At 38.1% G+C, this 144179-nt stretch overlaps 2 protein-coding genes across 14 annotated transcripts; one reads left to right on the top strand and one right to left on the bottom strand.

Moving 5' to 3' along the window:
• Positions 1-69909: 69909 nt before the first annotated feature.
• NDUFA5 (NADH:ubiquinone oxidoreductase subunit A5) lies at positions 69910-82247 on the bottom strand. Its single transcript, XM_041727736.1, has 5 exons — positions 82137-82247; positions 81772-81816; positions 78983-79099; positions 73366-73431; positions 69910-70080 (listed from the first exon to the last, which is right to left on the bottom strand). Exons 1-5 carry the CDS (start codon positions 82155-82157, stop codon positions 69979-69981), a joined length of 351 nt encoding a protein of 116 aa, XP_041583670.1. The 5' UTR covers positions 82158-82247; the 3' UTR covers positions 69910-69978.
• Positions 82248-82341: 94 nt separating this feature from the next.
• On the top strand, positions 82342-143165 carry ASB15 (ankyrin repeat and SOCS box containing 15). Of its 13 annotated transcripts, XM_041727734.1 has the most exons (16): positions 82342-82896; positions 90650-90742; positions 111100-111191; positions 115980-116044; positions 119629-119705; positions 122017-122153; positions 123788-123840; positions 123926-124057; positions 125506-125664; positions 130169-130414; positions 132314-132485; positions 134071-134641; positions 135257-135311; positions 135753-135785; positions 140424-140592; positions 141139-143165. In XM_041727734.1, the coding sequence occupies exons 5-16, from the start codon at positions 119682-119684 to the stop codon at positions 141242-141244; spliced, it is 1857 nt and encodes a 618-aa protein (XP_041583668.1). In that variant the 5' UTR covers positions 82342-82896; positions 90650-90742; positions 111100-111191; positions 115980-116044; positions 119629-119681; the 3' UTR covers positions 141245-143165. The 13 variants fall into 13 exon arrangements, with proteins under 13 accessions (XP_041583668.1, XP_041583660.1, XP_041583661.1 ...); XM_041727726.1 differs by lacking the exon at positions 119629-119705 and having other exon boundaries at positions 82382-82896; positions 122045-122153; positions 135158-135311; XM_041727727.1 differs by lacking the exon at positions 119629-119705 and having other exon boundaries at positions 82382-82896; positions 135158-135311.
• The last annotated feature ends 1014 nt before the right edge of the window (positions 143166-144179 follow it).

Below are 144179 nucleotides of genomic sequence, written 5' to 3'. Positions count from 1 at the left end.
TTAGTACTCATTCTTTCTATATACCTACCTTTGGCTTTCCTTCTCTAATTATCTTTTTGATATTATTGTAGGGAAGCAAAGTTTGCCACTCCAAAATGTGTCGTTTTGGTATGTAGATTATTTTAGGCTGATTATTTTGAAGAAACAGAAGGCTGAAGAAGACCTTTGACCTTCTCCCAACTACCTAAAAGGATTTAGATAGAGGACCTGCACCCAGAAGGGAGCTGTCACCATAGTACAATATGAACTAGGTGTGGTAGACAGAATGGAACTTAGCAAAGTCTGTTAAAATTCCACTCTATGTCCCACAATTTCTGAGTGGCTTAGCAAACATTTATTTAGCAAACATTTACTCCTTTTCATCTTTCAGTGAATTGTCTTCCTTACCTTTGAAGTCCCAGACACCTCCACTCTTCTCCTTAGCTCTAGCTGGCATAGAAACCTCAATTGTCTGACTACCGGTGCCTTATGTTTTTATAGAACCCCTTGATATATGTAAATAAATTTTCTTTTCTCCTGTTAAACTGTCTCATGTCAATTTAACTCTTAGACTATCAAAAAGAACCTTGAAGGGTTTTTTTCTCCTCAACACTGTTAACCATAGCAATCTTTTGAAGAACTCTCAAGGTATAATTCTTCCCTTTATCTCTGTCTCTTGCTCTTGCATTTGCTTTCTTTCTGTTCATTTGATAACTATAATGTATCTTTTTTGTTGAAATATAATTAGCATACAGTGTTTTATTAGTTTCAGGTGTACAACATGTTTATTCAACAATTCTATACATTACTTAATCGTCATCATATTAAGTGTAGCCACCATCTGTCACCATACAATGTTACTACAATTTTATTGACTATATTCTCTATGCTTTACTTTTCATCTCCATGACTTATTTATTTTATAACTAGAAGTTTATACCTCTTAATCTCCTTTTATCTATTTTGTTCATCCCCTACCCTCCTACCCTTTGGCACTACCAGTTTGTACTCTATATTTAAGAGTCTGGTTTTTGTTTGTTCTTTTTTGTTCATTTGTTTTGTTTTTTAGATTCCACATTATAAATAAACTTATATGGTATTCGTCTTTGTCAGTCTGACTTATTTCACTTAACACAATACCCTCTAGGTCCACCCATGCTGTCACAAATGTCAAGATCTTATTTTTTTTTATGACTGAGTAATATTCGGTGTGTGTGTGTTTATATGTGTGTGTGTATCACATCTTTACTCATTCATCTATCAGTGGACATTTGGGTTCCTTCCATATCATGGCTATTGTAAATAATGCTGCAATAAACAAGGGGTACATATATATTTTCAAATTAGTGTTTCCTTTGGTAAATCATAGTAGGGTTGTTGGATTTTATAGTGTTTCTATTTTTAATTTTTTGAAGAACCTCCATATTGTTTTCCATAGTGGTTTCACCAATTTACACTCCCATTAACCATGTACTAGAGTTCAAAGGTGTTCTATTTTGTTCATGTTCAAGTTCCTGGCAATTAGTCAAGTGAAGAGCACACAAAGACCATCTAGTAAAATTTGCTTGCTAGTGAATGGGTATTTATTGGACATCTATTATTTACCAGAAACACATAGTGCAGGAAAGGAAGTTCAAGATAGCCTGGAAAAGGGAATTTTCTATGGCTGCAGCTGTAGATTCTAATTTAGAATGAAACTCAAGGGAGATACGGTTGTTTCTAGCCCCACCATCACCACCGCTCAGTCTCTGAGCCAGTACCCACCAGATCAGTGAGATGAACCACTGAGGTAATTGGACTTCCTTTCAGCTTTTACAAGAGGTCTCCGTTTCTCACTATAAACCACTGTGGAGTGTCTATAAGCTAAATCACCTTCTCTGGCAGCAGGTCAACTAGCACACAATGGCAGCTATCTTTCTCTTCCAGAAGCTCCAATGACAAAGCAGCCAACCAGCTCAGCTGTTGCTCACAGCATTGCTCCTTAAAAGGCATTAAACTACTTCTGTGACTGCTTTTAACAGTTTGAAATAGTACACCACATTTTTAAACAATTTTCTTAACAGTTCCTTTTCTGCATGGTCTTGAAAGAATGAATTTACTAACCTTCTTTCCAAAAAAAAAATTGAGTGCTTGGCTTGCTACTGAGATTATACAGCATGGTATTTGCTGATAAGCCTTATAAAGTAGGAGGTGAGACACTAGGGCATATTCATTGTTAATGCACAAAGCTGGGAGAGGAATATGTTCCTTCTTATTCTCTTCCCTCTTCCTTTAAAGGCAAATATCAAGAAGACAGAAAGGAAGGTGGACTCTTGCTTCTGTGTTAAAAAAAAAAAAAAATTCCTCAAATGGATTCCCATTATAACTGGAATAAAATCTGAATTCCTTCCAAGATCTCCTTCCAAGTTTTGCCTCCTGCCTACCTCTTTGACTTTATCTCCTGAAATTCTCTTTTTCATCTCCCCTACTTTTTTGGCTTTACTTCTTTTTCTGGAATAGCCTAATGATATGCTGGAGCTAGTCTAGATGGCTCATTGCATGTATTGTTTTTCAATTCTGTGTTCAATGACCTTGTGTCAAAATGATGGGAATTGGCAAACATTACAAATCAGGAGTTCCTCCCTTTCCCTCCTCCCCAACTTCCCTGACTATATCCAGCCAACTGTTGCACCATCCAATAGTCAACTCTTATCCTTCTTTAGGTTCTTTGCTCAACTGTTTCCTCCACCTGGAATCACACTCCCTTTTCTTTTTAGCATACCAAACTCCTTCCTGATCTTTAAGTCACGTACCTACCTCCTCTGAGAGGATTTCCTTGACCATCCATTCACACCCGATCATAACTACCATTTTAATTTTTCTGAATATGATTGTCAAAGTGTAATTCTAAAAAGGTTAAAAATATAATTCTCGTGTAGTTAGATATGCATATGGCATCATTTTATTTAACTCATTAATGACAAGGCTAGTTAAAAAGAGGAATATGAGGAAGTGGGATTTTATAGTCAGTTCTACAATGAAAAGAGAAATGCTAAGATAAGATTGCTGAATTACATCAGAATTCATGTCCTGCAGGGCACTAAAATACTAACCTTCAGTGTTATTGTCTTTATTAGACAGGAAATGATTTATTGTACCTTAACAGTTTTATGAAATTGTGAAATGTCTGAGCCCAGTCAATTGCAGAAATAGTCAATGGCTCTTATTAAGTTCTGAATAATTTTTCTTAAGCAAAGAAAATATGTTAGTCATATGTCCCTATGTACTTTTATACCTATCTACCATGCCTGCCTCTCAATAGAACATAAGCTTCTGGGCATCTGAAATAGTGCCTGGCATGTGGTGGGCCCTCAATATGTGTATGTTGAATGAAGGTTGAGGTTCAGTGTCATAGAAGGAAGATCCAGGAGGGAAAGTCTGCTGTGTTAAGTGGCTATGGAGAAGCTGTGGATAACAGGGCTAATCTAAAAGTTAATAGGGCCTCAGCACCCCTGGCCAGTGGTTTTGGCCCCTAAGTCATTTTGGAAACCCCCTTTTACAGCCAGGAATTGAGGAGGGGTGAAAAAATAGCCCTATAATATTTAGCCTCTCTGTACTTTGTTTTCTTCAGCTATGAAATAGGGGCAATCATAGTAAGTTGAAATAGAACTGATATACAGGTAATTTACATTAAAAGCTTAGTGAAAGTCCTGGTGCATAGTAAGTGCTAATTAAAAGCTTGATATATATTTTTCCTAGTATATATAGAAAGTAATTGTGAAAATTCAGTGAATAGAGCAATGCTATTCAGTGTGTTACGTAGGGTAAGGGAATTCCTGGTTCAGGGAAGGATCTGAGCAATGACACGGGTTGAAAGTGCAGTAAGGATGGTGGAAGTATGATATTTGCCTCACTAGACAGGTATAGGTGTATTGCTTTGGAGCTGGATTCCCTGGGTTTGAACATCAGCTTTACAAATTGCTGATTGTGTGATGTTGGCTGAATGAACTAATCTTTCTGAGTCTTAATTTCTCCAACCATAAAATGGGGTGACAAAAACAAAAGTAAGCCATGGGCTGTTCTAAGGAATTAAATAAGATGATATATGTAAGGTGCTACAGAAATGATAACCATTGATAACTAAGAAATACTATTACCTTGTTTTCTTGTCCAGCCATAAGAAAAACTTGACTTGATTCAGAATATGTGTAAAAGTTTAGTGAGTTTCTCTCACTTTTTTATTCATAATATTTTCCCCTTATTTTTATGTTTTTTTGTTGTTGTTGAGAAATACAAGTCAGGTTATTCTCAGTTCCTGCACCTTTATCTACTTGAAATTCATTTGCTGAAAATTGAATTAGGATGGGAGAAACACTGTCAGGAAATAAAATGCTTGCTATGCCTCCACAGGAGGTGTTTTGATTTGATTTTGATCAGAGACAAGATCCCCTGTGTAGTTCTCAGATGTAGCCCTCAAATCCCATATTTTGAGGAAATGAACCAACAACTGCACCAGTGAATTGCTCCAGTTACCCGGCTGGGTTAGAGTGCAAAATAATACTAAGAAGCTGTAGAGAAATCAAGAATATTTTAGTAGTCTTTACCCTAGTAGAATGCTATTTAGGCCTGTGAATCAGAAGTCCAGTATCTAAAGAGGACAAACCTGTGACATTTTCATTAACCAAAATTCTCAAGTACCTACCTGGATGCAGGGCCCCCTTCCACAGCAGAAGCTGAAATGAAGGCTTTTGTGTGTAAGTTGTTTATTGTGTGAAGCGACCCCAAGAAACAGGAGTGTGGGGATTAAGAAGAGCAAGACAGGGAAGAAGGAAAGCCTTCTTAAATTGAGAGATTCTCAAATTGATCACTACTATGGGAAATTGGGGCTTAATTCTTGAAGGACCCTCTGAGAAATTGTGCATGTGGAGTGCACCCCCTGAAAGTCTGTCCAGGCCATAAGAAAGGAGTGGCAACCATCAGCTCCTAGAGTCCCCCATTGTTGAGAGTTGTCCTTGGCCATTAAGGCTCTCCTGTGTTCAGGCTAAGGTGATCAACTTGTCCCATGTTGCCTGGGACTATCCCAATTTTCAAACTGAAAATCCTGCATCCTAGGAACCTCTTAAATCCTAGAAAAAATAGAATCATTAGTCACCCTGGTTCAGAATGGCCTGCATGGGTTTCCCCAGGACACAAAATGGGGTATCAGAGAGAGAATTACTTCTAGCAAAAAGTGGGAAGGACACATATGGCTAAGATAAGGAGCTGTCAGGCTATAACTTCCCAAAGCCAGTTACTAGAGCAATAGTTGGAGTAAAAGGTGGGCTGCAAGGGTATGAGGTGAATACAAGAGGAACCCAGGACAGAGCCCCACAGAGAATGGGGGGAATCTAGATGGAGGAGAAAGTGAAGTTGTCTACTCTTTGGCATGAGGATGAAGGCGTAACTCCAGAGGGCAGAATTTGGACCAGGGGTAGAAACTCTAGAGAAAAAGATTTTTAGCTCAACATAAGGAAGAATATTTTAAGAGGTCCTAAATTATCAAAATGTCTGGATTAGGAAGATTATTTCCAATTCCCTCATGTGAAACATGGAGAGGAACTGATGTGACCAAGATCACCCAAGGAGTAAGAGCAGAGCCTGCACTAGAATGTTAGATACCTGGCTAGCTTGAAGTCAGGAAGTATGAGAAAAAGAAACCGACTACTTCAGGAGGGAGTCTATTTCCTGCTCCTGAAGATATCAAGAGAGTCAAGAGAGTCTGGGATTTTTGATATATGAAAGACCACAGCCAATATCATCTTCTATGGGAAAAAAACTGAGACTTTTCCTTTATGGTCAGGAACAAGATAGGAATGTCCACTCTGATCACTACTATTTAGCATAGTACTGAAAGTCTTAGCCCAGGAACAAGACAACAAAAAGAAATAAAAGGCATCCAAATCAGCAAGGAAGAAGTCAAACTTGCACTATTTGCAGACATGATAATTTGTAGAAAACCAGAAAGACTACACCAAAAAATTACTAGAACTGATACACGAATTCAACAAAGTTGAAGGATATAGAATCAATGTACAGAAATCTGTTGCATTTCTATACACCAATAATGAAGCAGCAGATAGGGAAATTAAGGAATCAATCCCATTTACAATTACACCAGAAAAACATAAGATACCTAGGAATAAGCCTAGCCAAAGAGGTAAAATATCTGTACTCTGAGAATTATAGAACACTTATGAAAGAATACAAAGAAATGCAAAAACATTCCATATTCATAGATTGGAAGAACAAACATTGTTAAAATGTCTATACTACTCGAGGCAATTTACACATTTATTGTAATCTCCTATCAAAATACTACCAGTGTTTTTCACAGAGCTAGAACAAACAATCCTAAAATTTGTATGGAACAACAAAAGACCCTGAATAATCAAAGCAATCTTGAAAGAGCAAAGTCAAGCTGGAGACACCATGATTCCAGACTTCAAGCTATATTACAAAGCTGTAGTCAACAACTATCTGGTCAACTAATCTTTGACAAATCAGGAAAGAATATCCAATGGAAAAAAGATAGTTTCTTCAACAAATGGTATTGGGAAAACTGGGCAGCCACATGCAGATGAATGAAACTGAACCACTTTCTTACATCATACACAAAAATAACTTCAAAATGGATGGAAGACCTAAATGTGAGACAGGAATCCATTAAAATCCTAGAGGAGAACACAGGTAGCAACCCCTTTGACCTCAGCCACAGCAGCTTCTTACTATACACATATTGGAGGCAAGGGAAATAAAAGCAAAAATGAACTCTTCGGGCTTAATCAAGAAAAAAAGCTTTAACACAGCAAAGGAAAGAATCAACAAAACTAAAAGGCAGCCTGCAGAATGGATAAGATATTTGCAAATGACATATCTGATAAAGAGTTAGTATCCAAAGTATATAAAGAATTTATCAAACTCAACACTCCCAAAACCAAATAATCCAGTTAAGAGATGGGCAAAAATATATGAATGGACATTTTTTCCAAAGAAGACACCCAGATTTTAAAAAAAAGAAGACATCCAGATGGCTGAAAGACACATGAAAAGATGCTCAACATCACTTATGATCAGGGAAATACAAATCAAAACCACTATGAGGTACCATCCCATGTCTGTCAGGATGGCTAAAATTAACAATGCAAGAAACAACAGGTGTTGGTGAGGATATGGAGAAAGGGGAACCCTCTTGCACTCTTAGTGAAATGCAAACTAGTGTATCCACTCTGAAAAACATACAGAGGTTCCTCAAAAAGTTAAAAATAGAACTACCCTATGATGCAACAATTGTATTTATATACTAGGTATCTACCCATATGATACAAAAAAAAAAAAAACAGATTGAATACACATGAACTTTGATGTTTATAGCAGCATTATCAACAAGAGCCAAATTATGGAAATGCCCCAAATGTACATTGACTGATGAATGGATAAAGAACAAATACACACACACACACACACACACACACACACACACACAGTGGAATATTACTCAGGCATCAAAAAGAATGAAATCTTGCCATTTGCAATGATGTGGAAGGAGCTAGAGCATATTATGCTAAGTGAAATAAGTCAGGCAGAGAAAGACAAATATCATATGATTTCACTCGTGGAATTTAAGAAACAAAACAGATGAGCATATGGGAAGGGAGAAAAGAGAGAAACAAGTCATAACAGACTCAATGATAGAGAAAAACTTAGGGTTTATGGAGGGATATGGGTGGGGGAGGGGCTAAATGGTGATGAGTATTAAGGAGAATATGTGTTATGATGAGCACTGAGTGTTGTATGTAAATGATGAAACACTGAATTCTACTCCTGAAACCAATATTGCATTGTATGTTAACTAACTAGAATTTAAATAAAAATTTTAAAAAAGAGAGTCTAGGCTTTTCAGCCTGGCTACTATGGAACACAATTCATGCTTCAGGTGACTTTAACTGCCCCCTATCTCAGAATTTTGCAATATAATGATGTACTAGAGTAGAGTCTCTAAAAGTACAACATCAGGTGTTTAATAATGGGAAGGTAGATGAGAGTTAGAATTAAATAGTGAAGATTTGACCACAGTAGGGGTCACAGACTAATGCTCATTCTTTCTACTCTGTTTGCATTGACCAAATCAGTCTATGCATGAAAAGTCTGAAGTGTGAGTGCATGTGTTTGTATGTGTGTGCATGTATGTATGTGTACATGTGCAGATATGTGAATGCATATGAATAAACTTTGTGTGTATATTTTACATGCATGTGCACACATAAGCACTTGTGTGTGCATGTTTGCATGTGCATGCATGTGTGTGTTTGAGTGTAGAATAAAGAATGGAAGAGCTGAACTGGGTTCAGATAGCTGAAATGATTCAAGTGCCATCAAAGAAAAGTTGAATCATTTTACTTTGTAAACCTTAAACTCTAAAAGAATTTTCCATATAAATGTAGGCCAAATGTGTGTTCATTGGCTTTTTCAAAGATGCAAATGAAACAAGCATTTCAATCCTGAATTTTCACAAAGTGGATTTCAGACTCAGGCCCTCAAAGACTTTATTCCTGTTGGGAAATAAGGATTTTCTCAGCAGTGCTCAGCAGTTCACAGAGAAGGTTGCTCTGTCATCTGGGTCATTGTACAGTGAGAAACTGAAGTTGTAGGATGAGGGAAAGGCAGAGGGAAGAGATCCAGAGAGACCAGGTATATAGAGCCAGTGCAGGGAGGATTCACTTTCCCTTTATACTTGTTTCTCCTTTCTTGTAGTGTCAAGTTCAGAATTATTACTTATGCTGACCAGCCTTCACCCTCTCTGAGCTTGTGTTCTATTTGTAATTCAGGAATGAGAACAGAAGACTCCTTGCTTGCTTCTTGTGGGGGGTTAAATGTGATCCTGGAAAATGGAAGTCATTTGTAGACTGTAAAGTGCTCTAGTCATAAATGCCAAGCTCATCCCAGGGGATATGCCAGACATCAGCATTATTCTCCACCCACTCCCCCACTTCTTGCCTGGACTTCACACCACACAACACAACGTAATGTGAGATTTTGTGTTGTTCCTTGTGGTAGTCTATGTCCACAAATATGGAAGAATTTTGAGGCTGAGTACAGCCTCCTTTACTTAAAAAAAAAACAAAAACAAAATCTCTCTCTTCACGACTCAACTTGTTGGTTAACTCTCCATATCTAAATATTGACATTTGTGGTTTCAGCACTTACATCATCGATTCATCTGCATTGTTTGCTAAGGGACATTCTGTAAAACCAGCCATGGAAAGCATTTAGTTGTTTTTCAGAACCATCTAAATGCTTCGGACCTATAGGGAAATCACACACCTTGCAGAGATTCCAGATGCTGGATCTCTCCAAAATGACAACAAGCCTTACCACCTTGGGAAAAGTTTTCTTGAGGTGACCTGAAGCTTTTAGTGAGAAGGAGAGGGTCAAGCATTTCTGGAGAAGGCATTCACAACTGTTTAATGCAAGAAGTCTTAGTGATTACTTTCTTTAGCAAGCCTTCTTATTTATTATACTGATTTTGAGCTAACTTTTTTCAGCTCTCACTTTCACAGCCCTGCTTTGCCTAATTCACCATTATCACTAAATCACCATCACCATGTTAAGATCCAAGAAAAGCAGGTTAGAGAGGTTCCCTTAATGGTTTAGAATTCTCAGATAACTTAGAGGTAGTGTAAAAAATTAATAACAAGCCCTAGAGAGTCCACTTTGTTGCACATCCAGGGAAAACAATACTTCATGTGATAAATGTCAGACTATCTTTGTGCTACATGAAGTGAGGGGCAGTAAAGAGAGAGAAAGAACCCAAACTTCACAGAATAGATCATTGAGGATGCTGGGCAATCTGACAAGTTTTTTCAGCAGGGTTCTTATGACTCAGAGTTATCTAGTGATGGTTCCCAAGCCAAAGCATTTTTTAAAATATTTATTTATATATTTTGGGGGGACAGAATGAGAGAACCTTCAAGCACCTGACATGGGGCTCCATGTTATCACCCATGAGAGCATGACCTGAGCCCAACCAAAGAATTGGAAGCTTAACTGACTGAGCCACTCAGGTGCCCCAACCAAAGCATTTTATTAAGAAATAGTGAATAACATGTGCTGTGGCCACCTTCTCCTTCCTTCTCCCCTCCTCAAATCCCTCATCTCTTCCCACCCTTGCCTCATCCTGTCTTTCATTTTATCCCATCCCCCATCTCTTCTATTCTCACCTCACCTGTTTTATCCCTTACTTCCCCACTCTGCATCTCTCAGCCCTGGGGGAGGCTCACCTGAGGCTCAAGGATAGAGCTTCAAGGTTGTCTATGATGATTGTGTATCTACTTGTTAATTTAAAAAGATCAGGGTTGTTAAATTTTAATATACTTATATTAAAATAGACCATCATTTACACTTGTATTAAAGCAATAACATTTCTTTGATTATTTGGTATTAGGTGATATTCTTTAAACCTGTACTTCTATTCCTTTTTCATGTTGTTTCTTCTGCCAGGAATGCTCTCTTGTCATCTCACTCACTTGCTAATTCTGTCCACGCTCAAGACTCAGTTTTATAGTCATTTCTGGATGCTTTCCCTGATTTCACTGTCTGAATCAGTACCCTCATAGTTCCTGGGTACATTTTTTTTATTGAAGTGTAGTTGACATACGATATTATATTAGTTTCAGGTCTACAACATAGGGATTCAACATTTATGCATATTACAAAGTGATCTCCACTAAATCTAGCTACCAACTGTCACAATACCAAGTTGTGACAATATTAACTATATTCCCCATGCCATAATTATACCCTTGTGTATTATTGATTTTATAACTGAAGATTGTATCTTTTGATTCACTTCCTCTATTTTGCCCATCCCCCACTTCCCTTCCCCTGGCAACCACCAGATTGTTCTCTATGTTTATGAGTCCATTTCAGTTTTGTGTGTTTTGTTTTTTAGATTCCACGCATACATGAAATCATGCAGTATTTGTCTTTCCCTATCTGCATTATTTCACTTAGCATAATATCTCTAGGTTCATCCATGTTGTTGTGAATGGCAAGATTTTTTCCTCTTTGGGTGCATTATTTTATCACCCTAGTGCACTTCATTTCCTGCTGTATTATCTATTTCTGTGTCTGTCTTCCACAGGCTACTACAAGGTCAGAGACTATGTCCTATTTATCCTTGCATCTCTAGTCTCATCACAGGGCTTGCCATATAATGGAAAGTCAATGAATGTTCATTAGGTTGATACTGATATAGGAATCTCAAATACAAAATGAATAAGCAAGGAAATAAGAATGTTATTTATCTTCTCACAATAAGAAAATTATGAATACTGAGTTTATTAAGGTGGCCTCTGCTAAAGACACGGGTGTTCCTGTCACCATCAAAAGTACAAGTTTCCTTTATTCTCACACATGGGGTTAATGGGAGCTCTATGATTCCATTACAGCGCACGGCTCTGTGATTGCAAGATCCTCTCTTGAGTCCTGATTTTCTCTCTAAGCCTACAGAGGATGACAAGAGAAACAACAGCCAGAGGGAAGCTGCTTCTAGAAAGATAGACAGCTGGAAAAATACTGCCCTTTCTCCTCCCACTCAAAGCACCATGCAGCACACATGTGGAAGCTGGATGGGGTGACTGCCACTGTGTGGTGTGAAGGCATCATCTAACCTTTGATTTTATGTCTAAGATCAGATTACACACATCCATAATGACAACAGCTGGAGCAGAGCCTCTGGAAAAGCAGATAGCATTGGGGTGACCCCCCCCCCTCCAGCCTGGGGGATGTATACTACATCTATAATCTTGATAAGGGTGGAAGTGTCTTACTTTGAGTTCTCCCAGAAGTAGGCCCCAAGGCATGGATTTGATTGCGAGCAGTTTATTTGTAAGGTGAACTCAGGACGTACTGATAGGGGAGTGTAGAAGTGAGTCAGGGAAGGGAAGACAGTCAACAAGGATGAGTAATTGAGTTTCCTCTGTGGACAACTGTCGTTTAACTTGTTGGGAACTCTGGGAGACGAAATGGAACTCTCATCTCAGGGTTATCCTGCTGAATGGATGGAGCTGGGGAATGTATTTCATCAGCTACACCAGTCAGTTGTTGGTTGCATGTTGTTCCTGTGATACTTAATTTCCCACCATTTCTGGCCTGTCACATCATATGGCCAGAATGAGTTCCAGTGGCAGGAGAAAACCCTCAGGCAAAGGGAGGCAGTCCTGCCCTCAGAAGTTGGGCTGGTCAGTATGGAAATGCTAGATGCCATTGTGCCATGGGTGGGGCCCCCCACAGATGTCTGCTGCAGGCAGGGTACAATGGTGAGCTCCTGTAGTTCACTGGCACAAGTCCTGTGCCAGCCTTGACTTCCAGCTGGAGGGTTGGCAGGGTGGCTCGCTGGAAGTGTCAATTCACGGCCCTTCTGTACTTTTTACAAACAAATGGCTCTTCTTAGTCTTAACTGTCAGACTGTCAGAGTTTATGAGAGCAAGGCATTAACGTGTTCTTGAAAAGTATGTGATAATCTAGCTTGTATTTGAGCACTACTGACATTGGGGCTTAAAAATGTCAAGGAGATCACTGGGACTTCATCAAAATGAGAAGCTGCCGCACAGCAAAAGAAACACTCAACAAAACTAAAAGACAACCCACAGAATGGGCTAAGATATTTGTAAATGACTCGTCAGATAAAAGGCCAGTGTCCAAGATGAACTTATTCAGAACTTATTCAACTCTACAGCAAAGAAACCAACAATCCAATCATGAAATGGGCAAAAGACATGAACAGAAATGTCACAGAGGAAGACATAGACATGGCCAACAAGCACATGAGACAATGCTCCGCATCACTTGCCATCAGGGAAACACAATTCAAAAGCACAATGAGATACCACCTCACACCAGTGAGAATGGTGAACATTAAGAAGACAGGAAACAACAATTGTTGGAGACGATGCGGAGAAAGGGGAACCCTCCTGCACTGTTGGTGGGAATGTGAACTGGTGCAGCCACTCTGGAAAACTGTGTGGAGGTTCCTCAAAGAGTTCAAAATAGAGCTGCCGTGCGACCCAGCAATTCCACTGCTGGGGATTTACCCCAAAGATTCAGTTGCAGTGAAACGCTGGGACACCTGCACCCCGATGATTATAGCGGCAATGTCCACAATAGCCACACTGTGGAAGGAGCCTCGGTGCCCATCGACAGATGAATGGATAAAGAAGATGTGGTCTACCTATGTAATGGAGTATTACTCAGCCAATAGAAATGACAAATACCCACTATTTGCTTCGACATGGAGGGACCTAGAGGGTATTATGTTGAGTTAAATAAGTCAATGGGAGAAGGACAAACATTATATGGTCTCATTCATTTGGGGAATATAAAAATTAGTGAAAGGGAATAAAGGGAAAGGAGAGAAAATGAGTGAAAATATCGGTGAGGGTGACAAAACATGAGAGACACCTAACTCTGGGAAGTGAACAGGAGTAGTGGAAGGGGAAGTGGGTGGGGGGTTGGGGTGACTGGGTGATTGGAACTGAGGGGGGCACTTGGTGGGATGAGCACTGGGTGTTATGCTATATGACAGCAAACTGAACTCCAATAAAAAAAATCTTTTTGACAAAAAAAAAATGTCAAGGAGTTCCTAGGCTGATCTACACCACTCCAATTTCATAAGGAATAATTTGATAGGTGGGCTATTATGAGAGCTCTACAGTGCAATGCAACTGGATTGTGCAGAACCAAAATGTGCCTCTCAATTATAGTCATGAAGCTTCAAAGTGAAGGCATTGGAAAAGCTTGTAGGAACCAGAAGTTTCAGAAGGCTGACTAGTCTGCTTTCAGTTTTTAAAACATTTGCCCTACACATTGACATTTATTTCCCAACATTTATCAGGAAGAGTTTTTGTGCTGTGCTTTTTCTTGTATATTACCCTTCCTTAATGATGAGTTCTTTGGGGAATATAATACATATATTCAGTTGTAAACGCTACTCTGGTATAATGTTATACTGTGATTTAATATTTAAGCATTTGCTAATCTTTGGGGATCAGAATGAACAATTAAAAAAAAACAAGCTTCACATTTGTATTGCACTTTATCAATCAAGTGAGACGATATCTGTCAAAGACACTTTGTACACTTTGTAAATGACCCGTCAGATAAAGGGCCAGTGTCCAACATCTCTAAAGAACTTATTCAACTCTACAGCAAAGAAACCAACAATCCAATCATGAAATGGGCAAAAGACATGAACAGATTATTCTCATTCCTCATTCCTCAGGTTTTATTATTCTCATTCCTCAGGTTTTAAATCTTAGCTCACAATTCAGCTCAAAATATGAGTCACTCACAGTGGAGGTGGGAGATCTGTCCGTGAAAGCTCTAGGTGAAGAAATACAAACCTGGAAGGAGGATACCAAGTTGGGGGCTAGGAAGCAACCTCGATTCTGGCAGGGGATCCAGAGGAGAAATGGTCCATACTTTCGGTTTCATCAATCCTTCAAGGGCTTGCTAAGCACAGAGCCAAGGGAACCAGCTATATTTTAGAGGAAGTCACATGTAATTATGCCACTGGTTTTATGCTGTTTTATGTCAACCAAGAATACTATATTGTATTTTTAATCATGAACACATGCTCACTGTCCTCTGGAGAGTGGCTGATTTTGAAATTAAAAACAAAAACCCAATAAATAGATCTAACCAGTTAAAAAAAAAAAAACATTGTTGTGTTGGAGTGCTAGACAAATTGTTTCATTTATTCTCTTTGCAAACTTGCTTATCAAGTTTCCTTTACTTTCATTATCTTTCACTTTGTCAATAATCACCTTCTCTCTAGCTCTCCCTGACATCCTTTCAAAGCCCACCACACAATTATTTTTTGCCTTTGTATTTAAAGATGACTGAAACCATGCACCATTCAATGCAGTTCAGATAATGCTTGCTTTCAAACTTAGTCTTCCAATAAGACCAACTACATGCCTAAACCTGGGCTTGGCAAGTTGGGGTCTCCTGGGACCCCATGGGATGGGAAGATGTAGTCTCTGCCCTCAGGGTATTCACTTTTATAGAGACCAAATCTGTACCTTCCCTTTATCAGGAAGGCAACAGCTTTCCCATAGACCCACAGCCAACTACCCCCCAGGTCACACCTGGCTTCTAAAGGGCAAAGAGGCTAGCAAATGGAATATTGAGCTTTCTACTCTTTAAAGCTGAGAAGACAAAGGAGAAGGGGTTTAGGAATGGATCTTGAGTGAACTAACAATATGTTCCAAAGTAAGAATAATGCCTGTATTTTTAAAAAGGACAATGAGAGAGCAGCCCGGTGGCTCAGCGGTTTAGCGCCACCTTCAGCCCAGGGCGTGATCCTGCAGTCCCAGGATCTAGTCCCCCATGGGCTCCCTGCAAGGAGCCTGCTTCTCCCTCTGCCTATGTCTGTGCCTCTCTCTCTCTCTCTCTCTCTCTCTCTCTCTCTCTCTCTCTCTGTCTCTAATAAATAAAATCTTTAAAAAAAAGGACAACGAGGCTCAGAGAAATGAAGTATCTTGCCTATTGTCACACAACTGGTAAGAAAAGGAGCAAGATTCTGTGTGACTGTCTGATTCAAGAGTCTGCCCTCTGAATCACTTCTTCTCATTCTAGACATCTACTACTCGTGTCTCTCTCCTACAGATTATTGCCTTTGCACCAGTGCATCATGGGGAAATTTCAACTTAAATATCATGCAATGTTAGTTGTGTTGGTGTTTGGAAAAGACAGCCTTAAACCTCTGCCATAGAGTCTTTGCCTATTTGGTCTTCCCTCCCCCCACTTCCTTCCTTCACAGATTAATTGAACAGCTGCTACGTGCCAGACATTTAGGTCTGCCACTCTGCCTAAACACTCAGTGCTTGCTGAATAAATAAACATTTGTTGTCTAGCATAATTCTTCTGCCTCTATGTAGAGAACAATGGATTTTTTTATTTTTTGTCTGAAGTACAGGACATTATTCTCATTTCTAAGCCTCTGTTCTGAAAGAATCAATATGGCAGTTTTCAGAATGAAAAGAAGAAGGAGGAGGAGGAGGAGGAGGAGGAACCAGACCTTTCAGTGATATTAAACCTCTTAAATGACAAACCTGTAATTTGAAGAAGGAAAATGATTCCCTGAATGCATCTTATACCCTTGAGTTCCAAATTATAAAGTTCTCACTGAAGTTGGTCTCTGCCCAGGAGGAGATAGCGTCAGTCAAGACCTTGCTTTCTAATCAGCACTGCACTTCCACCAGCAGCCCTGCCCACACTGAACAAGACAGACTGAGGGGCGATTCCCATTTCTTGTTGGGGCCTTCAGTGAACATACCAAATAGAGGAGACAGCAGTGGGCTATGGAGATTATAAAAATACCATTTTCTTTTCTTTTTCTTTATTGCTGATAATCTTTTGTTTTTATTGAAGTTTGATTTGCCAACTTCTAGTATAACACCCGGTACTCATCCCAACACATGCCCTCCTCAGTGCTCATCACCCCCCTTCCACCCCTACCCTCCACCCACCTCCCCTTCCACAGCTGTTTGTTTGTTTCCCAGAGTTTTTTTTCAGCAGAAGTTACAGTCAGCTTTTGAAGAAACTTGGGGTGTTAATGACCGTGGGCCCAGTTCATTTTGCTAAGACATTTAGTGAGACCCAGGCATACCAGTCACCAGGACAAAAGTATTATCTTATAAATGAGATGATGGCTGTTGACCTAAGTTAAATAATTGAAACTGCTGACAAGCTTTGACTCATATTGAGATTCTTTGTAATCTTCCTAATTATTACTCACAGAAATCATCTCATTGATTTTGGAGGGTTTCCACAAGGGAGATGAGTGGATGGAGACCATTGCTAAGTATCCTGTTAGCATATGGAGAAAATAATTTTCTCTGAGGAAAGTTTCCTCTTCTTTCCAGCTCCTCTGCCCTATTCTACACACAGCTCATCTCACCAGTGCTGATCCCCACGTGTCTCAATGCCCTTCCAAGCCATACAAGCCTTTGTGTCCCTGGGAGGGACCAAGGACACCTTCACCTCAGCTCTACAGACAAGGAAACCAATTTCAAGAGATTCAATGCTCAGATAAGACTCCATTCTCATGGGGAATACGTATTCCCTGGGGATAGAGAGGGCCCAGGAGTCCTGACTTGTTCTGCAGTTATTGCCCTTCTGGCTCAAGCACTTTAGGGACTATCAGGGAGCACTTCTCCACCTTTTATTCTAGAGTGGAGTATGTACATGCAACCTCCTCAAAGATGCAAGAGCCTGTAACCTGCTCAATAATCTGGCCTCTTTGCTGCTTATTTAATAAAGTCTGCCCCCTGAAAAACCAAAGCCAAAAGTTAAAACGAGAGGCAGTTGGTGTTAAGCTTTCCTTTGAGGCTCCTCCCTCACTTTAAAGCTATGAAATATTCAAGGTTATCTTGAGAAATGACCTTTAATTTTTTTAAAAGGCCATATTTTCTCTTTTCTTCATACTTTTTAGATGGAGGGAAAACACTTAGGAATCCAGGCATGAGCTTTAAGTTTACAGCTTATGAACATTCTCAGAGAATGAAGACTCAATGTTCTTTATGGCCTATGAGAATTCTGAATTCTTTACCATCTTCGGTTTAGCAAAATCACCAACTCTTTCTTTATACATACAACCCATCAAAACATGTGCACATATGTGCATGCACACATATACCCCTCTAACTGCCTGCCCTTTATTTAAAAATCAGAGCATCATACCACTAAAGTATACTAAGGTCAAATGGTAACATGACTGTGAAGCTGCTTTTAATGATCAAGATACTGTTTTTTCTTCTAATGGGATCATTTGCATTCCAGTGTAAGGATTACTCTCTGGACATTTCTTGCTTTCTTTTCTGCCAAGCAGAGTGCTCTATAATGATGTTGGTTATCTCACTTGAGCTACCTTTATACGTGTGTCAAATGTGTCAAATACATCCCTGCTTAGAATCACCTTCTATTATTTGATGGACCAGCTCTTGGTGGAATTGCTCACTCTGGCTATTGTTCCCTGTTCTTTGAACACATCAAGCCTATTCTTGTTTCAGGGCATTTATACATGCTGTTCCCTGTGCTCAAATCCCTTCTATCAGATTTTTACAGGCTGAATCCTTTGTATCCTTTGGTATCTTTGCATCAATTAGCTCTAATATTTTACTCTCTTAGAGGTACCACCTCTGACTGCCTGTGTTAGTTTAACTCAAACTGGCTTAAATAAGATGGAAATCTACTGGCTGACGTACTAGGCAGCCCAGAGGCAGTGACAGTTTCAGGGATGGTTGGCCCAGAAGTTTAATCATGGCATCAAGGACCCAGGGCTTCTCCAACTCTCTGCACCCACACCCACAGTGTTGGCTTCATCCCAAGTTTGATTTCTCTCCCATTAGCGTCAACTGTGCTACATGCTCTCCTAGTTTCACTTAATAGGAGAGAAAATTGGCTTCTCATTCCCTCTTAAGAACAATATTCTTTTTTTTTTTTATGATAGTCACACACAGAGAGAGAGAGAGAGGCAGAGACACAGGCAGAGGGAGAAGCAGGCTCCATGCACCGGGAGCCCGACGTGGGATTCGATCCCGGGTCTCCAGGACCGCACCCTGGGCCAAAGGCAGGCACCAAACCGCTGCGCCACCCAGGGATCCCCCAAGAACAATATTCTTCTAATATATCACATGTTCACACTTGAGCCAGTTACTATTCAGGGAACGTGATGACCTTTAAGACAATCAGGCCTTCCTTGGGCTGAATTTAGTTCCCCACACTGAACTGATAGAGTAGAATGAATGTGGCTTCTCTTCACCAGTGGCTGTCAGGCACTGCCCTCCAGAATTGCTTGGGAACCTTAAAATGACCAATTCCAATTTCCAAGCTGCTCTCTAACCAGTTAGGCTTCATGGGTGCAGGCCCAGGCCAATGGTTCCCAAATTTTGCTGCACGCTAGAAGTACCTGGGGACTCCCGCTCTGACAGACATTCTGACTTAGTCAATATGGGATGTGACATGGGCATTCCCAGGTGATTCTAATGTGTAGCCAAGTTTGGGAATTATTATTGTCCTAGGCATCAATACATATATGCATACATATTTCAAATTATACATATTTTGTTTTAAATTAATACTTTTAATGAGATAAAATTTACATACCATAAAATTCACCCATTAATTATTGTACTAGTCAGTGATTTTTCATATGTTTGCAAAGTTCATCGTCTTAAAAATAAATCTCTTAACTACTTAGTCTCCCATCCCCTAGGCAAATATTGATCTACTTTCTGTCTTTATAGCTTTGCTTACTCTTGAGATTTCATACAAATATAACTATACAATATTCAGTCCTTTGTGACTGACTTCTTTCACTTCTTTCACTGTGTGTTATTGTGTTTTCTAGGTTCATAAATGTCATAGCAAATATCAGTACTTCACTCCTTTATATAACTGAATAATATTCTAACATATGAACATACCACATTTGTTTATCTGTTCATTAGTTGATGGGCATTTGGTTTGTTTCCTCTTTGTGGCTCTTATGAATAATGTTGCTATGAACATTCATATACAAGTCTTTGTGTGGACATATTTCATTTCTCTTGAGTAGATATCTAGGAATGAAATTTCTGGGTCATTTGATGACTGTGTTTAATTTAATTCCTCAGTTATTGAGGAACTGCCAAACTGTGTCCCAAAGCAACTGCGCCATTTTATATTCCTATCGGCAATAAAGGAGGATTCCAATTTCTGCATATCATTGTCAACACTTATTATTGTCTATCTTTTTTATTATATGATTCTAGTGCCTATGAAGTGATATTTTATCATGGTATGTATTTCTGTAGTGACTAATGACATTGAGCATCTTTTCATGTGCTTATTGGCCATTTGTATATCTTCTTTGTACAGATGTCTATTCAGATACTTTTAAAAAGTTGTCTTCTCATTGAGTTTTAAGAGTTCTTTACATATTATGGACAAGTCCATAAATGAGGGATAAGTCCCTTACTAGATATATGATTTGCAAATATTTTCTCCCATTCTGAGTTGTCTTTTCATTTTCTTAATGGAATCTTTTGTCCAGTTTATCAAGTTTTTCTTTTATCACTTCTATTTTTGGTTTTGTATCTAAGAAATCATCGGATATTAGCATAGTTTTAAAAACCCTCCCAGATGATTCTAAAATAAATCCAGGTTTGAGAACTCTTTCCATACACCACTGTATCTACAGCTTACTCTTATTACTTTCTCTCTCACATTGCCACAAAGACAACCAAACCAAGGTACTTAATAGTCTATAAAAACAGCCCACTTATTTATTAGTTTTCTTGTTTATTTTCTCTTTTCCTAACAGAATGTCAGCTCCCTAAAGACAAATACCTTGCATGGTTTCCTGTTGTATTCCCAACATGGGGTCTAGCACCTAGAGGGCATCAGTTGAATGAAAAATGAATAGGCCTATTGATCTTCCCACTACCATCCCACTCAACAGGCTCCTTGCCCTTTATTTCCAATTTCTGTTGTTCTGCCACCATCTTCATCCAAGCCAGAGGTGGGAGTCTTCCTCATCATCCACATCTAATTGGTAACCAAATCCTATACTTCATCCTGGAGAGAGTTAACACACACACACACACACACACACACACACACACACACACACGCCACTGCATTGCCATCATTCTTTTACTTTCCCATCTTTTTCACCTTTTTGTGAATTTATTGTAGGCAGAGATAGAGCTCTCTTGTTTTTCTATCCTTAGCACTTCACCCAACATTGGGCATAAGCAAGAGTTTACCAGGGCTGCTGGATTAAGTCAAATGCTAAGGATTTGACATCTGGATCTGTGAGTTAGAACCAGGAACTGAGAGCCCTTCCCTTTTTCTTTTGCTCTGTTGGGAGTTTGAACTGTTCTTTTGCTCTGATGAGAGTTGAGTGACAGACTCTCGGATGAGATGTTTGTGGCTGTGAAGAGGTGGAAGACTGTGTTAGGGCTGGAATTTTGTTTTGTGTGTGTGTGTGTGCGTGTGTGTGTGTGTGTGTGTGTGTGTGTTTTAAGACTTTATTTATTTATCCATGTGAGAGAGAGAGGGAGGGAGGGAGGGAGAGAGGCAGAGACACAGGCAGAGGGAGAAGCAGGCTCCATGCAGGGAGCCTGACATGGGACTCAATCCCAGGCCTCCAGGATCAGGCCCTGGGCTGAAGACAGCGCTAAACTGCTGAGCTACCTGGGCTGCCCAAGGGCTGGAATTTTAATGTAGAGTGAGACCCTCTAGCAACCGGGAACTTAGTATCTCTATAAGGAAAATATCAAATACTCATCCAGAACATCTGGTGAACTTTCCTGAAGTGACAGTGAGATGTAAAAATTAGCACATGAATGAAGCATGTTCCCATGATAAATGATCAAAATTAACCTCAGCATAAGGCTTGGCCTTTCTACCACAAAGGAAGAATGGCATGAACGGGCAGGTGGAAAAGGACTTCAAGGGGAAAAGGTGTTTGCCTTGGAAACCACAGGATTTCAGCATATCAAGTCCCAGTGGACTCCGGCAAAGGTGGTAGTAACAATGGGCTCAGAATAAAAAATCTAATGATTTTTCCAGGCAAACAAACTATTCTGCATATGCTTAATTTCCACGATATGATACATAATTGTTATATTTGTCTCCCTGCACCTACCTCCCTGACTAGGTGATTGCTTTGTTAAGCTGAGGTAGATGTTGCTCAGACTCTGGTAAGCCTGTGTTTCTGCAAGTACCTGCAGCTTTGCACCTGTAAGATTCCATTATTGGGACAAGCCAGAGGTGCTGGGAGTGAATGGCCCTGAGAACAGTCCTCAGCTTATAGTGGATGGGATTTGGGGGATAAATACCTCAGCTTTCCCACCTCTGGGGACTGAGGACAATGACTCAGAAGCATGTTCCACACAGTCTCCCAGAATTTTCCAGTGGATTGAATTGCAATGGACCACAGTGGTGATCAGTTTGATAACATGCTCTCTGTCACCTGCCTTCTCTCCCTCTCACTCCTGGGATCACATTCCAGGCAATCCTTGCCCTCAATTTCCTGTCCCAGAGTTTGCTTCCAACTTAACACAACAGAACATTGTCTCCCCTTATCCACACAGGCTATGTTCCACAACCTGATGTGGATGCCCAAAATCATGGATACTACTGAACCCTATATATACACTATGTTTTTATTCTAAACATAGATACCTATGATAAGGTTTAATTTATAAATTAGGCACAGTAAGAGATTAACAAAGATAACACAAGCACAAATTTATTTTTCCTTCTTCACAATTTCCTCGATAGAAGATTCATTCTATTTTTAATTTTTTTGAAGATTCTATTTATTTATTCTTGAGAGACTCAGAGAGAGAGAGGCAGAAACATAGGCAGAGGGAGAAGCAGGCCCCATGCAGGGAGCCCGATGTGGGACTCGATCCCAGCACTCCAGGATCATGCCCTGAGCTGAAGGCAAACGCGCAACCACTGAGCCACCCAGGCATCCCAGAAGATTCATTCTTACCATAGATCTTAGCAACCTCAGCATACAATTTTTTTTCTTTTCTTATTAAGTGGGAACTTTCACTTAAAGGAAGTGTTTTATGGCTCCTCTTTGGCAGCTGAATTGTCAGCATCGCTACTCCTGTGATTTGGGACCATTATTAAGTCAAATAAGGGTTCCTTGAAAACAAACACTGTGACACCAGGACAGTTGATCTGATAATGGGGCCAGCTGCTAAGTGACTGCCAGGTGGTAGCATATACAGCAAGGACATGCTTAGGACATGAATCGTGTCCCCAAGAGACCTGGTGGGTTTTGTGATATTTCATCATGCATTCAGAATGGCATACAACTTAAAACTTATGAATTGTTTATTTCTAGAATTTTCCATGTAATGTTTTCAAGCTGCAGTTGACCATAGGTAACTGAAATCATGGATAGTGAAATGCACTTTGGGATGGGTGGATGTTGTTCTTGGTAACCCTTCACCCTTTCCTATATGTCTGATGGGATTGTCTGCTGTCCCTGGGGTGTGCGGACAGAGCCTTTCAGGCAGAAACCATGTCTGAAAGGTAAGAGTGCCTGAGGAACTGTGGGTAGTACAGTAAAGCAGTGTAAAAATTTAATGAGCTTGCTTTTGACACCATCTTTTGTCTTAGCAGATTTCATAAGCAAGCAAATCCAAAAGCCTTAGGCAGATTAGCTTCAAGGTTGCTCCAGGTAGCAGAAGCTGTGGCTGTGACTGTCCAAACTCAGAGATATTTCTTGGAGAGATGCTGCCAGAGTTTTTGGCTGAGCCTCTGTTTTAGAATCCTATGGCAGGAATCCCCAGGTGGCTCAGCGGTTTGGTGCCTGCCTTTGGCCCAGGGTATGATCCTGGAGTCCCGGGATTGAGTCCCGCATCGGGCTCCCTGCATGGAGCCCGTTTCTCCCTCTGCCTCTCTCTCTCTCTCTCTGTCTATCATGAATAAATAAATAAAATCTTAAAAAAAAAAAAGAATCCTATGGTAGCTATCTCTGGGACAGAGCAGATTTTTCATGTTGAGAGACAAATGATGAGAGAGAAAGAGAAAAAAAGTTTTCTGATCTTACTCATTTCCCTTTGGGACTATTGGATCTTGGATTTTATTGCCTCCCTCAAATGAGAGAACAGATTGCTTCTTCCTGTACCATCAGAAAGAAGATGTAGAAAGTTTGGCTTTTAGAATTTAATGCTGTCAAATATTTTGATTTTTAAAGGGAAGCTGGAATTTTGGATTTTTATGTGAAAATAAAATGATTAAATGTTAGCTCCTTTCCCCTCCCTCCTTCATTCCTGCCCTCTCTACCTACTTTCCAAAACTGTACAAGCCAAACCAGAATTAAAACAGAACAAAACAAAGTAAGTCTGTGGGTTCCTTTAACACTTGAGTAACCAGTTTGTGACTTTGACCTCTACAGTTAAGCAGGGACATTTATAGAACAGTATAGATAGAAAATGAGAACTGACTTTTGTAATGAAGGGATGAGCTCTATTCATTCACAGATGTTTGCTCCATGTCCATCACTAGGCCAGGCCCTGGGATCCAGAAAGGAATGAGAAACAGTCCTTGCCTTCAGAGGCCCCTCATCTAGTGGAAAGCAAATCTCAGTCTAGGTACACGTGGTTAAAGTGACAGTGGTCTATTTTAATTTTGTTAAAGCATAAAGGGGAATTTATTGGAAGGAAACCATGCACCTGTGGCTCTCATAGAATCCATGGGCCGCTGGGCCTCATGAGAACCTGGAGTTAGCTCTGGAAAATCCGGACACTCTCTCTCTCTTGAACTCTCTAGGAACATAGTTTCCTAGTTTCTCTCTCTCTTTCCTGGACAGACTGTTTTTTTCTCTTAAGCAGGCACATGGACAAACACGGTCTCTCTGTAACTCCCGATATACTCTTTTTCAGTGCAAGCCACAGGTCAGGTTGACTGGAGCTCAGCCTGCTCTAAATTCCCAAGAGAGAGCATTGGGTGGTGCTGCCTCTTGGTCCAGCACATTCACTCACACATGGCTTTTAGGGACCCATCCTGGGGGTGGATGGGGGAAGCTGTGTTCTGAAAGAGGCCACCTATGGGAGAAAGGCTACTTCGTTCACTCACCACCTGACATCCATCTAGCCCTTGCTGAGAGAGCAGTCAATAACACAAACACATCCTTACCCCCCTCGGGCAGCTTACATTCTCTGGAGAGTAGAGAGACAAAGAAAAGAAACAATAAAGCAATTTGACAAACTGTTTAGAGGGACATTGAGAAGGGGCTCTGGAGCTGAGATCTGCAGCTGCCAAGGGAGACAGGGCAGGGCAGGGCTCTCTGAGAAGCTGACATTTAATCTGAGATCTGACAGTTAAGTAAAAGCTGAAGTAACATGGTCAGATTTATGTTTTAGACAGATGACTCTGGCAGAAGGGAAAAAAAGGATCTCTCTCTCCATGGTCTCAGGAAACAAAGCTCATTAAATCAACTTGCTGACAAGGAAAGGAATTATACAGGGTTGCATACCAAGGTGACCTTGTCATCTTCAATCAGCCTTGACTTATTTGCATCTTAGAGCAATAAAAATCAGCCTTTACCCATATAGCATTTTAGAGTTTATAATGCATTCTCAACTACAGTAACATATTTACCCTCTAAGCACTACTTCGAGAGGGTCAAAGCAGGAAGTCTCTCACCATTTCACAAGATACTGGGGCTAACAGAGACTGTGTCATTTACCCCAATACATAGATGTAAAACTTTCTCTCTACTAGGCAACTCTATTATCAAGTGCATATTACTAAGTAGGAAACTGCCACATTTGTCCAAAATCATGGTTTTCCCCTGTGACTCTTGTTCCATGGAATCAGTAGGAATGTGAAGCTGGCTACTTTTCTTTCAGTATGTCTCAGCTTAGCAATGGGACTCCAAAACCTTAATAATCTCTTCCCCTGAAAACCCGTATGTTTGTCCAAATATTTTTTTTGAATCTGTTAAAAAAAAAAAAAAGACTTTTCTCTCCAGGGTAACAGATTCTGGAAGCTCATTCTATTTCCGGCATGTGTTTGAATGCATAAGAATGGCCTCCACACCCTCTCATTTCCTGCACATCTTGATTTGTGTACCAAATGTTACCTCAGAACCATTCAGGGAGTTTCTTGAAATTTCAGCTCCCTGGACCTCTCCCCAGACCCAGGATTTGTGGATTTGTGGTCCTTTGTGGGAAAGGGAGACATATACAGAGTTCTTGTGCCGGGCTAAGCTGGCACCTAAGCTGCTCTATTATGAAGACTGAAGATTGACATATTTATTTGAGCAATTCTCCACTAGATGACAGTAAAGTTCCATTTAACTTCTGAAAGGAGCCTTGTTCTTATAAAACCTGCATTATTACCACAGTTTTACAACAGGTAAAGGCAAAATGTGTCTGAGGAAGTGGCAACTTTTTTTTTCTAATTTGCACTGTTATCTTATGGGCCAGTGGTTACCTCAGGCTTATGTCTTAGGACAAAGTGTTGGTGAAAAACTCCCACACCTACATTTCTAAGAATATGTTTGTTTTGAAGAACACAAGTTCCATAGGATGCTAATACTTTTATGAACAAAGTTTGTGTCATCAAATGTATTTAACTCTGAAGACTCTTGAAGCAAATATGACAAGTTGTGAAACTCAATTTGGCCAAGTGCTTCGTGCGGCAATCAGCATTTCCAGCTACCAGACTGCTGCCCAGAATTCTCTTTGGGAAGCACTGTAAGAGTGTGATTCTATTGAACTGCTGGGAGGAATTCGCTGTGGAACTATGTTGACTGCAGGGGGACTAATTTAAGACAGTGTCCTTTGCACTTCAAATCTCTTTAGTTCCCAAGTTCTAAGAGTGAGAATTTGGATAGCAAGTTCAGGTAGGAAAGCCTAGCACCTGACTGATCTGAGTCTGTTTGGTTCCTGAGTTTTCAGAGAGTGAGCTCATCTAGGGAGGGATATACCTGGTATGTTTGGCTCCTGAGTTGTGATGGTCAGAGGTGGCAGAGTGAGGGGAACCTGCATTCTGAAGAGAAAGGGAGCTATGCTCCTCTAAGAACCACATTTTGTGGATGTTCAAAACACAGTCTGGGAAGATGGAGAAAGCTGCTAATAAGAGGGCTTCCTTCCATCCTTCCCAAGGTCAGCAAGCTTCCTTAGAAACAGAGGGGAAGGAGAATGAACTATGTAGAAAGAATGAACTATGTAGAAAGCCCTGAGAGGAATGACCTAACATATTAGCAACCACCTTGCAGATGCCACATCTGGGAAGAGGTCTGAGACACACAGGAGAGAGGCAGAGAGGGAGAGGGGAAGAAGGATGGAAGAAGAGGGAGGGACAGAGAAGGGGAGAGAGAGAGACTTCACAGCCAGAAGTATAAGCAGAAACAAAGCAGCAAGGGCTGAGGTCTTTAGTTCAGGCTTGGAAGACAGGGTGCTAGAGGAGAGTCATGATAAACAAGTTGGCCCCACGAAGGGGAGATCAGAGGCCCTGGTCTACAGACAGCATCTAACAAGGAGGCCTGTGAGCACCCCCGCCCCATCTGTCTGTCTGAGTGGAGGGGTATTACCCTACAAGGAGCATCCATTAGTAAGCCCTCTTCCTTCTGAAGCTGACTATGAGTAGCTTGTCTGGCTCTCACTCTGATTTCTTATGAATGACAAGCATACACAACATATTTGAACACATAACAGTGCAATTTTATTCACAGGACTGGATATAGAGGGTCCCGAGCCTACCACACATGTTGCAAATGACCACTTGTCATTTGTGAGGCAATTTTTAGGACAGGCAATTGTACAAAATTTAATAGTTGCAATATATTTTAATGCGAATTAAAAAGATCTGAGAACTTTGACTTTTTCCTTTTTCCTTTTTATCATAAAGCCTATCACTTTTTGAATTGAGTCAAATATTGAAGAAGTGGTTTGATTTAAAGTCAGTTAAAAATTTTTTTCTAGGTAAGTGAGAGTAGAGAGTATACAAAGATATGGACAAAATTGTGAAGGTGGTTTGCAAGTGGATGTAGTTTGGGAAAAACCAGAGTGGGGGGAAAGGCCTGGTCTCTGAAGCCTGACGAGTCTGACTTGCGTTACTTGTCAGCTATGTGATCTTGTGCAAACTATTTCACTTCTCTGTCTCTGTTGCCATGTCTGGAAACACTAAAGGCTATTTGATATTGACTTCCTGCCAAGTAACAGGCCCTGTTATGTTTGGGGGTCCCCAGAGAATGTTTCAGATGTGCTTACCACTTGCCCTGTCTGGGGATTGCCCTTTAGGTTTTGATGGGGGAACAGGAGCAGAAGGCAGTGACCGGGCCACGCCCTTGGCTACAGAGCTGCACTGCCGTTGTGCCATGCAGATCCCAGCCCCTTCAGACACAGCTTCTGAGGCTCAGGTAGAAGTTAGCTCTATGGCTGCTGCTACACATCCAGGTTCTACCTCTTGGAGGCTATCCCAGGGATGTGACTTCCCTACCTGGTGGTCTACCTTGGTGCATGACCGTGCTTGCTGTTCTTGTCTGTGAGAATGACTCATGTCACCTCCATGAAGAACATGGTTATATTGAGTGAGGCAGATTAGACTGACATTAGGAGATATTGGTTTTATCATGTTTTAGTGTAGTTTTGGGTATGAAATATAGCCAGTCACTCAACAGCACTTAGTAGCTTTATCACTTGAATAAGAGACCTACCTAAGTTTCTTCTTTATATATATATATATATATATATATATATATATATATATATATATACTTTTTTATTGGTGTTCAATTTGCCAACATATAGAATAATACCCAGTGCTCATCCCATCAAGTGCCCCCCTCAGTGCCCATCACCCAGTCACCCCCACCCCCCAGCCACCTCCCTTTCTACCACCCCTAGTTCACTTCCCAGAGTTAGGAGTCTCTCATGTTCTGTCTCCCTTTCTGATATTTCCCACTTATTTTTCCTTCTTTCCCCTTTATTCCCTTCCACTATTTTTTATATTACCCAAATTAATGAGACCATATAATGTTTATCCTTCTCCAATTGACTTATTTCACTCAGCATAATACCCTCCAGTTCCATCCACGTCGAAGCAAATGGTGGGTATTTGTCGTTTCTAATGGCTGAGTAATATTGTGAAAATGTCCATGTTACCCAGGGCAATTTACACGTTTAATGCAATCCTTATCAAAATACCATGGACTTTCTTCAGAGAGTTGGAACAAATTATTTTAAGATTCGTGTGGAATCAGAAAAGACCCCGAATAGCCAGGGGAATATTAAAAAAGAAAAGCATAGCTGGGGGCATCACAATGCCAGATTTCAGGTTGTACTACAAAGCTGTGGTCATCAAGACAGTGTGGTACTGGCACAAAAACAGACACATAGATCAATGGAACAGAATAGAGAATCCAGAAGTGGACCCTGAACTTTATGGTCAAATAATATTCAACAAAGAAGGAAAGACTATCCACTGGAAAAAAAGACAGTCTAAGGTTCTTCTTAATGCCCATTGCCCACTTACCTTATCCCCCACCCACTGCCCCTCCAACAACCCTCAATTTGTTCCCTATAGTTAGGAGTCTCTTAGCAGAGCCCCTCTCTCTGTTTTTATCTTACTTTATTTTTCCTTCCTTTTCCCCATGTTCATCTGTTTAGTTTCTTAAATTCCACATGAGTGAAATCATATGGTATTTTGTCTTTCTCTGACTGACTTATATCACTTAGCTCTAGTTCCATCCACATCATTGCAAATGGCAAGATTTCATTCTTTTTTTAAAAAAAAGATTGTATATATTTATTTGTAAAAGACAAAGGGGTGGAGACATAGGCAGAGGGTGAAGCAGACTCCCCATGGGGAGCCTGATGTGGGACTCGATCCCAGGAGCCCAGGATCATGCCCTGAGCCAAAGGGCATGAGTCACTGAGCCACCCAGGTATGTGCAAGATTTAATTCTTTTTGGTGGCTGAGTAGTATTCCACTATCTATATCTATCTATATCTATATACCTCTATATATATATATATATATATATCACAATATCACATCATATATATTTATATATATAAATATATATCACATCTCCTTTAGCCATCTATCCATTGATGGACATCTCAGCTCTTTCCATAGTTGGCTATTGTGGACACTGCTGTTATCAACATTAGGGTGCATTGTGCCCCCTTTGAATCACTGTTTGTAGGCTTTGGATAAAGACATAGTAGTGCAATTTCTGGGTTGTAGGGTAGCTCTATTTTTAACTTTTTGAGGAAACTCCATCCTGTTTTCCAGAGTGGTCTACCAGCTTGCATTCTCTTCAACAGTGTAAGAGGATTCCCCTTTTTCCTCATCTTCACCAACATCTGTATTTCCTGACTTGTTCATTTTAGCCATTTTGATAAGTGTGAGGTGGTATCTCATTGTGGTTTTAATTTGTATTTCTCTGATGCCACGTGATGTGGGGCATTTTTTCATGTGTCTGTTAGCCATTTGCATGTCTTCTTTGGAGAAATATCTCTTCGTGTTTCCTGCCTATTTCTTGACTACATTTTTTGGGGGGTGTTGAATTTGATAAGTTCTTTATAGATCTTGATACTAACCTTTTATCTGGTATGTCATTTGTAAATATCTTCTCCCATTTTGTAGGTTGTCTTTTGGTTTTGTTGATTCTTTTTGCTGTGAAAAAGCTTTTTATCTTTAGCTAAAGTCCCAATAGTTCATTTTTGGCTTTGCTTCCTTTGCCTTTGGAGACACATCTTGCAAAATATTGTTGCAACTGAGGTCAAAGAGGTTGCTACCTGTGTTCTCATCTAGGATTTTGATGGATTCCTGTCTCACATTTAGGTCCTTCATCCATTTTGAGTTTATTTTTGTGTATGGTTTAATAAAGTGGTCCAGTTTCATTCTTCTGCATGTGGCTGCCCTGTCTTCCCATCACCTTTTGTTGAAGAGACTGTCCTTCTTCCATTGGATATCCTTTCCTATTTAGTCAAAGATTAGTTGATCATAGAGTTGAGGGTTCATTTGGGGTTCTTTATTCTGTTCCATTGATCTATAAATCTGTTTTTGAGCTAATACTATACTGTCTTGATGATTACAACTTTGAAATATAGCTTTAAATCCAGCTTTATGATGCCTCCAGCTTTGGTTTTCTTTTTCAATATTACTTTGGTTATTTGGGGTCTTTTGTGGTTCCACACAAATTTTAGGATTATTTGTTCCAGCTCTGTGAAAAATGCTAGTGTCATTTTGGTAGGGATGCATTGAATGTGTAGATTGCTTGGGTAGTATAGACATCTTAACAAGGTTTGTTCTTCCAATCCATGAGCATGAAATGTTTTTGAATTCTTTGCATCATCTTCAATTTCTTTCATAAGTGTTCTATAGTTTCAGAGTACAGATCTTTTACCTCTTTAGTTAGGTTTATTCCTAGGTATCTTATGGGTTTTGGTACAGTTGTAAATGGAGAAATCGATTCCTTAATTTTTCTGTCTGCTGCTTCATTATTAGCACTATAGAAATGAAACAGACTTCTGTGTGTTGAGTTTATAGCCTACGACTCAGCTGAATTTACGTATCAGTTCTAGCAATTTATGGAGGATTCTTTTGGGTTTTCTATGTAGGCATCATGTCTGGGAAAAGTGAAAATTTGACTTTTTCTTTGCTGATTTGGATGCCTTTTATTTCTCTTCATAGTCTGCTGAGGCTAAGACTTCCAGTACTATGTTGTACAACAGTGGTGAGGGTGGACAATCCTGACCTTAGGGGAAAACTGTCAGTTTTTCCCCATTGATGATGATATTAGGTGTACAGTTGTTTGCTTGTTTGTTTTGGTTTTGGTGTTTTTGTTGGTTTTTTTTTTTTTTGTATATGGCCTTTATGATGTTGAGATATGTTCCCTCTTTCCGTATACTGCAGAGAGTTTTTATAAAGAAAGGATGCTGCATTTTGTCAAATTCTTTTTCTGTATCTATTGAGAGGATCATATGGTTCTTATTCTTTCTTTTATTAATGTGGTGTATGACACTGATTTGCAGATGTTGAACCACCCTTGCAGCCCAGGAATAAATCTCACTTGGTTGTGTGGAATGATCTTTTTGAAATACTAATGGATCCAATAGCAAATATGTTGGTGAGAATTTTTGCATCCATGTTCATTAGGGTTACTGGTCTGTTATTCTCCTTTTGAGTGGGGTCTTTGGTTTTGCAATCAAGGTAATACTGGCCTTATAGAATGAATCTGGAAGTTTTCCTTCCATTTCTATTTTTTTGGAACAGTTTCGGAAGAATAGATATGACTTCTTAATTTTATTTTCTATTTTTTTTTTAAATTTTATTTATTTATGATAGGCACACAGTGAGAGAGAGAGAAGCAGAGACACAGGCAGAGGGAGAAGCAGGCTCCATGCACCGGGAGCCCGACATGGGATCCGATCCCGGGTCTCCAGGATCGCGCCCCGGGCCAAAGGCAGGCACCAAACTGCTGCGCCACCCAGGGATCCCTTATTTTCTATTTTTTAAAAGGTTTTATTTATTTATTCATGAGAGACATACAGAGAGAGGCAGAGACATAGGCAGAGGGAGAGGTAGGCTCCTCGGAGGAAGCTTGATGCGGTACTTGTTCCCTGGACCTGGGATCATGCCCTGAGCTAAATGCAGATACTCAACCAATGAGCCACCCAGATGTCCCTGAATTCTTCTTTATTTTTTTAAATAATAAATTTATTTTTTACTGGTGTTCAATTTGCCAACATACAAAATAACACTCAGTGCTTTAAATGTTTGGTAGAATTCCTCTGGGAAGCCATCTGGGAACCTTTGTTTGTTAGGAGATTTTTGATTACTGATTCTATTTCTTTGCTGCTTATGAGTCTGTACAGGTTTTATATTTCTTCTCACTTCAGTTTTGATAGTTTTTATGTTTCTAGGAATGTATCCATTTCTTCTAGATTGTCTAATATGTTGGCATGTAATTGCTCATAATATTCTCTTATAATTATTTTTATTTCTTGGGTGTTCGTTGTGATCTCTCCTCCTTCATTCACAGTTATTTATTTGGGTCCCTTTTCTTTTCTTTTTGATAAGTCTTTCTTGGGGTTTGTCAATCTTGTTAATTCTTTCAAAGAACCAGCTCTTAGTTTTGTTGATCTGTTCTTTTTTTTAAATTTCTGTATTATTTATTTCTGCTCTAATATTTATCATTTCTCTACTTCTGCTGTAGTTAGTTTTATTTGCTGTTCTTTTTCCAGCTCCTTTAGGTGTAAGATTAGGTTGTGTATTTGAGACTTCTCGTGGAAGGCCTGTATTGCTATGCACTTCCCTCTTATGACCGCCTTTGCTGCATCCCAAAGGTTTTGATTTTTTTTTTCACTTTCATTTGCTTCGATGTATTTTTAAAGTTCTTTAATTTCCTGGTTGACCCACTGATTCTTCAGTAGGATGTTCCTTAACCTCTACGTATTTGTGGTTCTTCCAAATTTTTTATTCTGATTGTCTTGAAGGTTCATTTCATTGTGATCTGAAAATATACATGGTATGATCACAATCTTTTTGTACTGATTGAGTTCTGGAGAATGTTCCATGTACACTCGAGAAGAATGTGCATTCTGTTGCTTTAGGATGAGATGCTCTGAATATATCCGTGAAGTCCATCTGGTCCAGTGGGTCATTCAAAGCCTTTGTTTCCTTGTTGATCTTTTGCTAACATGATCTGTCCATTGCTGTAATTGGTGTGTTAGAGTCCCCTGCTATGATTTTATTATTGTCAATGAGTTTCTTTAAGTTTGCTAACAATTGATTTATATATTTGGCTGCTCCCACATTAGGGGCATAAATATTTACAATTTTAGATCTTCTTGTTGGATAGAAAACAAGTCTATTATGATATAGTGTCCTTCTTTATCTCTTATTACAGTCTTTAGCTCAAAATCTAGCTTATCTGATATAAGGATGGCTACTTCACCTTTCTTTTGATGTCCGTCAGCATGATAAATTGTTCTCCACCCTCTCACTTTCAATCTGGACATTTCTTTGCATCTGAAGTGAGTCTCTTATAAGAAGCATATTGATGGGTTTTGTTTTTTATTTTTAATCCATTTTGATACCCTTTGTCTTTGGATTGGAGCATGTATTCGATACCCTTTTATTTTTAATCCATTTTAATCCATTTTGATACCCTTTGTCTTTGGATTGGAGCAATTATTGAACAATATGAATTTAGTGACATTGTAATACATTGTAAAGTTACTGTTCCTATATGGTGTCTTTGTTCCTTTCTAGTCATTGTTACATTTGGTCTCCCTTTCCACTCAAAGGGTCCCTTTAATATATATATTGCAGGGCTGATTTGGTGTTCATGAATGCTTTTAGTTTACTTTAGTTTTGTTTTTTGTCTTGGAAACTCTTTATCTCCTTCTATTCTGAATGACAGCCTTGTTGAGTAAAGTATTCTTGCCTGCATATTATTCCAACTTAGTACATTCATATTGTACAATATTCATATATTATTCCAGCCTTTTCTGGCCCCCTGGTCTCTTTGGATAAGTCTGCTGCCAGTCTTATGTGTCTACTCTTGTAGATTAAGGACCTACAAGGACCTTTCAGAATTCTCTCTTTATCTTTGTATTTTGTAAGTTTCATTATGTCATGGTGCTGACCTGTTTTTGTTGATTTTGAGAGTTCTCTGTGCCTCTTGGACTTGGATGCCTGTTTCCTTCCCCAGATTAGAGAAGTTCTCGGCTATAATCTGTTCAAACAAATCTTCCCCCTTTCCCCACTTTTCTTCTTCTGGGACTCCTATGATACAGATATTAGTTTGCTTTGTGGAATTGCTGAGTTCCCTAAATATGCCTTCATGATATAATAGTTTTCTTTCTCTCTTCTTTTCAGTTTCATTATTTTCCATAATTTTATGTTTTATATCACCTGTCCTCTCCTCTGTTCTTTCAGCCCTCATAGTGAATATATCCAGTCTGTTTTGCATCTCAGTTATAGCATTTTTTATTTCAGCCTGACTAGTTTTTAGTTATTTTATCTCTGTAGCAGGATTTCTCTGGTATCTTCTATACTTCTTTCAAGTCTAGCTAGTATGCTTATAACTGTTGTTATAAATTCTTGTTCAGAAATATTGCTTATATCTGCTTTGAGCAAGTACCTGTGATATCTTCCTGACCTTTCTTTTGGGGAGAATTCCTCTATCTTGTCATTTTTGCTAATTTTTATCTTTTGTCTATTATAAAAGCTTATTATATTTCCTGCACCTCAGAATAATGCTATATTAAACAGAGGTCATATACTGTCCAGGGCCTGGCACTTCAGGAAGTGTTTTTGGTATATGCTGTGTGTACTGTTCTACTGTGTTTTGCTGCTCTTTCCCACAGGTCAGTCTTCTGCAGAGTTCCTCCTCGCTTGCAGTGGGAAATGTTTGGTCCTTTCAGTAGGTATGCTTTGATTTGTTTGTTGAAAAAAAAGCTAGTAGAAATAAAGAAAGAAAAGAGAAAAAGAAAAGGAAAACCTCCCACATCTGATCCAAAAATAAGGGAAGAGGGAAAAGAATTTAAAAATCCCAGGCAATCAGAAAAAAAAACTATAAGCTTGATTCCAAAGAAAAAGTGAAGAAAATAATAAAGGAAGAGAAAAAGAAAAGAAACCTGGGGTGCCTGGTTGTTTCACTTGGTTAAGTGTCAAGCTCTTGGTTTTGGCTGAGGTCATGAGCTCATTCTCTGTGGGATTGAGCCCTGCATAGCGTTCTGTGCTCAGTGGGGAGTCTGCTTGAAGATTCTCTCCCTCTACACACCACCCCATTCAAAATAAATAAATAAATAAATCTTTTCTTTTTTTAAAGAAGTCTGATCCAAAAAGAGAGAGTGAGAGACAGATAAAAGAAGTGAAAAAGAAAACCTGTAACAAACAACTATAATTCTGATCCTAAAGAAAAAGAAAGGGAAAAAAAAGAATAAGAGAAAAAAATACAGTCTGGTCCTATTTCCACCAGAATTGAAGGGGCCATGGAACACTCTAGATCAGTAGACTCGGTGCAAGAGGTGTGCTGCTGGTGTTGCTCTTCTAGGAAATAAGCCTGCTGCACTGGCTCAGAGTCAGTCCTGCTCCAGTAGAAAAAGCATTTGCTAAGCAGAGGAGGATGTGATTTGATGTAAGTGGGTTCTACCTCCGCTGGGGACCACTGTGTTGCTCTCCAATGTCGACAACTGTATTGGTAGTGAGGGTAAAATGGTGACAGCTCACTCTCTCATCCCTAAACAGGGGATCTCATACCCACACTGTTCAGGAAGCCCTCACAGATAGCGAGAGTCATCATTATTTCTGCTCCCACAACTCTCCTGCATTTATTTCTGGCATGGCTGGGATTCAAAACTCCAAATCTTAACATAGTTAGCACCACTCAGATCCACTCGTTCCTTGGGTTAGAGGCCCCCTGAAATCTGACTAGTTCTCTTTCTCCCAGATAAACAGCTCTCTGCTTGCATAATTCACAGATTCTATGCTTTGGCAACACGAAAAGCAGTGATCAGATTATCCAGCCTGTGCACACAACTTTGTTCACTGCTAATGAAAGGCTGTTTGCTGGTGCCTGCAGGATCTTTTGTCCTTGAAAAGGATATTTACCCTTTTCCAAATGTACTCAGAGGAGGAGAATGATATCTCCCTGTGCAACGCCTGAGATCCCTATACCACTTGTGTGTACTCCTTGGCCAGAGCTGCCTTTCTTTCCAGGAGTACGTGGTATAGCAACTCTCCTGGGAAAGTCACACACTTCCAAAAGCTGAGTTTGAAGGACACCTGGATGTCTTGGGGGTTGAAGATCTGCCTTTGATTAAGGTTGTGATCCCTGGGTCAGGAGAACAAGTCCGACATTGGGCTCTCTGCAGAGAACCCGCTTCTCCCTCTGCCTGTGTCTCTGACTCTTAGTGTCTCTCATGAATAAACAAAATCATTTAAAAAAAGCTCAGAGCTTGAACCACTCTTACTATTTGCAAAAATCCTGCTCCACTCAATTGCGCAGCTCCCCAGTCTATGGTCCAAGAGGTTTCTTCTTGTGTGAACTGGATTTTTATTGGAGTTCGATTTGCCAACATATAGTATAACACCGAGTGCTCATCCCGTCAAGTGCCCTCCTCAGTGCCCGTCACCGTCACCCCAACCCTTTGCTCAACTCCCCTTCCACTACCCCTTCTTCATTTCCCAGTGTTAGGAGTCTCTTATGTTTTGTCACTCTCTCTAATTTGTTTTTAAGTTTGATTTGCAAACATATAGTATAACACCTAGTGCTCATCCCATTAGGTGCCCTCCTCAGTGCCTGTCACCAATTATCATAAACCCCTGACCACTCCCCTTGGGCAATATTTTGTTTGTTTCCCAGAGTTAGGATTCCCCCTAATTTTTCCCACTCAGTTCCTGTTCTTTTCCTTATAATCCCTTTCACTATGTCTTATATTCCCCATATGAGTGAAACCATATAATGATTGTCCTCAGATTGACTTACTTCACTCGACACAATACCCTCCTGTTCCATTCATGTCAAAGAAAATGGTGGGTATTCATCTTTTCTAATGGCTGAGTAATATTCCATTGTATATATAGACCACATCTTCTTTACCCATTCATCTTTCAATGGACACCGAGGCTCCCTCCACAGTTTGGCTATTGTGGACATTGCTGATATGAACATTGAGGTGCAGGTGTACTGGTGTTTCACTACATCTGTATCTTTAGGGTAAATACCCAGTAGTGCAATTGCTGGGTTGTAGCATAGCTCTATTTTTAACTTTTTGAGGAACCTCCACACTATTTTCCAGAATGGCTGTACCAGTCTGCATTCCCACCAACAGTGCAAGAGTGTTCTCTTTCCTCCACAACATCTTCAGCATTTGTTGTTTCCGGTCTTGTAAATTTTCATCATTCTCACTGGGGTGAGGTGATATCTCATTGTGGTCTTGATTTGTATTCCCCTGATGGCCAGTGATGCGGAGCATTTCCTCAAGTGCTTGTTCGCCATGTCTATGTCTTCTTTGGTGAAGTTATTGTTCATGTCTTCTGCCCATTTCATGATTGAATTTTTTGTTTCTTGGGTGTTGAGTTTAATAAGTTCTTTATAGATCTTGGATACTAGCCCTTTATCTGATAGGTCATTTGCAAATATTTTCTCCCATTCTATAAGTTGTCTTTTAGTTTTGTTGACTGTTTCTTTTGTTGTACAGAAGCTTTTTATCTTGATTAAGTCCCAATAATTCATTTTTGCTTTTGTTTCCCTTGCCTTCATAGATGTATCTTGCAAGTTGCTGTGGCCATGTTCAAAAAGGGTGTTGCCTGTACTCTTCTCTAGGATTTTGATGGATTCTTATCTCACATTTAGATCTTTCATCCATTTTGAGTTTATCTTTGTGTAGGGTGTAAGAGAATAATCTAGTTTCATTCTTCTGCACATGGCTGTCCAATTTTCCCAGCACCATTTTTTGAAGACACTGTCCTTTTACCAGGGGATAATCTTTCCTGCTTTGTTGAATATTAGTTGACCATAGAGTTGAGGGTCCATTTCTGTGTTCACTATCCTGTTCACACTGATCTGTGTGTCTGTTTTTGTGCCAGTATCATACTGTCTTAATGATCACAGTTTTGTAATACAGCTTGAAATCCAGCATTGTGATGCCACCGGCATTGGTTTTCTTTTTCAATATTGCCGTGGCTATTTGGAGTCTTTTCTGATTCCATATAAATCTTAAGATTATTTATTCCAACTCTGTGAAGAAAGTCCATGGTATTTTATAGGGATTGCATTGAATGTGTAAATTGCCCTGGGTAGCATAGACATTTTCAAATATTTACTTTTCCAATCCATGAGCATGGCCATCCATGAGATATTTTTCCATCTCTTTGTGTCTTTCTCAATTTCTTTCAGAAGTGTTCTATAATTTTTAGGGTATAGATCTTTGACCTCCTTCGTTAGGTTTATTCCTAAGCATCTTAGTCTTTTGGGTACAGCTGTAAATGGAATTGATTCCTTAATTTCTCTTTCTTCAGTCTCATTGTTAGTGTATAGAAATGCCACTCAATTCTGTGCATTAATTTTGTATCCTGCCACATGGCTGAATTGCTGTGTGAGTTCTAGCAATCTTGGGGTGGAGTCTTTTGGGTTTTCTATGTACAGTATCATGTCAACTGCGAAGAGGGAGAGTTTGACTTCTTCTTTCCAAATTCGACTGCCATTTATTTCTTTATGTTGTCTGATTGCTGGGGCTAGGACTTCTAGTGATATGCTGAATAACAGTGGAGTGAGTGAACATCCCTGTCTTGTTCCTGATCTTAGGGGAAAGGCTCTCAGTGTTTCCCAATTGAGAATGATATTTGCTGTGGGCTTTTCATAAATGGCTTTTAAGATATTGAGAAATATTCTCTCTATCCCTACACTTTGGATCAGGAATAGATGCTGTATTTTGTCAAATACTTTCACTGTATTTATTGACAGGGTCATATTGTCATTTTTTCTCTTATTGATGTGACCTACCATGTTGATTGTTTTACGAATGTTGAACCACCCTTGCATCCTGGGGATAAATCCCACTTGGTCGTGGTGAATAATCCTCCTAATGTACTGTTGGATCCTATTGGCTAGTATCTTGTTGAGAATTTTTGCATCATCTTCATCAGGGATATTGGTCTATAATTCTCCGTTTTGGTGGGATCTTTGTCTGGTTTTGGAATCAAGTTAATTCTGGCCTCATAAAAAAGAGTGTGGATGTATTCCCTCCCTTTATATCCTTTGGAACAGCTTTAGTAGAATAGGTATTATTTCTTCTTTAAACGTTTGATAGAATTCCCCTGGGAAGCCACCTGGCCCTGGATTTTTGTGTCTTGGGAAGTTTTTGATGACTGCTTCAATTTCCTTACTGGTTATTGGCCTGTTCAGGTTTTCTATTTCTTCCTGTTCCAGTTTTGGTAATTTGCGGGTTTCCAGAAATGCATCCATTTCTTCTAGATTGCCTAGTTTGTTGGCATATAGCTGCTCATTATATGTTTTTAAAATCATTTGTATTTTCTTCGTATTGGTTATGATCTCTCCTCTTTCATTCATGAATTTATTAATTTGAGTCTTTTCTCTTTTCTTTTTAATAAGGCTGGCTAGGGTGTTATCTATCTTATTAATTATTTCAAAGAACCAGTTCCTGGTTTTGCTGATCTTTTCTACAGTTCTTCTGGTCTCTATTTCATTGAGTTCTGCTCTAATCTTTATTGTCTCTCTTCTTCCATTTGGTGTAGGCTTTATTTGCTGTTCTTTCTCCATTTCCTTTAGGTGCAAGGTTAGCTTGTATATTTGAGTTTTTTTCCAATTTTTTGAGGGATGCTTTTATTGCGATGTATTTCCCTCTTAAGACTACTTTTGCTGTATCCCAAAGATTTTGAATGGTTGTATCTTCATTTTCATTAGTTTCCATGAATCTCTTTAATTCTTTTCTGAATTCCTGGTTGACCCATTCGTCTTTTAGTAGGATGCTCTTTAATCTTTATGTGTTTGAGTTTCTTTCAAATTTCTTCTTGTGATTGAATTCTAGTTTCAAAACACTGCCTGAAAATATACAGGGGATAATCTCAATCTTTTCGTATCGATTGAGACCTGATTTGTGACCCAATATATGGTCTTTCCTGGAGAAAATCTCATGTGCATTTGAGAAGAATGTGTATTCAGTTGCATTACCCCTTCATTTTCAGGCTGGAGGTGTCCTTAGGTCTAAAATTAGTCTCTTGTAGACAGCAAATATATGGGTCTTGCTTTTTTATCCAGTCTGAAACCCTGCATCTTTTGATGGAATCATTTAGCCCATTCACATTCAGAGTAACTATTGAAAGATATGAATGTAGTATCATCATATTATTCAGTCCCTGTTTTTGTGAATTGTTTCCTTGGGCCTCCTCTTTCTTTTACAGGGTCCCCCTTAATATTTCTTGCAGAGCTGGTTTGGTGGTCACATATTCTTTCAGTTTCTGCCTATCTTGGAAGCTCTTTATCTCTCCTATTCTGAATGACAGCCTTGCTGGAAAAAGTATTCTTGACTGCATGTTCTTCTCATTTAGGACCCTGAATATATCCTGCCATCCCTTTCTGGCCTGCCAGGTCTGTGGAGAGGTCTGCTGTTAACCTGATATTTCTCCCCATGTAAGTTAGGGATCTCTTGTCTCACACTGCTTTTAAATTTTTTTCTTTATCTTTGAAATTTGCAAGTTTCACTATTGAATGACAAGTTGTTGAACCTTTTTTTATTGATTTTTTTGGTGTGTGGGGGGTCCTTTCTATCTCTTGAGTCCGAATGCCTATTTCCTTCTGCAGATTTGGGAAGTTCTCAGCTATGATTTGTTCAAATATACTTTGTGGTCCTCTCTCTCTCTCAGCCTCTTCTGGAATCCTAATTAGATGTATATTCTTCCTTCATCTATTTCCCTAAGCCTTTCCTCATGGGCTCAAAATTGTTTTTATCTTGTTTTGTGCCATCAACTTGTCTTCTATGTAACTCACTCTTTCTTCCACCTCATTAACCCTAGCAGTTAGAACATCCAGTTTGAATAGCATCTCATTTAATCTATTTTTAATTTCAACCTGATTAGATCTCAATTCTGGGTAACAAAATCTCTAGAGTCCTTTATACTTTTTTCCAGAGCCAACAGTAACTTTATAATTGTACTTCTGAATTGAACTTCTGACATTATATTTAAATCCATATTCTGTAACTCTGTGGCAGAGAGTATTATTTCTGGTTCTTTCTTTTGTGGTGAATACTTCCTTCTAGTCATTTTTTCCAGTGCAGAGTGGTTTTATGGCAGGCTGAGTCAAAAATATTAACCACGACTTAAGTAAAATACAATGCTTCTGAAGAGTTTGGAGACAGGAAAATAAAAGAAAAAGAACAGAATGAAATAAAACAAAAGGACCACTAAAGTGAAAAAAAATTTTTAAACAAAGTAGTAAAGGAAAACGTCAAAAACCAAAAACAAAGAATGAGAAAATGAAAACAAAAAAAAGGTTAAAAAAGAGAGAGAGAGGGATCCCTGGGTGGCACAGCAGTTTGGCGCCTGCCTTTGGCCCAGGGCGCGATCCTGGAGACCCGGGATCGAATTCCACGTCGGGCTCCCGGTGCATGGAGCCTGCTTCTCCCTCTGCCTATGTCTCTGCCTCTCTCTCTCTCTCTCTCTCTCTGTATGACTATCATAAATAAATAAAAAATAAATTTTAAAAAAAGTTAAAAAAAAAAGAGAGAGAGAGAGAGAGAGAAAACGGCTGGGGGGGGGGATGGTGGTGTTGAGGAAGTGGTAGTGGAGAGAGAATGTAGTATACATAAGGGGGCCTAGAGGGTGATCCTCTTGGTTCTGAGTGTATTTTGTTCTGTATGTTAGAAGATGCTCAATCCCAAATTTATATAAACCAGCAATACTTATATAAAGCCCCAACACTGACCACAAAAAACATAACCAAGATAAAAGAGAGGGGGACAGAAAGGGAATTAAGAGAGAATATAATCTCACAGAATGAATCAACATGGTGTTCTACTTGGTTCTGGGTTTATTTTGTGTTTTAGAGGGTACTAACGTCCACCAATATAAAGCAAAACAAGGCATAAAAAACAAACAAAAAATATCCATATCTAGTCTATCTATTAAAATTAAATTGAATATGTTGAAGGGAATCCGGAAGTGATTCAGATGTCAACTAGTAGAAGCTTAGTTGCTATTTTTTCAGGTTATCCATTTGTCTCCTTCTGAGGTATTGGATAGATGAAGACTTGATCCAACAAACAGAAACTTTTCTAATGTTTGTGTTATCATGAATCAATAATGTATCTATTAACTATAAATTTCTGTTATGGTGTTGCATTTTTTTTCTTTCTAGGCGGGAAAGTGCTTACTTTCTGGTTTACATGAAAATTGAGTCTTAGTGGATGTAAACCTTTAGAGACTTACAAAGTTTCATTTTCCTTTCCATCCCTGGATTTGCTGACTCTTTCAAGAGATTTTGCAGTGAGAATAAATCTCATTGTCAAATTGTGTGAACTTTATAATCAGGGGTGATTATCAAAATATTTAACAGTAACTTTGCATGGGTCTTGATCAACCAGAATAGAGACTTCCATTTGTGGACCCTGACCATATGGCTGGAGCAGGGACCTGAATGCTGCCTGCTGTGGAAGACATTAATTCCTTAGTTAGGGAAGTGCAGGAGTCCACATCCTCCCAGAGGAAGAGGAACCAGGCCAACAATGGTACTGGGAGGCCTTAAGGTGACAAGGGGAAGTGGTAGGGAAGTATTTCAGTATTTTACAGCTAGTGTGACTCTACCGGTATGTACTAGAAGAATATTTCATTTGTTTATAATTTAACACAATTTTAGAACCCATATCAGCTCCATGAAAGTCAAGTGTTTTGTAATTGTTATTCATTTATTTGACAAATATGCATTGATCACCTACTCTCCATAAGATGGTGTGCTAGGTACCATAGTGAATAAAGTTCTTTTTCTCATAAGGAGTTTGCAGTTTAATGTGGGGGGAGGTTGATTACAATACATAAAATACTGAGGGTCTGTGCTACAGGAATTCAAAGCACAGTGAAATATTCCTATTGTGGGTGGAAAGAGAGACAGGATGGAAGATAATCCATTTACAATGGGTAAGCATACACAATGACATAGCTGAAAAAGGCGAGGATCAAGATTCAAAGATTATCCACAAACCTGGCTTCCCTCTACCAAGGAAGCAGTGGAGATTGCTAAGGCTGGTTGGTAGGTGGCACCCAAAATGAAGAAGGTCTTGTCCTAGTAAGAAGTTTGGATCTAACGTAATAAGTAACGAGGAAATATTGAAGGGGTTCAAAAAGGAAAACATTTAGTGGTGTTTTGGTAAAATAAATCTGCTGGGGGCTGGTGACATGAATTAGAGACAGAGATGATAGTGTGAATGGAAAGGTTATAATATTCACTAGAACTTTAGAGGAAAGATGGATGTGGACAGTGAGAGAAAAAGGGCCCGGTGGGGAGGGGGGGGAGGACTCCAGTACCAACCAGGAATGTGAGGACGGTAGATGTTACTATCCCTATTTCACAAAAGAAGGAACTGAAACATTCAAATGTTTAATGCTTGCTCAAGACTTCATACTTGATAAATGGCAGAGTCAAAACTTCCAACATAAAATGTGGATAATTTATTTTTATTGGCAAAAAGTTAGCCATGAAATAATAAACTCTCACTGTAAGATGTTCAAGCATATAGAAATATGTAGAATCTCTTCCTTAGAGACAACCATTGTTAAACAGCTGTATAATTGGCTTCCTAGAACTACCATAATTTTATGGTAACTACCATAATTTTATGACATAATGAGTGGCTTAAAAATAGGATTTAAAAAAAAATAGGATTTTTTTCTTTCACACAGTTCAGGAGGCCAGAAGTTCAAAGTGAGGTATTGGCAAAGTTGGTTCCTTGCGGTGCCTCTGAGGAAGAATATGTTCCATGCTTCTCTCCTAGTTTCTGGTGGTTGCCAGCAGGCCTTGCCTTTCATTGACTGGAAGCTAATGTCACACTCTGTCTCCATATTCACATGGCCATTTCCCTGTATGCCTTCATATGACCTTTGTATACCAGGCATTGAATTGAGGGCCCACCCTAATTCACTGTGACCTCATTTTTACTTGTCTAACTATATCTGTGAAGACTATATTTCCATATAAGTTCACATCTTAGAGTTCTAAAAAGACATAATTTTTCTGGGAAACTATTCAATGCAGTACAAGATGTGTGTGTTACCAGACTGTTTTCTATACATTAGCATACATATATCACTTATGATTTTTACATAATAAATTATTCAATAAACAGTGTCTTAGAAAATCCTCTTAGAAAATTTGTGTTTCATTCCATGGATAGATATATTTTTAGATTCCCATCCTTTGGGGAATGTTAAGGGCATTTCCATTTCTCCAGTATTTAAAAAATTGCAGAGTGAATGACCACTTTTAGACATTAATTGTGCATGTAAAAATATTTCTGTAGGTACCAAGAAGTGAAATTATTTAGGTCAGGGACATGAGTATCTAAAAATAGTAGACACCTCCAAATTGACTGCAATTAACATCAGTTATGTTTTTAGACTTCTTTTTTATAAGGTAGGCTCCAGCCCGGCAATGGAGCCCATTACGGGGCTTGAACTCATAACACCGAGATCAAGAGCTGGGCTTAGAAAAGAGTCAGATGCTTAACCAACTGAGCCAAGCAGATGATAGTGAACATCTTTTTTTCAAAGCTTTTATTTAAAATTCAGTTAACATGAGGAGAAGCCCAATTGGTGAAACAGGAGGGGGGTCCTCATTTCACCTACTCCCCTTATTTTAGCTAGATAATTATCAAACCATCCTGTACACATACGAATTCAACCTGAGATGTAAGGAAAGAAAGGATGGAACTTTAAAAATAGAAAAGTGACCACTTTTCGCAATATAGGAGGGAAAAGTAGATAAATGGGAGATGTATCAGAAAACATACAGTAAGGGGAAAGAGCCTCTGTATGCTGGTTACAAATTGATATAGCCCTGGAAAAAATTGGGACCTGAAGATTCTGCTCCTGTAACAGATACCTAGAAAAATAAAGGAATTACTAGAATGCAGCTTTTCACTAGCATATACAATAAGGGAGCTATAGCCTATCTCAAAATGACACTTGAAGACACAAGGGAAATGACAGCTACTTCAATCTGAGAAACAAGTATGGCAAGAATGCAGACTTCATATAGCAGCAAACATAAGGGAGTTAGACCCTGTCACAAAAGGTTGAGGGAGGGCACCAGGGCAATGAGGGCTACTAAAATTTGTGAAATAAGCATTGCTCGAATGTAGCTCTCAACTAGACTGTAACGTAAGGAAGTTAGCACCTATCTCCAAAGTATGTGTGATGGCACAATTGTTCTCTCTGAACGTAACTCTTAGAAGCTAGCCTTACTAGAACAAAGCTTACAACTGGCATCTTCTTTGTGCAAGTTAGAAGCTATTTCAAATGCTATGTGTGAAAGCATGTGGCACATGCCATTTACTTAACTCTGAGCAAAGAGCATTTCTGGAATGCAGCGTTCAAATAGCAGCTACAGTAAGGCTTGTATAACCCATCTCAAAAGTGTGTGTGAAGGCCAAATGGTAAGGCTATATGGGCAACAATTAGAAACTAACATTAACTAGAATGCAGCTTACCCCCAGGATCTTCCTTGTGGATATTAAAACCTATTTGAAAAGTAGGCATGAGGGCATATGGCAAATGCCATTTACTTTCCTCTGAGAGACAGCATTGGTACACAAATGCAGCTTTCAAGTAGCATCTACTATTATATGGGTGTAACAACCTAGCTCCAAACTAGGTGTGAGGGACTAAGCCAAAGGAACTACACTTCACTCTGAAAAACAAGTATTAGGCAAAAGCAGCTCCCAGTTGGCATCTTCTTTGGGGAAGTTAGACGCTATGACATGTGGATGCATGTGGGCAGATGGCAAATGCCAACTACCCTGAAAAAAGCTTCAGTAGAATGTAGCTTTCAATTAGCACCTAGTAGTAGCGATTTATCACTTCGCTCAACAGGATGTGTGGAGACACAAGGGCGATGAGGTAGACTTCACTCTGAGAAACACGCATTGGTCCAATGCAGCCTTCAAGTCGCAACCAACGTAAGGCAATTAGAACCTACCACCAAAGGTTGTGTGAAGGCATCAGGGAAATGAGGTGTACCTACCTGGGAGAAAACAAGAATTACTAGGATGCAGTTTGCAAATAGCATCTGCTCTAGGGAAGTTAGAAGTTTTCTCAAAATTATGTGTGAAGCCCCAATGGAAATGCTACTTAATTATCTCTGAGACACAAGCATTACTTGAATGCAGCTTTCAACTACTGTCTACATAAGGAGTAAGGAGCTTCATCAACAGTAGGTGTGCAAAAAAAAAAAAAAGGCAAAAAAAAACAGTAGGTGTGCAGAACTAAACAAAATGACAACTACTTAATGCTGAGAATCAGGTGTTCCTCGGAGGCAGCTTTCAACCTGCAACTACTCTAATGAAGTTACAGGCTGGACCAAGAATACATGTGACAGCATAAGGGAAATGCTACATACCTCACTCTGATTTACAAGTGTTCCAGGAATGTGGCCTACGACTAGCATGTTCATTGCGGAAGACAGACGCTATTACAAATGGATGTGTGAATGCATTCGGGAACTGTCATTTACTCTTCTCTGAGAAGACAGCATTTCTAGAATGCAGCTTTCTACTAGCATCTCCTATAAGGGAGCTCTAGCCTATCTCAGAAGGATGCGTGAAGACACAAGAGAAACATGACAGGTACTTCACTCTGAGAAACAAGTGTGGTGAGATTGCAGACTTCATGTAGCAGCCAACAGAAGGGAGTCAAACCCCGTCACACAAGGTTGTGGGAGGGCACCAGGGAAAGGAGGGCTACTGAACTTTGCAGAACAAGCATTGCTCCAACGTAGCTTTCAGCTAGCATCTAACATAAGGAAGTTAGCACCTATCTCCAAAGTATGTGTGACGGCCCAGTGGCTCTCTCTGCACATAACTCTCAGAAGGTAGCCTTACTAGAACAAAGCTTACAACTGACATCTTCTTTGTGCAAGTTAGACGCTATTTCAAATGTTATGTGTGAAAGCATGTGGCACATGCCATTTACTTACCTCTGAGCAAAGAGCATTTCTGGAATGCAGCTTTCAAATAGCACCTCCAGTAAGGCTTGTATAACCCATCTCTAAAGTACGTGTGAAGGCCCAATGGTAATGCTGTGCACTTCAGTCTGAGAAACAAGCATCACTAGAAAGCAGCTTACAAAGCACACATTCTTTGAGGAAGTTAGAAGCTCTTTCAAGGGTATGTGTGAAGGCATAAGGCAATGGAATGTCAGTGCTGATCTCTGAGTCAGAGTTACTCAAATGCAGCTTCCAACCATCATTTTATATAATGAGCTTATAAGCTCGACCAAGATTATGTGTGACAGCATAAGTAAAATGCTATATACTTAACTATGATTAACATGTATTACAAGAATTTGGCTTACTAGTAGCATGTTTATTGGGGGAAGATAGAAGCTATTCTAAATGGATGTGTGAATGCTTTTGTGACATGTCATTTACTTAACTCCGAGAAGAAAGCATCACTATAACGTAGCTTTCCACTAGCATCTACTATACGGCAGTTACAGCCTACTTCAAAAGTAGTGTGAAGCCACAAGGGAAATCACATGTACTTCACCCTGATAAACAAGTGTCACATGAATGCAGACTTCAAGTAGCATCAAACATAAGTGAGTTAGAACCCATCACAAAAGGTTGTGGGAAGACACCAGAGAAATGAGGGATACTGAATTTCGCGAAACAAGCATTACTTAAACGTAGCTTTCAACTAGCATCTATCATAAGGAATTTAGCACCTATCTCAAAAGTATGTGTGAAGGCTAAAAGGTTCTGAATACACATAACTCTTAGAAACTAGCCTTACTGGAACACAGCTTACTACTAGCACTTCTTTTGTGCAACTTAGAAGCTATTTCAAATGTATGTGAAAGCATGTGGTACATGCCATTTACTTAAGTCTGAGCAAAGAGCATTACCAGAATGCAGCTTTCAAACAGCATCTACAGTAAGGACATTATAACTGATCTCAAAAGTATATGTGAAGGCACAATGGTAATGCTGTACACTTCAATCTGAGAAACAAGCATTTCTAGAAAGCAGCTTACAAATCGCACGTTCTTTGCGGAAGTTAGAATGTATTTCACGTGTATGTGTGAAAGCATATGGCAAAGGAATCCCATTACTTATCTCTGAGATAGAGTTTCTCAAATGTACCTTTCAACCAGCATCTGATAAAATGATGTTATAAGCCTGACCAAGAGTATGTGTGACAGCATAAGGGAAATGCTACATACTTAGCTATGATTTACAAGTGTTAGAAGAATGTAAAACAAAAACAAAAACAAACAAACAAACAAAAAAAAGTCTTGAAGGAGGCAGTTAGCCTCGTAGATATTATGAGGAAGAGGATTTTAGGTGGACGCTGCACTAATATAGGAGCGTACCTGTGTTCAAACAACAAGAAAGAGGGTGCCATGGGGTGAGCAAGGATTTTGAGATGTGGAAACCATTAGAGGGTTATGTCTTCAAAGATTCACTCTGGCTATGGTGGAGTGAATAGACTGATGGGAGGCAAGTCTGGAAGCAGGAAGACCACTTAGGAGGCTGGATTTTCAAAGGGGTAAAGTGGAGAGGAGCACCAGGGCCTCGTGTTAGGGCACTTCCTTGTTTACTTGGGAGAGGAAGAGTGGGCATGGAGACTAAGGATTTAGTGGCTAGAGGCAGGAAGAAAACAGAATGTCTCAGAAGCCACAGAAAGAACTAATGTAAAAGAATAGAGAGGAATCCAATGTGTCAAATAAAATGAGGACTAGGAAGTGACCATCAGAATTAGCATAGGTTACGTCTTGTTGGTAACCCTGACGAGTGGTTTTGGTGGAAGTAGGAGGAGGCACAGTAGTGTAGGAGAGTGAGCTTAGGAGCGTATGGGGAGTGAGTGTTGGAGATAGTTTGCTGTCAAATGTAGTGGGTCTTTGGTTGTGGGAGAAGTTACTGCCTATTTCCATGGCCATAGGAATCATCTGGAAAAGGAAAATCTGATTATGTAAAAGAAGGGAATTGGCAGAGCAATGCCTTTACAAAAATAGGCGAAGCCAGGATCCAATGTACTGTGGAAGGAAATGATTCGAGAGGCAGGACCATGGATAATTCCTCTGTATTAGCAGGTGGGAAGGCAGAATGTGTGGGTACATGTAGTGGTAAGAAGTGGAAGTTGTCTTTTCAGTGCTCAGGGTCTCTCAGTGCAGTAGGAGCCATGACATCCACTCAGGGTAGAGGAGGAGTAAGGAGGTATAAACGTCATGGGAGTGTGGGAGAATGAGAATGAGGGAAATAGTGGTTTGTCAGACAGCATCAGGAGTCCCACTTGAGGGATCATGGACTAAATCCATGATCGGGATCATGGATTTAGTGTGATTGTGATGTTTCTCCAACCCCATTCAGCTACAGGGGTGCTGGCAAGGTACGAGGGGAGAGTTGGCTTTAACTAGGCTTGTGGTTTGATGAAAGCAGTGAGGGATGAGGCAGTTGAGGGTGTGTGATGATCGGCCACGGGATTTAAGTAAGGAAGAGGCGAGGATAGCAGAGGGCAAGGGAGTGTGAGATGTGGTGGTATGAGTGGATTAGGGGCTTGGGTTGTGTCAAAGGATTACAGAGTTCATGTATTAAGGCAGATGACATGAGGGGTCATAGGTGATTCCAGGCTAGCAGGCTTTAGTAAGGGTGATCTGAGATAAGATTATAGAATTATAATCCCATTAATAAGAATACTTTATTAGTGATACCGTCCTTTTTTTATCCTGTTCAGTGGCTTCTAACCTTAAATTCTGCTTTATATGTTAGGATTGGTACCCTTGCTTTTTTGTATTTTGTATATGCTTGTTATCTTCTTTTCCATCTCATTTATATTTTTCTTTATCATTTGTTTAGAGGGTTGCTAATAAATAGTATGTAGGTAGGTTTTACTTTTTTTTTTTTTTTTAAAGATTTTATCTATTTGAAAGAGAGTGTGCCAGCCCACACAAGTGGTGGTGGGGGAGGCAGTTGGGGGAAAAGCAAAAGAGGAGGGAGAGGGACAAGTTGATTCCATGTGGAACCTGATATGGGGCTTGATCTCATGACTGATATCATGACCAAAATCAAGAGTTGGACACTCAACAGACTTAGCCACCCAAGAGTCCATACATTTTTTCCTTTTAATGTAATCTGGTAGTCTGTTTTTTGGATGAACTAGTTAATCACTTAACACTTAATATAATGGTTAATAGTCTTGATTTTTAAAATATTTACTTCATTTAATATTTACATTATTTTTATCATTTTCAAAAAATGTTTTAAAGATTTCATTTATTGAGAGAGACAGTGCCAGAGAGAGTGCATGAGTGGAGAGGAGGGGTAGAGGCTGAAGCAGGCTCCCAACTAAGCAAGGAGCCTGATGCTGGCCTCTATCCCAGCACCCTGGGATCATGACCTGAGCGGAAAGAAGACCCTTAACTGACTAGGCCACCCAGGCGCCCCTTCAAAAATTTTTTTTTAAGATTTTATTTATTTATTCATGAGAGATACAGAGAGAGAGAGAGAGAGAGAGAGAGTCAGAGAGGCAGAGTCACAGACAGAGGGAGAAGCAGGCTCCATGCAGGGAGCCCGATGTGTGACTCAATCCTGGGTCTCTAGGATCACACTCTGGGTTGAAGGCAGGCACTAAACCGCTGAGCCACCCAGGCACCCCAGAGTCTTTATTGTACTATTTATCCCTGCTCTCCCCCTCTCCCTTCCATCTTCCCTTCTTAAGCATTTGGAATTTCTTTGATTTTTTAAAATTTATTATAAGATGCACATTTTTCGTATTTTAACACTTCTGAAATCAATATGTATCATATAGTTACTATATGTCATAGCTTAATGTTCTCTTTCTCAGTGGCACATAAAATAATGGCATCTCAGTGTTTAGATCCTATGAGGGATGCTGTTTTTCCATTATTTGGAGCGCATTTTTTTCTCTTCCTTAATTCATTTTAAGATATGTTCTTCAGCCATTATTTGAGATGACATCAGCATGTTCCCACCAGGGTACTTTGTTGTCTTTTTGTTTCTCTTAGATGCCAATAAGATGGGACTTTTAAATAATTTTTTAAATTTTTTCAAGTATTTATGAGAGAGAGAGAGAGAGAGAAACAAGCATAAGGAGTTGCAAAGGGAGAAGGAGAAGCAGACTCTCTACTGACCAGGGAACTTAAGGTGGGGCTTGATGCCAGGACCCCGGGATCATGACCTGTGATGAAGGCAGATGGCTGAACCAACTGAAGCACCCAGTCGCTCTCAAATAATTTCATTATCTCCTTTTGAAACCCCACCTCCTAAGAGAACTTTGGGTTGCTTTTCCTTTTTCCTTTCTCCTCCCATTTCCTAACTCAAGTGTTGCTGGGAGAGTTACACTGTCAGAATTTAACAAAAACCTATTTTGTGTTTAGCTTTAAAAACTATCAAAGCAGTTGCATTTGTCTTTGTATTATTTATTATTATTTATTAGATCACAGCAAGGAAGCTCCTCTGCTATGGAGGGAACCCCAGCTCAGAAGCGGGTCATCTATGAAGTGGTTAGTACCCAGTTTCTCAGGGACAGTGCATATGTGTGGGTTTGACAGGATGGCCTTTGAGGCTGAATGACAATGCGGGGACATGAGACCTCATGTCTCATGAAACCTCATGAGACCTCATGTCCCCGCATTGTCATTCAGCCTGGATGGGATTCTGACATAGAGGCTTGCAGTCATAATCCCACAGATGCTAGCTTGGCCGCATTGGCTCCTTAGCCAAGCACATAAAGGGTTCACTTGCATTCCATCAGTAAGCAAGGTGACTCTGGAGACTATCACCTGGCTGCATCCTTTATTCCATACTGTTTTAAGTAGCTTTACTGAGGACATAGCTAGTTGGCAGCATTCTGACATTTCTTTTTTATTTTTAAATTGAAGTATAGCAGATATACAAGATTATATTGATTTCAGGTGTACAACATAGTGATTCGACAATTATATATGTCATGATATGTTCACCTTGATATGTGTAGTTGCCCTCTGTTGCCATACAAAGTTAGTACAATATTACTGTATCCTCTGTGCAGTACTTTTTACCCCTGTGACTTGCTTATTTTATAGCTGGAAGTCTGTACTTCTTAAGCCCCTTCACCTGTTTTACCCAACATCCCTTTACCCTCTTCCCATCTGTCAATTACCAGTTTGTTCTCTGTATTTATGAGTCTGTTTCTATTTTATTCATTGGTTTTGTTTTTTAGATTCCATGAAGAAGTGAAATCATATGGTATTCGTCTTTTTCTGCGTGACTTATTTTACTTAGCACAATGCCCCCTGGGTCCAATCATATTGTCACAAACGGCAAAATCCTTCTTCTCTACAGCTGAGTAACAATCCTGTGTGTGTAAGTGTGTATGCCAAATCTTCATTATCCATTCATCTATTGATGGACACTTGAGTTGCTCCCATATCTTGGTTATTTTAAAAAATGCTGCAGTAAACATGGACGGTGTATGTATCTTTTTGAATTAATATTTTCATTTTCTTTGAATAAATGCCCAGCATTGAGATGGCTGAATTGTATGGTATTTCTATTTTTAGTTTTTTGAGGAACTTTCATACTATTTTCCATAGGGCCTGCACCAATTTACATTCCCACCCAACAGTACACATGCATTCCCTTTTCTCCATATCCTCACCAACACTTGTTTCTTGTGGGGTTTTTTTGTTTTGTTTTGTTTTGTTTTTTTGTTTGTTTGTTTGTTTGTTTGTTTGTTTTAGCCATTCTGACGGGTATGAGGTGATGTCTCATTGTGGTTTTGATTTGCATTTCCCTAATGATGAATGATGTTGAGCACCTTTTCATGTGTCAGTTGGCCATCTGGATGTTGTCTTTGGAGAAATGTCTGTTCATGTCTTCTTCCCATTTTTTACTGTTTGAGATTTTTTTACTTTTGAGTTTTATGAATTCTTTATATATTTTGGATATTAACACCTTTTGGATATATGACTTATTTATACCTTCACTTATTTAGTAGATTCCTTTTGCATTTTGTTGATGTTTTCCTTCACAGTGCAAAAGCCATTTAGTTTCATGTACTCCCAATTGTTTATTTTTGCTTTGATTTCCTTTGCCTAAGGAGATAGATCCAGAATAATACTGATAAGGCTAAAGTCTAAGAGATTATTGCTGATTTTTTCTTCTAGGAGTTTTATGCTTTCAGGACTTATATTTAGGTCTTTAATTTGTTTCGAGTTGATTTTTGTATATGGTGAAAGCAAGTGGTCCAATTTCATTCTTCTGTATGTAGCCATCCAGTTTTTTCTAACACAGTTTACTGAAGAAATTGTTTTTCACCATTGTATAGTCTTGCCTCTTTTGTCATTGATTAATTAACCATATAAGTGTGGGTTTATTTCCAGACTTTCTATTCTGTTCCATTGATCTCTGTGTCTATTTTTGTGCCAGTACCATAACTGTTCTTTTAAAAAAATTTTTAAGATTTAATTTTTAAGTATTATTGACACCTAATGTGGGGCTTGAACTCACAACCCAGAGATCCAGGGTCTCATGTTCTACTTGAGCTAGCTGGGTGCCCTGTAACTGTTTTGATTACTATGCTTTGTAGCATACTTTGAAATCTGGTATGATGATACCTCCAGCATTGTTCTTTTTATTTATTGTTTTAATTTAATTAAATTCAGTTAGTTAATATATAATGCATTATTAGTTTCAGAGATAGAGTTCAGTGACTTACCAGTTTTATACCCAGTGCTCATTACATCACTTGCCCTCCTTAATGTCCATCACCCAGTTAGCACATCCTGCCATGCTCCTCCCCTCAGTTTGTTTCCTATGATTAAGTCTCTTATGGTTTGTCTCCATCTCTGATTTTGTCTTGTTTTATTTTTTTCCTCTCTTCCCCTATGATCCTTTGTTTTGTTTCTTAAATTCCACATATGAGATCATATAATTATCTTTCTCTGATTGAATTATTTCACTCAGCATAATACCCTCTAGCTCCACACATGTCTTTGCAAATGGCAAGGTTTCTTTTCTTTCTTTCTTTCTTTCTTTCTTTCTTTCTTTCTTTCTTTCTTTCTTTCCTTTCTTTCTTTCTTTCTTTCATGACTGAGTAGGAGTTCATTGTTTATATATACACAACTTCTTTATCCATTCATCTGTCAATGGACATCTGGGCTCTTTGCATGTTTTGGCTATCGTGGACATTGCTACCATAAACACTGGGATGCAGGTGTCCCTTCAGATCACTACATTTTTATCTTTGGTGTAAATACCTAGTAGTGCAATAGCTGTGTTATAGGGTAACTCTTTTCAACTTTTTGAGGAACTTCCATCCTGTTTTCCAGAGTGGCTGCATCAGACTGCATTCCCATCAACAGTCCAATGCAAGAGGGTTCCCTTTCTCCACATCTTCACCAACCTCTGTCGTTTCCTGACTTGTTAATATTAGCTATTCTCACTGGTGTGAGGTGGTATCTCATTGTGGTTTTGATTTATATTTCCCTGATACTGAGTGCTGTTGAACATTCTTTCATGTGTTGGCCATTTGTCTGTCTGCTTTGGAGAAATGTCTGTTCATGCCTTCTGTACATTTCTCAATTGGATTATTTGCTCTTTGGGTGTTGAGTTTGATAAGTTCTTTATAGGTTTTGGACACTTGCCATTTCTCTGATGTGTCATTTGCAAATATCTTCTCCCATTCTGTTGATTGTCTTTTGTTTTTTGTCAGTTTCCTTTGCTTTGCAAAAGCTTTTTATCTTAATGAAGTCCCAAAGGTACATTTTTGCCTTTGTTTCCCTTGTCTTTGGAGACACGTGTCTAGCAAGAAGTTGCTGTGGCTGAGGTCACAAAAGTTGCTGCCGGTGTTCTCTGGGATTTTGATGGATTCCTGTCTCACATTTAGATCTTTCATCCATTCCCAGTTTTGTTCTTTCTCATGATTGCTTTGGCTATTTGGAGTCTTTTGTGGTTCCATACAAATTTTAGGATTGTTTGTTCTAGTTCTGGGAAAAATATTATTGGCATTTTGATAGATCTTATATTAAATCTGTGGATTGCTTTGGATAGTATGGAAATTTTAACAATATTATTCCAGTTCATGATTTATCTTTCCATTTTTCTAGGTTGTCTTCAGTTTCTTTCATCAGTGTCTTACAGTTTTCAAAGTATAGATCTTTTACTTCCTTGGTTAAATTGGTTCCTCTGTATTTTATTCCTTTCTTTAAAAAAAAAAAAGATTTTATTTATTAATTCATGAGAGACACACAGTGAGAGGCAGAGACACAGGCAGAGGGAGAAGCAGGCTCCCCTGGGGGAGCCTGATGTAGGACTCGATCCCGGTACTCCAGGATCATGCCCTGAGCCAAAGGCAGACACTCAACTGCTGAGCCACCCCAGCGTCCTGTATTCTATTCCTTTTGATGATATTGTAAATAGGACTTTTAAAAAATCTCTTTTTCTACTTTATTATTAGTGTACAGAAATATAACAAATTTCTGTATATTAATTTTGTATCCTGAAACTTTACTCAATTTATTAGTCTTAATAGTTTCTTGGTGGAATCTTGGAGTTTTCTATTTGTAGTAGTATGTGCTAGTAGCAACAGTTTTCCATCTCTTTTCATTTGGATGCCTTTTATTTCATTCCTTGCCTAATTGCTGGGCTAGGCCTTCCAATACTATGTTGGATAAAAGCGGTGAGAATGGATATCTTTGTCTTTTTCCTGATCTCAGAGGAAAAGGTTTCAGCTTTTCACCATTGGGTAGGATTCAGTTGGGGGTTTGTCATTCATGGCCTTTATTATGTTGTGGTATGTTCCCGCTACACTCAATTTTGGAGTTTTTTTTTTTTTTAATCATGAATGGATATTGAAATATGTAAAATATTTTTTCTGCATCTTTGAGATGATTGTATGATTTTTAGCCTTCATTTTGGTAATTACCTTGTTGATTGATTTATGAATATTGAAATATCCTTCCATACTTGGAATAAATCCCACCTGATCTTGGTAGATGATCATTTTAATGTGTTGTTGAATATTGTTTGCTAATGTTTTGTTAGAGATTTTTCTACCCTTTTTTATCAGGGATATGGGTCTATAACTTTGGTGTCAGGTTAATGTTGATCTTGTGGAATGAATTTGGAAGCATTACTTCATCTAGTTTTTTGAAGTAGTTTAGGAAAAATAATTGTTAACTCTTCTTTAAGTGTTTGGTAGAATTCACCAATGAAGTCAACTGGTCTGTATTTTTGTTTGTTGGGAGTTATTTGATTAATGATTAATTTGTTAGTCTTGATCAGTCTACTTTGATTTTCTATTTCTTACTGATTCAGTCTTGGAAGATTGTATGTTTCTAGAAATGAATTCATTTCTTCCACGTTGTCCAACTTGTTGGTTTATAATTTTTCATAATATTCTCTTATAATCCATTGTATTTCTGTGGTGTGGGTTGTAACTATTTTCATTTCTGATTTTATTTATTTGATTCTCTCTTTATCTTGATAAGCTTCTCTAAAGATTTGCCAGTTTTGTTTATCTTTTCAGAGAACCAAATCGTAGTTTCATTTATCTTATCTATTGTTTGTTTAATCTCTATTTAACTCTGTTTTTTTTTAATTTTGCTGGCATTATGTGTCAAAAATAGATATCTGTTTTTAAATGGCATTTGTTTCCTTGTCTTTTTTCTTTTTGAATATTCATACTTTAACTGTTGTTTTTTATAAACTTCCTATGTCAAGAGGTATTTTGATTCTTACATATTTTATTCCTTTACTTATTTGGCACAAACTATAGATAATTATTTTCTCATACTTCTAGAAAAGTCTGAGATTAAAGTTTCAGCAGGGTTGGTTTCTCTTTGTGCTTCTCTCCTTGCTTTATGGATTTTGGGCTTTTTCTTTTTTTTTTTTTTTAAGGATTTTATTTATTTATTCATGAGAGACACAATGAGAGAGGCAGAGACATAAGCAGAAGGAGAAGCAGGCTCTCTGCAGGGAGCCTAATGTGGTACTTGATCCCAGGACCCTGGGATCACAGTCCTAGCCAAAGGCAACCATTGGGCCACCCAGGTGCCCTGCATTTTAGGTTTTAATGTTCGTATTTGTTTCTTAAGGGTGCTGGAACAAATTACAAAATTTGGTAGCCTGCAATAATTGGAATTTATTCTCAAAGTTCTAGACGTCAAAAGTTGGAAATTGAATTATTGGAAGGGCTAAACTCCCTCCAAAGGCTCCTTTTTTACCTCTTTCAGCATCTGGTGCCTCCTGGTTTTCCTTAGCTTGTGGCAGTATCACTTGAATATTTGCCTCCATCTTCACATGGCCTTTTTCTCAGTGTCCCTGTGTCCTGCTGAATCTTTTTTCTCTTATAAGGACATTGCTTATTAGCTTAAAGGCCCATTCTAAATCCAGGATGATTTTATTTCAGATCCTTAACTTAGGTTTGCAAAGATACTTTTCCAAATAATTATGGTCACAATTTACAGGACCTGTAAATTTAAAACCAAGAAAATTTTAACCCAAAGGAGTGTTATACATAGATGTTATTTATTAACATACTAAAACTATTCAACTGTATTTTCTCCCAGCACTTTTGCATCTAAATGTGTAAGCCATCTGGAATTGATTTTGATTTAAGATAGGATATAAGTTTGGTTTTTTTGTTTTGTTTTGTTTTTGTATAACATTATTGGAATACAAAATAAGTGCTGGTACTAGGATTTAAACCTGACTTTTTTTTTTCAAAGTAAGCATCTTTTCTTTTATGTAGAACTACCTGATTTTAGTATTTTAACTTTAAAAAACTTTGTCTGTAAGGTTGTTTTTGTCATCATACATCTCACAACAGAAAAGACTACTCTTACAGAATTTATTGGCGCTTGAAATTATGATGGTACCTGAACGTTCAAAAAGAGTTTTGTAGGCAGTTGTTATTCTGCAGTTGTTATTCTAGGAAAGAAGAAATGCCAATTGGGAAAGTATGTTGGAGACTATGGTTTGAGATGCTGGCTTAATTTGCTGTGTCTGATGTAGTTGTTATTGAACACCTCATGGGTATCTGTAGTTTATGCTGTTTTACTCCCTTTAAAAGGTATTTTGGAGTCTTTTTTAAAATTTTTATTTAAATTCTAGTTAGTTAACATAGAGTATAATTTGGTTTCAAGAGTAGAATGCAGTGATTCATCACTTATATATAACACCCGGTGCTCATCAGAACAAGTGCCCTTCTTAATACCCATCACCCATTTAGTCCATCTGCCACCCACTTCCCTCCATCAACTCTGTTTTTTCATTAAGAGGCTTTTATGGTTTGCTTCCCTTTCTCTCTTTTCCCCCCTTCTCATCTGTTTGTCTGTTTTGTTTCCTAAATTCCACATATGACTGAAGTTGTGTGGTATTTTTCTTTCTCTGACTTATTTCACTTAGCGTAATACATTCTGGCTCCATCCACATCAGTGCAAATGGCAAGTTTTCATTCTTTTTGATAGCTTATTAATATTCTATTATGCATATATGCACGTCTTCTTTATCCATTCATCAGTTGATGGACACTTGAGCTCTTTCCATAGTCTGGCTACTGTTAATAGTGCTGCTATAAACATACAGTTGCTTGCAGATTCCTTTGGTAAACAGCTAGTAGTGCAATTGCTGGGTTGTGGGGTAGTTCCACTCTTAACACTTTTTCTCAAAGGTTATATTTATATTGAGTAGGGGAGGGGCAAGCAGGAGGAGGCAGAGGGTAAAGAGAAGCCAGGCTAAGTTTGGGGGCGGGGGGGGGGGGGGGGGGGGCTTCAGGGTCGGAAGGCCCCGCCCGGGAGAAGCGGGAACTTTAAATATCCGCACCGGATCCTTCCCAGACCGAAAGGCGCTCAGCAGGGAGCTCGGGCGGGATCCCAGGAGGGGCAGTGGGGCCTCCAGGGTCCCGGGGGCACTAACGGGGGAGGTGCCCCCGGGGGAGAGCGCCCCACACCGCGGGCCGAGCTCGGTAAAGGGCTGGAGCGCACGGGGGGTGGGGGGGCGGGGGGTCAGGCGGCGGCTCCCGGCGGAGGGGGCTGCACCTGCTGCCTTCGGAAGCCGCGGCCCCGGGAGCGCGATTCCAGCAGCGCAGGCCCCGGAGCCCAGGGCGCGGGGGACACAGCCGGGCTCCTGCGCTCCCCCCGCCCCGGACTGGCGAAGGCGGGGAGGGCCCAGGACAACGGGGACGCTCCTGCCCCGGGCGCCCCGAGCTGTGCAGGTCACCTCACCCCCCCCCCCCCCCAAGAGCATCCAGGCCCCTGCGGACTGGGAGACTGCGGCGGTTACTGCGGGAGCCGACGCCGGGGCTGGGGACCTGGCCGCTGCCAGGGTTGTTCCTCCTGGTGTCACCGTGTGCCTGGGAGGGAGGAGCCACCAGGGAACAGGGGCCTCACGGGGTCAACAGCTCCCACTGAGTTCAGCACCCGGCGGGGGGTGGGGCAGCTCCCCCAGGTGCACACACCTGAGAGTCCGCACAGCAGCCCCGCCCCCCCCTCCCCCGAAGACGGGCTGGAAGGACACGGGAAGAGCAAGTTCTTGACCCAGGAGCGCCGGAAAGCTCCAGGGGAAGTCGAGGGACTTACAGTACATAGAACCAGAGGGTACCCCTATTTTAATTTTTTTTTTCTTTTTTCCATTACAATTCGTTTTTATATATCAGGCTAAAAAATTCCAATATTTTTTCTCCTTTCGCACCTTAACTACAATACTTTACCAGCTGTTCATTTTTAAGTTTCTTCCTTTTTGATTTTCATATTTCTACAATTACATGTCTTGGATATATTTTTTGCTTCTGTATTTCTTTTTTTTTTTTTTTTTCTTCTGTATTTCCTTCAGCATACTCAATTTACTTTTGGGAGATATATGAGATAAGGTTTTTGTTTTGTGTTTTTTGTTTTCTCTACTTCATTTTGTTCTACAATGGCAGAGTTGATACCTTTTTTTTATTGGAGGTCAATGTGCCAACATATAGTATAACACCCAGTGCTCATCCCGTCAAGTGCCCCCCTCAGTGCCCGTCACCCAGTCACCCCAACCCCTGCCCACCCTTCCACCACCCCTTGTTCCTTTCCCCAGAGTTAGGAGTCTCTCATGTTCTATCTCCCTCACCGATATTTTTCACTCCTTTCCCCTTTATTCCCTTTCACTAATTTTTATGTTCCCCAAATGAATGACCATATAAGGTTTGTCCTTCTCCGATGTCCTTTGACAGATGAATGGATCAAGAAGATGTGGTCTATATATACAATGGAATATTACTCAGCCATCAGAAGAGATGAATACCCACCATGTGCTTCGACGTGGATGGAGGGTATTATGCTGAGTGAATTAAGTCAATCGGAGGACAATCATCATATGGTTTCAGTCATATGGGGAATATAAGACATAATGAAAGAGATTATAGCAGAAAGGGGGGAAAGTGAGGTGGCAAAATTAGAGAAGGTGACAAAACATGAGAGACTCCTAACCCTGGGAAACTAACAAGGGGGAGTGAAAGGGGAGGCGGGTGCAGGGAGGAGTAACTGGATGACAGGCAGAGTGGGCACTTGACGGATGAACACTGGGTGTTATACTATATGTTGGCAAATCGAGCGTCAATAAATAAATATATATATATATTTTAAAAAAGAAATGTATAAAATGTGTATACATTTTGAATAGAATATATTTTCAAATGGAACTTTCCTAATCTTTTGTATTAAGATATTAAATGTTTTATGGATTAGAAATTGTATCTTTATTCACAGATCTAGTGGAAATGTACTACTCTAAATCTTAGTTTTATTTTCCTTTTTCCCGTGGTTCTCTATTATGGATTTTTACTGGGTTAAGCCTGGCTTCCCCACCAGGGGAGAACTTCTCTTTTGTGAGAATGCATTTTCTTTTTTCTAATTAGTTTTGGTCAGATTTTAGTACTGTTGATATCTAAGATAAGTCAACTAAGTAAAATTATTGAAGATTATATCATTTTGTTTCATGTGTCATTGGATATTTTTGGAATTTTTTAAAAACAGATCTATCACCGAGTGTGGTCTATCAAAATGAAGAGGGCAGATAGGTCACTGACTTGCCGTATTACACATCTTTTAATACAGAGCAAGTTTTACATATATCTGTAGCTCTCAAGATGAACGAAGACTTCATATCTGGTTGGAAGTGTATTGATAACCACTCTATTGTACCATTTTCATTGTTTTTGATGGTGTTGTGAGATTACTCTGTATATATTGGCTACCCACACCAAATTACTTTTGGAGTATATATTTGAACTTGAACATTGTGGGGGGTAAGGGACACCAACTCCTTGAGTATTTCAAAATCTGCACGTAACTTTTGACTCCCCAAAATCTTAACTACTGACCACCTACTGTTTATGTTATTGCTGAAGGCTTCTGGTAAACGGTCAATTAACACCTATTTTGTATGTTACATATATTATAAACTGAACTCTTCCAGTAGGGCAAGCTAGAGAGATCATAGAGAGAGCATAAGGGAGAGAAAATATATTTAGAGCACTATACTATATTTATTTAAAAAAATGTGTGTAAGTGGACCTATGTAGTTCAAACCTCTGTTGTTCAAAGGTAAGCTCTAATACTGAGCTTATCAGTAGTCTTTATCAATTTCTTGCATTTTTATTACATTTTTAATTTAAATTCAATTTGCCAACATATAGTATAACACCAAGGGCTCATCCCATCAAGTGCCCTCTTTAGTGCCTGTCACCCAGTTTGCCCATGCCCCCACCCAACTCGCCTTCCACACCCTTTGTTTGGTTTCCAGAGTTAGGACTCTCTTACGGTTTGTCTCCCTTTCTAATTTTTCCTACTCAGTTCCCCTCCTTTCCCTTACAATCCCTTTTACTATTTATTATATTCCACATATGAGTGAAACCATATGATGTTTGTCCTTCTCCGATTGACTTACTTGACTCAGCCTAATACCCTCCATCCATGTCAAAGCAAATGGTGGGTATTCGTCTCTTCTGATGGCTGAGTAATATTACATTCCCCTGATGGCAAGTGATGCAGAGCATTTTCTCATGTGCTTGTTAGCCATGTGTATGTCTTCTTTGGTGAAATTATTGTTCATGTCTTCTGACCATTTCATGATTGGATGGTTTTGTTTCTTTGACATTGAGTTTAATAAGTTCTTTATAGATCTAGGATACTAGCCCTTTATCTGATATGTCATTTGCAAATATCTTCTCCCATTCTGTAGATTGTCTTTTAGTTTTGTTGACTGTTTCTTTTGCTGTGCAGAAGCTTTTTATCTTGATTAAGCCCAATAGTTCATTTTTGCTTTTGTTTCCTTTGCCTTCATAGATGTATCTTGCAAGAAGTTACTGTGGCCAAGTTCAAAAAGGGTGTTGCCTGTGTTCTGCTCTAGGATTTTGATGCATTCTTGTCTCACATTTAGATCTTTCATCCATTTTGAGTTTATCTTTGTGTATGGTGTAAGAGAATGGCACAGTTTCATTCTTCTGCATGTGGATGTCCAATTTTCCCAACTCCACTCATTGAAGAGACTATACCTTTTAAGTCTATACCTTTTTAGTGGATATTCTTTCTTTGCTTTGTCAAATTTTGGTTTTCTTTTTCATTATTCTCCTGGCTATTCGGGGTCTTTTCCAATTCCACACAAATCTTAAGATTATTTCTTCCAACTCTGTGAAGAAAGTCCATGGTATTTCGATAGGGATTGCATTAAATGTGTAAATTTCCCTGGGTAACATTGACATTTTCACAATATTAATTCTGCCAATCCATAAGCATGGAATGATTTCCATTTCATTACATCTTCCACAATTACTTTCAGAAGTGTTCTGTAGTTTTCAGGGTATAGATCCTTTACCTCTTTGGTTAGGTTTATTCCTAGGTATCTTATGCTTTTGGGTGCAATTGTAAATGGGATTGACTCCTTCATTTCTCTTTCTTCAGTCTCATTGTTAGTATATAGAAATGCCACTCAATTCTATGCATTGATTTTGTATCCTGCCACATTGCTGAATTGCTGTGTGAGTTCTAGCAATCTTGGGGTGGAGGCTTTTGGGTTTTCTATGTAAGGTATCATGTCATCGGCGAAGAGGGAGAGTTTGACTTCTTCTTTGCCAATTTGAATGCCTTTAATATCTTTTTGTTGTCTGATTGCTGAGGCTACGACTTCCAGTACTATGTTGAATAGCAGTGGTGAGAGTAGACATCCCTGTCTTGTTCCTGATCTTAGGGGAAAGGCTCTCAGTGTTTCCCCACTGAGAATGATATTTGCTGTGGGCTTTTCATAGATGGCTTTTAAGATGCTGAGGAATGTTCCCTCTCTCCCTACACTCTGAGGAGTTTCGGTCAGGAATGGATGCCGTATTTTGTCAAATTCTTTCTCTGCATCTATTGAGAGGATTATATGGTTGTTGTTTTTTCTCTTGTTGATGTGATCTATCACATTGAGTGTTGAACCACCCTTGCATCCGGGGATAAATCCCACTTGGTCATGGTGAATAATCTTCTAAAGTACTGTTGGATCTTATTGACTAATATGACACCCTTTGATATTTAAAAAGCATGTAAGATTGATTAAAATTTTTGTTGTATATAGTTACAAGTCTATTCTTCATAATACTCAATACCTTCATTCATTTATACTATTCTGCTGAAATTGCATTCTCATCTCCCCAATAACTTCCTAATATCCAGTGTCATTTTTTCAGTGTTAATTCCATTTTATGGCAGATGTCTTACCAGAACAATATAAAATATGCATTATATTTTCAAATATAACTGGCTTTAATGGTTTTTAATAAAAACAGATGTGGGGATCCCTGGGTGGTGCAGCGGTTTGGCGCCTGCCTTTCGCCCAGGGCGCGATCCTGGAGACCCGGGATCGAATCCCACGTCGGGCTCCTGGTGCGTGGAGCCTGCTTCTCCCTCTGCCTGTGTCTCTGCCTCTCTCTCTCTCTCTGTATGACTATCATAAGTAAATAATAATAAAAAAAAATTTTTTTAAATAAATAAAATAAATAAATAAAAACAGATGTGTTTAAATCACTTCATGACTTCACACATTCATAAAGAGCAGAGAAAGAAGGGTGAAGCATTCATATAACTGCTAGTATTAGTCCTTTATGGGTAAACCAAGTAAATCTTAAATTTTACTAGTAATGAGAATTTCATTGGTTTTAAACACCTTTCTGGGTCTCCTCTGTAAAATATGTTCATATTTTATTTATAGTTGGCTGTGGAGATGATCTTACACAACTCAATCTTACAATAGATGTGCCTAACTTAATTGGTAGGCTTCTGAGGTAGTGTCTGCAGGTGGGAATCGTTATTACATATCAAAATCTCTCTCATTCTCTCACACACACACTCATATATAAACATACAAATATATAGTTGTTTGGTTATACAAAATAAATGTGAATGCAAACTGAAAATAACCAATAGGAAAAAGATTCAATTCTGAAAGTGGAAAATTAATTTTTAAATTTCATATTTTACCTTTCACAATAAACTTTTGCACTTTCTTAGGATTTATTGCCCAAAATGATTTATCTTTATTTCTCATGAAACATCTACCTCTATCTCAGTATTCATTAACACAATAAACAAGTCTTTTAATGTGCTTTTATTTTTACAAAGATGCCACCTAGTGGCTTTATGAAATGAAGCATCTCAAAGTATTCCCCATTGTTACTCTAAGCTAAAATGTATTTTGATATAAATGAATGAATTAGAAAAATATTAGATTTTGGAAAACCTAAAAATGATGCTATTGGATTAAGTTTGTATCATTTGTTTAGAGACTATATAAATACAGATCCATAGTCCCTTTGCTGAAACCTTAAGGGACAGATGTGTCTGAATTCAGATTTTTCAGATTTTTGAAAGGTAAATATTGACCTATATTGTATATTCTACTGTCAGGAGGTCTGGGGAAGTAGTCCAGAATCAAACACATTAAGAATTCTGTGACAAAAACATACTCATATCATGTATTAAGTAAGATAAAGACCACAGATAACTTTATGTAAATTCAGGTCAGATTTTGCTTCCAAATGAGTTATGAAAAAAGTTTGGTTTTACTCTGATAAAAGGAATCAACATTCCAGTTATAGAAAAAGAGTAAAATGAAATATTCTGTCATAAAATAGTAATGTTTATCTTTAGTAATGCCTAAAATGAAAAAAAAAAAAAAAGAAATGCCTAAAATGTTCACCTGAAAAAAAACATATTTGAAGATCATGAGAAATCCGAAAAAAGAATCTCTATAATGCTTTTCACTTACAGAATCATATAAAAAAGCTAATCTATCATAAATTACATTTAAGCACACTACAAAAAATTAGCTAGTAATCTAAACCTAAAGATTACTTTGAAAACTCATTATCAGCAATGCATGGTAAGCAAATTTATGAGTTCATGTCAAGTTCAAAAAATTTTTTTCCTTTTTGTTTCTATGTGTGATTGGTACGTTCCCTTCTCGCTGCCCTGGGTTATGGAAGCATGTGTTGAAGTGGTATCATCCTCAGCCCAGATCCCTGTGTGACTCTTTTGAGAACTGTCCCTCATTAGACGTGTAAATGCCTCATTAGACATGTAATAAGAAACAAACTTCTGTCATGCGAAGATTAGGATTTAGGGACAGCCTATTCTAGTTCACTATTTTCCTCACTACTTTCCTTCACTAACTAGTTTTGGCTTATTCTAAATAAAGATTTTTAAATAAATTTCTCCAGTTCCCATCAATAATTCAAAGCACACATCACATCCCCACTTTGATTTCTTTTGAATTCTATTAAAAATAAACCTCTTCATCCTCCTGCAAGCCAAACTGTTATCTTATTTACCTTTTTCTCAAAACATTACTATTATGGTAGCATAGGCCGAGATAACATTAAGTATGGAGTTTTAAAGGAAATTCTACCCTCAGATGGAAAATGCTTAGATTATGTTTCATGATTTGCAACTTCATCCTAGATCCCAGAACACATGTGCATAGGTTTCTTTAACTTCTATTTGTTTATGTAATCATGGAACCTGGGAGGTAAAAGGCTGACATTAGCCAAGACATGGGCATTTTCTTATACAGAACATTGTTGACTTCCTCCATTTGACAGAGAAAACATGAGGGTAGCATTTGTCTTCTGGTGATTGAGAGGCCTGATGTAGATAATTGAAGAAGTGACATAGTTGGAGCACATGTGAAGCAAGGTTCTGCAAGACCTGAAGATCTAGGCTTCTGAGAACAGTGAAACTGAGCACTTTGACTTCATGGAAGAGTTCCTGGATAACAGAACATAGACTGTCTGGAATACCATCTTGGTGGTTAAAAGGAATTATAAGAGCTGGCCCAAAGGGAATATTTGAAAAGCCTGCCAAAGCATCAGTGAAGACTTAACTTCTGATGGCAACAGAGTAAGCCTTCCCATTATAGTATGTCCCAAAGTTAACTAAGAAAGAATCTTGAATTCCATTTGACAGAAGACTGCTCTCACTTTTTTCTAGTATCTTAATTCTCATCATAATAGCAGCAAAAAAACCTCAATTAGCTTCACTTCTCTAACTGCATTTTAGGATTAGAAAAGATGACAAAAATAAACTCCTTTTCTTCCATCCCCCAATTTTGAGAACCTGGGGGTTGGGGTTGGGGATCAGAGTAGAATAATACAGAATAGAAAATGAAGGAACACAATGAAACCTGAGGCCTGGTGGCTCACAATAGTTGCCACTGCTGACATCACATCCTTTCTATTCAGATAGGACTACTTCCCCAACTTCTGGTGTAGAATGGATGGCAGGCCTCAACACTGAGCATTACTCCAGTGGATGCCACATACTCTGCTTGTCCATGGTACTCCTAGTTTATACCGGTTACCTTTATGAAATTATTAATACTTCATTTTTCTCTCAAAACCAGGTTGAATGATAAATTGTATCATCCTAGATATAAATCATTTCCACTCCAAAGAAAAGAATGGGAGAAATTTGAATATTCTGCACTCAGAATATATATCAACTTTGCTGCCATTTTCTTGTCTGCAAAGCTCAAATTGATTGCTTCTTTTTCTTTTGAAGTGTCTGGTGTATTTTCCTGATTGTTGAATCTGAATGAAACATGAGAAACTTAGGAGGAACTGAAATGGGCCATTTTGAAAGTTACTTAAATTAGTCTAGAAGCCTCTCAGCAATCCTGAAGATCTTTAAATGGAAGAATCATTTGTAAAGCAATCAGGAAAGCTTACTCTGGAAGTTAGAGGAAGCAACCAGAAAACATTTGAAAGAGTAAAAACTATCAGGTGTAAGTTTGTATGGGCAGTTGGAAATAGCAGTTGGTAAATGTAAAAACATGGACCACAGGGCAATGCCTTTTAAACGCCTATCCCGTTAACATTATCTACCTATAATCCATATGAAGATTTTTGCACAAAATGAAATCCAGTTTACTACCACTGTTCCTATTTTTTTTCTTATTTGGACAAAACAAATCAAGAAAGCAGGAAATAGGCTCTTTTGGTACAACCCAGATGGTACAGGCAGGAGTGACAGCAACCCAAGAATATTCATTAAAAAATAATATAATAGTTAGGAACATGAGTTCTGGAGCAAGATTGTCCAGGTTCAAAATTTAGCTCCACATGTTACTAGCTATGAGACTTTGGTTATTACTATACCATTTCTTCGCCTATTTTTCCAAGGTGTTCACATTGCCTACAGGTGCCTACAGTTGTAGGAAACCACTACTCACACTGAATTCTGGTTTCCTTATCTGGAGAAATACAGATAATTTGCAGAATCACACTTTTATGAGGAGTGCAGATTTAAGAGTGAAATTAGTCAAGTAATTAGAAGAGTGCCTGGCAAACATGAACAAATATTAGCTACTATTATTATATTATTATTATTCTACCACTAGCATTTCTAATGCAAACATCAATACGGTCCCTTTTTATTAACAGCTACAGGAGCTCTGGTGGTAAAACATATGACACCCAAGAATCGTGGAAGAAGTGGAGCTATAAAGTCTGATAAAGCCACATCAAGCTATCTTCCTGTTTTTATGTGCTCCAAGGACTAAAAAAAAAATAGTAGGAAATTTGCTTGCAAGTATTTATGATGAAATGCTTTAGGATCATGTATTTTTTACATCTATAATGTATATTTAAAGCAAATGTCAGAACTGAAAAGGAAGTTATAAATCATAAGTTCTACTTTTAGAAAGAAGTAAATAGGTCAATCTGAGAAGTTCACAATGTGCCTCCACTTAGAGTTAATGATGGCACTAGAAAGCCATGGGAGGGGCAGCCCCGGTGGCACAGCGGTTTAGCGCCGCCTGCAGCCTAGGGCATAATCATGAAGACCCGGGATTGAGTGCCACGTCGGGCTTCCTGCATGAAGCCTGCTTCTGCCACTGCCTTTGTCTCTGCCCCCCTCTCGCTCTCTCTCTGAATAAATAAATCTTTAAAAAAAAAAATCTTGAAAGGAAAGGAAAGGAAAAGGAAAAGGAAAAGGAAAAGGAAAAGGAAAAGGAAAGGAAACCATGGGAATGAGAACCTGGCACTTCTGAGTCCCTCTAAAGCTTTCCCACATCCCCCCCAGAACCTTTCTCTTGCATTCTGACTGCTGAAAAGTAACTCAATCCACTTCATTTAATATTTACTGACCATTGAATTTACAGGTCTGTAAGGGGAAAAATATAGTGGAAAAAATAAAATTTTCTCATCCTGAGAATTCTGAATGATTCTGCTTTGCCACAGGGATAGGAAAACACACAAAAACATATATATGTACAAACATACATAAAAGTACTATCTTTGATGTTAAAAAATGCCAAATTTAAGTATTTAGAAATGATAGGGTCTAGGAAGAAAGGATGAGGACACATGAAAAGTAATTTATGCCAACTCTTTCTTTCCTTGAATTAGCATTTATCTTCAGTTTGATAGCCAACTGCATTCATATTGGAACTTAGTGAAAACTTAATGATTCCACTTTGAAGTTATAACCCATGTATGACTGAAATGCTCTGGATATAAACTTATCCATAGGTCAGATAAAGAAACTCTTGGTGTCTCTCCTTTTACATAAATTCTATCTTTATCCTGATGTACTTTGGTTGATCAAGAAAACTAAAGGCTAAAGAACAGAAAGTTAACTTCTTTAAATGAGACAGAAGGAAAAGTCTTTCCAATTCCCACTATAAATAAATCTTTCAAATACCAAATCAATTTCCTCAACTGTACAACTATAATTTGATGGTTTTTACTCTTACTACTTCTCTTTAGTGACCTATAAATTTGTCTAAACAATAATTAAGTATCTCATCTATTTTTTTCCAGGACAAAAACCATTAAATGATGTGTTGAAGATACTACTAATAATATTTCACATTATGATTATGGCCTCTGCATTGAAAATCTATGGGAACTTTTCCAATCAATTTTCAAATATTTACACAGCCTCTCTGAAATACTATTAAAACACAAAACCAAAAAAAAAAAAAGATCTTTGAAATAATTTGAATGAATGTTTTACATGTCAAAACTGAATTAATAAGACCCTATTACCATAGTCATTAATTTTAACAAGTCTCCTAAATATGTTCTGTATTAGTTTTCTTGATTGTAAGATGTCAATAATATGGAAATATTTTTTTTAATATAACAGAACATTTAATTACATCCATTTCCCATAAACACACTAGTCATTTAATGATGATTATATTGGCCATTTCCATTGGTTGGCAGGAGGCTCTTCCACTAAAGGCTCCCATGGTTTCCACTGTACCATTTTTCTTGCCAGACTTAATTCATTTTCAGCCTGTTAATAAAAATTTTTAAAAGATCAATTGATTACACTGATTAACAGATATTTATCATGGCTAATGACTGAAATATAATTAGAACTATTTTCATATTAATATCTAATAAGCTGTTCTACTATCAAATGTTGAACATTACTAATAAAATTACCTTAATTCTCATAGCTAGACAATCATGAGTTAGAAAGGATAGCTTTTGATCTTTTTCTATTTGATTAAAATTTGCTATTAGAATGTTCAAATGTTTACTTGGTGAAGTTTCAATCTTAATTGTCTGTTTTGCCATTAGACTATAAATTCTTTGGGAATAAGAAGTATCTATGTCAATGGCTTTCAAACTATTTTATCATGGCCCACAGTAAAACACAACAAACAAATTCTAAGGGATCTAAAATACACACATATGAATAAAACAAAACTAATAATATCATTACCTTTACTAGCTATGACACATTATCTTCTATTATATTTTTTAAATGCTAGGCACAACCCATCTAACTGATTTCTTGACCCATAATCACTTGAGACCCACAGTTTGTAAAACAGTGATCTATGGAATGCAGAATATCATAGGTGCACAAAAATTACTGATTAATTTCCTTACATTAAGTTACATTTACCTTTTTTCTTCAAACAAATTTATAAATATTTAACATTTTTATCTTTTTATTTCACATTTTTTATACAACAAAACGACCTAAGACAACTCTGGCCAATTTAGAAGAACACTTGTCAGGATGTCAGAGAAGGAATTCAAATACAGAGTAAGTACCAGAGTCTGTCATCGGCTGTAATTCTTTTTTTTTTTTTTTTTAAGATTTTTATTTATTTATTTATTCACGAGAGACAGAGAGAGAGAGGCAGAGACACAGGCAGAGGGAGCAGCAGGCTCCATGCAGGAAGCCTGATGTGGGACTCAATCCCAGGACTCCAGGATCATGCCCTGGGCTGAAGGTGGCACTAAACTGCTGAGCCACCCAGGGATCCCACAAGCTGTAATTCTATAGAAAAGGCAATGCTTCATCTAAAGCCAGTGGTGCCAAATAGCCCATCTATGTTTCCAAGAACAGTCTAAAATAAACAGTGTGTTAAAAAGTACATTAACAGAAATCTGAGGGTAGAGGGATTTACTGATGCTGAGATGAGAAAAGAGCATAAATACTGATTAAAAATATCCCTAAAGATGGCTGTTTCCCTGACTGCTCTTTGGCTTGGGTCTCTTTACCATTCATGCTTTCTTTAAGCCTCCAAGGCATTGTGTAGTGTAGGGAGGGTACCTGACCCTGAATATCACTAAGGTCAATCCATTTCAGGTAGCTGGACCCAGGTGCACATGACCCCGTTACCTATTCCTTCCTTCTTCCTGGGCTTCTAACATAGTACCTTTACCTTATTTACTATCCCTCTAGAAATGGGCTGTCCAAAATGGTAGCTACTACCTACATGTAACTATTCAGTAAGCATTTGAGATGCAGCTAGTTCAAATTCAGATCTGCTGGGTAGGCCCGGTGGTGCAGCGGTTTAGTGCCGCCTGCAGCCCAGGGTGTGATCCTGGAGACCCTGGATCGAGTCCCACGTCAGGCTCTCTGCACGGAGCCTGCTTCTCCCTCTGCCTGTGTTTCTGCCTCTCATTCTCTCTTGTGTCTCTATGAATAAATAAATAAAATCTTTAAAAAAAAAATTCAGATCTGCTGCAAGTATAAAACATACAGAAGATTTTAAAGACTTAGAATAAAAAGAGAATGTGAGATATATCAATATTTTTAGATGTTTCAAAATATTTTAAATATATTAGGTTAAATGAAACATTATTAAAATTTAACCTTAATACTGTCTATGAAAATGTGGAGAACTGCACAGCTGACTTAAAAATACCTAACTGGGATCCCTGGGTGGCGCAGTGGTTTGGCGCCTGCCTTTGGCCCAGGGCGCGATCCTGGAGACCCGGGATCGAATCCCACGTCAGGCTCCCGGTGCATGGAGCCTGCTTCTCCCTCCGCCTGTGTCTCTGCCTCTCTCTCTCTCTCTGTGACTATCATAAAAAAAAAAAAAAAAAAAAAAAAAAAAAACACAAAAAACCTAACTGTACCCTGAGTCTATAACTGCATGATAAATTAGTGTATCAGTTAAACTAAAGTCATGATCAAAGTAAAATCTGACAGAAAAGAAAGAGGAACAGGAAAAGGACAATAATAAGTTAGCAGCAAGTTCCCACATGGTACAACAGCTGGCAAATGAATAGAAGGCCTTTGAATGATTGAGTCTACATTCAAAAAAACTGTCTAAATGCCCTATTCCTCTTTTTAACAGAGCCATCTAACAATTCTTCTGAATTTATATATCATGTCTGTTGGTGATATACCTCCCTAATCACCTTTCATTTGTCCTTTAATAAAACTCAAAAAATAACTGCATTTTTTTAAATACAAAATGTACAAATTAAATGAAACAATTGAATATCAATCAGATGGCTTATAAGGGTAGACATCTAAACCTATAATATGGGAGGGGGAGCTGAAGTGGTGAGGCATAGGGGGAGAGTGATTTGATCAAGTAAAAATTTTAATAATCTCTATATATGAAAGAAAATATTCAGTTAAGTCAAAAGGCAAAGAAAAGACTAAAAAAATGTTCAAATAATATTGCAAGAGTTTAAAGTTAATCTCTCTTATTTTAAAAAACACTCAAAAGAAATATAGAAGAAAAACATTAAAAACAAATGATAGAATAAAAAGATTAATTACAGTATTTATAAAACACAAAATACAGGAACATATTTTAAGTTTAACCTTACTTATAACTGGGGGGAAAAATGCACGACTTAAAAAAAAAAGGCACAGATATTTTAATCTAACAGTCAAAAATACATTTTAATTTTATGATTTTATGGTTCAAAATATCTGTATTTCTCCATATTAAAAATATGCTAAGCCCTTAATATATAAAAGTGTTTCTATCTAAAAAGATAAAATTATTCAAATAATAGTAATATTGTGTTACTCCTCTGAACTAAAGGCTAACAAAAACACGCTGATGAAATTCAAGGTGTATTAAACTCCAAATTTCCAACAGAAGCCTCATAAATTCAAGTTAAAATTACTGATATTTAATTGACATGTACATAATTGAAGTATTTCCTATATGTAATTATTCTTGTATTGAGAGCTGACATAAAGAAAGAAACTTAGTTTTCCTTTTTTTCTGAGATGTCAGTTTTGTGTCTCTTAAGCACAGTGCCTCTGACCATTTAAAGCCAAACATCTAAACAGTCAACTTTTTCTTACCTGAAGAATCACCTCTTCTAGTTGGCCACCCTGAAGTTGGTCTTCTAATTTCTTAACATCTGGTTCCTATAGTTTAAGGGAAAAAAAAGAAAAAAAAAAAAAATTTAAAAAAAGGAACACAATATCTGAATGTTTCAACATCCTAATTAAAAAGATGCAAATATAAAATAGCATTTATTATAGCAAACATAATTAGTTTTTCTTTCATTATACCCTTACTAATGTTTGCCAACTATCTGGTGGAAAGTCTAATCTCTCTATTTTTATTGCTTTTCTGTCTTAATATTAACTGCTGATCAAGAGTAAGGAATATGATATCCATTTAGTCTTTCTAAAATACAGATTTTAAAATACTACTTTATTTTCTTAGTATTTCCTCTAATTCCTCCGTTGAGGTAAATGCTACCCTGTGACACAGAATTCCATTCCTAGGTATATACCAAACAGAAATTTATAATACATTAACCAAATGGCATGTTTAAGAATATTCACAGCAGGGGACGCCTGGATGGCTCAGCAGTTGAGCACCTGCCTTCTGGCCCAGGGCGTAATCCTGGGGTTCCAGGATCGAGCCCCATGTGGGGCTCCCTGCATGGAGCCTGCTTCTCTCCCTGCCTATGTCTCTGCCTCTCTCTCTGTGTCTCTCATGAATAAATTAATAAAATCTTAAAAAAAAAATTCACAGCAGCACAAATTATAACCTCAAATTAGAATCCAAATGATATATAGAGAATTAATGAATAAATCATAGTATTTGGATATAACAGAATACTATATAGCAGTAAGAATATATAAATTACTTGTAAAAAAAAAAAGAATATATAAATTACAACTATATGCAAGAACAGAGATGATTCTTTCAAACATAATATTAAGTGAAAGAAACCACACACAAAAGAACACGGACTGATAATTCCATTTATAGAAAGCTAAAAAAAAAAAAAAAAAAGTTAAAAAACCAGGCAAAATGAATCTGTGGTGTTAGAGGTCAGAAGAGTAGTTATCTTTAAGAGGGGAAAAAGCAGGTTTGGACATTCTAGAAATGTCCTCTTTTTTGATTTGGCGTTAATATGGGTGTGACTTGTGGAAATTTATCAAGCTCTACATTTATGATTTCTGCTCCTTTCCTTATGTACATTGTTCTTCAATACAAGGTTTTTTTTTTTTTAAAGTAATGCTAAAAGGGTACTAGCAAAATACAATGACATGTATTTATTACTAGTAAACTGAGCTTTGTGAGAGCCAGAAACCATGTTCTATATTCTATACATACTTACTAATATGTAAGTAAAGTATAAAGAGGATGATTTTTTTGGCCCACAGACAGAATGAAAAGAAGGGAAAAAAACAAACAAACAAAAAAAAGATATTTTCTACAGGAATTGGCATGTTCCTGCTTCAGGGCATCTGCTGGCTGACCAGGGATAACTGCATGGCTTGTTCCTTCATTTCCATCCAAGTCTTTGTTCATATATCACCTTCTTAGTGAGAACCACTTTGATAATAATTTATATTGTGGTAGGCTAAATAATGTCCCACAAAATGTACATGACCTAATCCCTAAAACATATGAATGTTAGCTTGTGTGGCAAATATTTTGTGATTAAGAATCTTGAAACAGAGAGATTATCCTAAATCAGCCAAGTGGGCCCTAAATACAATTTCAGGTGTCCTTATAAAACAGAGGCAGACAGAAATTATGCATAGATGAGAAAGGAATGTGACTACAGAGGCAGAGATTACAGTGATGTGGCCATAAGCCAAGAAATGCTGAAAGCCACCAGAGCTAGAAGAGTCAAGGAACAGATTCTACCCTAGAACCTCTAAAGGGAATGCAGCCTTGTCAACATCTTGATTTGAGCCTTTGATACTAATTTTAGAATTCTGGCTTCCAGAAATGTAAAAGAATAAATTTCTATTGTTTTAAGCCACCATGTTTATTAGAACAGGCACAGGAAACAAATATATACTGTAATATCCCTCATCACTTGATACATACCACTCTCTTTTCATTTTCCTTCACTGTTTTTAACTATCTTCTATACACTATGTAATGTACTTCTTTATTTACTTACTTCTTTGCCTCCCACCATGAATGTGTAATCTCCAAGAAGGCAGGGATTTTAATCTGTTTTGTTCATTGTCATAGAGGCACTAGCTTCCATGCCTACAGGCATACAAGGCATAGAACGGCAATCAGTGTTCCTTGAATAAGTAAAAATAGTTGGAAAAGAAGGAAGGGGAAGCAGATGAACATGTCTGAGAAAGACTGTTTACCTCAGAATTAACTGAGTCTTGAAGCAAAAATCTGAAAACAAAACAGGGAAGCTGGTCATTGTTAAGAGATCTAGGAGACTGAAGAAAAGAAGGCAAGGAATGTTCAATAGTAATTTCAACTCAAGAGAATCCTGTGCTAGGAAGACAATTCAAAATTTGTCTTATTGAAGCTAAGTCAATACGATGACTTCTATTTACCAATGGCAGAATGTCATTAAGCTTAATAAGCTACCATGTACTGATCACGTATGTTAAGCGTGATCAGTACATGGTTTACGTATATTTTACATATATTATCTCATTCAGTCCTAACAAGTGTTCAGGTAGGTATTATTATACCCAAGTATTAGATGAGGAAACTAAGAGAAATGGACAATATGCCAACAGTCACTCAGCAAATAAGTATTAGAGCTGAAAAGAAAATTTTGGACAGGCCACAAACCAATACTTTTCACCAATATTCTATCTCCCTAGTGTAATCTGAAAAAATATTTACTTTTATTTCCATTTTAGGCTCAGTAAGTAGATGTTTTATAATCATAACAAGATTTACTAAAGACTTTGTCTGTGACTCTATTGAGGGTAAAAATCTGTAATCATTTTACCAAAAACAGGAATTGGTGATACAACTATCATGCAGTACTTGAGGTTGTTAAAAACTATTTGTATTTAGCCTTTTGGATAAACAAACATTTCTATGGGACCTTATATAAGCACCAGGTACTATGCTAGACTCTTGGGATACAAAGATGAATGCAATCATCAATCAAAAGTAATTTATAGACCAGAATATAAAACATAAGTAAAATACAGTGTGACAGGTACAATGGAAGAGAATCAAGGAAGTTCTCAATCTCTATTTAGGAGAGTAAGAAAAGGCTTCACAGAGGAAGTAACAGATCTTGAGAACTGAGTAAAAAGTGCCAGAAAGACAAGGTAAGGGGATTCCAGTTAGAGGGAAGAGAAAATACAAAGAAACACAAAATTAAATTGCATGTAATTCACATAACTATCAGCAGTTTGGTTGCTGAAGTACAGGGTATAAAATAGGAAATGACAAGGTAAGACTGAGAAGATAACCCAGAGTCAGATCTTGGGGCACCTTCCATGCATGCTAAGGACTTTATCCTGTAAGCCAGTGTTTCCCAAACCTGGCTGTACATCAGAGCCACGCAGATGGAAGTAGTGAGGTGAGTTTCATACAACTAACTCAGCAAACATTCTTAAATTCAGCCTCTGAGAAACACTAACCAGGAAACTACAAGAATGTTTTTAAGCAGGAAGAATCTGGATCAGATTTATATATTGGGGGAAAAAAAATCACTCTATTCACAGTGTGGGGCATGTAATGAAGTATAATGGAACTATATACAGATCACTAAGTTACAAGGCAACTGAAAGAGCCCAGTCAGAGAAAACTATTTTAGAACTAGTAAGTGAAAGTAATGACAGTAAGCTATTCTTTGGTTGACAATGACTAAGAGAGAAAAGAAAAATAGGGCAGAAGTAAGAGATATAAATATAACAGTTCTATTTTTAAGATAGGAATAAGCTAAATACATTTTGAGGCTATCTGGAAGATAATAAAATGAAAGGCTAAAACGAGAAAAAAATGATAGAGCAGAATAGAGAAGGAAAGTAGGGAAAGATTCAAAATGTTGAAAGAGCTTTACTTCGTGAAAAGAAAAAACGAAATTTCTTACTCAGTGATGGGAAAATATGCACCAGTCCGTTTTCCTTAAGGAAAACATGAAATCGGGCAGCCCTGATGGCCCAGTGGTTTGGCGCCGCCTTCAGCCCAGGGTACCATCCTTGAGACCCGGGATCGAGTCCCATGTCCGGCTCCCTGCGTGGAGCCTGCTTCTCCCTCTGCCTGTGTCTCTGCCTCTCTCTTTCTCTGTGTCTGTCATGAATAAATAAATAAGATCTTAAAAAAAAAAAAAAGAAAAGAAAGAAAGAAAGAAAACATGAAATCAAAAGAAATGTTGAACCTTCCCCTAGAGACTTTGTAAGTTACTTTCAGAACTGCCAAGCTAAGAATAAAAGTTCCAAATCAAATCTCATTGTTTTGCCATATCCCTAAGGAAAAATAATTATTCACTTTGGTAAACTAATAATAAGAAAAATATAATAGGGCCACTTATTACATATATGTAAATTACTTTTAGAGTTTATGAACACTTTTGGATAATTATAGAAGTCCATGAATAATTGCTAGTGTGAAAATGTAATACTTTAAAATTTTAATTGCACAAAAGTGCAATATAGTTTGGCATAAAAGAACTAGCAGCAGTCTATGGTATGTCTAGCTAGGGACTTTGATTTAGACCTGTAAAATGCTTGTATTAGTCTGCTAGGGCTACCAATAAAATACCAAAGATTGTGCGGCTTCAACAACAAAAAATTATTTTCTCACAGCTCTGGAGACTGCTAGTCCAAGATTAAGGTCCAAAAGGGTCAGTTTCTGATGAGAGCTCTCTTTCTGGCTTGCAGACAGCTACCTTCTTTCTTGTGTTCTCATATGGCAGAGAGAGCTGTCTCTTATAAGGACACTAATCTCATTGAATCAGGGCCAATCTTATGACCTCATCAACCTTAATTACCTCTATAGATGTTCCAGCCACCCTGGGGGGTTAGGGCTTCAACATATAATTTGGCAGGGAACACAGTCACTCCATTAACAATGATAATTTTTTTAGAAAGTAATTATGTTTTTTTAATATTTTATTTATTCACGAGAGATAGAGAGAGAGAGAGAGAGAGAGAGAGAGAGGCAGAGACACAGGCAGAGGGAGAAGCAGGCTCCATGCAGGAAGCCTGATGTGAGACTGGATCCCGGGTCTCCAGGATCACACCCTGGGCAGAAGGCGGCACTAAAACGCTGAGCCACCAAGGCTGCCCAACAATGATATAATTTTTGGTAATTAAGAGACTAACTTGGCCCTCTCTGTAATAAGCATTTTTCAAAAGTTTTTTCTAACAGTTTTGTTTAAACACAACATATTTTTTGTGTTCTACTTTCATTTTTCTCTACTCTGAAACTACAAAAAGATTGATGTATCTATAGGTAAGTCAACAATCAACAAAGGACTTGATAAAGAAGAGATGTACTACAATGTTAGCTTAGAGAAGGGACATGAGGTTATTCTTTCACTCCAGTATTTAATAGTGGCTTACATATGGAAAGCATTAGTAAACAGGAATTTGCTGAATGAAAGGGAAAAAGGATGGAAGAAAAGCACAGAATAGAAGAGCGGGGGGAAAAAAAGCAATTCAACTTTTTTTAATGGTGTATTGGAAACCATAAACCCAAGAAAACAAAATCAAGTTAGCTACTTACCGCTTTAACCATACTCAGCTTCTCATTTGTAATCTGTTCTGTATACTTTCTATATGCTGCGTTTTTAGGAATTTGCTCAAGAACATCAAGAATCTTTGTGTACAATATTCTTAGCCTCTGAAAAGACAAATCATATACATTTCCAGTTTAAAGTATCATCAAAGATTCAACAGAACATTTTAAAAAGTCTCACGAATTACAGAAAGATTCACATCTGTTTTTAAAAAGCATTTAAATCTTCCTTGTTACAATTTCTTCATGTCTTCGCCTTATTACCTTTATAATTGAAGGAAAATGTGAGCCTTGAACAATGAACAGTTGAACAGTTGACCCTTGAACAATGCTGAGGTTAGAGAGCCTATCACTGGCATGGCTGAAAATCCACATATAACTTAGGACTCCCCCAAAACCTGACCAATAACAAATATGCCTGACCAATAACATAAATAGTTAACACATACTTTTTATGTTGTATGTTATCACATATTATAATCTTACAATAAAGTAAGCTAGGGAAAAGATGTTATTATGAAAATCATGAGGAACACCTAGGTAGCTCAGTGGTTGAGCACCTGCCTTACTTAGGCTCATGGTGTGACCCTGGGGTCCTGGGATGTAGTCCTGCATCAGGCTCCCTGCAGGGAGCCTCCTTTTCCCTCTGCCTCTGCCTCTGTCTCTCTATAAGTCTCTAATGAATAAATAAATAAAATCTTTTAAAAAAATAAAAAGCAGATCATTTAAGGAAAATACATTTACAGTACTGTACTGTATTTACTGAAAAATACATGTACATAAGTGGACCCAAGCAGTTCAAACCTGTTATTCAAGGGTCAAGTGTATAAAATGGATACTTTTTATGTTGCATTAACAACATAGGTTGTATATAAGCCAAAGATATGGTAACAAGTAAAAATAAAACTGCATTCTAACTTACTGCTAATGATCTATTTGAAAATCAACTCATTTACTAAATCATTACTTCTCAAATTGCAATCCTAAGCACTACAAATTGATTTTTTTCCATTTTTCTCATTTGAATTTCTGAAGAAGTAAAAAAATATATAAAAGCAATGATTATCAAAATGATCAAATTTAACTTAATGTAGTCATAATACTTCAGCTTATGGTGACTGGGTTGGTCATGAAAATGAAGGTTTCACGCAGGCTTAACAGAAAAGGAACAAGAGAACTGAACTTAAAGCACAATGAATTTCAAGTTCACATACAGCAGTTAGTAGTAAAGCTACATGGTAAGAAACTGTTACACCAGATCATAATTCACAAGAGTTCATAAATTGTAAATATAATCACAAATATACATACATTATATAAAGAATTCTTTGTATTTAATTGTACAAAATCCATAGGTACTAACACCTAGTTTCATTCATATATATTCACAATATACATATGAATAAATAAATAAGAAATTAGAGGTGATTTCAAGGTTTTTGAACTCAGTCAACACAAGAATGAAACTGCCATTCATTGAGGTGAGCAAGCCTGAGAGAAAAGCTTTTTTTAGGGAGAAGAATAGGAACACAATTTGGGGTGTTTAGTTTGGGTTGCCTGACATTCAAGTGGAGATATCCACTCAGCAATTAAATATACAAGACTCTCAGAGGTCAGTGCTCAATACAGAAATTTAACAGTTATCAGTGTATAGGTAGTATTTAAAACCACTAAATTGAGTCCAGGCAAGGAGACAAATATAAATAGAGAAAAGTTCCAAGAACTAAGTCTAAGAACTCCAAAATTCCTAAGTGGGGATATGAGAAATAACCAGAAAAGTCAATGAGAGTAGGGGGGGGGGGGGGGGGGGAGACAAAAAACAGAAGACTAGGTGAATTCCCAAGCACAGAAGCGCTTGATGGAGACGGTGCCAAATGTCGCCAGTGCGGCTACTGAGTCAATTAAGATGAGAAAGGTGAGCTGACCATTCGATTCAGCAGCACAGAAATCATGGTGACCTTGAAAAGAGCGGTTCTAGCCAAGTCTGGGTGGAGTGAATTCAAAAGGGAGTAAGAGAAATTGGAGACAGTTAAGTCCAGATAACTCTTTGGAGTTATCTATAAAAGGGAGGAGAGAGATGGTGTGATTACAGAAAGGAAGAAAAGGAGCGAGGGAGTATTTAAAGTCTTCAGATGGAAGCATTCTGAAGACCCACTGGAAGGGAACACTGAGGACGCAAGGGGTTAGCTGCTAGAGCGATAGACGCGGTAAGGCAAGGTGTACAGGAATCCAAGGCACCGAGGCAGAAAAGGTGAGGCGGGCGTGGGGCGCGGTGGAACATGGAGATACAGGTATGGCAGGGTACTCATAACGGGACAGGTGAAGGCGCGGGAAGCCTACGGAAAAACTCAGCAAGAAAAGGGACTTAAGAAGGAGGTCATGGGGCGGTCCCGGTGGCACAGCGGCTTAGCGCCGCCTGCAGCCTGAGGTGTGATCCTGGAGTCCCCCGTCGGGCTCCCTGCTTGGAGCCTGCTTCTCCCTCTGCCTGTATCTCTGCCTCTCTTTCTCTCTGTGTCTCTCATGAATAAATAAATAAAATCTTAAAAAAAAAAAAAAAAAAAAAAGAGAGAACGAGGTCATGGAACGCGCAGGCGCAGACGCACGCGCACGGGACCCATCGACAAAGGACAGAGAAGACCCTGTTCTGGTCTCAAGGCGGCTCTCAGGCCGGCCTGTAATTTGGGGCTTGAAATATCCGCACCCCGCTGCCCTTTCAACCAGGATCACAGGTTCTACTCGTCCTGGGGAATCCGGGAATGGAGCAGCACGGAACGTACCTCGTGTGGACTCTCACATACAGCCAATCCCACAAGGCCGGTGGTCTGTTCAAACACAAAACACGATTCAAGCTGTTTACAATTCCGCGCGCCCGCCACGCTAAGGAAGGAGAGACCTACCACCCCCCACCCCCCTCCCCGCCCCGGCTACAACCGACCTGAAAACAGCTATCGGTCTCTCGGAGCCACTAGTTTGGAGAGAACGGGGCTACGGAGTGCGTCATCCCTGAGGCCCCAGCAGACGAGTCCGCCCAACAGCCTCGGCCATCCCGCGCCCGTTCCCGCCACCACCGCGGGGTGAGGGGCTTTCGGGCCGACTCTACCCCCACGGTCTAAAATCCAGCAGTGACCTCCATTCGCCTTACCTTCTTCAGCACACCCGCCATGACGGCGCCGACGGGCCGGGGACGCACAGCCCTCTGGGAACCCCGCTCAGACCCGCTCAATCCACCGCCGAGGCCGCCACACTATCACCTTGGAAACAGCTCCCGCCCCCCTCGCGATCTCCACCCGGCGGAGGCTTGCTCCGCCCATTCCTCGGTGGTGGGGGGGGGATCGACGCCTGCGCAATGAGCACACCGGAGTCCGGAGCAGGCGCTGCAGGCAGGAGCCGTTGGGCGGCGCCCGTCTTGCGGACGGGTTCCTGCCTTTACGACCGCTGACGGCTTGCGCGGAGGCTGAGGGAAACGCTCCAGATTCCCAGAAACCTACGACAGAACGTGCACCTGGCTTATCCTTTGGCGAGTTCCTCAACCTCCCTTGCACGTGCAGTGTGTAGTAACATGAGCGTGGTCCCCTGGAGCTGTCATCTCAGTCATCTCGTCGCAGCCAAGGCTGGTTCATGGGACCAGGATATGGGTAGTTTCGGTCTACTGTGCCGGTGCGGTTCACAGTGTGAAGCCATTTCCTGTCTCAGCCCTTTTCCATTTCACTTTCGGAAGTGTGTCATCCACCTTCGCGTTTCCCCAGGGGAAGTGATAACAGATCACGGCCCTTCTCCCCACTTATCTCTGCAAACATTTATCGGGTACGCGTTATGTGTTAGTTACCGGGACGTGATTTTTAAGGCAGGATCCCACATCCTGGAATTTACTGAACGGTGATGAAAACACGCATTAGCAGTTGGTAAGTGTTCTTCTGAAAGAGGTTTGCACCTCTTTTAGAGTGCAGTGGTAGCAGGGAAGAGGAAGTGAATAACCAAAAATGGTTAGTTAACTAGTTACAAAAAAGTGACATATATTTATACATATGTATATGTGTCACTGTTTCTAGAATATAAACCATATATGGATGGAAATTTTTTCCTACCATATCTGAAAGAGCTAAAATAGTACCTGGTACATAAGAAGCACCCAATAACTATATTTTTTAATGAATATAATAGAAAAATAAGCAAAAGGAAGTAAATAGACAATTGACAAAAATGGAACCAGGAAAAGTCAATGAACATCAAAAGGACTCAACCTCCCTAATAATCAAGAAAATGCATTAAACTCAACACCAAAGAAACAATCCAATCATGAAATGGGCAAAAGACATGAAGAGAAATCTCACAGAGGAAGACATGGACATGGCTAACATGCACATGAGAAAATGCTCTGCATCACTTGCCATCAGGGAAATACAAATCAAAACCACAATGAGATACCACCTCACACCAGTGAGAATGGGGAAAATTAACAAGGCAGGAAACAACAAATGTCGGAGAGGATGCGGAGAAAAGGGAACCCTCTTACACTGTTGGTGGGAATGTGAACTGGTGCAGCCACTCTGGAAAACTGTGTGGAGGTTCCTCAAAGAGTTAAAAATAGACCTGCCCTACGACCCAGCAATTGCACTGTTGGGAATTTACCCCAAAGATTCAGATGCAATGAAACGTCGGGACACCTGCACCCCGATGTTTCTATCAGCAATGGCCACAATAGCCAAACTGTGGAAGGAGCCTCGGTGTCCATCGAAAGATGAATGGATAAAGAAGATGTGGTCTATGTATACAATGGAATATTCCTCAGCCATTAGAAATGACAAATACCCACCATTTGCTTCAACGTGGATGGAACTGGAGGGTATTATGCTGAGTGAAATAAGTCAGTCGGAGAAGGACAAACAGTGTATGTTCTCATTCATTTGGGGAATATGAATAATAGTGAAAGGGAATATAAAGGAAGGGAAAAGAAATGTTGGGAAATATCAGGAAGGGAGACAGAACATAAAGACTCCTAACTCGGGGAAACGAACTAGGGGTGGTGGAAGGGGAGGAGGGTGGGTGTTGGAGGGGAATGGGTGACGGGCACTGAGGTGGACACTTGATGGGATGAGCACTGGGTGTTGTTCTGTATGTTGGTAAATTGAACACCAATAAAAATTAATTTAAAAAAAATGAAGAAAGCAATAATAAAAGTTAAAAAAAAAGCTAAAAAAATGCAAATTAACTATAATTTTACTGCCATCTTACAAAAATTAAAGAATGGCAATACCAAGTGTTAGCAAGGATGGAGAGCAACAGGAGGACTCAAAGTGCTGGTAGGAGTGAATTCGTATAATCTCTTTAGGGAATAATTTCACAAGAGTTACTTGAAGACATGCAAAACCTATAGCTGAGTTGTATGGGATGAAATATGTCCCCCAAATTCATATACTGAAGTCATAAACCCCACTATCTCAAAATGTGACCTTATATAAAAATAGGACCATTAAAAATGTAATGAGTTAAAATGGGCTCATTAAAGTAAGCCCTTCTCTAATACTACTGATGTCCTAATTAAAAGGAAATATTTGGACACAGAGAAATGTACTCAGGGAGAATATAAAATGTAATGCAAAGATGAGGGCAGAGGTAGGGATGATGCTTCTACAAGCCAAGGACCAACAAAGATTTCTAGAAAATCACTAGAAGTTAGGGGAGAGCCGTGGAACAAATTCTCTGAGCCCTTAGAAGAAACCAAACACTGACTTGATCTCTGACTTCCAGCCTCCAGATAGAGGAGCTAATACGTTTAATGATGTTTAAATCACCGAGTGTGTGGTATTTTGTTACAGCAACCCTATAAACTAACACTGAGTAACATATCTTCCTCTCTTACATTTGGATAGCTGTCCCTAGAAAGATGAGCCATAGGGGTATAATTTTCCCAGCTCAGATTACTCAAGAATTAGGCTTCCCCATAACTTCCATCATAATTTCTAACTTCTAGTATTTCAATCATTCGCAATTACAATTCAGGACAGAGGAAATATATATTAACATGTGTGGGGATCCCTGGGTGGCGCAGCAGTTTGGCGCCTGCCTTTGTTTGGCCCAGGGCGTGATCCTGGAGACCCGGGATCGAATCCCATGTCAGGCTCCCGGTGCATGGAGCCTGCTTCTCCCTCTGCCTGTGTCTCTGCCTCTCTCTCTCTCTCTCTCTCTGACTAGCATAAAAAAAAAAAATGTGTGCATATATGCATTTTAAAGATACAAGCAGGCATGTGTATGGTTGTATACACATAAAAAAATACAAACAACTGAACTGGAACAAACTGTCTGATGCATCAATTTGCTCCTGCCATGGTGACATTTATATCTGGACACACTAGATTAGATTCAGGAAACCATAGTGGGATTGAGAGGAAATGTCCTTATTTTTCAAACCAGATAATGCTGAAATAATCACCAGAACTTGGATGAATGGAAGTTTATGAGGTCACAAACTTTATTCCCTGTACCTCCAGATTCTAAGAATTTTTGTCATTGTGGATGTGTTCTAGAATGTAGAATCATGTGATTATAAAAGATACATGTGTTTTCATTTGTTGTAACTTTAGGAGTTCAGGCTTCTGACGTACCATATTTTTAAAAGACACCACGGCTAGACAGATCTAGCTGATCCGGGCTAAGGTATACTGCATAGCTAACCATTTCTATGTAGTGGGAAAATGTGTAGGTTTTCTGAACCAGTCCATTTGCAGAAGCGTGAGGCTATGTATGGAGTGGGCTTAATAGCTTGATAGTCACCACCACCTATGGCTGGTGACAGTAGAATTGGCTATAAAGAGAAATCAACTTTGGCATCTGGGATATCGAAAAGGAATTTGGGAATATCTTTATGTAAATAGCAAGGACATCAAATGCATTATATTCTCTCACCTGGGAGAGAGTTCCCAGAGGGTAAGTGTTAGAACTCTACTAAGGAAGCAGACAGATGTTAGGAAGTTCTTCTGTAAACAAAATTAGCAAGGCCAGGTGACTTAGAGCTAAAATCTGGATCTCATGTTTTATACAACTTTCTGTGGAGGACCCCTAGCCTATCCAATAAGGGAGGTCTGGTTTCTCCAAAATTAAGTAACTGGAAGAATTAGGAACTCCTACACTGCTTCTTAATGATAGATACTCTTCTGCAAAGGGCTGAATCTTAACAAAGTCAGGAAGTTAAAGTGTTTCTCTAGAATCTAAGGCTCTGGAGCTATGCTTCCCAGCCAATTACTTGAGGGAGACATGAAACCAAAAGGCTGAAAAGGAAGAAAGCATCTCAATTTTCAGGGCATGAGAGGCTCGTTCCTAATAATCTAAAGGGGACAAGTACTATGTTGGCTGGTTTACTCTTAGTTTTCCTGGTCAGGGAACAAGGGTGAAAATAATGTCCCCTCAGGGAGTATTTTTCCCTCTCCCAAACTTGACAAGAAAGAAAATCATATTTTTTCAAATTAGTTCTTAGACCAAAATGTTAAAATTCAAATTGTTTAGACATTACCCATCTTTTGTGCCTCCATTCATATCAGGCATATTCAAAATATCTTAGTTCTTTACAGTCTTTTCTATCTGTGCTATGAATATTTCTAACAAGTGACTACAACCAGATAATTTTTGGTATGTTTTCTATATGGTGGTTTTTAGAACCTCACTCTAAATTGGGCTATAAATTAGATAAAAGCCATTACCAACTTTTATCTTAGTGGTTATCAGTTTCCACTTATTTGAGTTATCTGGTGTGTGAAAATGGGGATATCCAACACTGCCACTCAGATGTGGAATAAGTTTAACATTGAGGTTAAACACAGGTATCTCTATTGAAAAATAGAACCTATAGAAGAATGGAGTAATAAAGATTTCTAGCCACTTCACCCTTGCCAATAGGGGGCATGTCTAGCACCACTTCTGTGTACCAAAAGCTACTGCTCTCCACTTAAAAGCAGAGAAGAAAATTCCTGAAAGTCAGGAATGGTTTTTAAGCAGTTGGAAACCATCTCCATTATTTGCAATATATATAATATTATGCAGTTTATAATATATAACATAAAATGTAGTAAAAAATAGTCTCAGGGGTCTTCTTATACATTCAGGCAACTTGCCTCTCTCCATTACAAAGTAATACTGTAATGTTAGAGGTATTATAAAATATCCCAAACTGCCTTTGTTTTCAGTAGAAACCCAGTTAAGATGACTTCATAAGTCATGCAGTCAGTTCTCCAGGAGGTGGTGATAAAGAGACAGATTTTGTAAATGGCAGTCTTGGCGATCTTATATACCATTGAGGGGATGAAGAATCTTTTTTTTTTTTTTTTTAGATTTTTCTGGAAATTTCACTTGGTAAAAAAAACATAATAAGCAGTACAACATAAAGGAATTTGGTCTAAAATATCTCAGATCCCTGAGTGGCTCGGCGGTTTGGTGCCTGCCTTCAGCTCAGAGCGTGATCCAGGATTGAGTCTCATGTCAGGCTCCCTGCATGGAGCCTGCTTCTCTCTCTCTGCCTGTGTCTCTGCCTCTCTCTCTCTCTCTCTCTGTATCTCTCATGAATAAATAAAATCTTTTAAAAAATATATCTCAGATATATATCAACATTAAGAAAAAGAAAATCTGGTCTAGGAGTGGCTAGGACCCAAAAAGAGCCAATATGCCACTTACAAAGTCACGGCTAAGAACAGTGACTAGTGGATAAGCAGAACTTGATTATATGCCCTCATATGACATTAGGATACTATTGCATGCATTTTTAATAGTTGGAGAATGAATGAGGCTGACAAGGGGCAGTAAAAGAAAAGAAGGAGGGGGATAGCCAAAATGTTGCTATCAGTGCCTGGAGGAGGGAGGGTAGCAGGGTAAAGAAGCAGGCTTTCCCTGCTACCTGCTGAGAAGAATGGTAGATACTGGTCCTAAAAATCCAGCTGACCAAGACGGAGAACAGCACACCCACAGTAACTCAGGGCCAGTAAACAAGGTGTAAAAGGGAAGCTAAACAGAATTAACGTAATATCCTAAAAGCACAGCTGTAGCTGTGATGGTTGGAGAGGACATGGTGGGGAGACTCTCAAAGAAACAGAGAAGCAAGCACATTAAATATCACTTATTTCTTGATCTAATTACAAGAAAGAGGATGCAGAAGAGAATAGGAGTGTGATGTAACTGTCTTACTATGGATAACTTACACAAGTAGAAATTAGAAACAAATAATGATTACCGTTATCATGCCTTTGAGAAAAAACTGCATTATGATGAACTATGATTAAATAGTGACAATAGCTACTGCCATTGTCATGGGTGGAAGCACTTTTCTTCAGCCCACCCCACCACGCTCGCAAGTCTCAGACTGTCCCTTCCAAGAAAGTTGCAGGGACACTGCGCTAGTCCACGGTCATGCCTTCTTGATTGGCCTTTATTTCTGGGATATTCTAACATGAGCAAGGAAAGCTGAATACAGTAAGAAATTGACTCCCCATGTCCTCACTCCAGCACATATACCTGCTTACGTCTAGTCCGAGGCTTGCTCCCATCCACCTTGACAGATTATGGTCTGAGCAGATACTAGTTCTGCAAGGGACATGCTGCAAAGAAGATACCAAGCAACTTCTCCCTCCTTATTCTTAATTTGCAATTCAAGTGGGCTTATATATCTTTATTTTTTTCAGCCCTGCCCATTTCCCATTCCCACAATCATTTATATATTCTTTTTTCTCATATGTATACCTCTCCCCTGTGAACTGGAAAGGATTCTAAGCAGGAACATAGCTCTGTAATTTACCAGCTTTATGGCTTGGGCAGGTCCTTCAGCTTCTCTGGATCATGGCCAATATCTCCATCTGTGAAGCTCACAATGGTTGGATTAGGACATCATTTCCTGACAGGCAGCTCAAGAACCCCCTAGCTGTTCAAGACTGCATTCCAGGGCATTCAGGTCAATATAAGTTGTAATGGTATTTGTTTTGATTTCTATTTTTAGATAATAAATAAACATCTTTAACATTTTCCTATTAAAATAAGAGTATCTGAAAGCCTCCAAGTGCACAGCAGATATATATATACATATATGTATATGTACATATATATACATATACATATATGTATATATATGTGTATATATATATGCTCCATTATGCTTAGTGGAGGTCAGATGACATTTGGGAGCAATTTATCACACTTGCACATAGAAAGCCTCAACAGTTTTGACTTATTTAGAATTAAGTTGCTTTTAATTTTGGTCAGATATTAACATTTATATAGTAAAGGTACAGAATACTTCCCTTACCATAAGGATCTCTCATGTTGCCTCTTTTTTTTTTTTTTTTAAAACACAGGGCTTGAACTCACAACCCTGAGATCAAGACCTGAGTTGAGATCAAGAGTCAGATGCTTGACCTAACTGAACCACCCAGGCATCCCTCTCATGTTGCCTTTTTATAGCTACTCCACATTCCTCTCCTTCATGTCCCCTTTACCCTTGGCAACCACCAGTCTGTTCACCATCTCAAGAATATTCTAGAAACAGTATATAACCATTTGAGATTCACTGTTTTCACTCAGAATAATTCTCTGGAGATGCATCTGGATTGTTAGATGTATCAATAGTTTGTTCCTTTGTATTGATGGGTAGTGTTTCATTGTATGGATATACCACAGTTTGTTTAACCACTCACCTGTCAAAGGACAGGTGAACACTCATGGTCAGATTTCTGAGCAAACATAAGTTTTCATTTCTCTGGTATAACTATGCAGGAGTGCAATTGCTGGGCCTATTATAATGTCATGTGTAAGTTTTTAAGAAACTATCAAACTGTTTTCCAGAGTGGCTATATCATTTTACATTCCTGCCAGAAATGCACAAATAATCCAGTTTTCCACATCCTTGTCAGCATTTAGTGTTGTCACTATTTTAAATTTTAGTCATTCTGACTGGTGTCATATTTCAGACTGAAAGATCACTGAAGGAAAACATTGAAGAAGGCTCTGAAGACATACTCAGAGATTGTGTACAAGCTATTCTCTTTAAACCTATTTTTTTAGGGGCATCCGGGTAGCTCAGTGGTTGAGTGTGTGACTTTGGCTCAGGTCGTGATCCTGGGGTTCTGAAATTGAGTCCTGCGTCAGGCTTTCCATAGGAAGCCTGCTTCTCCTTCTGCCTATGTCTCTGCCTCTCTCTGTGTGTCTCTCATGAATAAATAAAAATCTTTTAAAATATATAAAATAAAATAAACCTATTTTTTAAAGTTTACTTTCCCCTTTAATCCTAAATGGCCCGAGGCTATACTATTTAATGCCTATTATTTTAGTAATCTCTATTTACTCTAGCAGTTCATTCTTACAGCAAAGCAGTTAATTTCTTAACCCACTCTACTTTGTTCAAAAGAATTTGTATCTAGGGACGCCTGGGTGGCTCAGTTGGTTCCAGTCCCACATCGGGCTCCCTGAAGGGAGCCTGCTTCTCCCTCTGCCTATGTCTCTGCTTCTGTGTGTCTCTCATAAATAAATAATAAATAAAATCTTGAAAAAAAAAGAATTTGTATCTAATATCTTCTCTTGAAGAATGGAGTCATGTTTATCCAGTAATAGGCAGTTCATATTAGTTTAAGTACTTCCGGTCTCATTTTCCTTCACACCATTCTTTATTTTATTTTTCTATTTCAGTTTTGTATACTTTACTGGATTCACATCCTACTCCATTAACCTCTAACTCCCTTGGCTCTACAACACAAATGGGAGAAAGGCATGGAGAGAAAGGTAAAAATCACCATGAATGTGTGAAATTGATCCTTTTCCTTAATCAAGTTAGGCTCATTTATGTATAATGATATAACAGATGTATTTGCTCTGATTTTTGTGGTTTTTAAAAATACTTTTTCCTACACAGCTTTTATCTTTTATGTAATTCTTCACAGGTTTGGAAAACATATATTTTTTATTTATTAGTTAACTATATTTATAATATTGCATAATTCTCTTGGTTTCCATTTTTTTTAACAGTTGCTGTTAGTTCCCTACTAGGAAAAAATTTAATGAAGTAGTCATGCTCCTCCTTCCACCCCACCCATCCCCCTGCCTCTCTGCATTTTTTCTACCCCTCAATCTTAGTAAAAAATACTGCTTTTCTCAGTGTTCACACTGATAGTTTAAATATTTTTATACTTCCATGATTTGGTAGGTCAGATTTACTTTTTATCATTTTTTTCCTAGCCACACCAACTGAGGCAATCAATACTGCACTTACCTTCCTATCCCAAATTTATGTTAGCTGTATCATTTCCATGTTGTGAGGCTACGTAATGTCAACATTCTGTTCTGTAACTCTTATTCCTACATTGCTTTTGTTACTAGTTCTATAGTAAATTTTTTTTTTCAATATTCTCTGCTAATCCATATGTCTTAGCTACCCTAGTCATTTATTGTTTGGCTGAATTAATCCTCTACCAGTTTCTTTAAGAAGGTCTCATGCAAACAATATACAGTATATTTTAGTCTTACAAGTGGATCCTTGAATGACAGCATGACCAGATATAAAATTATTGGCTCATGGTTTCTTCCCTTGAGGATCTTTAGGTGCTGCTCTGGAGAAATATTATGTCAGATTGCTGTTCCCTTTATAAATGATTTTTTCTTTTTTTTTTTTAACCCTGGCAAAATAAGTTTTCTTTATCTTTAAAATCCAATGGCAGCATTAGATTACATCTCTGTATTAAATTTTTAGGTCATTTTCCCCCAGACGCACAGTGCATCCTGTACCTACTTAGACTTAAATCTTTTATTTCAGGAAGTTCTTATTATTTATGTCTTTCAATTCTTGTTTGCTTCTCTCTTTTTTTTTTTTTTAAACTTCCTTCCTTAGGGTCTCCAACTATGCATTTGTTGAACCTTGACTGTCTTAAACATAAAAATATATGGATATGTACTCTACTATCCTTTCTAATGCTTTTAAATTTGTCATTCTATTTTGTTTTCTCTTCTCACTTTTTTCCCCTATATTTCATACTGTGTTGTCTTTGGGTTCTATACCCCTAGAGAAGTCTTCCAAATTTGATTTTAAAAAGCTTGTGGGTTTTTTTTTCTTTCTGAATTTGGCCAGATTTTTGTTCACTTTCTGCTTTTCTATTTCCACCTGTTCACTTAGTTGTCACATTTCTACTTTGTAGTCTTTTCATTGATGAAATTGTGTCATTGTTACTCCACTTAATGATAAAAGAGATGACCATAATTTTCATCTACTCAATGGCAACACTTTCCATATGAGTGTAATTTATCTGTTGCAAAGTTCTGCTACTCTCCTCCTTATCTTTCTTTGTATTTACATCTGTCCTATAAGACATCCATATTTATTAATCGTTTTAAAATAAGTTGGATTTTCCTGGGCCAAGTATGTTCAGAAAAGAACAGAGAGACTTTTTCCTGCAGCTATCACTCATCCATGTGTTTCTTGGTGTAGCTGCCTCTTTCTGGTTCTCTGAACCAAACCAGATACAAGAGGGTTTGTGTCATACCTTCCTCTCTTTAGTTGCTGCTGTAACTTTTACTGCAGAACTCACTCTGAACATAAGTGCTTCACCTTTAGGAAGTATATATGTGCTGGTGTTTTTAAGATCTGCTGTCACCTGCCTTCTCACTGTTCTTTACTTCTTTTTACATCCTCCTGCAAAGATTTCTTTCTAATCTTTATGCTTGTAGCAGCCCTTACTTTTTGTGAAGTCTACTGATTATTTTAGTCTGATTTTGCTGAGAATGACATTTACATTTGTTTTGTTGTCATTCTCCTTGTTGCTTTTGCATCAATTTCCAGAAAAAAAAATAGAAAAACACAAACTTATTATCCGTGTTCAAACCAGAAAACTTATTATGAACTATTTTGATTGGAAAACTGTTCCTCTATTAATGTCAGGTAAGATTATGATTGTAGTTGTAAAAATAGCTATTGCATAACTCACTCATACTTAATTTAATTAAGACCTTAATGTAACAATTGAGGTATCTGGGTTTTTTTTTTTTTAATATTATTGTCTTTTAAACCAGGTTTTTACCTCACAAACCGATGTGACTAATATTTTGAACTTCAGTGCATGGCTTTAATATGTCCTTGATAAATTCTATTGTTGGATTTTCCCCAGTTTTCTAGCATGTTAAGATAATTTTGTATTTTGACAAAAACATGAGCACTTGTGTTCTATTATTTCCACGGATGTGTTTCACTATTACTTTGATACTAATACGGTGACCCTGCTAGGACCAAGCACTATGTTTTACATTAAATACTTCTATAAATGATCTGGTTTCCTTTAACAGCTTTTAGAAAGATTAAGGCCAATTTTTGGTTCATTTAAGACAGGTGAACCCATCATAATGATATGCACTTTTAGCTCCAGTTTTTTACTCAGATCCATGTTAATTCATGAAATTTTGTCATACTTTATTTATTGTGATAAGTCAACTCAAATTCTTTCTGCAATAATTCTTTCCTTCCCAAGTTTTGCGAACCCCCAAATTTGGTGGGTTTTAGTTATAGTTATATAACTTAAAGGGCTAATCAATTTACAATTGCACCCAAAAGCATAAGATACCTAGGAATAAACCTAACCAAAGAAGTAAAAGATCTATACCCTAAAAACTACAGAACACTTCTGAAAGAAATTGAGGAAGACACAAAGAGATGGAAAAATATTCCATGCTCATGGATTGGAAGAATTAATATTAGGAAAATGTCAATGTTACCCAGGTCAATTTACACATTTAGTGCAATCCCTATCAAAATACCATGGACTTTCTTCAGAGAGTTGGAACAAATCATCTTAAGATTTGTGTGGAATCAGGGATCCCTGGGTGGCGCAGCGGTTTAGCGCCTGCCTTTGGCCCAGGGCGCGATCCTGGAGACCCGGGATCAAATCCCACATCGGACTCCCGGTGCATGGAGCCTGCTTCTCCCTCTGCCTGTGTCTCTGCCTCTCTCTCTCTCTCTCTCTCTCTCTCTCTCTCTCTGTGACTATCATAAATAAATAAAAGAAAAATTTACAAAAAGATTTGTGTGGAATCAGAAAAGACCCCAAATAGCCGGAGGAATATTAAAAAAGAAAACCATAGCTGGGGGCATCACAATGCCAGATTTCAGGTTGTACTACAAAGCTGTGGTCATCAAGACAGTGTAGTACTGGCACAAAAATAGACACATAGATCAATGGAACAGAATAGAGAATCCAGAAATGACCCCTCAACTCTATGGTCAACTAATATTTGACAAAGCAGGAAAGACTATCCACTGGAAAAAAGACAGTGTCTTCAATAAATGGTGCTGGGAAAATTGGACAGCCACATGCAGAAGAATGAAACTAGACCATTCTCTTACACCCTACACAAAGATAAACTCAAAATGGATGAAAGATCTAAATGTGAGACAAGATTCCATCAAAATCCTAGAGAAGAACACAGGCAACACCCTTTTTGAACTTGGCCACAGCAACTTCTTGCAAGATACATCCATGAAGGCAAGAGAAACAAAAGCAAAAATGAATATTTGGGACTTCATCAAGATAAGAAGCTTCTGCACAGCAAAAGAAACAGTCAACAAAACTCAAAGACCACCTACAGAATGGGAGAAGATATTTGCAAATGACGTATCAGATAACGGGCTAGTATCCACGATCTATAAAGAACTTATCTAACTCAACACCCAAGAAACAAACAATCCAATCATGAAATAGGCAAAAGACATGAACAGAAATTTCACAGAGGAAGACATAGACATGGCCAACAAGCACATGAGTAAATTCTACACATCACTTGCCATCAGGGAAATACAAATCAAAACCACAATGAGATACCACCTCACACCAGTGAGAATGGGGAAAATTAACAAGACAGGAAACAACAAATGTTGGAGAGGATGTGGAGAAAGGGGAACCCTCTTGCAATGTTGGTGGAATGTGAACTGGTACAGCCACTCTGGAAAACAGTGTGGATGTTCCTCAAAGAGTTAAAAATAGACCTGCCCTACGACCCAGCAATTGCACTGCTGGGGATTTATCCCAAAGATACTGATACAATGAAACGCTGGGACACCTGCACCCCGATGTCTATAGCAGCAAGGTCCACAATAGCCAAAGTGTGGAAGGATCCTCGGTGTCCATCGAAAGATGAATGGATAAAGAAGATGTGGTCTATGTATACAATGGAATATTACTCAGCCATTAGAGATGACAAATACCCACCATTTGCTTCAGCGTGGATGGAACTGAAAGGTGTTATGCTGAGTGAAATAAGTCAATCGAAGAAGGACAAACATTATATGGTGTCATTCATTTGGGGAATATTAAAAATAGTGAAAGGGAATAAAGGGGAAAGGAGAGAAAATGAGTGAAAATAGCAGTGAGGATGACTGAATATGAGAGACTCCTAACTCTGAGAAACGAACAAGGGGTAGTGGAAAGGGAGGTGGGTGGGGGGTTGGGGTGACTGGGTGACGGGCACTGAGGCGGGCACTTGACATATGCTGGGTGATATGCTATATGTTGGCAAATGGAACTCCAATAAAAAAAATAGACCAGGAATAAAACAGAATTTGATGGATTTAAAGTGGGGGGAAAAAAGGCTAATAAAGACATGGAACTTCTTGAACACAGTCAAATCATATCAGCATTTTATTAAGATTTTCCTTGGGTATGGTTATTCAGTCTTGACCCACTTAACCTTTTCTTCATGCATATTTCTTTATTTTATCCCTGGGGTTCCTTAAGTGAGTTTCTGTCAAAGGCCTTGTAGAAATTTTATGACCTTTACCAACTAGTGTTCCTTGTGGAAAAAAATGGCAAGCATAGTACCTTACACATAGAAATTACTTTTACCATGTTGAATAAATGATAGGGTACATGAATGGTAAAATAAAGTTCCAATGATAGAAGTTATTCACAATCCATACTGGATTATCTATTTCTGTCCTAACTGCTCATAAATTACCCACTTATATTTTACATCAGTTAAAAAAAATCATCACAACATTTAGCCATTCAAAGCCTTCTGATACCTTTTTCATTCTGTCTTGCTCCAATTTTTTTTTATAATTCTTAAAAAGATTTTATTTATTTATTTATTTATTTATTTATTTGTTTGTTTGTTTGTTTATGAGAGAGAGAGAGAGAAAGAAAGCAGGGGGAGCAGCAGAGAGAGAGGGAGAAGCAAATTCCCCACTGAGCAGGGAACCTGATATGAGCCCAATCCCAGGACCCTGAGATCATGATCTGAGCCAAAGACAGATCTTAACTACATGTGCCACCCAGGCACCCCTGTCTTGCTCCAATTTGATCAGCAATATTTCTGTAATCAGAACTGGATATTTTTCAGTGTCCAGCAAATAACCTGCCTTGACGTAGATACATGTTATTTTAATAGTCTGAGGCTTTAATTTTCCTAACATTGTTATTACTAATCTTCATATTTATCTGCCTTATAGGGACCTTGGCCATCTGTTGTATATGCCCTTTTATTTATTTTTTTAATAATAATTTTTTATTGGTGTTCAATTTGCCAACATACAGAACAACACCCAGTGCTCATCCCGTCAAGTGCCCACCTCAGTGCCCGCCACCCAGTCACCCCCACCCCCCATCCTCCTCCCCTTCCACCACCCCTAATTCGTTTCCCAGAGTTAGGAGTCTTCCATGTTCTATCTCCCTTTCTGATATTTCCTATCCATTTCTTCTCCCTTCCCCTCTATTACCTTTCAATATTATTTATATTCCCCAAATGAATGAGACCATATAATGTTTGTCCTTCTCCAATTGACTTATTTCACTCAGCATAATACCCTCCAGTTCCATCCATGTCGAAGCAAATGATGGATATTTGTCATCTCTAATGGCTGAGTAATATTCCATTGTATACATAGACCACATCTTCTTTATCCATTCATCTTTCAATGGACACCGAGGCTCCTTCCACAGTTTGGCTATCGTGGACATTGCTGCTATAAACATCGGGGTGCAGGTGTCCCAGCGTTTGATTGCATCTGTATCTTTGGGGTAAATCCCCAGCAGTGCAATTGCTGGGTCATTGGGCAGATGTATTTTTAACTCTTTGAGGAACATCCTCACAGTTTTCCAGAGTGGCTGCGCCAGTTCACATTCCCACCAACAGTGTAAGAGGGTGTATATGCCCTTTTAATATTAGAGCTTATGAGAGAGTTTGCTATGAACTACAGAAATTTCATTCAATGCCTCACCCTTTCCTTTCTCAATGATACTCATGTGTGCTTGGTTAGAATTTTCCATCCTATAGTCCACCCTCCCTCTTGTAGATCTTCAGGCAACTGAACCATTGCCATCAGTAAACTTTGTGAAGTCTTATTTCTCCTATTTCCTATCTGACATATCCTGTTTTGTCTTTCTTAATACAAATATATGATAACACAGTTTAAATACAAGATACTTTATATGCAAAGGTAAGAAACAAGAAACAGTGTTAATAGCATTATCCAATATATAAAAATGGGGGTCATGTTCACACACACACACACACACACACACACACATACACTCACACTGCTGGGAGGTATCTTAGCATATAGTCATATAATTTACCAATTATATTTGAATACATTGATTCCATTGTAATATGTTTTCCTTAATAATTGCAAACCTTAATTGGGAAAAAAATCTTAGATAAAAATATCTTGTTAGAATTATAGAAGAAGAATCCTAAATTTATTTTTTAAATGACTATTGTTAAATTTCTACATTGCTATAGACTCACTGCAGAGGTTATAATAGTTCTGTTTGTTTCCCAAAGTCTTTTTTTTTAATTCCCAATTCACTTCTATGCAAAATACATTCTCTAGAAATATTCTCAGAAATATTCTGAATGACTTTTCTGTTTCTTTCTTTGACTTAATTTTTGCTTATCTTTAGCCTGAGGTTCTAATAGACAATCATAGCCAAAGTGAAAGTTAAAAATTAACTCTGAACTAGTTTGCAATCTGCCTGTTACCAAGAGATTTGCAAAGTTATAACTTGCTCAGCTCCTGGGAGCTGAGTTAATTATGGCAAATCACACTAATTAAATTATTCACTAGGTCTTTATTAAAAACAAATCTATTATGTTATGCAATACATTGTGGATTTGCCTTCAGACTCCCAGCCTGTTATTCCCTGTGTTATGAAATGCCTATTTAGACATTTAGTTTAAGTAAGAACATGAAACCTATGGTGAAGCTGCAGGTTTCTCTTGCTCTTGTTTAGGTCCCCAGGCCTTTCATTCAATTCCCATTTACTGCACTCCTGCTTTGTGCAAATCCCATGCGTTACATCCTGTGTCCTCAGATTAACCTGTTTACAGATTAAAACCCAATGTAAGAAATGCACATATAGTACAAGGCAAACAAATATATAATCGGAAAAGAAAGAAGAAAAGGAGATGAATTATGATTGGGAAAATTTTGTAGAGGTGGAGAAGGAAGAGTGAATCTGAGTCTTTTTTTAAGATTTTATTTATTTTTAAAAAAAGATTTTATTTATTTATTCATGGAAGACACACAGAGAGAGACAGAGACATAGGCAGAGGGAGAAGAAGCAGGCTTCCTGCAGGGAACCTGATGCGGGACTTGACCCTAGGACCCCGGGATGATGACCTGAGCCAAAGGCAGATGCTCAACCACTGAGCCACCCAGGTGCTGGGTCTTAAAGGAGCAAGACTTCTGTAGGCAGAGATGGGGAGTGGCAACAAAGGGCATTTGAAATAGGTTACAGGGAGAATAAGATACGGGGAAAGAATGTGCAAAGTCTGTTCAGAGAGCATACAAGTTAAGCAAAGGTAGCAGGTGAAGGCTTGAGGTATATGGTAACCCTAGGTTCTCTAATGCAATGCTTGATTTCGTTTTGGTTTAGCTACTTGTTGAGTTGCTTGTATCATTGAGCAGAGCAGGCATTCAATCACACTTGTCAGACACTGGAGCAGCTCTGAGCTTGCCTCTGCTCTGGGCCACTTGAGTGGAGCTCCTCTGTAGTGAGAAGACACTACACTACCTCTCTCATTCCAGCATGGGGATGGAGACGGTGATTGACACAGAAGCACTGTGTGTGCATGTGCACACACACACACTCACACTGCTGGGAGGTATCTTAGCATATGATCAAGTCTGTCAGCTGTGCCCCCTCACTGGTTCTGGGAACTTGGGCAATTTACTTAACCTTCCCTAAGGCTTACTTCCTCCTTGAGAAAGGACCATGATAATGTAACACTTACTTTGCAGGAGTGTTGTGAGGATTAAATGTGAGTTAATGCACAGATGACAGGATTGCATTAGACATCACCTTTGTGCAATTTAGAAAATCTCGACTCTCTCTCCAGGCAGGCACAGCCCTTCGCCAGGCCACTCATATCAATGACTGGAGATGAAGATGATTTCATTCCCTTGGTGCCTTCACCCAAGGCATCCCTATGCAGGGCACAACCTGTACAACTGTACACAGAAATCCTGGGGAAAGGACTTAGCATAATACTTTGTTATAACAAGACCTCAAAAAAACATTGGCCATCATTATAATTACTAGGCAGCAAACCACTGCAAAACACAGTGTTGAGACTCAGTCGGAGGCTATCTGGTTAAGCCGGTTATGAAAAGAGACTGCTGTATTCACAATGCATCCCTAAGTCTTAGAAAAGTGTTCAAAATGCAGAATGGGAAAGCATACCAATGGGCATCCATTCCTGTGTGTCTCCTGCCATTAGGTGGTGCTGTACCTCAATGCAGCCACAGCTTCAGAGTGTTTTGGTTCAACTGATTTCTGTTTAGAAATGGCCTTTATTTACCAATAACACAGTCGATAGCCAGGTGGTAATTGTCTCCCACAGGCTTCCTTCAGCTCTTTGTGGAGGAGGAGATGTTATTTCTCTCTCAGTGCATCCGTGTTCCATGATATACTTAAACACTGCTCTAAGAAAAGGACTCTCCCGAGATGGTAGAAAGCTGCAGTAGGGCTGTGGGTCACTATGAAGAAAGCCCATGAACTTCCTGACTCTTTGAATTCAAAACCAGAATATCATCAATAATTAAGTGACCATGTAACCGCCTCACTTTACTGTTTGACCACCTTTTGCATTGTTATAATAAGAGTGGAGGCAGGACAAGATCGTTCAACCACATGGTTATTAGAAAGCTCTTCTCCAGACACCTAGGCTCCAAACTGAGGGAGGAAGATCCTGCCCCACTTAAATCCTAAGGATGTATTTTCATTATTTCTAGCTTTCTCTTTTTTAATTTATCTCATTCAGAGGAATCTGTGAGCTTCACTATCCAAAAGATAGGTTTCAGAGAAGACCTTTAGTTGAACTCATGTACATCACGTTACGAAGATAACTTGCTACTTAAGAAATTATTTAATAAATTATTTTATAAAATGAAATTTTTCTTTTATTATTGTTTAAGTGCCCTTGGGAACCACGTTTGCATATTTCCCCCCTTTTTTTGTCACTCATAAGTCTGACAGATTTTGAGGAAAAAATGTGAGATTTTGAGGATATTTTCAAAAGATTCTATACTATTTAAAGACAATCTAAATGAGCTTTGTAGGTAAAGCAAGTGGATTCATTAACAACCTGAAAAGAGCCTTCTGACTGCTCCAGTCACGCATTCTGGGCAATGCTGGGTGCAGACGTTGTGCTGTTCTTTTCCACATACATCTGTGGAGTATAATCTACATCTCAATTTTAATGGTAAGATATCTGCAAAAAAAAGATGAGGGAATAGAAATTATCAAATCAAATCAAGACATTTTCCTGTGGAAAACACTCCTATGGGTGCTTCTCGCCTTCTGCAGTGGTTCTCAAACTCAGAACACTTGGACAAACTCATTCCACAGCATTTGAGGGTTATGGCTTTTTGGAAGGGAGGATGTGTGAGGGGGGGAGGGGGGGTTATATTGGAACACCCAAAGGGAGTGCATGTTGAATGTTCACCCTATACACATACCTTGGAGATTCTGGTGAATAATATCATATGCCCCAGTGAATGCCAGGGAGTAAGTCCTTTGTCAATTCCGCTGCCCCAGAAGAAAAAAATAAAATAAAACCATAACTTGCCTAGTTCAGTATATAATGTTCTCCATATTCCACCTCCTGCTAAAAACTCAGGCTCATTAACTGCAGGCTCCTCAGTGCATTCTGTGACCTTCCTCCCACATATGCCATTTTCCCTCAGAGTTATGTGCATTTTCTCTGCCTGGGATGCCTGTCTGTTTTTAGATTACATATATAAAGTCTTTCTCATCCTTCTCACCTGAAGCCCTTATCTTCTCTGTGATACATTCTTTGTCCTCTCCTGGAGGAGAGGAGAACCAAATATCACCTTCTTTTGGCCATCTCTTTATCTCCTCCAACTGAAAGTAAGAACTGCCTTGCTAGAGATTACTGTTGTACCTGACACATAGCTACTAAATCCTACCTACTGAATAAATGAATGTGGTACTATTCAAGGGGAAACACATCACATTTAGGTTACTCAGAAATTGGAATGTAGGATGATGAAATAAACCAGTGTAAATCTCATTTAAGGGTTAACCTATTGGCCTTTTTAAAAAAGATTTATTCATTTATTTACTTATTTATTTGAAAAAGAGAGAGGAGAGGGGCAGAGGAAGAAGGAGAATCTTAAGTAGATTCAGTGCTGAGCATGGAGCTGGACTCAAAACCCTGAGATCATGATCTGATCTGAAACCAGGAGTCAGACACTTCACTCACTGAGCCACCCAGGCACCCCCCCCCCCCATTAGCCTGTTTCAAAATCTAAGTGAATCTAAGTCAGATAGAAGGCAAAGGAATGGCCAGCATTGCACACAGAAGTATTTTAGCCCAATCAGAAACTTTAAAAGTAAGGACTGTTCAAGCTATAGAACATGAAATGGTTATTTCATATTTAAGAATTATAGATCCTTAAAATTGAAAGAGAAATAGCTCATCTAATTCGAGGTCTCATTTTATTATTCTAGCTGGGAAAGGGAAGATCCAGAAAGGTGAGAGATGGACCCATTTCCAAGTGTCCTGACCAGTTCTGATCTCAGGTAATGGGAGGAGCTATCATGGAAAGAGCTCTGAGAAGAAGCTGGAAGTGAGGGCCATGAAGTGTAGCAAAACTCCAAACAGTTCCAAAAGTCCTCACCAGCAGTGCTTATCACACCCAGTCCTGCCTTCTACCTCACCCACTTGCTCATTGTGTTGGGTGATTTTCTATGGAATTAGTAGAATTGTAAATTCTACTTACATGTCTGTGATATGACATGGTTTCATGATAAAGCAATTGCTAGTATAAACTTTAAATGAACTGATTTTTACAAATCTATGTGCCTTATTCATCACAGGCTAACAAAATGAGCTGGGAGAGATTTTTCAGAGAGAAAAAGTATAAGAAAAGGAAGCAATATTTCCAGATCTAGGGGGCTACCCATGAGCCCTATAATCTCCCAAACATAAGAACACTATCTCTCTCTGTTCCCCATACTGAGAAGCAGGGCAGAGGGGGAGAGAGATGGTAAATCACAAAAGGAAGCCTGGATGGTTACTGAGATGATTTTGGAATAGAAAACAAACCTAAAGGTTGCTGAGTCCAATGGTCAGTTCCTAGTCCTCATCTTATTTGACCTAGCAGCAGAATTTGATACAGTCGGTCACTCCCTCATGCTGCAAATATTTTTCTTCTCTTGGCTTGCATTCTATCTTGAAGCTTCAGTTAACCTCAGGCCTCATCCCTTGAATGTATTTATTTTTATATCTATGGGTATTCATTTGGTGAGCTCATCTAGCCTCATGGCTTTAAATATCACTAATTTATTTCTGCAGCTCAGCCTTTCCCTGCTCCCAAGCATGGATGCACATTCACCTGCCTATTTAACTCCTTTTGGACTTTAATAGGTATTTCAAACAGGTATTACATGATCCAAACTGAACTCCTATTCCTCCTCTCTAAACCTGTTCCTTCTGGAACATTTTCCATCATGGTCAAGTCAATGGTAATTCTATCCTTCCAGCTGCTTAGGCTCTATCCTGGTCTCTTACAAACCCAAAATCCAACTCAAGTCAGTACTCAAACAGATAAAAATCCCTGCATGTCAGAGGGTAATGTGTTTTATTCATTCCTATACCCTGAACAGTATGTCTGGAACGTAACACTGCTCCAAAAAAGACTTGGTGAATAAGGGAAGATATGATTTTGAGACTGAGTATATGTTTAAAAAATATTTTTTTTCTTTAAAATCAAGAGTTAGATATGTCAAAACACAGAGTTAATAATCAGGAAGGAAAGAGAGATTTTTGTATGACAATGAAATTGTTATTTTAAGTCACCTATAAATATGTGTTAGAATCACCTGCAGAGTTTTTCTATCCCGATGCTTAGGAATTACAGCAGAGTATCTGGGGGAGGCACCCAGCCATCAGGGTTTTCTAAAGCTCTTCAGTTGATTCCAATGGGAGCCAAGCCTGAGAACCACTGCTCTATGGGAATCATACTAATTTAGTGTTAAAGTTAGTGTTTACATACTAATTACTTCTAAATGTTTCATAGTGGAATCTCTTTTTCTTCCCCTTCAAGCTAGTGCCTTATTTTTTTCATAAGGTTTCCAATACCTCAGCATGTTGGCACTGTGTACAAAAAATAGAGAATGCGGGAAAAAAAACTAAAATTATAGAACAAATAAGAGTTCTGAAAGGCAGCTAAATCAAAATAAAAATACAAAGAGGGCTAGCTTTCTATGTGCCAGAAATAACCAATTCAAATATACTGAGGAAAAACAATTCTATTCACAAAGAAATAAAAATTGCAAAATACTAAGGAATACTTAAGAAAAAAGACTTAAGAAAAAAATCACACTTTATATATGTTTAAAAGAAAAGTTTTCGGGCACCTGGGTGGCTCAGTATTTGAGTATCTGCCTTTGGCTCAGGTCATGATCCTGGGATCCTGGGATGGAGTCCCACATCGGGGTCCCCAAAGGGAGCCTGCTTCTCCCCTGCCTATGTCTCTGCCTCTCTCTGTGGGTCTCTCATGAATAAAAAAAATACAATATTTAGAAATGTTTTGAATAAATTGAAACATACTATATTCCTGCACGGAGATATCAAATATTTTAGACATGTCAACTTTTCCCAAAGGAATTTAATCTTAGTGTATTCCCAGTCACAATTCCATCTTGATTAGATGACTTAAAAAGTGACCTAACAGATACTAATATGTGAAATAACAAAAATATTTTTAAAATAAAAATGATGAGGGATGACTTGCCCTCCCAAATATCACCCCATTCTATATAGCTGTAATAATCTAGTGTGGTCCCAGTGAAGGAATAGTTGGATATAGGAATGTGGTAGCATTTCCTTGTGTTTTTCAGTTGTAGGATATAATTATCTCAGTGAAGGGCTCAAATAATCTTGCACTTGACTTAGGGTACCAATTCCCCCCCCTTAGAGATTCATTTTTTCTGGTTAAATTTTCTGAAAAATAAACTGTTTAACCTTGTTAACCTTGTTAACAATTGTTAAGTGACAATTTTTTTTGAAACAAGAAACTCCTGATTCCCCATTTTGGAAGCACTAGAATTAAGTCCCCAAACTGATCCATTATTTGTGGGGATTCATATATGACATATTTGTTACCAAGTATTGTCATGCTTATTTTCTTCATAAAGTTTACTACAATTTATTTTCTTGTTTAATATTTACTAATGTAAAAGTAAACTCTTCAAGAATAGAGACCTGGCAGGTCATTGGTGGCCTAGGGCAGAACCTGGCATAGTACATGCTCAACAAATATTTGCCAAATACAGCACAGGTGAGAATCCTGCATTCATCTACATCTATGGGTCCTACCATTCATGTCATTGTAAGATGCTCCATAGCCCTTGAATTGGTTCACTGTTATATCCCACCCAAAGTCCCCTTAAAAGTATTTGCTTACACTGAGACTGAATGGTTCAGATCTTCAGGATTGGGAGGTTACCCAAAGCATTCCAAGCTGCATAAAAATACCTTAACAAACCTCAAAACTCAACTTGATATTTTTGATGTTATAGGACCCATGAATAAAATGAAAAATGCCTTATTTGTATGGTAATTGCATATTAGATCTTCAAATCAAGTCACAACTAAACCAAATATTTAGTAGAAATACCATTTTGGGAAATCCAGAGTTATCTGCTGTTTTACCAAATCTGCATGGAGATATCAAAGATATTTATTTCTATTTTTATCTTTATTTATTAAAGATAAATCTAAGCCTAGCAGAAATAATCACATTTTTCTAGTTTCCTCAAAGAATCACTAAGCTTACCTTTCATATTGAAATCATTTGAACATACCACAAAACAGCGGGTCAAAGTTGAAATATAAAAAATAAAGATCTGGGGATGCCTGGATAACTCAGTAGTTTAGTGCCTGCCTTTGGCCCTGGGCATGATCCTGGAGTCCCGGGATCGAGTCCCACATCAGGCTCCCTGCATGGAGTTTGCTTCTCCCTCTGCCCCTCTGTCTCTGTCTCTGTCTCTGTCTCTGTCTCTGTCTCTCCCTGTCTCTCATGAATAAATAAATAAAATCTTTAAAAAAAATAAAGATCTGAATGCAAGAGCTGCAAGAGGAAGGTCTTTTAATAGTAGAAAGGATGGATTTACATTGAGATTGTGGAGTTTTAACATGGTGAGTTTTCTTTACCAACTTCATATAAATTTTATATGACAATTAATATCAAAATGTTCATTTCATAACCAAGTATTAGTTGGTAGAATTTCATGCATTAGTATGAAATTCTATAGTATGAAATTTTCATGCATTAGGAAGAAATTCTATTAGTATGAAATTCTATACCAATTAGTTGGTAGAATTTCATGCATTGAAACATAATAGGCACACATGAAAAACATCAACCTTTTCATAAAGAAGAGTATAAAATACTGAATTTTCAGTAACTCAAATTTTACTTAGGTTGCCAATATAAAGTTCTATTATATAGCCTTGATTATGATTATGTTTAGTTTATATTAAATAAGATACTAAGAATAGTGAAAGTCTCTTTGCCTTAGTACTATCAATTTGGGGTATGTAAGAAATCAATATTACAAAAGACAAGAAGAAAAAGAAGATCTCAAAGTACTTTGATGATCTATTAATGTAAAACCATTTTCCCTTTTTATTTTATTTTTTTTTTAAGATTTTATTTATTTATTCATGAGAGACACAGAGAGGCAGAGACCCAGGCAGAGGGAAAAGCAGGCTCCACACAGGGAGCCCGACATGGGACTCCATCCCGGGACTCCAGGATCACGCCCTAGGCCAAAGGCAGGTGCTAAACCGCTCAGCCACCCAGTGATCCCCCATTTTCCCTTTTTAAAACTCAAATGTGTATATGTCTTTGTTCTCTGACCTTCCCCTCCAGGGCTACTTATGCCTTAGCTCTCACCAAATTCTGGCTTCTTTTCTACTTATTTGTTCTCTACCCAATGGTAAACTTCTTTTTCAATTTTTTTTTTTTTGAGAGAGAGAGCACGTGTGAGAACATGTGGGGGAGGGCTGAGAGAGGGGTAGAGAGAAAATCCCAAGCAGACTCCATGCTCAGTGTAGAGCCTGACATGGGGTTTGATCTGATGACCCTGAGATCATGACCTGAGTTGAAATCAAGAGTCGGATACTTAACTGACAGAGCCACTCCCACAACTGGTAAACTTCTTAAGGACCGGAACTGTGTCTCCCACCTGTCTTAGCATGTATGTCCTGAAGTGATCTAGCACCCCTGCACCATTCTGCATATACTAAAATATGTGTGTGCAAGTATAGAATAGGCAGCCAAATGGGATATTTCTTTAATGTCCATTTTAGGTCCCAGAGATAAAATACAGCTGACCCTTGAACAACACAGAGATTGGGGATGCCAGCACCCAGGCAGTCAAAAATCTGTGTATGATTTTTTACTTCCTCAAAATTTAACTACTGATAGCCTACTGTTGACCAGAGGCCTGACCAATAACATAAGCAGTTAACACACATTTTGTATGTTACATGTGTTTTCTATTGTATCCTTAAAGTGAGCTAGAAAAAAGAAAGTATTAAGAAAATCATAAGAGGGATCCCTGGGTGGCGCAGCAGTTTAGCGCCTGCCTTTGGCCCAGGGCGCGATCCTGGAGACCCGGGATCGAATCCCACATCGGGCTCCTGGTGCATGGAGCCTGCTTCTCCCTCTGCCTGTGTGTCTCTGCCTCTCTCTCTCTCTGCGACTATCATACATAAATAAATAAAAATTTAAAAAAAAAAGAAAATCATAAGAGAAAATACATTTACAGAACAATATCAAAAAAAAATCCACATATAAGTGATTCATACAGTTCAAACATTCAAGGATCAACTGAACTTGAATAGTAACTATCTGTAGAGTGATTACTATTTTTTCAAAGAACTTCCATAATTATGCTCTTGTTTTACTCTCATATCAATAATGTGAAATAACAAGAACAGAATTACTAGATAGGTGGAAACCAGGGCATAGACATTCAAATTATTTACCTTAATTCACAAAAACATGGACATATCTGAAACTAAAATCCAAATTCCCTGCCTTCTTTTAATCCAGGTTTCTTTCTCTTTGATACTCCTGAAATGTCTTTCATGGTAGTGAAAATTAATTACATCAACCTGCTTTCTTGAAATTTACTATGACTCGGTTTTCAGTGAATTAACGTTTAGTCAAAATAAATAGGGAATAACTGCTGGGGTACCTGGGTGACACAGCTGGTTGAGCTTCTGACTCCTAGTTTTGGCTCAGGTCATGGTCTCAGGATTGTGGGATCAGGCCCTGCCTTGGGCTCACGCTTTACACAGAGTCTGCTTGAGATTCTCCCTCTGCCCCTTCCACTATTCTCTCACTCTCTCTTATATAAATCTTAAATAAAAAAAGAAAGGCAATAACTGCTAACCCATATGAACAAGTTACAGTGTTTAGAAAACAATTAGCTTATACTTCATGTGTGCTTCCTACATGGCAAGCACTTTACCAGACACTGGTGATAAAGTGGTACATGTAACGAAGTGCCAAGACAGAATTCTTCATACTTTTTTTTGCTCACAATTGCTTTAGCGTGCTATCTACGGTGGTACCTTACTAAAAACGACTTTCTTGTTGCTTGCCTTTGTGCTGCTGTATGGAAACAAGGTGTCAGGAGTGATGTAGAGGAGGAAGGTTCCCCAGAGGCCTGTGATGTCAGCACCCTGATGGAGTGTGGTGCTGATACATTTTATTCACAGTTTCAGTTTGATTTTAAGTCAGAAACAAAACAGCAGAGAGCACAGCAAAAGCAAACAACCAATTATCAAAATCCTCGGAAGAACACCAGAAATAACGGATTTCTTCTCTTTCTCACATTTTCCTTGTTTTATATACAATTGAAATAAAATATGCATTTTTAAATCACAACCCCCCACGACGAAAATAATGAACAAGCACATGAAAGGGAGGAAGGTGGAGGGGATAATTGGAAATACTGTATTTCAAAGTAAAAATGAAACCAAGTGACATGTACATAGAAATTGCTCGCTAAACTACAAAATCATGGGACAAAACAAAGCAGGATTCTCCAAGGAGTCTGGACCATAGCATTTTGCCCAGAAGGCAAAGATAAAGCTGCAGTGTGATAAGGCTTTTATAAAGAACAGGCTGGATGGATCAGAAAGGAATCTGAAAAACGGCTTTGTCAGGGGTGGATGTCATTGTTTGGCTAATCTTAGCAAGATCTGTATTTTTAACTCATGGTCAAAGCCCTACAAACCCCACGTTTTCAGGAACACAGAGTACCTGTGAGCAAGTAAGGAATGTGTTAGCAGCAGGTGCCTTAACGTCTTGTCATCACCCTTGCCAGGGTGCCACGTGCTTTCTGGAAGTTAATGTACCCAAATCCTTTGTTCCCTAATAAGAATGGTGCTTCCAGGGACAGTCCTTCTAACACTGTGCTTCAACCATTTCAACCTAAGACTCCTCATTGCTGTAATTATCATTGTGAAACAGGACATGGATTTCTTGCCATATATCGATACAAGGACATGTATTTGGCTGTCAGTATCATTATATGTGCCTGCCTCAGAACAAAAAGTTGCATTCAAAAGTTCACTGCTTGATCACACCCCTTTCTTGTAAAACCCTTTCCAGGCAAACCTGAAGTCCACTGTTCAAAAATCTGATTCACTTTGTTTCCATTTTGAGAAGATCAACAGGAAAAGCCAACTTCCAAAACAGGCAACTATGGAAATGATCATGAGCATATGAACAGATCATTCTTTTAAATATTTGAGTTACTCAAAAAAAAATGTGAATTACTCAAAACATGCTTTATTGTGTGTGTAGAGATGACTAACTTTGAGGAATAGACCTCTATAGGTGGGTGTCATGGTCTTTGTATTATTATTTTAATTATTATGGTTATTATTATTCCTCATTACAGATGAATAAATTGAGTCTTAGATAATTTAAATAGCAAATCTAAGGTGACAGAGACAATAAAGTGGTAAGGCAAGACTTGTTCATAGGCCTATATCATCAGCAACATATTTTCATTTATTTACCACATGGTCTCTCTTGTTTGTCCTTTCTGTTATTTTAAGCATTATTTTAAATATTGTGTGATCTAAGGAGATCTATAGTAACTATTATATAAATGGATAAAACAGGCATAAATTGATGGACATAAGAGCAGAAATGTCCCTGAAATGTGCCAAACCACATTTTTAAATGTTGGGTATAGATTTTATCCATAAATTGCATTATACCCTAAGCTTTCATATGAATTTTTAATATTGTTAGTTTGAAAAAGTATCACATAAAAACTAAAGAGTTTCACAATGTTGTTTGTTTTTTGGAAGAATTTTTATTGAAAAATTCCACATTAAAGTAACAATTATAAAACATGCACAATGTTCTAACCCTCAACCTTGACTATTTCAAGACACAGTTAGCAGTGGCATAAATATATAATATTTCTCAGGGTTTGCTCTGAGAATGACTCAAGTACAGCCTCTTTTATCACCAAGAGGAGCTAGGATCTCTAATGTTATGTTTATGGTAGTCCAAGTTTTGAAATAAAACTGGTAAATTTACTATAATCAATGTGGTTTATTCATTGACACCAAGTCCAAAAAATAGGTCCAAGAGATAGAAGAAAAACAAAAGCATATTGTGCTCCCAGAAGCCTAGGAATAGATAGTTCAGGAAAAAGGGAGGGACTAACAGCAGAAATCTAACAGAGGGTCTGAACAGTAATAAATGCAAAGTCTTTAGACACTAGGAGGTCATTGAAGCCCTTAAGAAGAGTTGTTTTAGTGGAGTGGTGGGGACAGAAGCCAGATGGCTTTGTGAATGCTGACAGTGGCCTGAGTTAATCCAAGGATAGCCATGTCAAAACAAACTTAAGGCAGATAGTTTTCATTAGAAAACCAGTAAGACACTCAACTATATTGTCTTTTTTTTTTTAAATAGAAAATGAACGTTCCTCCCCAATCAAAATCCTGATTTTTCTGCTTGCTTTATATCTGGGGCTCACTTATTTTAGACTATGTATGTTTTATAACTTGACCTAAAAATTCTTCATTAGATTAGATGTCACTGAATGTCTTATCCTCATCAGTGTATCAGACTGGCAGGTACTAAACAAATCAAATAAAAGACAGTAAATTTCTATACCAAGAAGATTGTATTTAATGAGATTTGACATGAGTCTAAAAGATGAAGAATGAGAAATAATGTGTGTTAAAATTGATTACAATTGGATTTGGATCTGCAGATACACAGACTTACAGTTTTGTCTCTTGAACAACTAATTTTAAAATACATAAAAATTCTATAGAAGTGGTTTTGCTTGGTTCCCTCATCAGGAACCCTCACTGCAGCAGGGTTAGCAGATCGTTTGTTTTCATGAGTGCTCTTTGAACCAATCAGGACACAGATAATCTTGTTATACCTCTGTGGGCTTATGTTTCTTTTGATGAGAGTCTAGAGAAGTCATGGGTAATACTTTATTGTGTGCCAGGAACTGCTTATGTTTCAGTTGTACAAGGTCAGATCTTAATTTAACCACCAACTGGTTACTTAATTTTAGATACACAGAGGAACACATTGGCTCCAAAGCACTTCCTCTGGTTTAGGAAGGCAAGGCCCTGGATAAGAATGACAAGACGATCATTCCAAAAGGTGAGATTATGAAATATTTGATCTGTACCTCACCAACTAGCTTATTAAGTAGCTTAGTATTGGGAATATTTTAAACAGATGGAAATACGTATTGTGGTAGATTCTCATTACTTTCTTTTCCATTGATCATCCATGGGTTTGCCTTTCTAAGGCCTTTTAAATCACAGAATAAAGGCAGAGTTGTTTTTGTTTGTTTATAGAATATTAACTCCATAGCAGGGTTATGAAGCATAGTAGTGCCATGAGAAAAACAGATCAAGAATGCATATGCTTTTAGGAAGTGTCAATATACACACCATAGAATTCCAGAAGGGTCTTAGCTGGCCCTCGTTTCTGAGGAAAAAAATTAAATGATTTTTGTGATTAAAATAAATTTCTATTGAGGCTTTTTCACCACTTACAGCAAAAGATGGATGCTTTATGTTCAGATCAAAAAATTCCTTTCAGTTCTTTTAAATCAGATGAAAAAAAGGAACTCAGTAGGATTGGAAATTTGTTTCTGCAAAATAAATCTTGGAATCTTGAGGTTAGAAAGCCCTTAGAATTTACCTGAGCCAATCACCCATCTGGTTCATAAGTGAACACATAACATCTAAATAACCTTCTACATCTAAAATGAAATGATTTCTTTGAAATATCAGTGATATGGACAAGGAAGTTCTAACTCTGTATTGTGCTGAGAACATTATATTATTGTTGTGAAATATCATAATTTTACACTTCCATTGTTTCTGTGGGAATAGTTTGTTTTCAAATGGAAATTAGTGGAAATATAAGCATTTTAGGTGAGAGTTGTTTGATAGGTTTGCTGATTGTTTGCTTAAACTCTTTTAGAAAACTTGTGAATATCTGGATTACGAAATGAGACTGTCTTTTCATTAATTTCATTACAGTAGATGGGTCATCAGTTATAGTGTAGTGGGTAAGCCTGTGTGGCCTCTAATGCCAAACAACTGGGTTTATAACCACAGGTCCACCACTTACTAGATGTGTAAGCTTGGGCAAATTACCTTCCAACTCTGTGCCTCAGTTTCCTTTGTCTGTAAAAGGGGAGAAAGTGTATTATAGAAATTAAATGTCATTATCAACTAATGTACTTAACATGTCACAGGAAAGTGCTCACTAGATGTTACTTATAATACCTATTAAATTCAATAAAACATATATTTGTTGAGGACATGCTGTGTGCTTAACTCTTTGCCAAACCTTGGACAGGAGGGGAGTGACTGTGGTGTTTCTGGGGAAAAGTCTAGAATGCATTACTTAAGGCAGCAAACTCCCCAAGGGAGGGATCCTATTGTCTTGTGTCTAGCACTATACCTGGAACATAGCAGACACTGAACACATATTTTTGAATGAATGAATAGAATAGTCTGAAAATCCTTAGGAAAAAAATAATAATCCTGAGAACTGCTGAGTCAATATTCCTCCTTTATCTTTTTGATTTAGTAGAGAAAGGAAATTTACACCATGCATCTGTATTTCAACAAAGTATTTGACAGTATTTCTTGATGATGTTCTTGTTATCAAAAAGAAGACATTAATACTGGATGGTGGTGTGTTTGGGAGGATTTGTAACTGGATAAACAGCTTTTCTTGAAGGGTGCTAAATAATAGATCAATGTCAACCTGAAGACCTTTCTGTCCCGTGCCAATTTCTGTTCAACATTTATCATTATTAACAGAGCAGATGGACATATAGAGGACATGCAAATAGATCTGCAAATAGAACAATACTTGGAGGATAGAAAATGAATTAGATCTTAGCAGACTGGAATAAAGGTCAAATCTTTAAAAAAAAAATGAAAAGAAATGTAATAGGTTTACATAAAGAGTCCTGCACAGAAATGCATAGTGATAATGTAAGAAAAAACAAGGAATGTAGAGTTTAGGCCAGGAGGGGTCCAAATCAAGTGTGTGACATGGTAGCCCCCAAATTCATCTGAGCTTAAGCTAAATTAACATCGATAGTGTCTAGGAAAAGGGAGGCAGTCATGCTTGCTTAGTGTTGTGTTGATCTGACTATAGCTGTTGTGCTGCGATCAGAGCCTATGGTCCAGAGCCACTTTTAGAAAGAAATGGATAAACAAGTATGTTTATAGGAAAGCAGTCAAGATGGTGGATGGAGGTGAATCTATGGCACAGGAAGAAAAGTTGTCCAACCTCTGGAGGAGAAGCCTCACTAGAGATTTAACAGCTTTCCTGGGGAATGATTAAAGGGCTGTCATGTAGCAGAGGAACAACATTTTATCTGTGTGACTCAGAGGAATAGAACTGGGATCACAGAATAATGATTTGAGGAGATGGATTCAACTTCACTTTTTTCCTAGTTGTTAAAGCTGACCAAAGATGAAAGGCTCTGTGGGGATATAGTGAACTTCCTGTCACTTTGCTGGTAAGGGCTGAGGGGAGATAATTATTTGTTGGACATGTTGTAAATGGAATTTACAGGTGGAGTAACCAAATGGTCAACTCTGAAGTCTGGTGCTTCTAGAGAAAAGGAAGAAGGAAATAATGAGTATGTCAGAGTGCCTGGTCAAGGGTAAGGGATAGAGCTAAAACTGCCACACAACCCCTAGAATTCTAGTTCCTCATTCCAGAGGAGTTCAACTACAGAAAAATTACAGGTAATGTTTGCTGAGTACTCACATCAAACAGAGTTAATGAGGCAGCTAATCCAGAGGGCAGGATTTGAACAAAATTTCAACTGTAACACCCAACTGTCTCCCCCAGAGAGAAATCAATAGCCTGTGTTTGATTTCAAAAGAAAATATGAAGAAATTCAGTGGCTCATTATTGCTTGAGTTTTGAATGGGAAAAGATTTGACTTGAGCCTCAGACAGAAACTTCTGTCGTGTCAAATAAACACGTACATATAGTAGTATATACATATGCCATATAAATAGTATAGACATACTACAGTGGTGTGTTCATATACATATATAGTACATAACGCTTTTATTAATGTCTAGAGACATCATTTCATTTTTAGAGTTATTGTAGCTAATTAATGCAGTCGAAACATTTTTTACTTACCCTATAACTCAGTTATGTAAATAAATGTGGCTTTTTTTTTTTTTTTGGTCTATAACTGGCCTCACCTTCCTCAGAAGCTGCCATTTACTAATTAATGGGAAATGAGCTTTTGGTCTCATGCAGACTGATAGAATAACTCAGGTAACAAAGCTTTTACTTTTGGTTGATTCAAGTAGATGGATCAGTCTTCCAGATTTCTGTTTTTCCACAAGCCAAGAAACACTCTCCATAAGTTTTCACCTGCTTACCTATAAATTTGTGCAAATTTCTCTCTTCTCAAAGTCACCAAGGTCCCTGTCAAGAAGTGGCCTATTTCACCACCTGTAAGGTTCAGCTTGTGAGCCAGCTGCCAGGCCAGTTTTCTGGAAGGCTTTGTAAGCTTTGGCTTCATAAAGTCAATTTAAGTTCCTTCCAAGTGGCTGATCATATCTGATTAAATGAACATCATTCTCATAGATGACACTTTATCCATGGCAATAAATATTCTTCAAGGATATGAATTTTAGTTGATGTATAGTTTTCCATTACTTAGGTATACAATAATGTCTCACACAAATTTCCTCTTGTTGGATATTTTATTATTTCTAATGTCTTGGGAGTTAAATATGACTGAGAGGAACCTTTTCACATGCAATTTTTTGTCCACATCTCTGATAATTTCTGCAAGATAGATCCCCAGATTTAGAATGATAAAGGGTAGGGCTTTTAAAAAATCATATTATCACTCAAGCTTGTCATAAGGGCACATCCATTAATAAGTTACTTTTTCATGGGCCATGCTTGCTCTGTTCTTTTCTAGTCTGTGTTTATATTGCTCTAGAGATCCACCTATTTGTGAATCTAGAGTTCCTTCCTGTTCTGTGCATCATTTGCACAAACTAGTACACATCTTCCCATATCTCTGTTGTAATTGAATTTGACACAGAAACCAATAGTAGAGAGTAAAAATATCTAATTTTGCAATATGAAACTAGAGATAAGCAAAACTAATATGACAAGTCTTATCAGCAGTATATTTACCTAGAAACTAAGTCTCAGTTAATGTAGCTCCAAAGCCGGAAATGAACTTGTAAAAACATATGACACAAAAAACGCAGGGTGAGTATATTAATTTGCTAGTTTTATGAGTAGTATATATTTGATTATTCAATCACTCATTTATTCAGGCAATAGTATATTTTGCCTCTCTGTATGTTTTCTAAAATGTCAAGTTGTATCTCTTTGAGGCAACATAAAAGTAACATTCATTTTTTGAACTAAGTGTGTGTGTGTGTCTGTGTTCAATTTATCAGCAGAGTGAGTTGTGCTACTGAGGAAGGAAGAAATGGTCTAGGTCTCCCTGTCTTGTATAAAATTACACCACGAGGAGGGAGTTGCTGTAATACTACTTACAGATAAAAGTTACCTGTGTCTATGGACTGGACCCCAATTCTGACAGAATTTTAGCTCTCTCTGAAATCTCTTAGTTGACTGGTTGATTTTGCTAAAATCAGTCCAATGAAGCCACTGATCTGATTAGACTCTTTGTTTCACAGGATTCTGAAAGAGCAAAAGTGCACAGCCACCGAGTAAATACCAAAGTTATAACGAAGTTTTATTTATATTGATTTTAATATATAGTTAAGATTACAAATATAAGTGGTCAAAATGCAGGAAAGTGAAAATGAATGCTGTTTTGGATTTAATAACTGTATTTTCTTAGCAAAACCAACACATGAAACTCCTGTTTCACTATTGCTATTCCTCTGATAGGACAGATGCTGATGATTTTCTCTGGGACCTCCAGTAGATGAACACATCACTGTAGCAGTTTGAGGGTAAGAAAAAACTGCCTCAGGGTATGAGGGTCCCCCATTCCACACAGCAGAACCTCTGGGTTTGGATTTGAGTTGTGTGTAAAACTGTGAAGAAATTTCAATTTTACTATATGTTCCTTTACTTATTCCCCCTTATTACCTCCCACTAGACTCTGTCTTAGACACGCTGCCATCTTCTCCACCCCATGCCATCTTCAGTAACTATTTCAAAAGATCCTAGTCCTACACTGGGGACTAGTATAGTGCTGCTGGTATTTTAAAAGGGACACTGGAAGATGGAACAATAAACACTAAAGAACAGAATCTTTCACTGATGCAACTGAATGACACTCGGGTGACAGGTGCCGGGGGCAATGTGATAATTGTGGACACAAAGGCCTTCCTCGCATGGAAGTGATTATACACTCTGGAAACTGCTACAGCCAGCCCTGCTTAGGACCCACAAACTTATTAACAGTACAGTGTTAACATGGAACATGGACTGGAGGTAGTTTAGAGAGTCTGATGCTGCAGAGAGGCGTCATGTACTCGTGTTCACTCCTGCATCATCCCTTGCAACATCATCCCAACCTCCTGACCACTTCAGTCAGGCACTAACTGGTATACGGATCCTTTTTTTAAAGACAGTAATGTTTAGATTCCAAGAAAAAAAGTACAGAATGAAGACAAGCCTAGGACACCGCAGACCACCCCCAGCAACACAAAGCCTTATTGCAGGGAGCCAAATATAAAGATTTATGTGTCCCTGTAAGCTATTTTTTTATTTTTGGAAGTTATTGTCATTTAGAGCTGGCTGTTAAGAGCAAGATCAAAGTGTTTTCTTTAAAGGGCAACAGACTGTGGGTTGTTTTCCGGCTGCTTCAGAAAGACCTTAAAAATGAAGTTACCTGTGCTCTCTCCAGACTCAATAGCTCTGAGACATTGAGTGGGTCAGTTTCCACTTACACACAGTGAATCTGTAATACTGACAAAGTAGAATTGGGTAGTTTAAAGCAAGGCAATGTACACAAAGTGGGTTTATAATCACTGAGGGTTTTTTAGTACTGAAGATATTCTAAAGCTTACATGACCACCACTTACCCTTTTCCCACTATCTAAATTTAGGATTTTACTCAGCCCGCCTATGAAGTAAACTAATAATTACTGATACATGAATAATACATTTAGCACTTGGAAATCATTAATTTGGTGGGTTTTTACTGGGATATGTGACAGGGCTTCCAAGGACCCGTGAATTCTCCAAAATTTTATGCAGAATTTCGAGTAGGTATGCATCTCTCTGGAGAAAGAATCCAGTGCTTTCATCGAATGTGTTCTTGACCTTAAGGAAGGTTAACTAGCATTTTATTTTTATTTTACATTTAAATATTTTTTATTTGAGTATAGTTGGCACACAGTGTTACATCAGTTTCAGGGGTACAGCACAGTGTTTAAGCAATTCCCTATGTTATGCTATGCTCCCTGTGAGTGTAGCTACCATTGCCACCACACAACACTATTACAATATCACTATCTCCCTTATGCTGTGCCTTTACTCCAATGACTTATTCATCCCTAACCAGAAGCCTGTGCCTCCTTCTCCACTTCACCCATTTTTATCATCCCCCTCTGGTGACCATCAATTTGTTCTCTATATTTATAGGCCTGATCCTGCTTTTTGTTTATTCATTTTTCTCAACTCCACATATGAATGAAATCATGGTGTTTATTGTTCTCAGTCTGACAGATTTCCTTTAGCATGAACTCTCTAGGTCCATCCGTGTTGTGGCAAATGGCAAGATCTCATCCTCTTGTGGCTATATAATATTCCATTATACGTATCCATTCATCTCTCCATTCTTTATACTTTCATCTCTTAATGATTAACCCATGCTTTAAATGAAAATGTTAATTGTCCAATATAATTGTTCTAGGTATTTGGCAAGCAGCTACTTATCAGTAATAAATAAATCTCACTAGTGGGCATCTCCAGAATAAGACTGGCAAACCATTAGTTAGAAAGGGTCAGGTACTTTCTCTAGACTGAGAAGTGGAGTCCCTGTGAAGAGGTCTTAAAGGAGGTCAAAATATTATTTGGCCTTTCCTCAAATTCCTGGTTGGTGCTTTATCTAAACAATTTTACATAAAGGTGGCCAATAGATTACTGCCAGCCTTCAGTGGGGATTGAGTCCTGGTCATTTTAAATTTGAGATACAGATAAATAACTCTCTTCTTGCTCTTCTTGCATCTCAACATCTCTGGGTTCATTCCAGTGATGTTCTCTGACTGTCTGCCTGACACTTCAGTGCACCTGCACACAGATCTTCATTTTGTCCCAAGCTTTCAGTAAAAGGTTGGAGACAGCTTGTGTTAGGTAGGGGTTGTACCATGTGCTAAGAGTTTCCTAACTATTTCTACCCAGCAGTTGTTAGGGATACAAAACGGTTAAAAGCCTTAGATAATTTTGTTCTGGATGGAAGTTAAAATGACATTTTAAAACCAACAACAACAACAAAACTTTCCACAGATCAACTCAGTTCTCTAAGGAGTCTATGGTACTGGAAGTCCAAATTTCAAGCAGGGTTAGAACTGGACTGATGATTTAAATAGGTTAAAGGCTCTGGATTCCATTACTAATCCCAGAGCCATGCAATCCCCCTATCACCACAGTGATACCAGTGAGAAAGGCAGCAGGCAATACCACAGGTTGAACTTCATGATCTAATTGTGCTGTCTGAAGGACCCAGTGCTCACCTGCTAGTAATGAGTCAACAACTTTTTTGCACTGAGAACACCCATTTGCTCCTAGTTGACTAGGAGTAGAAGTAGAGAGAAAAGATAGAAAATAAAAAGAAAGTAAGGTCCTTCCTTCCCCCAGAAAACTAATAATCCAAGTACAAACACAAAACACAAATATGTGAAGAACTTGCCAGACAAATACAAAAGAAGTATAAATCCAGATATTAGAAAAATATCATGTGGGAGGAGATGCTTATAGATACGGAAGGCCAGAGGGGAACTGGAACATTTCAGCAAGACTTCCACAGGAGGGACATTGTGAACCAGGCCTGAGGTAGTATGGGCCATGAGTGTGGAACTGCTGGAGGGACTTGTGCATGAGGAAGAATAAAATGTGAAAGCACAGAAGTGAGAAAAATGAAGCCAAGCACAGAGTGAGCCATCAGATTTGTTTTGTTGGAAGAAATATCCATACCTGAGTACCATGGTCAGTTGTATGAATAAAGCAGGGCCTAGCTTATGTTAGTGGGTTCTTAACTAACTCATTCATTCATTCACTCATTAATTCAACACACATTTAGAGACTACGGGCCTTAAGATGATACTTCTCTAGATACAGACTAATTTTCTAGTCTTATTGGGTTACATCCTAGGGAGAGGAGATAGACAATGAACCAATGAATAATTAATAAAAAATAAAATACTACTTGAATCTATTTTGTGAATAAGACCCTGAGGGCACATGTTCCTTCTTGAGTAGACTGAGATATCATGGTATGAGGCAATGTGCTTAGGGGATGCTGCTACTCTCATGGGCAGTCTTCTAACATTACTACTATTCTCTCTTTTATGTTCCACGATAATAGTAGGCCCTGGTGCAGAGCAATGAAAATACAATCAAAATGATGCCATCGAGTTCATGTGCAGTGTGTTCCCAGGTCAGGTACGCCAGCTAGCAGCATGTGTAGAACTGTCCTTAAAGTTTGAGCTTAGCTAAATTTGAACAATGAAAGTTGGTAAAGCAAATATCAGCTGTGTTTTGAAAATTGCCCATGGAAAACTGCTTTTGTTTTTTCTCCTTGGAAAGACACACTACCATGTAAAATTTCAAAGAGATCATACATTTTGGCTCATAAAGTACCACCAATCAAAAATAATTTCATACTGATCATTAAACCTAGTCATAGAATTATTTTGACTTCTACACTTACTAAATTTCCTTCCGAAGTAAGAGAGAGTAGTTGATCCAATAGTAATGACAGACACTCCTTTAATTTGATATTTGGAATACATAAGCCAATGAGAAATATTTTACATTTTTGTGTTTATCTTCAGGGAAGTGGCTTGTAATGGACAGAGCTATGCAGGGAGAGAAATGGAGACTCTCTTGGAGGGTTGGTCTCTGGTCTGAGGATGGAGTTAAGATGGTTCTTATTTCAGTTGTTCAAATGATGCTCTGAGACTGCTAGACCAGCCAGAAAACAAAACATGGGGACCAAACAATAGCCATATGAAGGTTCAAGTCAAGAAGCATCAGGAACATCACTACCACAATATTCTTATCTTTTCTGAGGGAGGGTAACCAAATCCTAAGACCCTTCCACTTTGGGAAAAGACTGGAAAACTAGCTGCTAAAAGATAGCTCTCCTCATTTATTATCCAAAACACTAAATAATTAGCCTTTGTTGTTGTTGTTGTTTAACTTCCTTTTGTTGAAAAATGCTCAACTCAGTTCAGGAATTTCATGGGCCATAGTACTTTGGTGCAAATGAGAAGATACTGCTTCCTTGGAGGCATGCATAGCACTCTGCCAGATTGTACAATGTGACTGGGTAGATTTGGCTGAATTTCCTTGGCCAGGAACACTTGTATAGTACACATCCTGTATAACCTCTTGTGGTGGCTCTGACTTAGTTGAAACAAGTGAGTGCATTAGAGAGAGCCACTAGTATTATGTAAATCAGCCCAAAAGACTCTGGTTTTTTGTGTTTCTTCAAAAGCACAAATTCATTTTTATTCTGCTTATTGTTTGCCAGGTTTATTTACCTGCTGGCAGTTCCCACAACTAAGCCTCTCTTAATAAAGTCAGTCTTTACCACATCTAGTTCCAGTAGTAGTAGTTCCAGCATCCCTAACTGCAATAAGGATGCACTTTTGCCCAGGTGTCAGAAAGGATCTTTCCATGGCCAGGAATGCAGGTAGCACAAGTCCATAGAAGTGGATTTCCTAGAGTACCCAGAGAATCATGTGGTCTATCACACTGAACAGAGCCAGTCAATAAGAAAGTTCTCTAAGAACTTATAGCTGGTTTTATCAGATTAACCCTTTCCTGTTTATTTTAAAGTTCTGGAATTTTGAAACTTGTTCACTCCATATGTGAGACTAGACAGTAGTTACTCAGGAGGAATAACTTGAAAGTGCTTGAAAGATCAGTTCCTTTTTTTTTTCCCCCCTAAATAGGCTCCACTTTGAGCATGGAGCCCAATGTGGGGCCTGAACTCATGATCCCAAGAACTCATGACCCTGAGATTAAGAACTGAGCTGAGATTGAGTTGGATCCTTAACCAACTGAGCTGCCCAGGTGCCCCAGTTCTCATTTCCTTCTACTCAAAGTTTCCTTCATGTCTTCTCTGTTTTGTTTAATTCATTAAGAAGCTTCTCTGGGCCAAGCTCCTTCTAGGGTCCTAAGAGGCACAGAGATGAGTAATGTAAAGCCCTTACCTCAAAGAGCATAGAGTCTGTTAGAGGAAGTTGGACACAAAGACAGAATAACTGCAGTTCAAGGCAGCCAGTTAAAACCATTACTGATGTGAGGAAAGGAATAAATTAGTAAATAAGCAGACACAGCATTAAAAGTTAAGAATGTGAAAGGCTCACTGTTCTCTATTCCTGTCTCTGTCTTACTTCTTCTTGGTTTGAGTTTTAAACTTCTAATGTGCTATGTAGAGCAGTATCTTCAGACAACTGGTAGGCTGAGATTAGTGTAAGTCAGAAGCATGGGAAAATGAGTTCTTACAAGCCTAACTGCAGTTATTAAATGAAAAAAAAAAGTCCCAAATTAGAAAATGCAGACGTGCAAAGGGCAAGTAATTAAAGGTTTCAAAAGTTAGGTTGGGCTTCATATATAATACTGATGAACATGTTAACTGCATTTATATTTGTTCAATGGGGAAAGATGAATGCATTTTAGTCCTTCATTTTGCATTTTTCACATTAACTGTATGTACTGTTCTATGTTGTTTGCTGATAATAAGAAACTGCCTCTTTCAAAATTATACCCAGTCATGGATACTAATGATGACCCTGATGACGACCATCTTACAAGTTATGATATTCAGCTCAGTATTCAAGAATCCATTGAAGCCAGCAAGTCTGTATTTTATTCTGAAAGGTAACATTCAAATTGTCCTCAACAAAATTTCTTTATGGCATTCATTTTGTTGTCAGATCAAATGAAAGACACTTCCTGACTCTTCCTCTAGGAAAATGATTATTCATCTTTTCTGGCAGAGAATCAATAGCTTTACAAGGGCCACTGTGTATAGGTTTTGGCAATATGACCTTCCACAAATCCCCACCTTCTGTGGAAGATGTGAATAACCTAAATAGAAAATTCTAAAAAGGAAATTCAACCTAAATGGTTGAATTTGGTTGCATAGGATTGCCTATTTTTAAAAATTAATATAGAATAAAAAGGACAAGAAGCCATTTGAACAAATTTGCAAGTAGAATTTATACAACTAAAATATACATAGGTATACAGAAGTCTGTTCTGAACATTTTTTTTTTTGTTCTGAACATTTTAGAGCCCATTCTGCTACTGACTCAGACAACCGTTATAAGTAATGTACTTCATTTTTAGATCATCAAACTGCGAAAAATAATATGGGGTAGCCCCTAAGTTTAGCCCCAAAGAATGAGAAAGAGTTGAGGGCTTTTATTGAAAACCAGCATTATGTAAACCACCATCTCTTTAATTACCTACTATCCAAATGACAGATGTTAGTAAATTAAACACAAAATTAATACTTTATGTTAGCAGGAGTTATAGAGTATGAAACTGAAAAGGTAGATTTCTACCTTAAACAACATACATTATACTTCTGACAAAGATAAACCTTAGTTTGCATTCTGTTATAGTATTTAGAATCTTGTATTCTGAAATTTCGTAGAGCTTTTGAATAGGGCTATAAAATTATTGCTTTTAATAAATAAAAAATAAATAATAAATGTTTATTTATTCTTAAAAATGGACATAGTACCTTTACATTGGGTCTCTAATTTTTCCCTTATCTCCAACAGAGCTCCCAAGAAGGCTTTCACAACCCTATAATGCCAACAGATGTTTCTACTTAATAGAGTTTAATTGATTTGTTAAGAAATACCTTGTTTCTTTTGAATAAATACACACACCAGAGAATTGCCATGAGGGTTGAAATCACAGCCTGTTGGGTTGATGACTAGAAGTTTAGTAAATGCTCAGCCTATTTTCTTGTAAATCAGTTGATTAAAGACTCTAACAGGCAGTGTGGATCAGAAGCTCCCAATTAAAAAACTATGAATTAGCAGTTATTAACTTCAAGGCAACAAACCTTACTGAGTATAGTTTTTAAAATTGGAAGAATCCTTAGAGATCTATTTAATCTCATCATTTTAGAGATGAAAAAGCCACTACCTGGAGAGGCTAACTGGCCTCCCCAGGATCACAAAATCATGAAATCTGAGCCCAGCTCTTCTGACTCTGATTACAATTGTTTACTCTGCTTCCATTGCTTAGAACTAATTTCAGAGATAGCATGATAATCTTGTATTCCGTCATCCGTACTAACGTGCCTAGGTCTACTGTATCATAAATATACTCTGTATCTGATTCTTAAACATTTGCATTTTTAAAGTAGATAGAATAAGTTATGTGCACTTCTTGTAGATCTTGATTATTAAAATCATGTACAAAAACTCAGTATAACTTAAGTGTTTAAAGTTCACCACTGGGATAAATATGGCTTATTTTTCTTTCTCTGGTAGATTTGCACCACTAAGTGATCAAAACAGAAAACTTGTAGAAGCCATAAAACAAGGTAAATGGATGTATTTCCTATAATAGGACAGGTTGGAGAGTTCACTTTGCTGAGACAGACATATGTTACCGTGCATTTAATTTAGGTCACATTCTTGAGCTCCAGGAATATGTGAAATATAAATATGCATTGGATGAAGCTGATGAAAAAGGATGGTTTCCGCTGCACGAAGCTGTTGTTCAACCCATTCAACAAATACTTGAAATTGTTCTGGACGGTAAGAGAACATAAAATCCCTTTGACCAAACTGAAGCAAAAATGTAGAAGTTATGAGTGTTCCCAACAAACACAAGTGAAAAGAAAAAGAGTAAAAGATTATTTGGAATATGGGAAAGAGAATATCCATGTTTTATACTCAGAGTATAAAAATCAGCACATTTTATGGGGTGCCTTGATCAGTTAAGTGTCCGACTCTTGATTTTGGCTCAGGTCATGATCTCATTGTGAGATTGAGTCCCACGTGGGGCCCCACACTGGGCATGAGGCCTGCTTAAGATTCTGCCTCTCCCTCACCCCCACACTCATACTCTCCCTCTAAAAAAAAATAGCACATTTTGTGGGGTTCAGAGTTCACCATTTGCATCCTTCTAAGAATGTGGCTGAAGATGGCTCAAAGAGGTGGTTACAACCTAAAAGTAATAAAAGTTTATACATATCATGAATTGATTGATTTGAATACAAAGCTGTTTTGCTTTTGGGAGTCAGCTTTTAATTTTTCATCTTGAATTATCTCTTAACAGTTTCCAGCAGATTGTTATCATGTAATAAGTACATTTGCAATATTTTGTGCTTGTGTTACATTAATTTTTTCATAATGCAAACATTAGTAAATATCATGGTAAATTGACCCAGGGTTAAGTATTACTAATAATGTTTATAATCCTGATGTTCTAGCACAATATTTGTCATATCATGGCAACTTTTTAAAAAAATATTTTCATTTATTTATTCATGAGATTCCCAGAGAGAGAGGCAGAGACAGAGGCAGAGGGAGAAGCAGGCTCCATGCAGGGAGCCCGATGTGGGACTCCATTCTGGGACACCAGGATCACACCCTGAGCTGAAGGTAGATGCTCAACCACTGAGTCACCCAGGTGTCCCAATCTTGGCAACTTTTAAAACATCTTGTGAGTGTGCTATCTTTCAATAAACTTCAATGTTACTCCGTCATTCTACACTCCAGGAGACAGTCATAGCTACTTGATAATTTACTATCCAGCCAGCCAGCAAAAAATAGATAACTAAATAATCAGACAAACAGATACAGAAGATGATGTTAAGTATGGTATTTTCTAACATATTCTGACAGTATTCAAATATGTTCCTATTCCCACACTCACAGATTTCATTTGACACAAACCAATTTCAGGTGCAATTTAAATAATGCTACAAAGGATTGAGGAGTTGTTACAATTTATCAAAAAATAAGAGCTTGTAATCCATTTAAAAAAATCACCTTGAAACATAGAGTTTACTTTTCTGTCAAGTTCATGCCTATCTTTTTATACTCACCATCATTTGATAAACTTGAATCATGTCTTTTAACCCTTCCTTTTCATCAGTTGACTTTGTTCAATCTAGAATACATAATATTGGATTATTCTGATCTCTGTGATATCCTTTAAGTAAAGATTTTTAACTTTATACAATATTTTTACATTTCAGCATCCTACCAGACACTCTGGGAGTTCAAGACCTCTGATGGAGAAACACCCTTGACTTTGGCAGTCAAAGCTGGTCTGGTGGAAAATGTAAGAACTTTACTAGAAAAGGGAGTGTGGCCAAACACCAAAAATGACAAAGGAGAGACACCCCTTCTGATTGGTAAATGCCCTTTTTTTCCTAGAAATTTTATAGTTTGAGAGAAAGAAATATTTAATAAGTATTTATTGGAAACCACTATGCATAAAGTTATGTGACCTCATCTCCTTCTATTCCCTGAGCTCCTCCCCTAACACCTAGCTCATTTGCCTTATAATTTTGGGTTTTTAATCCTACAAAGAGGTCAAATGTGAAAGATCCTTCAGCACCAGCTAACTAGGAGAGATCCAACCTTGGAGCTTTGTGAGGCCAGAAGTACCTGTTCTGAAGGAATATTCTCTAGGTAGGTTCTGATTGAAGGTAGAGTCGCATGTGCGGTATGTAGCCAGAAGAAAGAGAGAGAAAGGAAGTTCAAAACAGAGATACCAGGTTCACATCAGAACAATGAGGTGCCAGGAAATTCCGACCACATAGATTCAGCACTGGGCACCTACAATGGGGTTTACAACTATGATACAAGGAATGATGGTAAACCTGAGGGTAACGTTTATCAGTTCCTTCTCAGTCTGTGTATCCTACTATTTTTGTTGACCAATAAAAATTGGCAAGTCTGCTTGTAAGAGTAAGGTGATATTAACTACAAAGGACTAGAGATGACATTTCCTGTCATTTATGGATGTAGAGTAGTGAAATTTGTCACAATAACATTGTGTTTATTATAAGTAAACCAGAACTCTTATCCTGAGCAGGTTCTATACATACAAAATGGAATATTCATCTATGGTTGCATCACCACTATTAATGTGATCTGTATTATTTTTAAAGGCAAATACCATGGGGTATTTGCAATGACATCCAGGTATGTGTAGTTGTTTCTATAGATAATTCGGTAGATATTTATAGATGTTTGATTTCTGCAAAAAACAAACACATATACACTTTTCCAGAGTTTGTATACCATCTCATTTTGCAAATGTAGAATTATTCTCTACTTGCTATTCTCAATTCACTAAGTTAGGGACAACTAAGTCAGGATTTATCACTCATTTGATTTATTTTTGATTTATTTGCTTCTGTTTTTCTTTAATGCCTAATGCTTACAACAAAGCATTAGGCATTTACGTGCATTTCTTTTTTTGTATATTTTTTATTGGAGTTCGATTTGCCAACATATATAGTATAAAACCTATGTGCATTTTGGAGTTGCATATGTTGGTTTCTCTACTCTAGCAATATCTGAAGTGTGGGAAAGGAAGTTGGTCACTGAGTTATCAGAGTCAAAACAGAATTAATATCTGGAAATAATATTTTTTAAAAGCTACACAGTAATATCAGGAAAAGAAAAAAGTCTCATGAAGGAAATTTTCTGAAGGGGTTTGTTTATGTGTCCATCATCCACATAACTGGGGAATGGGGATTTTCTTGGATTATCTTCTCTTTGTGGAGCCCAGGTCAAGTATTTTTAGGTTCTGTAGGAAAATGGATCATCCATGGCACTTTCCTAATTTTCTTCTTGGTTCTATAGGCTACTCTGAAATTTGCTATCCATTAACTTACAAAAGGAGAGATAAAAATATGCCATTCTTCTGATTTTTCTGTGTGTTGTCATTAATTTTTTTAGCCCAATGCCATCATCTTTGTCTTTATTATAGAAAACCCTTAAAGGACCAAACAAATATCACTTTGGATCCCTCCAGGGCTTTTCTTCCCCATCAGCCATTCTGGTCCTTATTTGTAGTCCTTTGATGTATTACAGTTATCAAACAGTTACTTGCTGAGTGCTAAATATCTAATTTGTGATCATCTGACACTTATAAAGGGTGTCTTGCACTCAGACTCCCCTCTGTCCACCCTCTAAAGGTGGTGTCACCTTTCTCCAGTTGGTTAGTCACAGGATTATCCTGGCCACTGGGGCCAGGGTATAGAGCAAGCCCAGGGAATTGAGGAACACATCTCAGTTCCACTCCTCTCCATTGTCCCACAACCTCATGCCATTTACAGATAGGTTAATTTTACTTCATTTTCTTTCTCACAAATCAATATACCCCCTCTTCACTCATTCTTCTCTTTCAATCTGCCAATCCTTGTCAAGAGACCTCAGAAAAATCGCTCTTCTCTATTTCTACATCTTAGGAGTCACAAGGTAAATCAGTGCTGACAATAAGAAAATGAGCAAAACACATCTATTCATAAAAAGAAAGAAAATGACAGAGATTGAAAATAAAAAGTTACAGCAAACTATAAAGTGTTCAAAAGTGCCTATAATCTATGAAAAAGTCTCTAATTCCCTAACTCATCAACTGAAGTTAGGTTTTCTTTAAGCATTATTGTTGAAGATCTATATCTATCTATCTATCTATCTATCTATCTATCTATATATATATATATATTCAGAGAAACAGGAGCAAATATATATATGTATTTTACTATATAAGTCATTTAAGTTTTATTTTACTTAGTTATGTTACACAAATACTGGGCCTGTGCCTTATTAGTTTTCATTATTTTGTGATTTATTAAGAATATCTTCATGGGCTAGCTAGGGAGAGGTCCCCCAGGATTTGCATTATTATTTTTATGGTAAATAAATATATTCTTAGCTCTAAAACAATTAAATTGCAAGTAAGGCTTTATTTTTTTTTTTGTAAGGCTTTATTTTTAAAATTATTTTAAGTTGTGGCCTATACATGATATTTTCGTGAGGAAAGACTAATATCTCTAATCAACATATTTTCTGAGTCAGACAAAAGGAAAATAGATCACAATAGAAGAGATTCATTAGTTTAATACTTTAAAAAATGCAACAGGAACAAGAAGATAAATGAGGACACATACCTTTTAGTTCATTTCACTTATTGATGTTTTTCTCTGCAATGACACCAGCTAGGATGAGGCAATTCACTATAATTAGAGCTGCCAGTGGCAGGTGGGCAATCCAGGGAAAGGCATTTGTCAACAGACTCCTACTTAGTGAGCAGGAGAAAAAGTGAAATCTCACCATAGTAATGGTTTCCCTGCTCCAAATGAATTAGGCAGAGTTTGTCTTCATCTTCCAGTGGGAGCTCTTTCTCTTGCCTTGGCCTTCAAAGCTTTTTGTATTCTGCCCCCAGAATGTTCTGTGTGGCTCCTCATCTCCTCCTGCCTTTCCCAGTGAAGACCTTAATTCTGAGTTTCTCTTCAAATAGAAGACACTATAGGCTTCTTTTCTAGACTATAAATTGCATAAGTGAGAACCAGTCCATGTTTTTCCTGTTGTCCACAGTGTCTGACACTGTGCCTTTCATATAGCCTGAGTGCCTGAACTGAATGAGTGAGTGAATGAATGAATAAAACTCTATTTACCTCCATTAGCAAGGAGTATCACTCATCCTTCTCTGTTTCTTATTAAGATCTTACTTCCTGGGGCACCTTACTTACTGGGTGGCTCAGTCAGTTGAATGTCTGACTCTTGGTTTCAGCTCAGGTCATTTGTTATCTCGTTGTGACATGGAGCCCTGCATCAGGAGTGAATCTGCTTGAAGATTCTCTCCCTCTACCTCTCCCTTCACTTGTGCGCACACATGTTTTCACTCACTCTCTCTCAAATAAGTAAATTTAAAAAAGAAAAAAGATTTTACTTACTGATAAGAGAAACATCATATATTCCAGAGTTATTTATCTCTAAACTAAGACAATCTCTTAACTCAAATGAGGGGGGGGGGGGTTGCTTTTAACTGTAATTCAATCTATTAGAAATAGCAGAGGGGGAGAGAGACCACTGATCCAGTGAGTCTCTTGCACTGTAGTACATTAGCTGTCATATACTTCACCTGTTTACAACAGATTCTAAACTACCTAGATTCTAAACATTCTCATTGCTGGGTTGCCTGGGTAACTCAGTTAAGCCACCAATTCTTGATTTCAGCTCAAGTCATGACAATGAGCCCCACATGGGGCTCCATGCTGGGCATGGGGTCCGCTTAGGAGTCTCCCCTTGCTCACGTGCTCTCCCCCAAAAAACTAAAAACATTCTCATTTCTAACCTCCCATTAAGATCACAGGGAAAGGGAAGTTCATTTAATACTCAATGCTATGTTTGGTGGAGGAAAACAAAACAAAAAAAATATTTCTGGGGGGTGGGGAGGGGGCTTGATAGGCATTATTTACACATGTGGCCCCAGGATCCTAGAAATATTATATTAATAATAACAGCTATAATTTATTGAGCTCCTAGTATACACTAAGCATTTCCATACATTAAGTTCTACAACCAAATAGTAGATGTTTTTTTTTTTTTTCATTTATTTTAATTTCCTAAAGTTTAGAAAGAGTATATACAACATCCTATTTTAGGGAAGTATATTCCATGAGACTCTCACCCCACCTCAGGCCAGGATCTTAAAAAAAAGGCAACATCATCTTGGGTATGAGAAATAGAAGGAAACAAAAACTACAATATCCTCTTGTAGAAGAAAAGGGAATAGTGACTATCTATTTTCATATTAAATTTCGTAATTAAATTCATACCATCTAAAGGATCCGTGTTATATACCTACTATTGATATTCGTTTTAAAAATCACCCTCTAGCTGTGAAAAATGGCTCCTATGACATGGTGTTCACACTGCTTAAACACAACACCAGCCTTGACCAGCCCTGCACCAAGCGATGGTCAGCAATGCATGAAGCAGCCAAACTAGGCCGCAAAGATATCATAGCTCTGCTACTAAATCATGGAGGCAATGTCCACCTGAGAGATGGATTTGGGGTTACACCATTAGGCGTTGCTGCTGAGCATGGTCACTGTGATGTGTTGGAACACCTGATCCACAGAGGTACGTGAAAAGGAATTGCACATTCTTGATGATTCTTCTGTCTCTTGATTTCCCTTTCTCCAATCCCTCATTGGCTGCCTGTCCTCTCCTGAGTGTAACTTGGCATTAGGCTTTTATATCCAGCCTCTTCAGAGCCCCCTTGAAAGCCTTCTCTTCCATAAATTGGTTACACCCAAATGTCATGACCCACAAATTTGTGCAGTCAGCCCTGCCTGTTCTCACTAGAGGTGGCCCAGTCTCACTGAGATGGCTCACTGGGGCCTCACATTTGGCTTCTCCAAAACTGAATTCCTCTTCTTTCACACTTTTGACATAATAATTGCTCTCAACCAAGACAGAATGCTTAGATTTGCTTCTACATCCATCACCTTCCTTTCCAAATCCAGTCAATTGTCAAGTCCCATAGTGTCTCTCTCACCTGTTCTCACCATGACATCCCGGGCAGGCTCTTCACATCCTCCCTGGACCAGAGCAGCTGTTGCCTAACCATTCTGCTGGTTTCCAGGCTCCCTGTCAGAGAATCCATACAACATGCTGCCACTCAGCTGTTCTCCCTGAAGGTGGATTCAGAAAACTCTCAGCAGCTCCCCACTGCCTCTGAGTCACGCACAGGGCCCCACTGTGTCATCCCAAATTGTTTTTCCAGATCTATCCCTCACTGCTCTCAACATGGATCCTGTACTCCAGCTCAATGAGACTAGCAACCTTCCAGAATATACCCTGCATTCCCTCTTTCTGGGCTTACTCCAGGCCATGGCCCTCATCTGGAATACATTCCAGCATAACTCACTCTCTTGAGACACCCCCCCCCCCACTAAAGACTTTTTTGATTCTCCCAACAGGTTGTGATGCTGCCCTCCTTTGAGCCCTCCAAGTGCAGAACCAAGAATTAAGAGACCAAATTCTTAAGCAGGCTTCTATCACCATCTCTTTGCTGTCCGACCCTAGCCTTGCTAAAACTCGCAGTCCTCAGCTTCTCCATCTGTAAATAAAGCCTGGGACCACATTGCTCCCTCGAGGATCCTCTCTGGAGAGAAGACTAACATTTTTGAAGCCCCTCCCCCCACTGCAACATCATTTAATTATCATGAGCTCTATAAAATAAGCAGCATTACTCTAGTTTACAGATGAGGAGATTGATATTCATAGACGTAGCTTGCCCAGACTCTTGCTGTCTGCGGCAGAGCCAGTCCACCTTCTATATCACCACTCCTGATACTGATGTCACTTGAATGTTACACAGCTTGTGTTCTTTGATGAGATTTTGTTTCATTTCCCCTCTGAGCTGCTTCCAGTAGTCATATTTACTCATTTTAGGATCTTCTGCTGGCTCACACACAGCACCTAGAGGGCAGTTGTTGAAATAGAGTGTTAACACTGTCTTTCAATTTGAAAAGCTAACCATCCCTTTCCTGGGAGCACTTGTCTACAATGTAAAAGTAAACTTTGTTTACTTTTGTAAACAAAGCACTTGTGTAAACTGACCTGTTGATTTCTCAGACACTGTTGTGAGGCAAATATTTTATGATAAAACAAAACATGCACATGTAATTGTGTTATTGAAAATACTGGGTGGGGGCACCTAGGTGGCCCAATGGTTGAGCATCTGCCTTTGGCTCAGGTCGTGGTCCCAGGGTCCTGGGATCGAGTCCTGCATCGGGCTCCCCTGCAGGGAGCCTGCTTCTCCCTCTGCCTATGTCTCTGCCTCTTTCTGTGTGTCTCTCATGAATAAATAAATAAAATCTTAAAAAAAAAATACTGGGAACACAGATGTTCTATACAGATTCCTATACTAAGTCCTAGACGGAAGGGAAAACAATAGGTTATTTTTAAGGGGACTATCTTGACAATTTCAAGATAAGCCCAGTTATCACTATGCCATATGTTTTATATTGCCAGGTGGTGATGTGTTTGCTTTGGCGGATGATGGGGCATCAGTGTTGTTTGAGGCAGCAGGAGGGGGCAATCCTGACTGCATTTCCCTCCTGCTGGAATACGGAGGAAGTGGAAATGTACCCAACAGAGCAGGGCATCTTCCAATACACCGAGCTGCCTATGAGGGACATTATCTGTGAGTAATAAATCGTAAGATGATCATTTTAAATTGAAAAATACAAAATTGAATATACAGTAGAATCTCAAGTTTACCTATATAATACTGAAAATAAAAAGACAAATATAAATATTTGTTTGATTTTTCCCCTTTCTTTTTATATTCCTTGTGAAATTTCCACATTGAACTTACACTACTTTTATAATAAAATTTTTTTTCTTTTAGAAGGAAAGAAGTTATAACAGCATTCTGCACAAGCCTCCCAAACATGCCTTTCTCTTTTGTTTTGGGTTTTTTTCAATGTGCTTAACAAAAGGCTATAGGTTTCTAAAACTTTTGCCTTTGGCAAAGGATTTTATGACAATATTACCAGTATTATTACAATTTTTAGTAATACCTACAGATATTATGATACAATGTCAAACTTTTTCTTCAATAGAAAAGTTTTATTATAAGCTCAGATTTCTTTATTCAAAAAAAATGGTAGGATAGATTTTTAAATCACGAGATGTGCTATAATCACATCAATAGAAGTCTATAATCACTATATTAAATACCCACCATAAGAGGATTGTTTTAGGCAATTAAATATATTTTATAAGTTCAAAAACTTTTAAATCATTAGGCTTTATCACTTTCAGTAGCCACATTAGCTAAGTTAAGTGGCCAATGACACGTAATTGATGCTAAGTGACATGTTGTTAAAGTTTACCTGGATTTACTCCCAGCGTTCATAAATTCACACATGGTAACTCTGAATTAGGCACAAGAGATCAAGTTATCCTTGCGTGTGGCTCTCATGTGTGTCTAGTTGTTTTGTCAAGTGTGAAATTCACAACTGTTTATCACAGGTTCTTAGAAACATAAGCTTGTGGTTAATTATACCCATTGGACTAATATAGGTTGATAGAATAATAAAGACTCTTTTGGTGGCTGATAATTCAATTGCAAGTTATATGGAATCAGGCCACTACTGAAGCATAGACTACTCAAGAAGCAGTGAAAAAGAAGGAATGGGAATTCAAAAGGACTAAACTTTAGTCCTTGCTCCACATCCAATTGTGTGACCTTGGACAAGTCATTTCACCTCTGCAGACATCCTGTTGCTCTTCTGTTAAATGAGGAGTTGGATTGAGCACTGTCCAAGGTCACTTTCTGTGACTCCATGATTCTCATGGTCAAGGCTATGAAGTGTTCTTCTATGTGCCTATCTTCCTTTTATATTTTTTCCATTAAACAACTTTGATTGTTTATAAGTATTATATTGTTCCAAAAAGAATTGGAAGATGGGAGGATTCCTGAGGACCTACAATTCTAGGACCAAACATAGGACCTCCAACATGTTGCCTGGGAATATTTAGAATGGGAAACTAAAAACAAAACTAAACTATACTAAGTAGTCAGCCAATGGACAAAGGTTAGTATGAAATGTTTTTGTAGGAGGTTATCTAGAGAAAATAAAAGAAAGTTAACAAACTGTATTCACTTGTCTGGTAAGGAAGCTGATCTATTTAAATTCTTCATTGTCTTCATGCCATGTGTATAAATATATATATTTATATTTATATTTATATTTATATTTATATATTATTTTTTTTTTTAGTGCTCTGAAGTATCTTATCCCAGTAACATCCAAAAATGCAATCCAGAAAAGTGGCCTAACACCAATTCACTCTGCAGCAGATGGACAAAATGTGCAATGCCTAGAACTGCTTATTGAAAATGGCTTTGATGTTAATACCCTGCTTGCTGACCACATTTCCGAGAGCTATGATGACGAGCGGAAGACGGCGCTGTATTTTGCCGTTTCTAACAATGACATCCAGTGCACAGAAGTCCTTCTGGCTGCAGGTGCAGACCCAAACCTAGATCCCCTCAACTGTCTACTTGTGGCAGTGAGGGCCAATAACCATGAAATTGTCCGGCTGCTTCTCTCCCATGGAGCTAACGTCAATTGTTATTTTATGCACGTGAATGACACGCGTTTCCCCAGTGCCATTCAGTATGCCCTCAATGACGAGGTAATGCTGAGGCTGTTGCTGAATAATGGCTATCGAGTGGAGATGTGCTTTGACTGCATGCATGGGAACATCTTTGGAAATTCATTTGTGTGGTCAGAGATAGAAGAAGAGGTACTACCAGGGTGGACATCTTGTGTAATAAAAGATAACCCGGTGAGTTACAGACTTTTCTTCTTCCTGGTGGGTCATCATCCTAACTTTTGCCCATTTAGGGATGCTATAAGAAAAGAAAAATCAACTCTTATATTTTTCTTATTCTTGAATTTTTCTTTGCAATAATGGGGGTATAAGCATAAAAATAGGCAAACAAGATTATTTCTTTTTCTTGAATTGGAAACTGAATGTAGAGGCATATGAAAATGTATGTGATTAATAATTTATGCCTATTTTGTGGAATATCGGGGATGGAAACATGGAAAAAAACAATCATGGAAAGAAACCTGATTCTTCCATGTTATGTTGACTGCAATCACATCAGAGTCAGGCATAAAGCTTCAGAGCTCATGGTTTCGCAGATACAAGCAATTTATTTTTCTTTTTTGTTCATTACAAGAGCATACTTTTATTTCCTGTAAAATAAGAAAGAGTAATTTTTCATAACAAAATTGAGTTCTTATGCATATAGCATATTAAATGTATTACTAAATTAAATTTTATGAATTCTCTCAGTTTTGTGAGTTTATTACAGTTCCTTGGATGAAACACTTGGTAGGCAGCGTTATTCGTGTATTAATTGATTACATGGATTATATTCCTCTGTGTGCTAAGCTGAAGTCTGCACTAGAAGTACAGAGAGAATGGCCAGAAATCCGTCAAATACTAGGTAAAAAAAAAAAAAAGTTTTGTCTATGAATTATTTTTATGAAGACTGTATATAGGGAAACTTTCTTAATGGTCATCATTGATACTTTTTCAGTGCTACTTCATTCTTAGAATTATCTGGATTTTTAAAATCATCCTTAACACTCTCTCTGATATAAGATGCTAATTTTTTGCTTTTCTTGATACTTTCCAACTCTTTAATTGTATGATGGGTTATACTATAACAATATTAATATTTTCACTAGAAATCATTTTTTAAAAGGTAACTTCTATAATACCATAAGATACTTAGGCTGTAATCTCCATGTGAACATCCATCTATTTTGTTTATTTTTGTATTTTCAGGGCTTTGCATGATACCTAGTGAATAGTGAACAATAAATACAGAGTAAATGAGTGAATGGAATGAATTAATTATCCTTTTTGATATGTTCTCTCTCAGGTCTTGGCAAATTGTCAAAAATCTGTCTTATAGGTAGGCCATTTTGTATTCTTTAGTTTAAAATGTAGTTATCATAAAAGTGAATCATATGATAAATACAAAGGCTAGGGGCAATAACAAAACAAACTGAAGCCTATAAATCCTTTTTCTTTTTAAGACTGTTAGTGGTTCTGAAGCTCACTGATGTTTCAGAACCAATCTTTTATTTTTTTATTAAGTAAACTCTGTGCCCAAAGTGGTGCTTGAATTTACAATCCCAAAATCAAGAGTCACGTGCTCTACTAACTGAGCCAGCCAGGTGCCCTTGGACTCTACTAATTCTTGAAATTGACTTGTCAAGACTCCCTTTCTGGACCCTCATTGGGAATAAAATCAAAATCACAGGATAGAGTCATAAGAAAGTCCACACAAGAAGACCAGACCAGCAGCAAACAGAACAAGAAAACCTCAAGGAACAAGCCACTATTTTTCGTCATTTCAAGAAGACAACAGAATAGGGAGTTCTCTAAAGTCAGAAGAGCTGTATTGCACCAAGCATTCTTCTAAAGCTTCAGGAAAACTAATGTCACATCAAAATGAGCAACGGAAAATTAGTCAATTCTTATGTAAATTTCTTATAAGAAAATATAAAAAGAGGAACAGAATAATATCCCCACAGACAAGAAAGCACACAGAAAAGCACAGCCTTAGAATAGATGAAAACTAAAAACTTCACTTCAAAACTAGATAAACAGCATAAGGAAGATGATCTCAGACATGAAAAAAACATTCAAATTCAGAATTACAAAAATTCAGAAAGGAGTTAACAGAATTGAGGGAAGAATTAGACATAAAAAGAAAAATTAATTTCAAATATAAAGACTGAACTAGGATGAAAGCAAGAACTAATAATGCAACAGATGGGGGATCCCTGGGTGGCTGAGCAGTTTAGCACCTGCCTTCGGCCCAGGGCATGATTCTGGAGTCCTGGGATCAAGTCCCACATCGGGCTCCCTGCATGGAGCCTGCTTCTCCCTCTGCCTGTGTCTCTGCCTCTCTCTTTCTCTGTGTCACTCATGAATAAATAAATAAATCTTTAAAAAAAAGTAATGCAACAGATAATACCTTCAGAAGCTAAAATGGAAGGAAAATGTTTAAATAAAATAGAAATGAAAGAATAGATCAAAAGATTTGAAATACAGTGACATCTATTGAAGATAGGCAATAAAGAATGACCAAATGAACAATAGGATTCCTTGAAAGGGAAAACCAAATAGAGGAAACCAAAAGATACAAAAACCTATATATAAAAAAAACTATAATAAAAAAAAAGACAAAATTGCAAATTACAAATTACTATATCCTCTGGTCATGTAAGCAAAAAGAACAAATGACTTAGAGGGAAAAAATCAAATTCTCTCAGGAAATATTGGTCCTCAGTCTTCTGAAGAATCCACAAAGAAATGAGCTTCAGACAAACCAAAATAACTGGAGAAGTAATGACATACGGACTAGTACTGAGCAGGAGACAGAATATCAAGACCAAGTGTGAGCTAAAAGGGAGAAGATATAATATGTAGGGTTGTATGGTCAGAGATGACACAACTATTTTAAAATGGAGACCCGGGATCGAGTCCTGCATCAGGCTCCCTGTATGGAGCCTGCTTCTCCCTCTGCCTGTGTCTCTGTCTCTCTCTGTCTCTCTCATGAATAAATAAATAAAAGCTGAAAAAATAAAAATAAAAAAATAAAATGGAGAGAGCACACACGAAAACATTTTTTTAAATATCAAATTATATGGTGATGGCTTAATATTAATATTGTTATCTGAGAATAAGAGATGCATTCAGTAAGTGAGTGATTGTGGGATATTCTAACTCTATTATTTTTGTATCCTTGAGGAGACAAAGAATTGTCAGTGTGGAAGAAAGGAAATACAGATGTAACAGCTTAAGAAAAAGCTTATAGTCCTGAACTGGAAGTAGCAATATGAACTCGAGCTATTTTACCTGGAGTCTGTCTGTCTACAGTAAAAGCTTAGAAATAATGGCAAACCAAGTAGCGATGAATATCCCTAGACTGTGGTCTTGAATTACCATTTCCTAGGGGAAAAAAAAAAAAGGATTATTTCAGGTCTCAGGAAGGAATGTGCAAGATGAGCCTGGAATATCTGTCATTCTACATTGAGAAGAAACTCTCAAAAGACTACCAGAGCATGCCAAAAGAATTCAGGAGCCAACTTGAAGAGGCTCCTAGTGGCCAAAGATGGGATAATTAAGCTTCCAAAGGGTAATTATTTCAGTGAATTGAAACCAATTAAATATGCTTAAATACGGTATTTTAAAAATCATTCAGCTCTAGAGAATAAGAAAATCAATTTGTTATCTTGAAATTGATAAAGGAGGAGATTTAAGCATTTATTCTACTTTACCTATATGATTTGTGCCACTTATAACCAGAGAGTAGATGAGCAAAAGCATCCCTTTATAAAAGTATTCCAAATAATAAATGAAAAAAATGATATTATTATATGTCATCATTTTGCAGCTACCAGTCAGATAATGATGTAGTCATTGAGCATCAGATGCTCCTAATATCTCATCATGTGGTCCTTGATGAAAGAACACAGCACTAGCTATAGTTTTGCAAAAGAGATCAAACTTGAGTCTGCAAGTCTTTGGATCTAGCTATCAATTTGCAAGAAATAGAAATGGCAGTGAAACATGGAACTACACCATGAAAAGGCAATCAGTAAAATTTAGGCTATGGAAAACTGCAGGGCTTTTGGGTTATTTAAAGATTAACTGAAAGAAAGAGAAGGGGATGAAGAGATGAACCAAAAGAAGGAAATGAACCTGTGGATCAAGAGACTTAAAGAGCCTATCAAATTTTTTAGAAATATTGTCAGCACAATAGTGGAGGGATAGCACACTTAGATGTTGAAGCTCTAAAGGAAGTGATTACTTGGGGCCCTGGCCTAGTTCAGTCAGTAGAGCCTGCAACCCTTGATCTAGGGTTGTAAGTTTGAGCCCAGTGCTGGGTGTAGAGATTACTTAAAAAAAACAAATCTTTAAAATTAATAAAAAATAAAGGAAGTGATTATCATAAAAGTCAGAATAGTGGTAACTTATAGGGGAGGAAGGAAGGAAGATTGCAATAGATTATGGAGGGAATTCTGGGACGGCTGGGAAAATTCATCTATTTACAGCCTGGGAGGTGATTACAGATGTTCATCTCATAATCACTAATATGAGATTCACTCGTGAAGCCATAGATGTGTGTAGCTGTGTTACAGTAAAAATGTTAAAACATTTTGGAGATTGTAAGAGGAAAAACAAACCCCAAGATCTTAAAGATGTGAATTGCCCAAAGTTCTGTAACTAGAAAACAACAAGGACAAATTTGAAACCCCTGTCTTACTTCAAACCACTCTGTCCAATACCACTATGATTCCTGTCCATAGGCAGAACAGAGGTTGCTTCTAACTGGTGATTAATCATCCATATGTTTTTATTACAAAAGAATCACCAATTGTGATGACTGTAGCAAGGCAAATCTAAGGAAGAAGAAGACCAGGAAGGTGTTTTGCTGTCTGAATCATCCATTCATGCATCTGGAATGGATGTCAGTTGAATGCTGTGAGCATGGTTAACCACTGGATGTCAGGATTCCTCCAGACATATGTAAGACGATATAGTTTTAAAGAAGAAAATAAATGTAATTTTTTAAAGATGGTCTTATTTGACTATTTCAATAACAATAATTTTGCCTCCATAGTTTTTAAAAAACGTTGCTTTACTTTTTTAAGAAGATAATTTGTTTATAATCACAAAGGCAATGGAAATATGATGTTTTTTATTACTGATTTGAGTGATAGTTCACATGATTGAGGGGTTACAAAGTGCCAACCAGGTTTCTAATACTTCACATAAGTTCACATAAGTTAATTTATTTTATCTTCAAACAACTCTACAAGGTAGGTCCCATTGTTATCCACATTTCACAGGTGAGAACACTGAGATCCAGAGGTTAAGTTCAAGATCACACAGATACTAAGTGGCAGAGCCAGGATTTAAATCCATGCCAACAGTCCAAATCCCACAGCTAAAACCCTGTCCTCTGCTGCCTTTTCACTAGCTCATACTACAAGATAATATATCAGTGTTGTAATATAGATAAAGAGTTGTGAATAAATCCAATATCAGATATTTAAGTAATGTTAGTAGATTTTTTTTTGAAAATATAAAATGTTTAGGTGTCAGGTGCTGAAATAAACCTAAGATTGAATAATTTCCATCACATTTCCTAGATAATTATGCATCAGAAAGATTGGTAGACGAGAGGGGAAGTAAATAAATAAAACTCTATAGTATTCAATTCTAAAAAATAAATAGAAGTGAGCAGTTGCTTTCTTAAGTCAAATTCCATTCATTCATTTAACATATCCGGGCTGAACACCAGGATGAGCCAGGCTCTTCCTGACACTGGGAAAAGCAAAATGTTTGTCTTCATGGAGACTGCATTTTGGAGGAGAGGTCTGGGATGCTTAATTTGCACCTTGAATTTCTTTTAAAATTGCCAGTTACTAATACTTGTTTTTTTCAGAATGACACTTTTAATACTATTCTAAAACAGTCTGTATCTTACAAGTCAATCTACTAATATTGTCTTTATTTTTTCCCAACATTTTAGAGAATCCTTGCTCACTGAAGCATTTGTGCCGGTTAAAAATTCGAAGGCTTATGGGACTCCAGCGACTCTGCCAGCCAGCCTCAATGGAGAAGCTCCGTCTACCACCAACCATCCAAAGATACATATTATTTAAAGAGTATGATCTCTATGGACAAGAGCTAAATTTGCCGTGAGTTTAAAAATAATATTTTTTAATGTGATTTAAAAGATATTTTAAAATGGGATTCATTCAGAATTTCGTGGAATCGTTTTACATCCTTAAGGGTGTTTAAATCCATTAACAATTTTATAACGATACATCTTTAAAGACCTAATTTACATAGCGATTTTTTAAGCTGGTCAATATTTGGTATGTGAATTTCTATTAATTATCTTTACTTCCAGCAAGTCTTCAAATTCTTCCTATCAGGTGTCTCCTACAATATCCATCTCTCCTGTGTTTATAAATCAAAGAACCACTTTCTCAAAACCACATCTCCAAGCAGTTGTGGGTTCTTTCCCTTCTTTTCCACCCACACTGCATGAAAGGCTCCTTCCTGCCTACAGATGCACACACTATCCTCTGGCTTCAGCTCCCTCCACAGCCTCTCAAGGTCTTTGACAACTGCCTCGTTGCTAATTTCAATGAGCTTTCCTCTGTCCTTTCAGCTGATTTCTGCAGCATCTGGCACTGCTGTCTGCTCCCTCCTTGAAATGGTTTTGCCTTTGTTTTCAGGACACCTTGCTCTCTTGGCTCTCTTCCCACCTCCCGGACCGACTGCGTGTCTCTGGCTTCTTTCTGTATTGCTTATCTCCTGCCAACCCGTCAGTATATGTCTTAAGCCCTGTTTTCTTCTTATGCTATGTTATCTGAGAGAAATGTCATCCATGTCTATGGTTTCAAAATTTATTGGCTAGAAAATTTATATCTGAAGTTCAACTCTTTCTCTCATCTTATGTAAACAAGTATTGTAATGGACTTTTAAACACAAAGGCACCTCAAACTCAACATGTCCTCAAATGAACTCACTACCTTCCTCCACAATAAGGCTCCTTTCTAGCTTAGCTCACTAGTTAAGCCCAAGTATTGTCAGTTTCCTAAGGAAAAACCTGGACGTCAGCCCTGACCATCCTATTTTTCTTATCCAATGTAACAAATCACCACATCCTGGTTAACTTTGTCCCTTGAAGACATTTTCTACTCAATCTTACTGATTTCGCCCTAATTCTAGCTATTATCTTCTTTTTTCCTGGGGTACTATAGCGCTGCCTAACTGGCCTGCCTTCTTGCTCTCTTGTTCCATTTAACACACATTCTACACACAACATCCCAGAGTGATCTTTTAGAAATCTAAGTAGGGATTCACTCCCCTGCTTAAAATCATTCCCATTGCTCTTAGGATAAAGTCCAAAGTTCTTCCTGGCCTTTCCAGATCTAAATCCCTGCCTTCCTCCTTAGCTCTATCTCTTGACCTCTCCCTCACCCCACTCCTTTAACCATATAAAACACCTGCTAGAAGTTCTGTTCTTCAAAGAGTGATTCCTAGGTTTACAGATTTTATACACCTGTAGTTGTAGTTTTTGTTTTTCTAATTTAAAAATAGGTTCATCTATTTTTTTTTAAAATCTATCACCTACTGTCACTGTCATTTCACAAAAGAGGGGCCATCTTAATACCAGAAAACCAGTTGGTCCTGAACCCAATTATTAAAATTGAATGACTTTAGCTTTGAAAAGATCTACCACACTGTCTTCATTTCCCCATTAATGGGTGAAAATTTCACTCTGGCCCAACAAATATCTGAGGTCCTTTGTTTGGGAGCCACTGTTGTAGAAATAGACCATACTCTCTTATACCTTAGGATCTTTGCATTTTTTTTCTCTCTGTGCCTGGAATCCTCTTTCCATCTCCTTCTTCCCCTCCCACCCCTTCTCCATGTCTCAGCTTAGATGATCCTTCCTATCATAGAAGGGGAGGCCCCACCACAGACTTCTCAGGCTGTATTACAGGTGCCCATGTTCTCATCTGCCTGCCCCAGTAGACTATTAGCTCTACGAGGTCAGGGGCTAGGTCTGTTTTCCAATGTTTTCTTGGAGCCAAACACATTCCCTAGAGCACAGAGAAAGTTCAATAATTATTTGTTGAATATACTGAATGAGAAATTTTGTGTAAGACCCAGACAAAAATAATCAGTAACCTCATCACTATCATGGTAAACTGATAGTTCTGAATCTGTGAATTGGTTACGTAACTTTAATCATGTAATTATTTAGATTTGCTTTTCTTCAATTTTAGTAATGTGTTTTCCTTACATTTATTTTTATCATTAGAGTTACTTTATTTTTCCAATGGTGATACCTGATTGGTTTGTGAATGTTTCAAATTGTATTATTTAGCTTTAGTTATCTTTAAAAGATAAATAAGCATTAAAAAAAAACCTGTACAACTAGAGCTATAGTGTCAACTTCCTGAATTCCCTAGAGGATAATATTTTTATATAAATTGAACTGTAAGTATTTAATTCAAACTATAATGTTTTGTGTATAGCATTGCACGATTCCTCTATTGTTCTCCTAATTGTGGCTAAAAGGCATTGTTATCTGTAAGTGTTGCTCTAAGTAAATAGAAACCTTAATACTGGGGATGTAAGTCTGCTATGTGATATTTCAGATATTAAATAAACTAAAGCATTGGCATTTTCTTTAATGGATTTTTGTGTAAGTACATTCAAAGTGCTTCGGATATTAAATAAAATCTAGTACACTGAAGCTGTGACATTTTTTATGTATTTTATGTAAATATATTCATGAAATATTTGTATGTAAAGGTACAAGTTCATGGTGTATGTTATCAGTTTTATAAGTCGTTCTTCTGATACTTGTGAAGCAGGAGATACACAATCACTATATCTGAAATGGATTTAATCTTTTTTCTTATATTTTGAAGTTTCCTAATAGTGCTTTTGCTTTTGAGTGGGCTGAGTGGTAAGGGGAACTAATTTCTATCTAATCAGGACTTTTTCTCCTAGAATATGTCATTTTATCTGGGAAAGGGCAACAGATGCTTCTCCCCACTGAGGCTTAGGAAAAGCCAGCCATTGTACAGTGGTACGCGTTGAGCCACTGTGGTGGAATCACCATGATAGAGTTTTGATGATGTTGCCCCATGCTGCCAAAATGTGCATGAGGTCACTGTGGATTTTTTTTTTTTTTTTTGTATCCTACGGAGAGCCTGAATGAAAAGAAGTAGCTCTGTCCTCTCATTTGAGTGTGATTTGTTTAGTTTTTCCGTAGGCAATCTTTAAAGAGTATTTCTGTTTCTGACTTAAAATAATTTTATGAGCACATGAAAACCAAGTGCCGCCTGAAGAACATGGTTCAGTCATTTCAGTCAGTCACAGGACATGTTTCTAGGCGATAGGATGACAGTGCAAAAGATGTGAGGAGTGTGCTAAGCAAACATTCATGGTTAACACTGCCTTTGATACAGGCTTTTGAAAAATCAGTACGTGTGGGTCAAACAGCATGGAAACTACAAAAAAAGATGGGAGTCTTTTATGACACAGTGAGCACACGTAAGCCTTGTCATTGACCTTTTGCCACACATTACTACCCAAATTTTGGTTTCAAGTCACATTATTCTCATGTATATAGTCACCTTCCAAGTCAGAAATTATTTAGAACATATAAAAACTCTAAGCTGCTTCAAGTTTTTTATGAGCCAAAAATGAAACACTATATGCATATCAGTACTTCCATACACACAGAGAGCATATA

Source organism: Vulpes lagopus, chromosome 13 (assembly GCF_018345385.1).
Source record: "Vulpes lagopus strain Blue_001 chromosome 13, ASM1834538v1, whole genome shotgun sequence".
NCBI classification, from domain to species: Eukaryota; Metazoa; Chordata; class Mammalia; order Carnivora; family Canidae; genus Vulpes; species Vulpes lagopus.
Note: the sequence above shows the minus strand (reverse complement) of the source record. Positions and strands in the feature narration are given on the sequence as shown.

What these genes read in the sequence shown, in the direction of transcription:
- NDUFA5 (XM_041727736.1), bottom strand. Translation starts at nt 82,157, where the DNA reads ATGGCGGGTGTGCTGAAGAAG. An exon ending in TGGCGGGTGTGCTGAAGAAG is followed by an intron (nt 81,817 to 82,136) that starts GTAAGGCGAATG and finishes GTGTTTGAACAG; the next exon opens with ACCACCGGCCTTGTGGGATT. An exon ending in TAGAAGAGGTGATTCTTCAG is followed by an intron (nt 70,081 to 73,365) that starts GTAAGAAAAAGT and finishes TTTTATTAACAG; the next exon opens with GCTGAAAATGAATTAAGTCT.
- ASB15 (XM_041727723.1), top strand. Translation starts at nt 119,682, where the DNA reads ATGTGCAGTGTGTTCCCAGGTCAG. An exon ending in GCAGTGTGTTCCCAGGTCAG is followed by an intron (nt 119,706 to 122,016) that starts GTACGCCAGCTA and finishes GCTGATAATAAG; the next exon opens with AAACTGCCTCTTTCAAAATT. An exon ending in AGAAATCCGTCAAATACTAG is followed by an intron (nt 135,312 to 135,752) that starts GTAAAAAAAAAA and finishes GTTCTCTCTCAG; the next exon opens with GTCTTGGCAAATTGTCAAAA.